At 36.9% G+C, this 144,179-nt stretch overlaps 1 protein-coding gene and 2 long non-coding RNA genes across 5 annotated transcripts; 1 reads left to right on the plus strand and 2 right to left on the minus strand.

The window, feature by feature from the left end:
- Positions 1-3,069: 3,069 nt before the first annotated feature.
- LOC5579860 (homeobox protein Hox-A1) lies at positions 3,070-110,642 on the plus strand. Of its 2 annotated transcripts, none has more exons than XM_001664271.2 (5): positions 3,070-4,008; positions 61,644-62,132; positions 62,207-62,311; positions 78,744-78,847; positions 109,464-110,642. In XM_001664271.2, the coding sequence occupies exons 1-5, from the start codon at positions 3,396-3,398 to the stop codon at positions 110,097-110,099; spliced, it is 1,947 nt and encodes a 648-aa protein (XP_001664321.2). In that variant the 5' UTR covers positions 3,070-3,395; the 3' UTR covers positions 110,100-110,642. The 2 variants fall into 2 exon arrangements, with proteins under 2 accessions (XP_001664321.2, XP_021695567.1); XM_021839875.1 differs by lacking the exon at positions 3,070-4,008 and adding an exon at positions 45,371-45,596.
- Positions 22,959-26,069, minus strand: LOC110675319. Of its 2 annotated transcripts, XR_002499368.1 has the most exons (4): positions 23,908-26,069; positions 23,357-23,853; positions 23,126-23,296; positions 22,959-23,060 (listed from the first exon to the last, which is right to left on the minus strand). It is a non-coding gene; the product is annotated as an uncharacterized LOC110675319 (long non-coding RNA). The 2 variants fall into 2 exon arrangements; XR_002499367.1 differs by having other exon boundaries at positions 23,357-26,069.
- A 7,892-nt stretch (positions 110,643-118,534) lies between the features above and the next one.
- On the minus strand, positions 118,535-119,615 carry LOC5579859. The gene is made up of 2 exons (XR_002500314.1): positions 119,459-119,615; positions 118,535-119,370 (listed from the first exon to the last, which is right to left on the minus strand). It is a non-coding gene; the product is annotated as an uncharacterized LOC5579859 (long non-coding RNA).
- Between the last annotated feature and the right edge of the window lie 24,564 nt (positions 119,616-144,179).

Consider the following 144,179-nt stretch of genomic DNA (forward strand, 5'->3'; position numbering starts at 1 on the left):
TGGCTGTCATTTATAATTCTGATTTTGGTGCTGAAAAGTGGAAAGTTGAGTCATGAAATCATGAAGCAGGATCCATGAATCATGAACTTATTTCATGAAAACGGAACATTGTACGTCAATTTAGATCCCAGTTTATATTTGCTATTGGTAAACAAATGAAATGAAAATTAAAATCGTTGCGACTTTTGTGCCGATAGTTTCGTAATAAACCGCGAACACATTCCACAATTGTTTACCTAACGAGTGCCAAATCTTTAGCAGGAATGCGAATATTCAGTGGTTAGGTTTGTACGCTAAATATTGTTTCGAACATCGATTGATTTGACAAATGGTCCCTGGGCTCACAAAATGCTGGTGGACTGCATGAGTAATGAAACACTCCTTTACAACACTGTGGATGTGGAAAGTGAACTGGAACACCCGGCTGCCGAAGGCCTTTTGTGAGCTGCTCTGCTATACGACATAGGGAAGGCATCACATCCGAACAGTTAAAATCGCCGACGAGTTTTTGAAGCGACATTTTCGCTCAAAGTCAAACATTGCCCGCTTCTGCAAAATCAGGATGAAGGCTTGTATGTATATTTTGGAACATCTAACAGCTCCGGCAGATTGATTTTTTGTGACACAATGTGGGAACTTATGGAAATCTCGCTAAGAATGTCATTAATACGATGGCAAGGTTCCGAGGAGCAGTGTCTTCAATTTAAACTTTTTCAAAAACAAAACTTTTTTTTTTAATTTCACTAGAAAAAATCACCGATCGCCATGAGACGCGATGGCTAAGATGGAAAAAGTGACAGTTAGATTTGTATAACGCCCTGAGCACACAAATTCTTGCATAATAGTCACGGTTTCATGACTTTTAGTCATGATATCATGAAACATAACATTTTATGAATTCATGACTTTTTGTTCATGAATCCGGCAACCGATTTTTTTCCGAGTGGGGTTGTTTCTGATTCGATCCATGCAATATCGGAAAAAAGCTTCACTTATTTTTTGGTAGACAACACTATAGAACTATTTTCTCAAGCTTTAAAAGATATATGCAAAAATTCATTCCGCAGAACAAAACCATTATTTCGATTAGTTTCGAAAAAATCCGCGCATTTAAGGATTTCTAATCGATCTTTACGAAACGCTTTCACATCGGGTCAGTACTGTAATTCAAATATTTTCGAACAAAAGAATGCTGTTCGCATGTCCAACAAATGTATTATTAGGCAGAGAATGCAGAGCAATGGAAAAATGCATTTTGATCACATTGATGTTTACGTCGACCATGTGAACATAGGCAGTAGGGTTTTGCATTAAAACAACTCAGGTTTGAATAAATTAGAGTTTCCGATGGAGCACTTCCACCTCGAAGAGTAGTTTCGTGTTCACCTTAAAAGTTAATAAATATGAATTTGCGTCAGTGAAGAGATCCCGACTGACATGAGAGCATGCGAGCTACTAATTTTGGCGCTATAGAGTAAGATAATCACAACGACTGTTTCAAATTTTTCCCGACGTGTCGAATCTAAACTAAGTCCTCTTCAGGAGGGGTTTGGTTTGTGTTATGTTGCGGTGCGTGATAACCAGACATTCGTTCTCAATTGATTTCGATGCACGATCAAAGCAAGCTAAGAAAACATCACATCTGTATCGTTCCTTGAGCGGCAAGCTTGATTCGCAAGCTGTAACAAGCTTGATAAATAAAAGCCGCGAAGAATAGTCCCGGAGAGAGCCATTGGGGGTAGGTTCTTTACCTAACTGCCATGAAAAACAATCTCTCTGATAGCAATAGTGTCTCCCTGGTTTGAAGCTCGTTTGGATGGGGTTTAGCATGCACTGACATCCCCCAATATAATCAGAGCAGTACGAGTAGACAATAAACTCTCATGATGTGTTGCGGACCATGACTGATACAAAGAGCGATAAGTGAGAAATACTCTCAATTTTCTCAATCCCTTTTTTTTTAATTATACGACTGTAAAAAGTATGTATGAGCTAGTTTAGTTGAAAGACTAAGAAAGGAAGATTGCATCACATTGTTTAACATTTTATTTATGTTATTATAACTATGAGATGAGCAGTACATCTATTTTTCTCAAAGGCAACATATTTGTTTTGAAAAGATTAAAAGTCATTACTGAGATATTGTTATCAAAGTCCACCGCCTCTTTTCTTTCACATAAAATAGCTTCAAATTAACATAGCCAAGCCAATTGTAGTATTAAAAAAATGTTCAAATCTCCCTCTGAAATTTTCTGGGTTTAACATATGTCTCCAAATTTTACAAAGGATTTCTGGAAATTCTACTACAAGTTCCCCCCGGTTTTAAATTTCCATGTTTCGTTGAACGATATGATACAATGCGAAAATGCTAATCATTCGACTACAAAGCTCGGTACTATGGAAAAAAACCTTTTTTTCATGGATTTGCTTCATATTTTATTCAAGAATCCCGGTTGAACTTCTATTCATGAATTGCTGCAAAATTTAATAATATTGACACAATATTCCCTAACAAGATAACGAAGAAGGTATTAGCAAGTTTAAAAAGTAATAAGTCGTAACAGTTTATTACGAAATGTTCGAAATTTGTAATTTTCACCAACGCTGTAAGTTGCACTGAGAGGGAATAGTTGCCTAAGATGCTGTAAAATGTAACAACGTGCTTCATTGTGAGGCGTTGAATTTCTGACGAGTTTCAATTTAGATGCTCAAAGTCTCAAATCATAATTATCACCAATGTTGGCATCCTGGACGTTTCCAGTCTATTTTCGGCCAAGGATATGAATAAATCCCATTCTAGTTAGATCACCGTCATCACCTTCGGCACCGCTTACAATCATCGCACCGGAATCATCATCAAGCACAAAAGAGGGAGGGTTTGAGTAATCGCACCCCTTTGCACAAAACGGTTTCTACTTGGCCTCTCTCCGTCGCGCCGTCCGTCGTCGTCGTTATGTGCGTGCAATACCCTCTTCGGTGTGGAAATTGGGAAAAAGGGCACCACACCGTATGGTTTTTCGATGAAGCTGCTGCTGCTGCTCGACTTTCGACCCTTGCCAGTGGTAAGGATGCAACCAGTGCGAGATCAGCAATTCCCGGGACTAGAACAGAGAAGGTCGTCGTATCCTGGATATAGCCACTCGTTTGACTACAGTGCGCGCCATTCATTCGGTTGATAGTCGATGTCATTGTCGTAACGGTGGAAAGTGCGCTATATCAGCTTTGAATAACATTTAACGATAATCGTTTATTGAGTTTTCTTGATGAGTATCAACTAGCTGAGAAGTGGATTTGTTTGCTTTCGTTTGGATGACAGAAGCTGAAAAGTGTTTGTTAAAAGTGCGTGGCAGCAAAATGCTATTGATGTGAAGTGATAGAAATCCTCGAGTGTCATAATGTCAACCGCCTTCATGGTCGACAGCATATTAAAGGAGAAAGACCTGGAGCGGTGTCCGATTAGGCGTCACCACACGACGTCGAGTGGGATTAGTGCCGGCGGGGACTCTTCGGTGGCTTCCGTTTCCGGGTCCGATAGTGAGTTCGAAGAACATGCTTCAGATATGAAGGATTCCAACAGTCTGTGTGATTCTCCGAAGAGCTTCAACAGTTGTCACAATGTGAACAATTCGTCCTTCTCGGACGATGAGTTGGGTCCTGCGTCGGTCATTCGGTCCTACAACAATGGGGCAAACGATGAAAACAATGCAATACTGATGGATTATTGCTGTGGCAAATGTGGTCACTATCAGTCAGAGCCGAGTCCTTCTGATCGGCACAGGCTCAGGGTTGACAGAGGGGGACCAGGAGGGGATGGGGGCGATGTGGTGAACGAGCGGCACTTTTCCTCCGGTGAGGCTGGTGAATACGAGTTTCGATGTGAAAAGTGCGGTTTTAGTGAATTTATTGCTTCGAAACAGACGATACTGAAGGAGGTGGCTAAGCCTGTGCTGAAGTTCAGTGTGTCAGCGATACTGGGTGATAAGAAGGAGTGTGTGAAAGTGAGAAATGGTAAGTTGAGATATCGTGGGAAAATGAGTAGATACCTATGAGAATAAGAATTGTTAGAGTTAGATTGTCATTGATTGTTGTTCCCTCATAGTACTTATCCTTCGAAAGTCAGGTGTGAAGTTATGTGCGTATTTAAAACGACGATAACGTTGTGAAATACTCTTTAACATTAAAATGAAAAAAAAAATGTGCTGTGATGAACTTTCACTATCCAAATTTTTAAAAAGGTTCTCAGATTTCTAATTCCACATTTTTCCCAAGGGTAACTTAAGCAAAAATTCAAATCGTACGGCGAATTAAATATTTTTGTAACTCACTTAACGACTTGTTGTTCTGCTAAAGTTATCCTAAAAGAAGTCTCTGGCCCAAATTTTAGCCATTTCCATTAAATTGCTTGGATCAAACGAACAAATTAAAATGAAGTTTACGAAAAAGTTAATAGTCTTATCGATAAGAAAATTGCAAACACGATCAATTATGATTAGGACGGTAGAAAATAGAAAATCATGGTTTTATATGCCAGTTAGAAGTTTGCATAAAAAATATATCGATGAAAAAGAATGTTCTCTGTATTTTAATCTGATTTATGCTTGGGTGTATGGGGGGTGCCATCTGAAAAACGCAGAAAATGTTCAACATTTAATGTTGCAGAGTCCTTACCAATATTCCAATGCGGCAATTTTTGGAAATTCAAACGCTGCTACATCATATAGTTAAAACTCATATATGCGTTGAGTCATCAACTTCAAGAGTTTGGAATGAAAGATAAAATTTAAAACATAATAAATCCTGTGTAAAGTATTTAAAAATGTACTTCCATATCGGTTTCCTAAACAAAAAAAAAACTATGGAGGCTGGTAGTTGAATATGATTTTAAATAACACCCTAAGACATTTTCAAACTACAACCCCCTGCTCAAAAGCGACTGAAAAATACATTTTTATATTTAAAGAAATTGTGTCTTTTAGTTGTGCTAAGCATTTTATTGGTCTATATGGTTCTTAATCAAGCCAAATTGTGTGCAAGCTATGGCTCTCCAACAGTTCTTGTAATTTGAGCATATTTTCTATTTCCAAGTACAGGACATTCCTGGTCCTAGTGTCGTTCGGCAAGACCTTCGTTTTGAAAACTTCATGCGCTCAACAAGTGTTCTAGTTCATTGAAAAACTTCCTGGAATATATACCTTCAATCTACTGGTGTGATCAGCAACCTTTTGAGGTTTTTTTAAATGACACAGACCCTCAATCATTCGTATAAGTATACAGGGTGATTATTTAACGACTCCATGGAATAAAGCCTGAGGATCTACAAGCGTAAGCAGTTGTATTTTGGTAGATTTTAATAACGATGTAGACCAGTGATTCCCAATGTGAACGAAAGCCCATGGGGGTGAAAATTTGTAAAACTGAATTTGGGGGGCGAAAAAGCCAGAAAGCGGCGAAAGTGCTAGTTTAAGTGAAGCTTAGAATTGTGAATAAAGAAACGTCTTTAGGATATTCAAACATTTCAGCAATTTAAAAAAAAAGGTTATTTAAAATAGAACATTGACGAATCTATATAAGTTTATGAAAGCAGAAAGTGGACCAAAAATGTATCGATTGGACCCTGGCTCTAAGCCCTTTTGGAAATTATCTAAAATCTTGAAAAAACCTCAGAAGCCAATACCGGCATTGAAAGAGTAAAACAAATTATTACTAACTAATTGCGAAAAACCTCATAAACTTGCTATGCAGTTTGAAAGTGCGCACAATTTTAATTTAGGACTTACTAGTCCAATTGAAAATGAAGTTACTCAGGAGTTCGAAAATATTCTCAATCAAGAGAACGTTTTCGAAAATGCCTGGGAGACTGATTTGGAAGAAGTGAGAACTATTATTAAAAAATTCAAAAACATGAAAGCTCCTGGCGATGATGGAATTTTCTACATCCTCATCAAGAAACTTCCAGAAAGTAGCTTATCATTTTTAGTTGATATATTTAACATATGTTTTCAATTAGCATATTTTCCTGACAAATGGAAAAATGCTAAGGTTGTTCCAATTTTAAAACCAGACAAAAATCCTGCAGAAGCTTCTAGCTATCGTCCAATCAGTTTGCTTTCCTCCATCAGTAAACTTTTTGAAAAGGTTATTTTGAACAGAATGATGGCCCACATCAACGAAAATTCAATTTTTGCCAATGAACAGTTCGGATTCCGCCATGGACATTCGACCACTCATCAACTTTTACGTGTAACAAATTTGATCCGTTCCAACAAATCTGAAGGCTATTCTAATGGTCTTGCTCTTCTAGACATAGAAAAAGCATTCGACAGTGTTTGGCATGAAGGTTTGATTGTAAAATTAAAAAACTTTAATTTTCCAACATACATTGTTAGAATAATTCAAAGTTATCTGTCAAATCGTACACTTCAGGTTAATTATCAGAACTCCAGATCTGAAAGACTTCCTGTAAGAGCTGGTGTTCCCCAAGGCAGCATTTTGGGACCAATATTATACAATATTTTCGCATCTGACTTACCTGAGTTACCTCAGGGATGTCAAAAATCTTTGTTTGCGGGTGACACAGGCCTCTCCGCCAAAGGTCGAAGCCTGCGTGTCATCTGTAGTCGATTGCAAAAAAGTTTGGATATATTTTCTTCATACTTGCAAAAATGGAAGATTTCCCTGAATGCTTCCAAAACTCAACTAATAATATTCCCACATAAACCAAAAGCTCTTTATTTGAAACCTTCAAGTAGACATGTTGTCACGATGAGAGGGACTCCAATAAATTGGTCAGATGAAGTTAAGTATCTAGGGCTCATGCTTGATAAGAATTTAACTTTCAAAAATCACATTGAGAGCATTCAAGCCAAATGTAATAAATATGTAAAATGTCTTTATCCCCTTATTAATAGAAAATCAAAACTTTGTCTTAAGAACAAGCTTTTGATATTCAAACAAATTTTCAGGCCTGCCATGTTGTATGCTGTACCAATATGGACTAGCTGTTGTAATACCAGGAAGAAAGCTCTGCAGAGAATTCAAAATAAAATTTTGAAAATGATTCTGAGGCTTCCTCCCTGGTATAGTACCAATGAGTTACATCCTGAGCAGAAGAAAATAACTACTGAATACCAAATTGAGGTATTCCATACCCAATACTTACAACCTGAATGAGGTATGAATGAGCCCTGCATAAGAGGTAAAATACGTCAAATAATACCTTCTGCATGTTCTACAAATATCAAGCTGATAATTAGATGAGGTATTGTAATACCTAAATAATACTTGATGGATTTTCATATAAAAGTGAAATTTTTCAATAATAGTTCAATACCTCCAGCAGTCCTCAATAGCTAACGAATACCAAAATGAAGTATTTTTAACCTTTTTTCAAATACCATTATAATACTAAAATAAGGTATTAATAACTAAACAATACCTAATTGTGGTATGATACCAAAATATGGTATGCATAAGTTATTGTCGAGTTATTCTTTCCTCCTCGGGATAGAATATCCAATGTTGAAACATTGGAACAAATGTCAAATAAAATAATAAATAATTTCAGGCAAAAATCGTTACATTCTTCTATTGCCTCGATTAATGCGTTATATGTTTAGGTTAAGTTAGGTTAAGTATATTTAAAGCGTTTTTTTTCTCTTATAAGCAGGTGAAATCAACTCACCTGTAAAAAATCTGAACTGCTACGGCAAATGAAATGTTATATGTTGTTAACAAAATGTTATTTAAATCTCAAATTTGTTTTACCAAATTAGGATGAAAGTGTTGTCTAATAACACAGAACACCTAGATATAAGAAATGAATGTAATGTTTAGAATGATACTAATAAAAAATTAAAAACAAAAAAAAAGGATTTTTGTTATGTGAAAAATAATGTTCAATTTCAACGAACAGCTTTTCTTAATAGTTTTTCGGAAAACTATATGGTACTACAACCAAAAGTATTTCATGAGATCTTATATTTTCATAACATTGTAGAATAATAGGATGTACAGGATACCGATTACGATTTTATCAATACCGTCGATGGGGGTGACAATGGGTCTAGGGGGTGAGATTGGGTCAAAGCGGAAAATTATGATTTATGTAATATATCAGTTAATAACGCTGATATCGTTAGAAATAATTATTCATATGTTGGGGAACATATTATTACACATAATTCATCACAATATACATTTTAAGAACTAGTAATTTTTGTTTACTATATCAATAAACTTGTATGTTAAAACTAGATAAAATTTACAGCATTAAATTTCTCCTGTGCAAAGTATAACGCATGTACTTTAACCTCTATCGTTGTATTAGTAGAAGGTTGAAAGACTTTTCATTATACTTCACAAGTATTTTCCGGAATCTAATTGATTTTTCCACAAAAAATTTATTTTTTCGGTGCGGTGTCTAAAACATTGAAAATGGGGGTGAGATTGGGTCAAGCAAGAACGATAGTAAATTAAATTGCAAGACCACTTTTTTGACATTTTACGGTGCCGGGTGTTCTCATTCCTCATTAAGCTGTGTTTATTTTTTATAAATACAGCATCTCTGAAACATCAAACAAGTCTACTTGAGGATTCCGTGCATCGAATAACAATGCAACGAATTTTGACAACTTCTCAAACCAGCTACTGTGTTTCGTGTGCAGCAACATCGTAAAATTTTATCAATTGTTTTTTTTTAATAAATTCATATTACAGAAACATCTCACGAAAGTACGAATGAGTTGGATCGCTGAAATACCGGTACTATGAAAGCAAAATCTGCCTGAAATATATTGATCGAGGAATGTCGCACCGAAATTTAACTATTTGCGAGGGTTTAAAATAATCACTGTTTCAGTACACCTCTGGGAAAACCGAATAGGCTTTATGGCAATGGGGGTGAGACTTTGAGGATAATTTGAGGAAAACAAACAAGAAAATTTATGTAAACTTGACGTCTCATATATTTTCTCATAGCTCTTCAAATTTTTGGTATAATCGTTCTTTTAAGTGGGTTTATCATACTAGTGAAACATCTTAGATATCTTTTCGTCTTGTTTGCATCGTATTTCATCAATATTTTTCAGCTGTGCATGGTTTTGCAATCATAATCTCAAAAATAAGTTATTTCAATAATATTGACCCAATGTCACCCCCTCTATGGGGTGAGATTGGGTCATTTTTCATTCACTTGTAGTGCCGCTGTGAATAAATTATTTTCAATATTTTTTTGAATAGTTGTTAATGTACCATCAAAGTACATACACACCAAATTTGAAGTTTATTGGAGCTAAATTGCGATAGTTATTCAATAAACAAATCGTACATATGCCATTTTGACCTAACAGAGGTGCTACGCGTAGTTTTTCTGCTACATCACTTTGTGTCTTGGTGCATTTTTTATGTCAAAATTCAACCTTTCTGTAACTTTTGAATCAATAGTTTTTACACAACTTTTACAATAGCTTTCTAAAATTGAGAAAATTTGTGGTTCGTCATAGAAAAAAAATGAAAAGAATCGGTTGAGAAACGGTGAAGATATAGCTCTTTGAAGTTGACCTTTGAACCTTTGAACGGCTTTGGTGCATTTTATATGTCCGATACTGTATGTGGAGATATTTCTACGTATCACATTTATAATTCACCTTGGATCTTGAATGTGACGTCAATGTAAAAATTCCGTTATGATCCTTTGGAAGTGTCCACTAAGCATTTATCCAGGGATCTACATAGTATCTCAAGATCATGAAGCGGAACTTCTTTAAAAGATCTTGACAAAACCCAACAAAAATCATACAGGACAAGTGGAATAAACCACTTGGGCACCTTCATCATTAATTGTCACATAGGGTTTTCTCTATCCAATTGTCTGAAACTCAGCAGTATGAAGTTAATTGAGGATTTTATCAATGTACCAGGAATAATCTTCTTTGGATGCTGCTGTGAATATTTCAAGAGGCTTGCCAATGGGTTTCCCGCAGAGGAACAATAAATAGTTGTCAACTGATTGTGCGATATTTGCCAGAAAACCATTCGCCAGAAAACTATTCGCCAGAATGACATCTGCCAGAAAACCATTCGCCAGAATGTACCATTCGCCAGAAAGAACTATTCCCCAGAATTATTTTTCTTGTCGATTTTGATCAATTAATGCATGGTGAAATATCTCAGAATCCGAAGATGGCCGTCACACTATTCGACTTGTGTCACTTTTCACATCTTTGAGAGCATCAGATTGAACTAATAGCATTTTAACAATCTCGTTGTTTTAATTTTAGGCTTTCTGCTAGTGCACAGAGCAGAGACAATATAGCACTGTTATTCTACATATCTTGTGAGATTTTTGCCTATGAGGTTTCGATACAATATTCTAAGCTGTTTTACCTAGTTTGAGAAAATGGCATTTCCTTTCACCGCGATCTGTTCTTCATCAGAATATTGTATTGTACAGAATTTCTCGTACAACTACCAGATATTGTTTGCTTTTCCACTGGCAGTTTATTGGGGTTGTGCTACTTTCTACTAAATATTGATTCCCCGAATACCAGTTTCACAAATGCCAGTTCCCTGAATACCCCGTTTGCTCAAATGGCCTTTTTCCTCGAAAATGTTCTGGCACTCATAATTATCATTACTTATTGTATATTTCAGGGTGATAAATGGTTCATATGATATGCACCCTTCTATTTTGATCAGCGGTTCTTCAAAGCTTCTCCTAACTCAGCATTTTTTTTTTCTTGTTTTCTTTATCGTTCTTTATAGTTCACCATTCTGTCTCTGAAGATTGTTTCTTTATTTTGAACTGGATCTATTTTGGAGCCGTCTATAAACCACGTGGTCGTTCAAGGGGGGGTAGAAGGGGGGGTTCTATCTTAATACAGGTCGGACTCGATTATCCGGAGTATCGATTTTTTTACTCTGGATAATCGAATAATGAAGAAAAAAAATTGAAATCTTCGATAAAAGAACTTAAATATTATCTTTTTTCGTTGTTTTATTCATATTTATTTCTAGGAACAGTAGGGGTCTTTATAAAAAAACGGCCAGAATACACAAAAACACTGTTTCAAATCCCCTTTTCTTAAAAACGTTCAAAGCTGCAAAACCATTCAAATTGTATATTGCAATACTGAATTATCTCAGATTTATGCATAAAAATTGAAAAACAAGAACATCAAGAATCAAATTCCGGATTATCGAATCCCGGATAATCGAGTCACCGGATATTCGAGTCTCCGGATAATCGAGTCCGACCTGTACTATGAACCATACAAATTTCGGATTATTCGGGAGAACGGATTGCGGGGAAAAGTATCATTCGGGTAACTGACGTTCAGGGCAAAGATATTCGAGGGAACAACATTCGGGTAAAAATAGACCAAAAGGTTTTTAGTGATAATGGTCATTGCTTATCGCTACCTGATATGGTTTGGGGCAAATAAAAATTTTCCATTCTACATATAAAAGATGATCTTATTAAACTTAAAACTGTTTTCATTTGTCTGAAAGCTCCTGAAAGTTGTTATGGTAAATGTAGCTTTGGTTTGCGAGTAGTGGCATTAATTACTCCATCGAACAGACGGCACAAATAGTTTCAACGTATTTCAAAATTTTATAAATATCCAATGAACTAGCCCTTAAGAGGCAACAAAACTTTGAAGAACAGCTTATGATGAAAAGAAGGGAGAACTTCTTGTCAAATATTCCAAACAATAATTTCGTATAAAACTTAATAACATTAAAAAAACATTTATTTTAAATCTGAAAAGAAAGGCGAATATTAGACAGTTTCACAAAAATCAAAATTTCTGGGATTCAACCAGTCACCCCCAAGTCCTAGTTGCAATACTAAAACCAACTACCAGACAAATTTTCATCCAATTTGGAGAAGATTAGGAGGTGCCTCAAGTCGAATTTGTGTTTTTTGGCTATTTTTTACATTCAAAAAATACTAACAAGAATTTGGAAAAATGATAATCAGAATGAATACCACTACTTTACAACTTTTGAGAACACTGTATGCCGATTAGAGATGGTTTTGACCTCATAAAATTGATTTCTGTTCATTAAAGTACCTGTAAAATATACATTTCTCTACAGTTTTTGTTCTATGAGATTCTAAACCACATGCCTAATCATAAAAGTTTTATCGTAGTATCATTCCTTTGTCATTTCTGAACATTATTGTAGTACATCAGTTTTGTATCCAAATTACAGATAAATTGCAAAAAATCGTCGGAAATACGACATTCCTCATTCCCTGCATTTAGAGCTGCTGCCAAATGGCGCAATTGCTGACATGTTACAAAATTGAACATAGTAGCTTTGCTTTTTCAATGATGGATGATGATTGAAGAAAACATCTAGCAAATGTCATCAACGCAGTCGTGTTTCAAACAACATTCGCATTTGATGCGAAGCATTTACATATGTGATATAGCCCCGAGGTCAAGCTTCTCGACTACCGATCTTGAGGATCAGAGTTTGATTACGCGAGTTCATTAGAGTGTTCTTATTTTCCAATGGACCAAATGACTTGAGACCAACAAATTTCATCACGATTTTTTGTTCAAAAGTGTATCTTGTGGCTGAGTCTCTATCAATAGAACTCACAAAAATCTCCCACTCCTAAGTGAATGAAGAGAAATCCTCAAGTAGTGATTTGCGCCTTTAGTCCTTTTTCTATGCTGCATATAATAAACATTGGTTTCACTCGAAAAAAAAGAATCAAACTCTGATCCTCAAGATCGGTAGTCGAGAAGCTTGACTTCGGGGCTATATCACATATGAAATTGCTTGGCATCAAATGCGAATGTTGTTTGAAACACGACTGCGTTGATGACATTTGCTAGATGTTTTCTTCAATCATCATCCATCATTGAAAAAGCAAAGCTACTATGTTCAATTTTGTAACATGTCAGCAATTGCGCCATTTGGCAGCAGCTCTAAATGCAGGTGAATGAGGAATGTCGTATTTCCGACGATTTTTTACAATTTATCTGTAATTCGGAGACAAAAATGATGTACTACAATAATGTTCAGAAATGACAAAGGAATGATACTACGATTGAACTTTTATGATTAGGCATGTGGTTTAGAATCTCATAGAACAAAAACTGTAGAGAAATGTATGTTTTACAGGTACTTTAATGAACAGAAATCAATTTTATGAGGTCAAAACCATCTCTAATCGGCATACAGTGTTCTCAAAAGTTGTAAAGTAGTGGTATTCATTCTGATTATCATTTTTCCAAATTCTTGTTAGTATTTTTTGAATGTAAAAAATAGCCAAAAAACACAAATTCGACTTGAGGCACCTCCTAATCTTCTCCAAATTGGATGAAAATTTGTCTGGTAGTTGGTTTTAGTATTGCAACTAGGACTTGGGGGTGACTGGTTGAATCCCAGAAATTTTGATTTTTGTGAAACTGTCTAGCGAATATCTTGTGAAGTCTTTTAAACCATAATACAAATTTATAGGGACATATTTACTTACTTTATTATCCGTTATGCTGAATATAAAATCTTTACATCAGTAAGCATACATAGTGGAGCAGCTTTTAATGAATACAACTGTTGTTCCATAGTATGTTTTCTGCTTTCTAGTTCCACGGTCCAGCATGATTATGTGCAGTCTTTTCAATTCATGTTTATAAAGCTTCAAACGTTGATGTTGATCGTTGAATGCTGAATGATTTTTTTTTTTTTGAACCGTGAGGAAGTCATGGGTACTTGGTCCAACAATTAGAATACAAGAATCACAATCCCCAAAACTGATATTCGAAGCTGGCTCATTAAGTCAACTGGTGTCCAAGACATCCTGTACTTTTTTGAGTTTACTAACAAAAATAATCCCACAAAATGTTTTAACGCTCTGGCTCGATTATTTCTCCTACAATTGCAAACTTGATTCATCTGAAAAAAAAAAAAATCTAGAGGATGGTTCATTCTGGGGAATGATACATTCTGGCGAATGGTACTTTCTGGCAAATGGTTTTCTGGCATATGGTACTTTCTGGCGGATGTCATTCTGGCGAATAGTTTTCTGGCGAATGGTTTTCTGGCAAATATCGCACAATCTTGTCAACTAACTGGATACTGCCGAAAAAGGTCTCAAACTAATGCTTAATTAATTCTGTAGACGCTTCTTCATCATCCGTAAACCCATCGGAACTCTTGTTCTCTGATTATTTGCTTATTTGGAATAACCAAACTAGCTTTCTCTGCCTAATGTGAAAATCTAGTGTTTACTCCTTCACCATCTTTCCGTAGGTGTCTATGACACTATGACGCACATTGAAACGTGATCAACAAGCGTGATGCGGGATCTATGATATCACACCCAAACCTATCAAGATAACACCGTTAACTTCTTCAACGTATGACGTTGCCAAGCCGGTTGAAGGAAGATAGCGACTCCGTTCCCCACGAATGAAATATGACAAAGTACGTTAAGTGAAAGGATGGATCTATCACACGTGAGACGCTTTGCTGACGTATTTCTTGTTGAAAGTTTTCTCCTCAATTAAGATTAAACAATCCCAATTCTTGTTCAACCCGGATAATTTTGAGTGACGCACCTGGTATAAACCTTTCCCATTCATCGAAGGTGTTGATGCGAGCTAAATTATTTGAAAACTTCGCGGTGGCAAAATTATTTTATCCCAAAATAATACACTCCCCACAGTGCACTGAACTGCCAATTTATATCCCATGAAAGTCCGATGAAAAACGGGACAAAATCACTTGCCCACATTGCACCGATTACAGAGCTCCTTCTACTTTCCCTTCGAAACGCTTCAATTGATTATGTGCCTGTTCGGTTGGTCGATCGTCGGAGGGATAATTTATGCGACACTTAGCCCACTGGTAAATGGGATTATTAGAAGCTCGTAGAAAAATCATTTTCCCCCCCGGACGAACTTTTCTCTCCTCGTCGGCAAGTCAAATCGGAAGGAATCAATAATCCAGCCATGGAAGCCGGACGGAAGAAGGAAAAACTTGGTAATCGATCCGAACGGCAAAAAGTTTGTGCGACTATAAGAAAATGAAAATGCCTAAAATAAAATAAAAAAAAATACATAATCCAGTAGAACTTCAAATTTTGTAATGTAAAGTGGGAAATTGTACCGCTAATTAATTCTTAGGGGTATTCACTAACCGGCGTAACTCATCGTGTATATCGCGGTAAACTGATTATTTAAAATATTTCATAAAATTGCGTAAGCTTCGAAGGAAAGATTTCAAATTTTTGAGATATGACAGTCGACCAATCCAAGATCCCTTTGGTCGTTGTAGCAACTGTTATAAAAACATTATAAATAAACAAACTTCCATCTTTGAAAACGAAAACTTGTTAGAAACCTCATTACAAGAATTTCAAAGTTGTGATCTTATTAACAACCTAAAAGCGATCATGAAAGTAGGATTTTTCACAGATTCGAAAGTGCGTTGTGGAAAGCGGCATCAGAATGGTAACTTTTACAACATTATAGACAGTGGTAGTTCTTCAAGAACGAGAAGTGTGGAATCCTCATCCAGTTCATTTTCTTACAGACAAGATGTACTGTACATTCCGGATATTGATGGTCCTATTCAACTCACAGTGAGGAAAGAAAGAATCCATTTGATGACAGAATTATTCGTCTAAATATCTGTACATATGTGTGCAAATAAAGTGTACTTATCCATGATCAGATTAAATGCAATAAACTTCGAAACCGATTGAATGCTATCGATTTTGGTTTAGTCAGTCATTTGGCCATTTGAGTGTTCACGACCGCACATTTTCCATTCATATACTAAACGAGTAAAACACCTCAATCTGAAAATCTTTCGATCGCCGCCAACAAACAGGCCTCGCACAGACACTTCCAATTAACTCCAACATGCAGATTTAGCAGCTCTTTTAGCGTCAGAACAAAATTTCGACCCTTGGTTATGTAGTGAGGAAAATTCTGGGTACCGCAACAAAAATGCTATTGTCAACCGTTGTTATTGGGTAACTAGATTGTTGTTCTAAACAAGAATAGGAATATTTCATTTGAAACGTTTCATCAGTAATTACTTATTTTACGCAACTTTAAGTGAATACCCCTATTGAAATTGTTTATCGGCATATCGGTCTATTTACTCGAAGTAAGAGGGAGCATGGAGAAGAAAGCAATGAATACTAGATGGATAGGTACCGTAAGGGGGACGCACCTGGTGTAGTGGTTAGAACACACGCCTCTCACGCCGAGGACCTGGAATCGAATCCCATCCCCGAGATGGTCACTGACAAAAAAGTTATAGTGACGACTTCCTTCGGAAGGGAAGTAAAGCCGTTGGTCCCGAGATGAACTAGCCCAGGGCTAAAAATCTCGTTAATAAAGATAAAAAAAAAAAAAGGTACCGTAAGGGAACGGCGAGAGAAATTGGATGAGATGTTGAAGAGGGCATACCATATGAAACAGTATTACTTGAGACGTCCTTCCTTGTGACTAACGTCCCCTATGGGAATGGCTTGGTGTGTTTTTCGAATGACACTACCAAGACAGCCGCTGTCTTAGTGATTCGATTATCCGGAGGATTCGATTATCCGGAGTGAAAAAAAATCGATACTCCGGATAATCGAGGCTGACCTGTATATGAAATAGTGTTTCATAATATACGTTAATATTGAAGCTTAAACTATATTTTCTCATTCGATTTCTGCAATGGTTTTCAATTAATTTTTTCTCGTACGTTGTTACAATTTTACATTTAGAGTCATATATTTTGTTTTATTGGTACTGGAACATGTAAAATATTGTAAGGTTGAATAACTACTTTAATATGCAATATTTTTTTATTGGTGCTTCAGATATGCCACCGCACGAAAACTGATGCCAGCTTGCTTTCGAGCCCCAGAGAGCCGGGGAGAAATCCAATTTATATCGTTTTGATTTCTGTTTCCTACACCTCCCACCCCTCCACGTCAAATCCAGTGCAATTCTTAGAACGCCCAGATGGCGTTCCCGAAATGGGAAAAGATCGAATGTTGTACTAGCACAAAAAGAGATGACGATGACTATGACGACGTTATGGTTTTCCTTCATGGCGCGCCATTTTCGATTCCCAAACGAGGCACCAACTGTGGAGGAAAGTGAGCTCGTTTATGATTATGGTCGTCTGTCAAAGGCAACCCCATTTTGCACTTTGGCCGGAACATGTTTCAAAGCGTGGAGGTATTTACCGAAAACAAGATAGGTTTCATAAGTTTGTAAAAAAAAGGATGAGAACTATGTGCGATGTCGTATGTAAATCCTCTTGAAGAGTTGATTCGACAAAAATGTGTTACACTTGTGTACAAAATTCTAGTTAAAGGTGAAGAATTAAGCAAAGGGTGAAAGATCTCTTAGTTTGAGGGTGGGCGTAATCTGAAGTGGGAACTTATTTGGAGTTGAACCGAATGCATATAATTATTATTAGTGTTTGTAAAACATTATTCTATTTATAAGTGAAATAATATTCTCTAAGGTTTTAAGGCCGTCTTCAGAATCGTGTAATCGGCTCGAAGAAATCCATCATATTCACACATTTTATACTTAAACTAAGTATAAAGCCATAATTCCCTGCACTCTTTGGTGGTTTTCCAGTATAAGTATAAATTGTGTAAATGCGATGCATTTCTTTAAGTCGAATCTAGTACATGACACTGAAAACAGCCTTGCAGTTGAGGTCAAAGTTTTGCTAGACTATAAGATCACGTTTCCTTGAAGTCCTTCAATAATTCAACAATGACAATATTAATCCAGAACATGCAGCTTTTCAACCTTTTCACTAACAACGCCTTCCTAAGAAAAGCAAGGAGTTGCAGAGGAGATGTCAGTCTCTAGTAGCAATGGATGCCATACTAACATTCCTTCCCTTCCCGGATAATCATAACTAAAGTTTCCATTGCATCCAACTGCATGACCAATTTTCTTCCAAAGATACTTTCACATTCAAAACCATTCATTCTTCTGCACTAATTGCTCTGTTCGTCATTAAGATCGTTCTCCAGTGACAATGACTACCTCACAACGACATCACACTATTCCTCGTCGTATGTATAAGCCCACCGCCGACATCGTTGTTGTCATCATCAATGGCAGTGACAATCTTTGCGTCCCTCACCCTATGACCGGCAGACTCTTCCGATGCTCTAACATGTATATTTCCCTAACGACCCTCCGCCAACCAAAGTTTGACTTTTCTATCCTCATGAACCGTACAAGAAACTCACTGTATTTTTTGGCTATGTACCTCTTCAGCCAGCGTTGGGGACCCATTCCCCCCAAAAATTCTTCCCAGCCGTCGGATTTGGTCGAAATAGCGTGTTCAAGTCGTCTGGCTTCAGAGGGATGAGGAGATGGGAATGGATGATTCTCTAAGTGAGCTGCCAGCTGACGCAAATTATATTATTTCCAAACCAAACAACCGTCGTCGTCGTTTTCGTCGTTGGCTGATCCTGGCAAACGAAAGGTACGTACGGAATCGATTCCCTTTCTCCGCGCGCCGGGTGCTGGGATCGGCGTGATTGTGTGGTGTCGAAGTGAAAGGAAAAAACCGACTACGACAACGACGACGACGCACTATGGGACAGAAACCTTCTTTGGTTGGCCAAAAACACGCTTTGGGGATGCTTGCTTGGGATTTCATGTATTCGGTTAAAAAATTTGAATGAATCTGCACAGTTCGAACAAAACGTGAAAATTTCTGTAATATATAATGCACATAATTGGAGCGTGGCATATCATGGATAATTACATGATATGTCATTTAAACTTCAATTACATGTCATGTAATTCAGTATGATCCTGTGAGATTACGTGACATATAACACACTTTTACATTAGACGAACCTTCAACACAAGATACCATCGGAACGGCATCTTCCCCACTAGAACCAGAGCTTCCTTCAAAGTCACTAAACACTTAGACCAAATCACCGACTTCGGTAATCTCATTACCGAAATCTCAAAACCTGAACGATCGGTAATCGATTCGGTAAACGAATAGATTACTGACCTTTCAGTAATTTGCGTTCCGCACCTCAGCTGTCAAAACAACTGAGTTTTCGGTAAATGTTTACCGTAGATCTGTAAATATGGTGCATGGGTTTGTTCCTCCAGATAACCAAGTTGCTACCGTTTTGATTCATATTATGCACACAAGGCCTCAGTGAACTGTATGAATAACTCATCAAAAAGCATATAAAATAAATAATTCTGTATGATTCCTCCACGTTATCAAGTCTTCAAAACACTTAACTATCGAATGATGGGTTAATATTTTGATTCCATAACATGAATAATTATAAATAAATAAAAATGAGTGGACATTTTATGATTCTTATTCCGGACGCTTCCTCAATTTTGCCGCATATTCCGAATACTTTGATTCAAACTCCGGACAGCTCATGGAACTCATAAGAAAACTAAAATCATCAATTAAAGCATAGCACAGCATAGACTGACTGTACATGTCAATGGTTGCTACTCCGTGATTGATCGGAACTGGTAAGAATTGCACTACGATCCAAATGAATAAGGGATGGGAGTTTCCGCTTACTCTCGAAGTGAAGTGCATTTTTAGCAGATCTCACATTATTGATCAATAACGGCGCCGGCCAAGTCCTTACAGTCAGTTGGGATGGGGAAGGAATGTTAGGGTGTAATGATTGTTGCTTCTAGAGACCGAGAATACCTCTGCATCTCCACAATCACCACGGGAAGGGTGTTTATTAGGTCGGTGATGCGATCCATGGACAAGGGGGGAATATACGACTTATATTTTAAGCTTGTTTTGTATTTTTGTCTCGAGAAGTTTTTGGAAAAAATACATCAACATCTATAATGTCGAACAATTCAAAACACGTTTTTATTAATGACGAAAACTGAAAATTACATGTATATATTTTAAATTATATGAAACAGGAATAATGCCGACACTTGTAGTGACGAACCATACATAGTTTGTTTGAAAATTACATATGAGTATTACTGTGCATTTTGTCTCGATATGGTAGAAGTTTTAGAAAATACGTCAACATTCACAATGTCGAACAATTCAAAAGATAATTTTTAATAATGTCAAAAAGAGAAAAAAAAAGAGTAAAAGTAAAGCTTTCAAGAAAAAATGTGTTATCATAAACATGAAACGAACTCACCAGTTGGTAATCCATTCTCGACTGAACACAAAACTGACACTGACAGCAATATTTCTTGGCGTCCCGAAAACAAACCGTCTTTCTTGGGCCTTCCCAAATAACTACCCAGCAAGACGCCAAAACAGGGAAAAAAAATTCTCCGGCAACGAAAACACGTGCGAAATCGTCAGCAAAATCTATCGGACGCCGCAAAACCGAACTGTCCTGCTTGGGCTTCACGAAGCACCCCCCCATAGGAAAACTAAAATCATCAATTGAAATGGTCAAACCACTAAAGAGACGTCTAAGGCAGTTGGGCATGATAAACTTTCAAACATGTATACGTAAAATGCTTCCTAAAATATGCATCGAAAATTAGAACTTTTGAAGAGCAAAAATGGAAACATTTCGATTGAAATGTTTCCCATACAATGAAGAGTGTCCGGGATTTGAGGCTGTCTGTAATATGAATCAAAACCGTATTATTCACATTTTCACCTTTATTTAATCTTCTTATAACATAATCATGATCTAGCAGCATAAATCTATCCATGCAATAATTTTACGGGTCTCGTGCTGGGAGAATTGCGTCTGCTGTGGGAGAATTGCGGAGAAGCAGCGGTCGTTGCAATCCTGCCACAAAGAGTAGAGTTAATTCATATGAAAATCATTTCTAAGCCATCTTTTACTCACCTCTATGTGATCCTTCTTAGATCACATTTTTATATCGGTATAACATGGGCTTGCAACATTTTCACCATGACGACGAAAAAACATTAATAGTTTGACACTTTGTCAAATTACTGATTTCGGTGATCAATGGGTTAGTTTACCGAAACTTCAGTTAAACATTTTACAGTTTTCGGTAATACTGGTGATTCACAGACGGTTCAATGACTTTTTTGACAGCTTTTTTTTTTTGATTTTTTTATCTGTAAATTCTCTCATGACACACTGTCAAAAACTCATCGATTACCGAATCAATATTAATTGATTCGTTTGCAACATTTTTAGCGACGTTTCCATCGCCTACTGGGCTTACTGTAAGCATATCAGTCTTAGAAAATTCCACACTATCAGCTTGCATAGTACCACTTTGATCTACAACAAGATCCATCGTTAGAGTTTGAAATCGATCAAGTGACCCCCGCATAAATCCAAACCATACTGCAACAATATGAAAAATGGTTAACATTCAATTTTTCACCATACTAAAATTGGTTTAAGGAACCACAAGTGAACTGTATATAGTTTCAACCGCAATGGCTAAAGTTTTCAGTGATTCAACTGTACCAATAACAGGTTGTTAAGAATGTTTACCGTACCAAAACCTGCAGTTTCCCATACAAATTTTGCCTGATAACCACAACGTGAGTGTATCCTGTAAGGTTTACAACAGTGCTATTGGAAAATAGGTACCGTGATTCGGGGTGTAGTTGATCAGTGGGGGGAAGCTGATCATTCCCATACCCATTAGTATAATCTCTCAAGAGAGCTATAATTTGATTTCTAGTACAGGTCGGACTCGATTATCCGGAGTATCGATTTTTTTTTCACTCCGGATAATCGAATCCTCCGGATAATCGAATCACTAAGAAAAAATTGAAATCTTCGATAAAAAAAAAACATAAATATAATCTTTTTTTGTTGTTTTATTTATATGCTGCGGTGACGTAGCCAGATATTATCTCTAGGAACAGTAGGGGTCTTTACAAGAAAAAACATTTATTTTACCAGCATACACAAAAACCACTTTTTCAAACCCCCCTGTTCTTAAATACGTTCAAAACTGCAAAACCATTCATGTCGTATGTTGCAATACCAAATTATCTCAGATTTATGCATTAAAATTGAAAAATAAGAACATCAAAAATCAAATTCCGGATAATCGAGTCTAAAATTCCGGATAATCGAATCCCGGATAATCGAGTCCCCGGATAATCGAGTCTCCGGATAATCGAGTCCGACCTGTATCAAAATTTCTGTGAAGTCGCATTGTAGGATAGTTGTTCTTGATTTTCCAAGATATTGAATGATATTGAAAATAATTATACCATGAAAAAACAGGATTTTTTGAAAATGTTTGACGAACTGTTGAAGGGTTCTTTTCCAAACAATCGACTACAACCAAGGCCATATAAATATACCATTCAAATATACTATCTCATATAATTCAGATTTGTTTTCTGAACCCAGTTTAGAATTTGCATTGAGTATGAAAATTCATTTTCAACGGAAAAAATGTTCTTTTCGTGAATAGGTTGTCAATTCCAAAGAAAATTGCCTACATTTAGGCGTTTAATGTGGTTTGTTCTGTAATTTACAAACTCTTATTCCAAAATTTACTGATTTATCAACAAGTTGTAAGATTTTTGAGACTTGATTCGGGTTCAGTGACCCCATATTCAATGAATAGCATGTTTCTTTATTTTCAGAAAACTATGACATTTATTGATCAACTTCACCCCGGAATCAAAACCTTCACTTTTTGAATTTTAAAAACTATTTTTGTTAATATTATACCATTTTGTCAAAATTTCTATTGCATAATTCGATGAACATTCAACCAGTACTGGTTTAAAAAATATTTGGGATATGATCCTTGCATCCCACCAGATCTCATTGATCAGAACCTCTCAAAAGTGATCAACTTCACCCCATTTTACGGTACTAATGTCAAGGCACTGTAATACCTTATCGAACTATAATTGGCGGTATGGTTCACATAATAAATATTTGATTTTCTACTAAATTTTCGGACTTATTAAAAATAACCAATTCTTAATCATAATTCAATTTATTGAAACATCGTTGCAAACTGCACTAAAAAAGTAAGCATAATAAACCAAATATTTGATAGCTGGTACGGGTGACGTTCCTAGCCCGATGTCCAACTCTTCTGGGCTAGCTGCAATGGTGCAAAATCGATTATGAATCACCACATTCTATTACTGCAAGTTCATGCAGTCTTACCTTTGTTTAATTGTGGTTCCTGGGCTCATCTTTCTGCTCTGGCATCAGGACGACTGGCTTTGTATTTTTTCCAACCGATGTTCCGATCCAAGGAATGATTCGGATCATCAAACTGCCGCACATCATTGCCATGGAAAGCAACAGTAATCTCTAGCGTTTGCATATTCCGTACTGCAAAAACATCACGAGAATTATTGAACCATCTTCAAAATAAAGATGCAACTTACTTACGTGTGTTTTATCGAAATATAATGAAATCCCGCTTGAAATATTTTTTCACTCGTACGGCAATGACTGCCACGTAAATAGTGTGAATCAGTTTCAACGACAGAGACGGAAGTTGATCTGCTATGAGCCTAAGCTCAACGTGCTCTAACTGCTTCTGATAGACATTTTCCATTTGGACGCAAGTCATTGGAGACTTGGGGATTCGGATCGCAGGTTGAGTAGCATTGATTGGTAATTCACTGAAGTCGATCTCGTTAACGTTCCAAGGAGAAAAATACCGCAAATTTCAAAGGATTTCTTGAAACAATCCTTAGAATTCGTGAAGTTGTCGATAGTGGTTTTGATGAGTGTTGAGGCTAACAACGAGCCACCGGGGTGCATCATGCCGCACCACACCGGTGGACGAATCTGTCTCATGTTGAGGCCACAAACACTTCAAAACCGCAATTCTGGCAACACTTTATACTCACCTGTAACATACGCTCATTTAGTCATCATACCTAAAACATACAAATATTAGTATTGAAACGTTAAATTATTAATCAATCACTTACCGCTCGATCTTTCCAGATCGTAAACACATTGTTATTGTTTACCCTTTGCATTATATCTCTCTTTGACAGTTCCAGAAGACTCTGCAGTAGTCTTTATTGTATAACAATTAAGACCACAATACATTATTGTATGCAACAATAGGATACTATAATGTTCCATACAAGCTCTATAGGGAAGAACGGATTATTAATATGACACCATTACATACAATTTGAAGCTGTTCAAACGCTTTTATAACTAATTCTATTTAGCCTTTGTTTGAACAAAAGTTGTTCATAGCCTGAACACACTGTTGTTCAGCTGTCAAACATCTTATTGATTCTGACGATTTTATTCAGCCTTAAGCTTAATTGAAGCTTTATGGAAGGCTGAATAAAGGTCTATCATGCGCTTATTCAACCCCCTTTCAATAACGATAATTCTATTTTTAGCACAGATTGCGGCCTTCGAAAGCTTAACAATCGCTTATTCATCCATTATTTAACAGTAAACCAAAAAATGTTCAAATATTTAGAGGTTCATAGTTTTGGATTTTATTAATGCAACTTACAATTTCAAACACATGGGGGAGATGTGTGCTGGAATTTAAAGATGAAGATTAGTAAATATTAACAATTGAGAATTGAACTGGGATCCATTGATTTATAACCACTTACCTTGACATTTGCTCCACATGAGACTGTGTGAGCATTATCAAATGCGAGGCAATAACTTATTGATTTGTCTGCATAAGGGCTATATTAAAGGTTGCATTGAGGCTGGAGAATGAATATCAGTGCTTTGCAAAAACACTTAAGTTAGTGTTTTGTGTGTTGTGATTTTTGTTTTAAAATTGAATTCTCGATAATTTTCAATGAGGTACTGCTGTTTAATTGTTGTCAACGAAAGTTGATAATGATTACGATTCCGTACAATTAAATGAAAATGTGACGATGAAATCTTTTTGAGCGAGTGTATTGTTCTATATTGTTGTTACTCTGGTGTTTTTCTTTTTCGACAAACGCTAGGCCCGTGTGTGTTTAGGGCATGTCCGCTTCGGGATGTAAAAATTTGTTGCTCGGTGAGTTCGATGAAACAGTTTTTTAATAACTAATTTTGTGTTTTACCCAAACGTTGGTGTGTATATTTTTGTCAACCTACAGCTCGACAATTTTTCAACAATGGCTGTTGATTTGATAAAAGCTTTAAATAAGCTTTAATCAATATCATTCAGGATGGCTGAACAAAAGTTAAAATTGTAGATGGAAAATAGCTTGTTCAACTTGATATCCAGCTTTGATTATACTGCTGAATAAGAGTGTTTAATAAGCTTTTCTTCAAATTATTGTTCAGCTGTCACGGTTTTCAGCCTGGTACACCATTAATCAGTCACTGTTCAGCAAATACTCTTGTTGTTCAGCTTTCATTGTTACTTGGGTTGTACTAATCAGTATGAAATAAACCGTGAATTCGAACGCATCTCTCTCGTATTAATTCTCTACCGGATCGTATCCGCGGGAACAATGAGTTTCCCGAAATTCACTTTTGTGACCCTTGCGTTTCTGCCACTAAGAAGATGATTTCTGAGGACCTTGAACCAATTTTTTTTGGGTGGACCAAAACAAAGCCAGTCCAAGGGTTGCAAAATCCGTGTTGAATTCGGATACAAAGAGATGAAAATAATGCGATGCTTCACGCAAAGCTCTATGTTGACATGGTTCTTGTGGCAATTCACGAATACTATGACCGGGAATTCGATTCCTCTGTCAACCAGCCACTGATGAAATTTGCTGACATTATATTCATATAACGTTTTTGTAGTCTGCCATCCCTTGTCCGATATTCCAACCGACCATCCTTCTGGAATATTCTCAGCATTATCCTTGCTCACTCTTTTCCTAATAATAAAGTATCATTGGCGGAGTTAAGTCACTAGCTGCAGTGTTACCGGAAAGCACTGTAAACACAGTAAGCACAGTAAAGGATTCTTTATCCGAATTGTTAATTATGGAATACGCATTATTAGCATTTTGCCCGCAAAGTGCTTTATAATCGCTCAGGACTAATTGAAAGCCGGATTCATCGAGATTGAGGATTCCCTGGGGTTCGTTGAAAATAAATACCGTTTTGATTCATATTACGGACAGCTTCAAATTCCGGACACTCTACTTTGTATGGGAAACATTTCACGTGAAATGTTTCAATTTTTGCTGTTCAAAAGTTCTCACTTTCAATGCTCGTTTTAGTAAACTTTTTCCATAAATATCTTTGAAAATTTATAATGCCCAACTACCTTAGATGTCTCTTTGGTGGTTTAACCATTTCGATTGATGATTTTACTGTTCCATCAATGATTATCATAAGCTGTCCGGAATTCGATTCAAAGTGTCCGGAATATGAGGCAAAAGTGATGAAGCGTCCGGAATAAGAATCATGAAAAGGCCACACATTTTGATTTATTTAAAATTATTGAAGTTGCGGAACCATATTCTTCACCCACCGTTCGAAAGTAAAGGGCTTCCGACGCTCGATAGCGTTAAGGAATCATACAGAATGATTTATTTTGTATGCTCTATGCTAGGTTATATTTCCCTGAGTCCTTAAGTGTCCGTAATATGAATCAAAACGGTAGGTCGATGTTCTCTTCCACTATCGTTGCTTCAACTTCAGAGAACCAATTTCGAAGCTGATGTTTCGTTACCTTGCCGCCAGCTCTCTAACATATTCTGACTGTATGTTCTTATGCCTGTCGAAGAATCGTTGGCACCACTTCATACCTGTAGAGAAAAATTCAGAAAAAAATAAGGTAATGCATTAAGTAAAGACACCTGCCTTATTACTTGGGAATGACTGTGGAATTGAACGAGTTTTTCTGAGTTTTTGGCGAAGTCATCAACCGTGTTCGTCAAAACTGTTGCATTAACGGGATAGCCGGCTTTAGGCATGTAAAGTATCCAGTTAGCGATACGTTCCTCTTCCTCTGGCTTTAGGACAGTCTTCGGCCCTGTTCTTTTTACATATTTATGTATGATCCGGCACAGTAGAGTTGAATTTAGCACATTGAAAGTTTTAGCTGCACTCCGCACATTTTTATCTTGGTTGCCAAAACAACAGCACGCTTTAAAGCTTCCGGATCGTATTAGAATATTAGAAACATGTGTTTTTTAGCTAAACTTAAGCGTTTGGAACTCAAATTGGGACAGGGCTTTAGGACCCTATTCGCCTATGTTAGCCGAAATGCCCTATGCTAGCCAATGGTCTTATAAGGCCTTAAAGGTAGCGGGCTATTTATTACTTGGGATCCTTTGACACACTCAAAATTCATAAGTCTACTAAAACTCTAGCCAAGAATCTACCAATCATTTGTACAAGAGTCAAATACAGTTCAGGTAGATGTAGAGATTTCAGCAATATGTTGACGATATTGCCTGAAATTTGTGAAAGATTTTCTTAAGAAACATACCATAATTTTTCAAATATTGGATAGGTATTTTGAGAAATTTTGCTCCTTCAAAGCCATTCAATAGACATTGCAAGATCGATTGAGCCTCAAATAAATGAATTGAAAAAAAGACATTGCAAGAAATTGTCAAGAAGGGAACTATTGAAAACTTTTTCAGTCAATCAACCTTGCACAAATCTTCCCCGTTTTACCATTACAAAATTGAATACCAAACAAAAATCTCAAAAATTTTGGTGACAGATTTGAGATAATTACGCAAATGGTTTGAGTAAAATAGGAAAATACCGAACTTCTTCGATCCCAAATCTTTGAAACTTTTCAGGAATCTTGCCAGAGAGTTGACAAAAGGATTAGGCTGAAAACTTGCCAAGAGTTTTCTATGAATATCTTCTATTACATTTACTGGGGTTTTCAAGTTCAATTCGAGCAAAGCTCGTTTAGTTAATTTAGCTTTCAATCTCTCATTGACGTTTGTCATTGAAAGTATTTCTTTTTGTAGTAAAAAAAAAACAAATAACATATGGATAATATTTGAAAGTTAAAATCTCTTTGATGATGCTTTCTTACTGAACAAGCAAAGTGAAAGATTTCTCACAGTAATTCATACTTCTTGAAAACGACTCCTAATAAAAATAGCTTTGCGAACCCCCTGAAAAGTCGTCACGGCACCCTGGCAGTTTTAGAGCATAGGTGTCTTCGGTTCATGTTGTTGTGTATAATTCTCAAAGTTCTATGAAAAGTAATCCTGAACCGCATACAGGTAAAGATTGACGTGACACTCCGGCGACAGGAGTTCTACGTTCATTATTATGGAACACCTAAATGACTTCAAATTGGCTGATGATGTAATAGAGCTAAACGTCACTCTAACATGCATAGTATGTTAGATGCGCTCAAAGTTGAGTCTAGTATTTACTCTAGTATTTACTAGAGATGGTCGGTTTCACATTTTTCAAACCCGAACCCGACCCGTACCCGACTTATTTTATTTCTTCAAACCCGGACCCGACCCGAACCCGAGACAATAGTTGAAAAGCAAACCCGAACTCGACCCGAACCCTAAAACATTTCGTAGATTAAACCCAAACTCGAAAAAGGTAAAAAAAAACCCTAACCAACCCGAACCCGAAAAATTTAAAATTTTCAAACCCGAACCCAACCCGAACCCGTCGAGTTCGGGTCGGGTTTTGGGTTTGAAAACCCGAGACCCGACCATCTCCAGTATTTACACGACCCTGAAGACGGCCTTACAGTTGAGGTGGAAATTCGCGTATCTTTCAAAAGATACAATCCCTGGTGGAGTTAAATGGTAAAGTACTGAATTCGGGTATTATTTACTTCTTAAATGATTTGAAAATGGAGCTCTATCAGAGGAAACAGGTGATCTAGTTATTTTGTATGTTATCTAGATCAAATTTAATATCCTCAAAATAAAGCTCTAGTTCACCGGAGATATTTGACCGAAAAAAACCAAACCGCCTTCTTTAGCCGAATGGTTAGAGTCCGCGGCTATAAAGCAAAGCCATGCTGACGGTGTCTGGGTTCGTTTCCTGGTCGGTCCAGGATCTTTTCGTAATGGAAATTCCTGCCACCCGATACACGAATGAGAAAATGACAACTTTGACAAAAAAAAGCTCACGGTTAATAAATGCGGAAGTGTTCATTAGGCTAAGAAGCAGATACTGTCCCAGTGAGGACGTGATGTCATGAAGAAGAAAGAAGGATGAAACCACTAGTAAGCACCCCCAAAGCGTTTTAGATTTTGACCATCCAAGGTAGGATTCTGCCCTATAGTGCGACGACGATGACGGTGGTGTATGTTTTCTCACTATTCTGTTAGGCGTCAGCAGAGCCTCTCCTCGCGCCTACCAACGAACGTCTGGATAATGGTTTTCGGAGAAAAGCTGGTAAATGATTCTTCCATTCCTGGCTCGTGTTGCCCAAAAGACGACGACGACGACATGCACACGTCTGAGTGTCATGCAGTTTTCGGTGGTCCAAAGAGGAGCCTGCTGTCGGGCCATCTCCGGGGAAATTTTGGCATCGACGACGACGACGACAGAGAAGCATCAGTAGCGAACAGAGGCCCCGAAATCTGGTACAGTTTACGTGCTAAGTGTTTTTCCTCATTTAACTCAATTTAGGTGGGTCGCTGTTTTCGAGGAAACATGGTGGCTTAAATGGGTCTGATTGGATGCTAGGGGGAGGAGTTGGATAAAGGAAGGCGGGCGGAATGAAGTGGAGAAACAGATTGAGATGGTTTTATGTGTTGGAAAAGTCTGCGTGAATGGAGCAAGATTTTTCGAGTGGGATGGGTGAGGATATGCGGATTATGAAGGGGACGATCAGAAGCTTGGAAATCGATATTGATGACGATTTTATGTCGCCAGGACCGTGGTAAATTGCTAAAGTTTTGACTTTAGGCTATGTGAGAACGATGTCAGATAATGTTTCGCATATCATAAACAACTTTAAATAAGCTCGTTTTTTTTGGATATCATTGGAATATGTTTTCAACAGGAATATTTTTCAATTAAAAAATATGTAATATTCAATATTTTTTGGCAATACATTTTTTGGGATTTCCTCTAAAGAGCTATTCACACTACTAATAATCAGTAAATTCTTATATATTTTCAAAATTTTCAAAAGCACAAACGTACGAATATTTTACTTTACTCATAAAAATATATTGAGCAAAATTACGAGAGTTATTATCCAGTCATAAACTTGGATTCTCACATGAACCCAACGTTAGCATTTATGTATTTTTAACTGAATATGAATATTATTTCACGGAAAGGTTGCACAATACTCGTAAGTTAGACCTACAATGGATTTCTGGTTTATTCATCATTTTTATAACACCATTTTACAGGCAAAAATTTGTGGTAATCGTAATGTGGAAGCAACATTGCAAAAGCTGTTCTTTGGAGATGAAAATCAACAATATTGATGAGAGCAACAACGAATGGTGTACGAAACAATGTGAAGATTTCACACAGACAAAGTACAATGTCAAACTGTATAACGATCGCTTCGATAGACGGGCATACCTTAAAAAGGATGTATAAATTCGTATATTGGATCTTCTTCTTCTTGACATTTCGTCCTTACTGGGGCAAACCCTGCTTCTCAGCTTAGTGTTCAATGAGTATTTCCACAGTAATTAACTTAAAGCTTTCTTTGCCAAAGTTGCCATTTTCGCATTCGTATATCGTGTGGCAGGTACGATAATACTTTATGCCTGGGAAAATCAAAGAAATTTCCATCACGACTGACCGGGAATCAAACTCAGACACCTTCAGCATGGCTTTGCTTTGCAGCCGCGGACTCTAACCGCTCGGCTAAGCAAGGCCCTTATGATCTTGGATCCTCTCCTACGATTGATCCCAACGCCAGTCCTGGTAGTTTGACCCACGAGGTACAAGTTTTAGAAACATTGGTAAAAATTTCCGAACATTTTAAGTTAACAAATCAAAGGCTGGTTTACTGTTGAATAGAAAAGTAATCGTCTATCTCAATATATGAGAAATTACTTGCAAGCAGTTTATAAACGACTTTTAGAAGTTACTTATACGCAAATTTGCATGTAAAGGTTGTTGATATTTCTTTTATTTTAACAGCTTATAAAGAATTTCTAATAAAAGTGCACTGTTTTTCAATGTGTTTTATTAATTTATTTTATTTCGGTTATCATTTATTTGATGAAACTAACTGCATCTTCTAAATGTTAATAAAAGACAGAGACACGTTAATGCTTCCAGTGGACGATTAGGTGCTTTTAAGGAAGAACCACACTAGACAACGGACTAGCATGCATAGCCCAGTGGCACTGTTGAAATACGTGACGAAAATTTTTCGGAACTTACACCCCCTGACTCGATTCGGCTAAGTGCTTGGTAACACTAACCGCACGGCCACGAAGCCCACGAAATATATGGTTTTATGCACGGCATAAAAAATAACAAGGCATGCTCTTTACTAATGTAAACATCAAGTTTGATTGTAAACATGTGACGTCACTCCTATCATCATCCGGACCACTAGATCATTTTTTTATAAAATTTGTTCGAGGTGGATAAGGATGACGTCGTCAAGTAGCTGTCAGTTTTCGAAATATATCACCTTCTTAACCCCTCTACCGGCAGCTTCATTTTTTACCGCAAAATAAATATTCAAATCGTTAAAACTTTTTTGTTTTTCAATATTTTTGCACCATTTTTTCACAAGTTCTCAAACAACTCTTCTAGTTTAGGAGTCCGTGTCGATATTAATTATTGGTGATCTGGTTTTAAAGATGTTTCGATGTTCCTTGGGGGACCGACGTTTTCCATATAATATGTCTTTGGCGCAGGGATTGAATCCTGAGAAAATTGAGAGAATCTCTCACGTATCGCTCTCTGTAACTATCATAACATGCTGCACATTATGAGAGACTGTTTATCGTATACTGCTACAAGTTTGATCAGATTGGGGGGATAGTAGTGCATGATAAAACCCCTCTAAACATGCTCCAAGCCTGGGGGATACTGTTGTTATTGGAAGTTCGTGGATTGTTTATCGAGCCAGTAAAGAAAAACACCTATCCCCAACGGTAAACAAGCGAGAAAAATGGATTTTATCATCGCTCTCTCGTTGGGGCTCTCGCTCGCTGCTTCCATTTATTAGACTTGTTACACCTTGCGATACAATGACGATCGTGGACCGCAACAGATGGGATGCTTTTCTTTGCTTGCTTTGATCGTGCTTCATTCTCAAATGAGAGCGAATTCTGCAACGCCTGCTTTGGCGGCCATTTTGTTTTTGATCAATTTATCAAAAAAATAAAATATGGGCTATATAACGCCAGGTAATAAGAAGCTACTCTGAAAAAATCATACAAAACGGTTCAGTATTCTTTGAGATATCTGAAAATTACGATATGATGTTTTTTGAAGTTTTTAAGATATTAATTTGGTCAGCGTGGTTCCAGAAACCTAAATGCTCATCACTTAAAGACGGCTGCACCAAATTGCTTCATTTTTTCACAACATACTCTCATGAATGAATTGTTCTGAGGAGTGAATATCGGAATGCGATTAAAATTCTATAGCCTGAGAAATTAACTGGGGGTTCTAGTTACGGGTCGGTCCCCCAAGGAATTTTGGAATATCTTAAACACCAGATGACCAATGATCAATATCGACACAGATCCTAAAACTAGAAGTTTTTTGAAAACTTTTGAAAAAATGGTGCAAAAATAATGAAAAACAAAAAAGTCATAACGATATGAATTTGAATTTTGCGGTAAAAAATGAAGCTACCGGTAGAGTGGTTAATATAGTACAACGTGGTTTTATGTTTACCTCAATCAGAGATTCATAATCGAAGCAAACATGCTTTCGAAAGAATTTGACGTTTGAGCGGTGCCGAATTCACTCGTTGCCATGGTCACGTAAATAACACGGCACCGCTCAAACGTCAGATAGTGAACTCGTGCATCGGTCCCTAGCTTCCATGCGAAAACCGGATAGCAAGTTCATTCACTCACTAAATAACGCGTTTTTTAAACGCCAAATTGGTTCACAGCTTCTTTGATGAGATATTTGAATTGAAAACGCTGGAGCCATAAAACAATTGAATTATTGGTGAAGTTGCTTGACTTTGAATGACCTGCAATATAACTGTACTGAAAATATATTTTGGGGCCTTCGTTAGCTGAGTGGTTAGAGTCCGCGGCAACAAAGCAAATCCATGATGAAGGTGTCTGGGTTCGATTCCCTAACTAAATACTTTTGTAGAAGACATTGTTCGTCCAAAGTTTTTTTTTTTTTTTAAAGGCTGATTTGCGTTGAGCTGAAAAGTAATTGCCTATTGCCAGAAACGCCCAAGAAAATCTGTTTTCTTTGATCGCAGCACGCAGTTGAAAAGAAATGTCATTTCAAATGGAGCTTTCTGTAGAAAATTTCTTCATTCATTCGAACAAGAATTGTTTTTACTTTTCTCGAGCGAAACAGCATACTAAGCTTAACGCAAGGTTTCTCTCAAGGGAAGTAAATAATTTCCTTGAATGGACGGGTCCAGAAATTTCCATTTCCGAAGTTATGCATTTGTGCAGCAGATGATTTTTGTTTCAATCGAGAGACTTGACACTGACGGTAAATTATATGCGGAATATCATTAAAGTGTTATTGTTGATGGGCACCTGAATGTTTTTGTTTAGTTTTAGTTTAGGGCCCCCTCCAGAATCATCCAACCCCCCCGCCCCTAGAATTGTTGATGTTAATAAAATTTAAAAAAATATACAACCAAAAGAAAAATAAAAAAAAAACAAAAAACATTTTCTAAATCAACGGACATTATTAAGGATAAATTAAATTAATATTTTCCAACAGATTTGTAGCAAAATTTTTCAATAAACTTTTCGGTATTCTTTATAGAATTTTAGTACAATCAAATTCCTCAAGGAGTATTGAGAGGTGGCTTCAGAACTGTTCCAAATCTCTGTCTTGGAAATTACTCAAATAATATTGAGGAACTTGTTCATAATTTCAAGGCGAATTCCTCTTGGTGGAAATCTATTCCTTCTTCGTCTACTTTTTATGAGCAATTTGCGGAAAGCAATTTATCTAAAATATGTTACTTAATCTTTCAAAAGTTCATTTTTCCCTGCGATTCCTCTAAACAATCATTCGGTCAAATCTAATATAGAGATATTTCTCAAAAAGTTCTATTAGAAATTTTTCTGTGAACTTCTTTATGAAGTTTTTTTTAAAAAAAAAGGATAACAAATTCTTTCGCAATGTTCATTCCAGAATACTGCACAAATTGCGTCAAAAAAAGTTGATAGCCAAACCTTCTACCGAACGGACGCGTTTCTTTTGCTTTGCTCGTTTCTCGCATAACAATAGTGGCAATGAATCCGGATCGACCGAACACAATTGTTGTGGATTTCAGTGTGCTTCCAATCCGACCTGAAGCCGCAAAGGTGCATAAGTTTATTATGGAAGAACTGAAATTGCAGTTATCGGAGGTGAAGCAAATTCAGTTCCATCACATCCGAAAATGCGCTTTCATCGAGTTGACCAGTATTGAAGCTGCTTGTCGGTATGAAACCGAACATAATTTAACGCACTTTTTTTGGTGCGGTGACAAGAAATTTGCGATCCACGTCTATGTTGATAGTGGAATAACGGTAGTCCGAGTGCAAGATCTCCCTCCTTCTGTGGACAACGCCACCGTGCATAATTACATGCAACAATTTGGTACGGTAACTTCCATCACAAAGGAACGCTGGAAGCACTACTTCCCCGGAGTGCTCAATGGTGTGCGAGTTCTGCACATCAGGCTGCGACAACCAATACCTTCGTACATCACAATAAACGGATTTCAAACCTCTTGTGTGTACAATGGCCAAAAACCAACGTGCCGGCTGTGTGGCAAAGCCGCCCATCCTAAGCAGAAATGCTTGGAAACGGTTGCCGCACCAAGCGCAAAAACAACACTACCTACACCAGCACCACTATCGACTGAATCAACACTTCGTCCCTCCGACTTTCCACCGCTTACCGACGATCAAGCGCCATCATCCCCCGATACGTTCGGGAAAATAATAGCTCGAGCTAGACGATCTCTTGCTGAAGAAGAAGGCACCAAACTTATGGACAACACGCACTACGACTCTACCGACAATTCATCATCATCCAGCGCCGGCACAATTGACGATTGTATAGGATCGGCAAAGCGACGGCTGTCAGCTCGAAAAGCGAATGAGAAGAAAAAAGTTTGTTCGGACCAGTGTTCTTCCAACGCAGATCCTTTGGTGTAATTTGATTACCTGATTATTAATAAAAACGGGAAGGGATTTTTATTGTGGGAATTCTTTATAAAAAGCAGTTCGGCTCCGTAAAGCTAAAAATGGCGGTTGAGCCTTTCAAATAAACGAAATAAAAAAAAAAAAAAATTGCGTCAATAATTCTTCCATGTTTTTTTTTCGAGAAAAAAAAAGAAAGACAATTTTGAAATGCTTCTTGCCTTCGAATCTTCAGAAGAAATTTGTTATAACCCCCCCAGGAGAATTTTTGCTTCCGAAATTAGCGTAGCGTTGAAGGAATCTGTAGAAAAACATGTAACAAAATAACTGGGACGAGGGAAAAGATTTGTTAAGATATTTCTTAAGAAGTATGTATTGGTCTTCCTTAAAAAACTTCTTCACAAATAATTGTACCAATTATTGATAGAATCCAAATTCTTGATTCGAATTTTTGTGCAATACGAGGGCAAATTTCTCAAGGCTTTCTGGTAGAATTCTAAAGAAACAGAAGTCAAGGGAAGATAGATTTCAAGGATAATTTCAATGGTTATTTTTGAGAAATTTGTTTTATTTTTAAATTCATTAAAGAGGTTTTAACTATCCTGTAATTTGTCTCTGGAGAAAATATTATAAATTATCTTTCGTTGTACCATTGCTCATCTATTGTTCTACCTGCTTTAACATTTTGTTTTTCTCCTTCCCTCGCATGACGCTTGAAGTTTTGAAACATTGTAGAATTTTTCAACGTCTGGTCCTTGATAATTCATCAGGAATTCCTCAACAAACTTTCAAAGTAATGGAAATGTTTCCTTTAAGATTTAAATTCATTAAAATCTTACATTGCGAATTTTACAACAATACATCTTCGGTAATGTTTTTTTTATTACTAAAAAGAACAAGAATTTTTGAAGTAATTCTTACAAGGACTACTTAAACTTTTCTGTGAGGTACATTATCAACAAGTGTCAGAAATTCTACGATTTGATTCTTTAATATTACGACAGGAATTTAGTAGATTTTTCTCGAATTATATTTAAGGGGACACGGGAGACCGTGTTATTTTCCCTATCTTTCGTCTCACTCTAACAATAATCATCAAAACTTTGTGGAAGCAAATCTCGAGTTTTAGTGATCCGATGAAGCTGAAAATTTATCGGGTTGTGCACTACATATATAGAATCATAGTGATACATTTTCGCATCGATATATGGAGTGGTTCTTGGGATTTGCTTCTTGAAATGGATAGGGTGATTATGATGACGTCCCGTGCGGCCTTAAGCTGCAATTATTCAAATAATTACCAACAAAGTTATTTTGTATTGTGCTATTTCCCGAGCAGAAGAAAATAACTATTGAATACCAGACTAAGGTAGGTATTTGGAGAGAAGGACCTGGTATAGAGGTAAGAACACACACCTCTCACGCCGAGGACCTGGGATTGAATCCCATCCCAGAGATAGTCACTTATGACGTGAGAGTTATAGTGACGACTTCCGTTAAGCCGTTGGTCCCGAGTTGAACTAATAAATATAGAAAAAAAACTAAAATATTCCATACCAGATAATTTCCAATACTTACAACCTCAATTAGGTATGGAAAGCAGGGTATGAAAATAAAGTATTTTTAACTATTTGAAACATGTTTTTTCCAATACCATTATAATACCAAAATGAGGTTTTGACTACTGAAAAAAATATGGTGTGCATAAATTATTGCGAGTTATTTGTTCCTCCTCGGGTACTGGAGTAGTTTTTGAACCATAAAATGGAGAGTGGATAAAATTTTAAATGTTTTTTTTTTTTTTTTTGAAGAGTCCTAAGATTACCATTCCCAAAAAACATGGAGTTATTCCTAGGACCTAAGAGAATACTTGATAGAACTTCTAGAGAAATTTTTTGACAAATCCAGGAATAAATATCAAAAATTATAGTAAATCTGATGAACTATTTCTTCATAAATTTCCAAAAAGAAGATGCGGTTTCAAGAAAAAAGAATGTCTGGATCTTAGGAAGGCAATAATATAATTCTCTAAGAAATCCCTGAACAAATTGATAGGAAAATCTTTGAGTACCTATTTTCGTGGAAGAGTTTTTGAAAGAACATTGAATGTATTCCGCTAGAAACTTTATAGGAATGTTAAAATAATATAAATATTTCTTAGTTAGGCATTTTTGAAAAAAATATAAACAAAAATTTTCGAGAGAGTTTTTAAGGAAACAAGATGTTGCTCCTTGATTTAAGTGAAATCTAAAAAATAATACTCTGTGAAAAAAATACATATAGACATGCGGAGAACTTTTCTGAGAAATCATGAAAAACTTTTTTTTTAATTCCTCATGTAAATCTTGTGAAATATTACGACGAATCCTTATAGTAACACCAGCACGAGTCAATCATTTTTTTGCAGGAAGCCTGGATAGTTTTGGCTGTAATTCCCTGTAAAGAAACTTTAGAAAGAACTTCAAAAGTAAAGTTGGAAAAACTGTTGGCGAACTCTTTTATGAGTTTGTGGAATGATTCCTTGCTTGGTGATCTTGAACACATTTCTGACGAGACTCCTAGAATTTTTTGTACATTTTTTTGGAGAAATCCTCAGTAATCCCAATAAATTATTAATGAGCACAGGAGGATACTTTATACTTACAATAGCAATTTATATGATATAAGTACGGACCTAAGATAAGATAAGTAGCTTCCGGGAGAAATTATTAAAAGAATTCCTAATGCATTCTCAGGCGGAATTCTTCAAGAGATTTTTCAAGTAATTCGATAGAAATTCTTCGAGAAATTTTGTGTTGAGATCAGAAAGTCCGGGAATGATTTTCTGTGGGAATCACAGGACGAACTCAGTGAAAACTGGTGGAGAAGTTTTTGGAGGAAGCACTGAAACGTACGAAAGTAATTCATGAAGCGATTCCCGTAGGAAATCTCAGAGGAATTTCTTCAAAGCTACCTGAACAGTTTGTGGATGATCCACAAAAAAAACCATACCTTGTGAGATTTTTGACTGGATTACAAAAAACAAAAAAAGATAGTTACTATTCACTCTTGCGAGAGTGCTCTTATTTGGAGCTGCACCAATCAGAAGTTGGACAGCTCTGCTTTCCTACTGGAGCTCTGGGTTAGAGCTCCAATATATGTTATGAAGTTAAATCGAGATCTACGAGTTTGTATGACGGATTTCACGCCAACTCGACAAAGGGATTGGCAGCACCCCTTCAGAATTCAATGAAACTTTCTGGGTGTGAAGACTATGTGAAACTAAGATACTTTGCATACTTTGTTTTTTCAAAATCGATCTAGACTAACATTTGGAAAGGGTCAAAGTTTTTTTTTTACTTTTTTTATAAACCCGTATAACTCGAAAACGTTAAGACCTACAAAAAAGTGTTGTATTAGGGACTGTCGTGAAATTTCCGGACGATTTAGTAAAAAATATTTGAAAAATAAAAAACACATTTTCTACACTGAAAAAAAAAAATATTCAAAACTTCAAAGTCGATTTAAAAAAAAACGGCCACTTCAGATTTTGATCATCCTTAATCAAAAAGTTTCGTAATTAAATTTACTAAAAATCGTCCATACATTGCAAATTGGACATATTTTAGAGAAAAAAGTTTTTCTAACATCGAAATTTTCAAGTCCCAAAGATTTTTTTTACTTTTTTTCATAAATCCGTATAACTCGAAAACGGCAAGACCTACAAAAAAGTGTTGTATGGGGGACTGTCGTGAAATTTCCTGACGTTTTAGAAAAAAAATTTAAAAAAATAAAAACACATTATCTACACTGATAAAAAAATAAAATATTCAAACTGAAATGGCCGTTTTTTTTAATCGACTTTAAAGATTAAAAAAAACGGCCATTTCAGACTTTGATCATCCTTAAGCAAAAAGTTACGAAATTAAATTTACTAAAAGTCGTCCATACATTGCAAATTGGGCATATTTTAGGGAAAAAAGTTTTTCTAACATCGAATTTTTTAAGTCTCAAAGTTTTTTTTTTACTTTTTTTTATAAACCCGTATAACTCAAAAGCGGTTAGACCTACAAAAAAGTGTTGTATGGGGGCCTGTCGTGAAATTTCCTGAAGTTTTAGAAAAAAATATTGAAAAAATAAAAACACATTTTCTACACTGAAAAAAAAAAATATTCAAAACTTTAAAGTCGATTAAAAAAAAACGGCCACTTCTGATTGTGACCATCCTTAAGCAAAAAGTTTCGTAATTAAATTTACTAAAAGTCGTCCATACATTGCAAATTGGGCATATTTTAGAGAAAAAAGTTTTTCTAACATCGAATTTTTTAAGTCCAAAATGAACTCTTTATTTAATTTTTATTTCGCTTCAAATCGTCTAGTATGATCATATTTTCAAGTGATAAATGAGTTTTAATCACAAAATGGATTATATTTGTTTTATTGGGAGTAGTTAAAAGAAATAAAACGGAATTATACAGTTTTTTTTATATTAAATTCAATTTATCTCGCACCATACTGCTTATGAGAAAATCAACTCCTTCTAACAATCCGATGGGTTTTTTTTTATGGTAAGAAAGATATCACAATAATATTTAATTTCTTATTTGGTCAAAGCCAATCTTAACAGGTGTCTGGAAAGGGTCAATATTATGCTTATGAAAAAAGTCGTGGTTTGTTTTTATTTTTATTATTGCTATATATCCTAAAACGTAGTATCTGCACATGAATATTTACATTATTTTTGGGCTTTACTGAATAAATTGAATATTTTTGGTTCATCCTCTGAATTGGTATACCGTTTGGCTGCAATTTGTGTATCACAAGTAGGCATAAAACAATGATATTTTTGGGTACCAGGGACAGTTTTAACCTTATCAAACAATTCCACCAATTCCTCTGACATTTTAACATATTGTTCATTAGATATATAACAGAAATTTAATTTGGTGATACATGTATCAGTTTGTTTCACTGCCCAGTCGAATAGTTCTCGCGGAGTTGCGATTGTGTTTCCATAGTATTTTGCAAGACTTGCTCTTTTTGCCATTCGCTTGAGAGTGCCACCAATAGCGTCACAGGGGCCTTTGCCGTGCGATGTGGCAAAAAAGTGCCACTCTGCTTCCAATCCATGTATTTTCTTGAAATTACATAAGCTGGCAATTTTTTTTTTTCTATTTTTATAATGAGCTGCAGCTCCATCTGACTTAAAAATAACTTTTGATTTGTTTAACAAAATTTATCAATTTTGAAATAAATAGCTGAACTGCTACTGTGTCATGGGTCTGAAATTATAATAAAACTAACATTTTCCAATTTATTATCTTTTTTATGATAAATTTAGAATTGGGAATTATTCCAGTGATATCCTTAAGCAGCGTTATAATTTTCAGAAAAGTCACTAATTACCAGTATTTAACCTTGTTTTAAGGAGTCTTTTTTGTTTCGTGAAAAAGAAGACTGTTATTTGCAAATAAAATCATGAGTTATGAGCTTATCAACTTTTTTTAGGTAGATAACAATACATACAAACATATTCATTATTTCTTATTCATCTGGCGTTTAACGCAGGTACGTTTAGTAAGTTATTTTTCACAAAACTTTTTCTTGAAGTGAATTTAATGGGATATGGATAAGGTTGTAACTTTTCAATGTTTGCAATACTGTTGTGATACCTTTAGAACTATAGAAATCCGTCGGATTGTTAGACGGAGTTGATTTCCTCATAGGCAGAGGCGAAGTCCATTGATTGCCTTCATTTAAAAAACATAATCACTGTATAATTCCGTTTTTTAACTATTCTCAATAAAAAATACAATCTATTTTCTGATTCAAACTCATTTATCACTTGAAAACACGATCATATTTGACGGTTTGGAACAAAATCTTTGATAAAAAAAAATCAGTTTTGGACTTAAAAATTCGAAGTAAGAAAAACTTTTTTCCCTAAAATTTGCCCAATTTGCAATGTATGGACGACTTTTAGTAAATTTATTTACGAAACTTTTTGCTTAAGGATAATCAAAATCTGAAATAGCAGTTTTTTTTTAAATCGACTTTAAAGTTTTGAATATTTTTTTTTAGTGTAGAAAATGTGTTTTTATTTTTTCAATATTTTTTTCTCAAACTTCAGGAAATTTCACGACAGTCCCCCATACAACACTTTTTTGTAGGTCTTTCCATTTTCGAGTTATACGAGTTTATAAAAAAAGTAAAAAAAAAACTTTGGGACTTAAAAAAATCGATGTTAGAAAAACTTTTTTCTCTAAAATATGCCCAATTTGTGATGTATGGGCGACTTTTAGTAAATTTAATTACGAAACTTTTTGCTTAAGGATGATCAAAATCTGAAGTGGCCGTTTTTTTTTAAATCGACTTTAAAGTTTTGAATAATTTTTTTTTTCAGTGTAGAAAATGTGTTTTTATTATTTTAATATTTTTCTCTAAAAACTCAAGAAGTTTCACGACAGTCCCCCATACAACACTTTTTTGTAGGTCTTACCGTTTTTGAGTTATACGGGTTTATAAAAAAAAGTAAAAAAAAACTTTGACCCTTTCCAAATGTTAGTCTAGATCGATTTTGAAAAACCAAAGTATGCAAAGTATCTTAGTTTCACATACTTTTGACATCCAGAAAGTTTCATAGAATTCTGAAGGGGTGCTGCCAATCACGTGTCGAGTTGGCGTGAAATCCGTCTATTAAAATGTTACATACTTATAAACATAATCTGAGATTATCACTTTTAAATGCGTTGTGCCACATTTTTGCAGGAAAATCCAATAATGGTATATATTGATTTGTTACTTTGTTTATGGAATTTTTGAACAACTCTGTGTTGTGATAATATTCTCTTTCGAATTGGTGAAAATAAGTCAAAATTGTCAAAAGTTTAACATGACTAATTGTGCATAGAGCGGCATGGTATCAGGTATCAGAACTTCGGCTCGGGTGGCACGTTCCCCTCGAAAGTGGGAGATTTGTGCCTCGTCATATCAATTAGCCTTTTTCATCATTTACCCGTTGAGAAAGGAAAAGGGAAGGATTGAAAGGAAGGGAAAGGGGGTGGATGAATGAAACAGGTTACGAAATACTATCCAAAGTAACTATGTCAGTCATTATAATTATCTAAAATCCAATTTGATAACAGAGTTTTCGTCAATACACATTACAACCGTACGCATTCCATTTTCCGGAGGCAACAATTTCGAAATTTTCCAAAATTTTGTGTCAAAATTTACGTTTAGACGAGTTATCATGCTTATAATTCTTTCGTTTCCACTTTTATCCAGTCTAGGAAAATGTGGAATCGAAAAAATTATGCGCCGTAACTGCGGGATAGGGGCATATGGCTTGACAACGAAGTCTTTTATAGTACCATTAGTTTTGATATCATCCAAGGTAGTTTTCAACCATGATAAACTACTGGAATCGCATGCACAGAACCAGCCGATACCGTGCGTATGAACCGAGTTGTAAAATGTTGGAAGAAATTCTCCAGTCAAACGTTCAAAGATCTTGCCACAGAGGTTATGGAAGTAAATCTCATCTATATCTCATCTATTCCGAAGCGATACTAGTTGGCGTTTATCATCACCATTGGTGGGGGAATTAGCTGGCCGCTTGTTTCCTCCAACTCTCAGAGCCAAGCCGGCGACATTTATCACGGCTTGTTGAACAATAGAGTCATCCTCAGGTGATGCGAGCAACGTGTGTTCGAGGATCATTTCGTCGTTCTATTGTAGAAATCCAAATAATTGGTATTAAGTTTTTGAGTTTAATTATTGTGTTTTATCACTTACCATATTATTCGATATATTTTTATTTTCCATTTGGTTCATTTAAAAACTGCACAAATGCACTACTAACCGGCTTTTTATAGAATAAAATAATGAAGGAAAGGATACCAATCTGAACGACGACTGAAATTATACAAAACGACCGAATGGCAAAAAGTATTGGCAACTTGTGTAACAATATCGATTGTTACACACTAGTGTATGTCTGTGTTAATAAAGATACAAAAGTAATAAAAAAATGCACATGTATTGAAGCTAATCGCCAGCCAAGAGATGGTATTCATATTGATTCCACATAGGAGTGATCATTGGGTGCATATACGTTTGTATGATATGAATTAACATAGCAAAAATAAAATAAAATAAAACAAATAAATAGTTATATCACGTCGTTCCCGATCCACATCACTCATGTTATTCACTTCGCGAGTGATGTACATCTAAAACAACGTGATATTAAAATTTATCTATTTTATTTTATTTTATTTTTTTTTGCTGTGTAGGTATCTAATGAACGGTTTTGCGGCCGACCAACCGTGTGAGTCATAAAGGATTGATATCTAGGCCCTACTGTCAAACTTGGGTACCTTTTGTACTACCGAGCAGTGCTGGGAATGGTAATAGTAGTAGGCTTGAGTTTTTGCGAAAATCACGTGGCTCTCCTAATACAGTAGTTCAAAATTGTGAATCTCATCAAGTAGCCTATGTTGGGTACATGAATTATCTAAATGAGGAGTGTCATTGAAGGCTGCAAATGCGGGAAATGCAACGGAAAATAGAACCTTTTTCTACAGTAGTTTTGGTTGCCCTTAGCAACGGGTGTTTTTCTATTTTCAAGGCATTTTGGCTACAGCAGCGATACGCGTGAGTTTCACTGGCTCCGGTGACTGTGATTCGCTACGCTGGCTTACTGTAGTGTGAATCTCAGAACTTTTCCCAACTCTGATCTAGGGAAATGACTATAGATAATCATAAAGATCGGCCATAAACTGCCTAAAATGAGTTGGAGAAGTCGAATTCACACTATGTGCTCTGAAGAGTTCAATTCCAATGAAATTGCATTACGTGTCTAAAGTGGTATTCAATGTATACACATCACTTCAACTCTGACCCAGTATGTGGTTTTCTCAGTGTTGATTTTTGTTTGGATTGAATAGCTATTTCGTATGTATTCAAATACTTTGATTTGCAGATGCAACTGTATTAAACAAATAAAACCCTAATACGGTTTTCTCACACTGTTATGTATATATGTATTACAAACAAATATAATGACGATATTTATCTGTACAAAGCTGTTTCTGGAAAGCAGCCATCACAACTCGGGAGATTCACATTACGTACGGAAATTAAATTGCAACAATTTCACTACATATCGAATACTTGTATAATAATTATAGGCCATAACTTTTAAGGTACCATAAGGAAGACAGTTATGATAATATTCTCTTTCGAATTGGTGATAATAAGTCAAAATTGTCAAAAGTTTAACATGAGTAATTGTGCATAGAGCGGCATGGCACACACGAGTTGTTGAAGAACAGTTTCTTGCTTTAGAATTAAGTGAATGATGGTTGATGGTTCTTCTAAAATGCCCTTAATGACAAGAAAAACGAAACCTTACCTGTTGAGCTTGCCAGATGATATACTATGCAGTTGCATTTAATTATCCCATCCACAATGCACTCTCTTGCTCATTTATCGAACACGATGCTCATTTGTTTCCATTAAATGAGGTGTTAATTGTTTGTATTTGTACACCACACAGCAAGGTTCCAATAACGACCACCGCCTCCACCAGCTTGGTTCATCCTACATTATAATTGCGAACGATGCCTTGGTGCATTCAATTGTCGACGGTGGCAGTAGTGGCAACGATGATATCGAATGCACCCAGCGCAGTTGTCAATGATCAGGAGGAAACAGATTACTTCACCACCCACGACACCCTTTGGGCACCACCGTGTCGTCGCTACCTACAGTATTGAACAATATTTCTGCAGCTTTTTGGGTTTCCATATATGATGGTCAGCTCTAGTAGGTTACACTTCAGATATATATGGACCGATTTGAATGAATTTAATAAAGTTCCTCAAACATTACTAAAATTTTTGACGTACTGTGGCAATTTTATTCAAATCGACCATAAACAACTGAGATCAAGCCTACAATAGCTGACCATTTTGTATGGAAAAACGAAAAAGTTTCAAATGTATAATCAAACACTGTATGGTCGAAGGGTTGCATTGATGAAGTCGAGTGCATTTATCGGTGGGTTAAATCGGATCACAATAATAATAATTCAACATGGTACAACAATTGACCGGGTTGGACATCATCGCTGCCACCATCGCAACGTCGTAATCGTCGGCGGCAAGAAGCGAGAATCCGAACAGTGATACGATTATCTCGATAACTCGGTGCGAGTAGCCAGTATCTAGTGAGTAGTGCTGCTTCTGACAACGACGATGAAGAACGGCGAATACAGTTTCCGCTTGTATCTATACGGGGCTAAACAGGCGCCAGTGGCTAAGCGATGAAGACCGCATATTATAATTGCAAGTCACGGATGGATGTGATGTGCTTTCACGCTGGCCTAGTGCGGATGATGTGGATGCTTGTATACGGAATAGGCTTTCAATTCAGTAGCAAGCTGGATGTAGCGGAACTAGTGATTAGTATGTAGGACAGTGCACAGGTGGGGTCCGGGGTATGTACGAAAACACGAGGATGATGTGTGTTTCAGTGTCGGTTACCACAAAAGCATATCCGGTGACTAGATGGTGGCTTGTACGGAGCCTGTCCGGAAGCTTAGTCGATTATTCGGAAGCTGTTCTGCCTGCGGATGTTCTTGTTTTAAAGTTGAACCTGTTGTGGTTAGTTTTAATAGGGCATCTCCATTACCAAAGCACTTTTAAATTTTGACATAGGACATGATAGTAGATGGAGTACCGTATACCTTTTAATTCCGCTCCTAAATGCTTATCTTTGACAGATACGCGTATTTCGACTACCACTTGAGTGGATACGAGTAACTGACACTGAAGAAGACTGCAAGTGGTAGTCGAAATACGCGTATCTGTCAAAGATAAGCATTTAGGAGCGGAATTAAAAGGTATTCGGTACTCCATCTACTTTTAAGTTTCTCTATCGAGATTCTGCTCAGAGGATTCGAACATTAATTAAAGAGATAGGACATGATATTTTTGTTTATTCAAAAGAAGTTATTTGGTGCAGAAAAACACCCAAAATTTGAAGATTTGAATAATTCTTTCATTACAGTTTTCACCCGGAACTCTGACGTGTTCATCATAGGAAAAAATGCAGGAAAGTCTCCGTAATAGTTGAAAAATGAGAGCAAACTAATCTACCGTTCTGTGTGGGAGATTTCATGGCGTTTTTAAACGGCCTCTCTAGATGGAAAGACGAAGTTTGCCGGGATCACTGAAAGAATTTTGTTGAAGAATGTTACCTCAAAAAATAGTTTGATTCCTAATCTATTCCAAAATAAGTACGCCTATCCTTTTTTTCTAGAATGATGCTTAACTCAATGACAAGCAACTTGTCCAAAAATATCATGCGTCTTAAAATCAACGAGAACTGAGAAAATTCTATTTTCCCGCTAATTGTTCAATGAGAAAATGAGAAAGATTTGTCTATCCATAAAGCATTATGCGATTCCTGAAACTGTTTGACATACCTTTTTGCAATTCCGTTGTAAATCAATCAACTTTTCATTGAGAAGTTGATCAACATAACGGCCTACTTTTCCTACCGAAAGAAACAGTGCTGAAAAGTGCTACTTTTCAGCACTCTTTTCGGTGCTGAAAAGTAGCACTTTTCAGTACTGTTTTAGTAAGCGTCAACCTAATGACCCAGTCTCTTCATGCCATGCTTATTCTGCGCTGCGTGTGAGTCGAGATGAGTCGTTCTCATCTCGGGTGATGTTAATCAAATTGAAGCGAGTCGACAGCTCACCGACTCGTCTCGCCATGCCGCACAGAATAAACACAATTGTATCTGATTCTTGGGGTCACCGGTCGTAAAATCGACGTGAGGTAAGAATAGTCGGTATCGTATAGCCAGGTGAAAATTCTCGATTCGAGTGAAGTGACTGTCCATTTGGTTTACACGGCGAGTCACTTCACTAGAGTCTAAGCCCGTTGTGCGATCTGGTTCCGACATAGGTTGGCGATTTTGATGTGGAATCGGATCGTCCTGCTTTTGTAGTCAGCTACTGTCCTCGATGTCTTACCTGTGCATTCATTCAATGGGAAATATAGCTCTGCATGATACCGATGGGAGTGAGAAAATTTGTGACATTCATGGGTACTACTGTATCACAGCCTACGTGATTGAAAAATACTGAATTGAAACTACGCATGGCTGTATGCCCATGTGGGTTCTCTTGAAATGTTTGTTTTTGCTTAGAGTTCATCCAGTTCAATAGCATTTTTCAAAATAGCAAAAAATGTTGTATGCAACTCGTTGCAAAACTCGATTTTTTCAGCACTCGTTGTATTTATCCAACTCGGCGAGCCTCGTTGGATAAACGTACAACTCGTGCTGAAAAAATCATCATTTTGCAACTTGTTGCATAAATAACTATTACGATGCTCATCAGGCATCACCATAATATATGTGAATTAATGAATAATGTAGAACAGCTTTCACGCACTGGTCAACCGTAATTGCCATTGGTAAAAGCACTCACACACAGATTTTGCATCTCGGAAAACCCCACTCTGCTGCAGAGCAGATGCGAAAAATATTCTCCAATGAATATTTATAACCACCTCTCAACCGGGGCTTCGTTCGGAAAACATAAACTCAACCAAATCCTACGTGTAACAACCCGCTTGAAGCCAAAACAACAAAATTGCATATTTAACAGTGCCAACCGCGCACATTCACAAACACATTTCGTGGCTTCCCAAACCTCACAAGCTTCCTGTTGATGGAGAACTGCCCTCCAAAAATTGAAATTATTCCGCGGTTCGATGGGTTTTGCTCTGAGTGCGAGGCGGAAAATATATTACATCCCGAAAAAAAGGAAGCAAAACTAAGAGGAAACCTATTTTCCATGTAACAATGCATCAAAAACTCTCGACCGAAACAATTTTCTATAAACAAAAACATGCAAATTGTGTCATTTTTGTCCTCATAAACCGGAGACAAAACATAGTGGAATGGAGAGGAGCAGTAGTTTTTAGGCGGCGTTATCACATAAATTGGTTCGAACTTTTTTGGCGGGTGATGGGTGTAGTTGCAATATTTTCCACCATTAGAAAGGACATGTTTTTGCTGCTGCGTCAGAAAGGGAACGTGGGTGAAATTATTTCGAGTTTTTCGCGTCAAAAGTGCGGTTGTAACATGGGAACAAGGGCTTTTAATACACATTTTTGTATGTATCGTTTGTAGGCGGTGGGAGGAGTATGGTCAAAATTTAATGGATGCTCGCGAAACTGTTTGTGATGTGAATAATAAATTTTGGGAGAAACTTTCCCAGGGCGCCGCACTTGCATGGCAGGCAAAAAAACATGGTTGCAAAAGTGTTGCAGACAAGAGAGGAAATCATGAGCGCTTACGAACGGGAGTGGGTATAATTATGAGTCCATAATGCGCTTTTGTGCAGACATTATTTAACAGGCGTAGTATCGTGTTCATTGAATTAATTGATTATTAATTGTGTTGTGAAGCGTGTTGAAAATTTGGTACATGTACCGTCGTTGAGGGTGAGAATGGGTCAAAAATGGGTATGTACGATTTATTTATTGAATAACTTTCGCAAGTTAACTCCAATAAACTTCAAATTTGGTGTGTATTTACTTTGATGGTACATTAACAACTGTTAAAAAAAAAAAAGAAAAATATTCATTTACTGTGGTGCTACAAGTGAATGAAAAATGACTCAATCTCATCCCATAGAGGGGGTTACATTGGGTAACTATAATTAAAATAACTTGTTTTTGAGAAGATGATTGCAAAACCGTTCACAGCTGAAAAATATTTATGAAATGCGATGCAAACAAGATGAAAAGACATCTTAAATGTTTCACAAGTATGATAAACTCACTTAAAAACGATAATCACAAAAAAAATAATAGCTATGAGAAAAAAATATGTAAACCCAGCACGATTAAAGTCAAGTTTATTCAAATTTTCTTGTTTTTTTTTCCTTCAAATTGTCTTCAAAGTCTCATCCCCATTGTCATAAAGCCTATTCGGTTTCCCCAAAGGTTTACAGAAACAGTGATTATTTTAACCCAGTGCTTCCCAAACTTTTTCAACTTTCGCCCCTTTGAGACCAATAGTTATCTGAAATCGCCCCCCTGATATGTGAATTCAATATTCAATTTTAAAATATTTTCTTCTTCTAAGATACATGTTTCGTACATCTAAAACTTGCTGTGTTTTAAATGTTATCTGTGATGATAAGTCATCCGACCTTGTGAAAATCTCAAATACCGACCATTCTGAAAATTCACATGATACTAAAAACATGGATGCATGATACAAATATTTTGTGTTTGACAATTATTAAGTGTCATAATTTTAAAATTATCATTATTAGAGATATATCGATCTGAGGCAAAATATTCCTGGAATTAATTATGTTTGGAATTGATTAACCTTTAGATGTGTGTCTTCCAAAGGTTATGCGTAATTATTTCCACATTATCCAGTGTTAGCCTCTTCGCCCCCTTTCTGAATTTTTCGCCCCCTTGAGCTGGAAAATTCGCCCACTTTGGGAATCACTGTTTTAAACCTTCGCAATTAGTTGAATTTCGGTGCGACATTCCACGATCAATAGATTTTAGGCAGATGTTGACGTCATAATCCCGGTATTTCAGCGTTCCAACTCATTTGTATTTCAGTAAGATGTTTATATAATATTAAAACACTAATATATAATTGAATTTAAAAAATAGTACCGTCGTTGGGGGTGACAATGGGTCAAAAAGGGACGTGTACGAGTTATTTATTGAATAACTATTGCAATTTAACTCCAATAAACTTCAAATTTGGTGTGTATGTACTTTGATGGTACTTTAACAACTGTTCAAAACATTAAAGAAAAATATTTATTCACAGCGGCACCACAAGTGAATAAAAAATGACCCAATCTCACCCCATAGAGGGGGTGACATTGGATCACTGTAATTGAAATAACTTGTTTTTGATAATATGGTTGCAAAACCATTCATAGCTGAAGGATATTGATGAAATACGATGCAAACAAGATAAAAAGATATCTAAGATGTTTCACAAGTATGATAAACCCACTTAAAAGAACGATTATACCAAAAAATTAAAGAGCTATGAGAAAAAATATGTAAACAAAACATTCATCGTCAAGTTTACATAAATTTTCTATTTTTTTCCCTCGAATTGTCTTCAAAGTCTCATCCCCATTGCCATGAAGCCTATTGAGTTTCCCCAAAGGTGTACTGAAACAGTGATTATTTTAATTCTTCGCAAATAGTTAAATTTCGGAGCGACATTCCACGATCAATACATTTCAGGCAGATGTTGATGTCATAATCACGATATTTTAGTGTTCCAACTCATTTGTACTTCCAGGAGATGTTTCTATAATATGAAAACACTGATAAATAATTAAATAAAAAAAAACAATCCATTTGATAAAATTTTACGATGTTGCTGCGCACGAAACACAGTTGCTGGATTGAGAAATTGTCAAAATGCGTTGCATTGTTATTCAATGTACGGAATCCTCAAGCAGACTAGTTTGATGTTTCAGAGATGCTGTATTTAGAAAGAATAAACACATCCTTATGAAAAAGAGAACTACCGGCACCGTAAAATGTCATAAAAGTGGACTTGCAATTTCATTTACAGTCGTTCTTGTTTGACCCAATTTTGATGTTTTAGACACCGTACCGAAAAAAATGAAATTTTTGTTGAAAAATCAAATACATTCCGGAAAATACGTGTGAAGTGTAATGAAAAGACTTTAAACCTTCTACTAATATAACGGTAGAGGTTAAAGTACATGCGTGATACTTTGCATAGAAGAAATTTAATGTTGTAAATTTTATCTAATTTCAACATACAAGTGTATTGATATAGTAAACAAAAACTACTATTTCTAAAAATGTATATTGTGATGAATTATGTGTAATAATATGTTCCCTAACATATGAATTATTAATTTTGGTAATATCACCGTTATTAGCTGAAATATTTCATAAATCATATTTTTCCGTTTTGACCCAATCTCACCCCCCAGACCCATTGTCACCCCCATCGACGGTAATTTGATAAAATAGAATAGTACGATGTTGTTTCGCACGAAAAACCGTTGCTGGTTTGAGAAGTTGTCAAAATGCGTTGCACGGAATCCTCAACTAGATTTGTTTGATGTTTCAGCGATGCTGTATTTAGAAAGAATAAACACATCTTACTGAGGAAAGAATACACATGGCACCGTAAAACGACAAAAAAGTAAACTTGTGATTTCATTCATCATCGTTCTTCCTTGACCCAATCTCAATCCCATTTTTAATATTTTAGACACCGTACCGAGAAGAATGAAAGTTTTGTGTAAAAGTCAAATAGATTCCGAAAAATATGCATGAAGTGTATTGAAAAGACTATTAACCTTCTACTAATATAACAATACAGATTAAAGTGCATGCGTTATACTTTGCACAGGAGAGTTGTAAATTTAGTCTTGTTTCAACACACAAGTTTACAAAAAATACAAAAATACAAAAAAATCTGTCTCTTAAAATGCATATTGTGATCAATTGTGTGTAATAATATGTTCCCAAACATATGAATTATAAATTTTAGTAATATCAGCGTAATGAGCTGAAATATTTCATATATCATATTTTTTCGTTTTGACCCATTGTAACCCCCATCGACGGTACTTTAAGGTGAAACAACTGTCGAATACAGCTCCATGGTCACAAATCTTATGATTGAACCTGCTAACAACAATACAATTTGTTGAGCTATGTGAAGTATCAGAAGGTTTAAAATAGAAGAGCAGTATTGGGTAGTTAGCTGGAAGCTCTCATCTGCACAGGGGTTGTAAATGGAAAGGAATCTTTCCTGATTGTATAAATCACTTGAACTCGCGACATTGGCTAATTTACGAGCAAGAACAAATTTGTAGTAGGATATTTATAGTACATATCGAATGATAAACAGAGGTAACTCATGACAAGCGATAGAATGCAGCCATCTGGTGAGTCCGTTCCTAACGTACTGAATCTGTTTTAGTGGTGTGTAGTGTTACGTCGTTGTGATCAGGTTTGCGCTTATCGGATGTTTTCGTGTAGGCTTGCATGGCCGGCAAATTTTACGGAGCTAACGGTGCTTTAGGTTCTTTTTGTCGTCTATTCGAAGTGCGGTATATGCATTTGTTCGATTTATTCGTGCCAACCGGTTGTTTTCCGTGAAATTGTTTTTCTTTTATTGCGTCTCTTTTTTAGTTTGCGCATTTTGGTCGATTGGTTGGATCGCAAATGACAGTTCGTTGTAATTTAACTATTATGTTTTTGTTTATTTTAGTTAACCTTTTCTAGCTCTTCTTTTATCCTTTTTTGCTTTGTTTGTTTTTTGTTCTTGTTAGTAAAAATCTGCCTTTGATTAACGAATCAAGCAGAGCAGAGAATCACTACCGTTGAACATGAAATCGACTAGTTTTTCGCGAAATAATGTTCATCTTGCTGAAAATAAATCATTGTTTTTCTTTTGAATATCGGTGTATGAAAAAGAAATCATAAACAATTAAACAACAAATGATCTGAGTCCATCGCTAGCTATTCAAGTGAATTCTGACCTACTACCCCTCCCAATATCCAACTTCGTAGCAATTATGAGGGTGTCGCTAAGTCGGTGACCTCATTAAGTAAGTGCTACATCAACATTTCCTCTCCCTTTCCCAAGTAACGGTAGAGATGGAATTGGCCCGGAACAGCGGTATTCATGATTTTGTTATTTTTTTAAGAATTGGATCAAGGTTCACTTCATAACCTTGCTCCTGAAGGCAAACTAGATGTGATTTCAATTAAAAAAAAAAACATTTGTATCTGTAATGTTTACGCTAAACTGAATAGAAGAAATTTTGAATAATATATTTAGATATAAACCCATAAAATGCGTTGACGACCTTTTTGCACTCTTCTGCTCATATCTTTTGACTCAATTGATCAATTCTCAAAACTTTAATAGTATTGTGTAGGGGATTAGTTGCACCTTCAAATGGCCAAACCAGATACACGGCCGGCAATGTAGTGTACCTATTCCACCAGCGATTCTTGATAAAATTTCAATATATTTCGAATGTATTAATGTGAAAGTATATGAATATAGTATGTATCAAGTCTTGTGAGCTCATGTGGAACATTTTTGAATCCCAGTAATTACTTGGCCACTCGACATATTTAGAAAGCGTTGGATTATTCTAACAATACATGTTATTTTTTATTTTGCCAATCAAGCCTTCATGCCAAACACGGTTGAATGCTTTTTGTATGTGTTTTTAAAGCATCTTCTTTTTCTTCTTGGCATTGCGTCCTCACTGGGACAGAGCCTGTTTCTCAGCTTAGTGTTCAATGAACATTCCTCAGTTTTTAACTGAGAGCATTCTTTGCCAAAGTTGCCATTTTCGCATTCGTGTATCGTGTGGCAAGAACGACGACACTCTATGCCCAGGGAAGTCAAGAAAATTTCCATAACAAAAAGATCCTGGACCGACGGGAATCAAACCCAGACACCTTCAGCATGGCTTTGCTTTGTAGCCGCGGACTGTAACCATTCGGCTAAGGAAGGCCCCTATAGCATGGTTCTCTTCAAAATGAAATAGGCGCGTAAAAAATCTAGCTATTTTGTAAGGAAATAGTGATTGATTAATCTTATTTGTTTATTATCGACACACCAGTGTGTCCGATTTAATTGAGGCTAACAATACAATCCATTTCGATTGATAGCTTATTCTACCGACAAATTCTATTATTATTTATCCAACCTAATTTTACTAAGAATTCAATTCAATTTAACTTCTTACATTTTCTTGATCGGGGCATCCAACCCGAATCAGGGGATTCACATGACTCTTTCTCTGTTTTGCACTGAGGAAAGCGGGCGTAAGCTTGTCATAAGATTTGCTTGATTTGATTACGACACAAGATAAATATTTGAAATCCATAAGACCATAGTATGGCAGATGTTGTTTCCATAATACTCCTCGACGGAATTTCGTGAGAAAATCTTATGAACCAACATTAACACGATAAGAAATCTATAGATAGTCTCATGAATTACGTTCTAATCCTTTCTTGGTTCCATAAGACTGTCTTGTGTAACTTGAGCTTTCGATTATAAATTTCAATAAAAAGAGTGGTATAAATCCGCGTTGAAAATTAGGTTAACCAACTTGTGAAAATCAAATTGTCCTCCATTTTGTCACACTGCAATTAGATTTAAGCTCTTTACTGTAAGCATAAGCATCGAGGTGCGATACGACAAAGTGGATGGAAATTCGATTTTCTTGAGTTGGCTAACCTATTTTAATGCGAAGCAGTATTTATATCATAGTCAGGGATGGGAAATGTACTGTATTAAACATTTACCACCTCGACATTCACATTTTTCTACACGAACATCAAAATCCAAAGCAATCCATGACCGTTCAAAACAAAAAAATGTCACGGCTCCTGAAAACTGTAATCTTCTTCTTCCCAACGTTTTTTCAAACCCGAATGCGAAATGACTCGAGCACAGTGGTAACACGATTTTTCCGGTTTTCAGGGTTTTGCATTTTTGCTCGATAAAGGCAGCATGAAATTGAACTTGTTTATATGTATCGTAACGAAATGATTGTGCTCTTGCTATTAGCGCTAATAGATTGCAATTAGTTGAAAACACAAGCGAAATATTAGCGATTGAATTATTTAACATTTTTTTCAATCATTCACCTCGAGATGGCTGCCCAAAAACGATCATAGTGGAGAGACAAAAACAGTCAAGCAGTGTGTGAACTGTTGGCAGCGCAACACCTGATGATATTGATGCTGCTGCTGCTTTGTGTTTTGGTTGACTGGCAGAATCGATGAACTGTGGTGAATAGTGGTCACAGTTCCCAAGCCTGATCATAGTAGCGCTTCAAATCGTGCAGGTTCACGTTAGGGGCAGTTCATGAATTACGAATCAATCAATGGGGGCTTATGATTTCTTAAGCGTCACATAAATTGTTTTCAATTTTCATACAAAAATCTTATTGTTCGGATCCAATTCCGCAATCTGATCGAAAAAAAAAGTGTTAGTTACAGCGGAAATGATGATAAATATGAAATATTTACCCTTTGATGCATTAGAAACGAAGTCAGCCAGCGAGATGTTAGCAAAAACGTCAATTTTGGAAAACATATTGAAGTTCTGATACTGAAATGCCTTTACCGAAAAAAATTGCTTCACGTCGTTTTTCACAATGAAGATCAACGGGGTTCATAAACGTTCTTATGACATTGACAATTGAAGTCATCAATCTTGTCGTATGAAATACACAAGTGTCTTATGAACCAACAAAAAATAATAAGAAATGCGTTCAGTAGTGTGATCTTATGAAAATCATGCGAGATTTTTACCTCAGTGTAGTTCCTTGACCCTTATTGTACGCTCGTTCTACATCGTTTTCATCGCTTGACGTTCTGGTTGACAGTCGCCGCTTTGTTGTGGTTTGCAAATTGTCATCCACCGCATTATCGTCGTCGTTGTTGTCGTCGCACGGTGTACATGCGTCCTCATCGTCATCTACATCACCATCGTCCATTTACCACTCGAAGAAATATACGACCCCCAAAAGTGACTTATATATGCACTTAAATTACTATAATTGCTTTCCCTCATATATCAGAGTCTTCGAGAAAATGATTCATTTTGACTGTTTACATAATTTTGTGGAACAATGTTGCTACCGAAAACCTCACATTTTCAAAATATTCCAGAAAAACCGTTTTTTTTTTGGGGGGATCGTTCATAAAACACCTCCATATTTTGGAAATATGACTAGATACAGATTAAATGTATTTGGCAAAGTTGTTTGTATTTAAATTATATACAATTTTGCCAATGACACCATATTTAAAGATCGTCATTCCAGAGAGCTTAAAGTTACGGCGCCGCCCTTATATGCGCTATATTTTAAGAAAATTTTCGTTCGAAGGCACATTGCCTGAAATATAACGTTAAAGAGAACTACTGAATTAAATTCACGATTTCGGCCTTTCGAAATAATGTGGGTTGGTTATCGATTGTGATGTAAGTCGGCACCGGCTTCTCCAGTCGCATACGCATCAATCTCACTCCGGCGTTCTTAAAAAATACTGTCGCAGATAGGGCGTCTGTCTCAGTGATAGAGGCAATAGTAACGAGATTCGTCCCGTAACGCGGGTAGATCACCTTTTCGAGGTGCGTTACGGGGTAAGATCTACCAAATTGTACTCTTGCTGTATCTGTTCTTGTGAATACTTATAAGTTACGGTCGGAAGAGTATAAGAGAGTAACAAGCCACTAAGACTCACCTATTTGTCCTAGATGATGAGGAGGTCGAAGTGGAAAAATGGCTCAATCAGCATCTGAGGTTGGTTCCAACGCATGAGACAATTTCTTTCCAAGTTCAAGAGTTTATCTTTCGATATCTAGGAGGGAACCGATTCCGAATCAGTGGAGTAGCAGACCTCTTTACTTCTAAAATAAGCTTTTTGTTTCAAGGAATCTAAATGTCTCATGCGATGAAACCTGTTCACAGTTCCAAAAAACGACTTTGAACCTTATAAGTAGAAGCAATAATTTGATATGCTAGAGTACCGATGCATGGTCAAAATCAGTATCATTCAACCAGCTTAGTGGCCGAAGCTGATTAAGGGGCGCGCTTTTGAGAGTTTAATGGTGACAAACTGTTTTCTCCGAAAGGTATGAATAGCGGTATCTTTTTCTAAAGAGGCTCTATGCAAAATGGTAAAGAATGATATTTGTATGAAAAACGACTACTTCATTATTTCTCAATAGTAATGGTGTAGAACGACATGCACTAAACAAAGGACACGGGTATACCACAAAAGATCAAAGAAAACTGGTCGCAGTGGTTCATCCCGAACAGAAACAGAAAACGGGTTGAGCAACAAAAAATCGCCAGAAAATAACGGAAGCTAGTTTTTCATTTCTGAATACGCCATTCAAAAGCTGTTCTATTCTATTTCACGTAAAAAATAATCTTAGAACGATAAAATCACTGAATAATTCAAAAAAGCATTTCCTCCATTAATGGAGCATGTTCTAGTAATAGTTGTATTTGCTAACTGTTGTTCCTATAATAGTGGTTTATATTGATTTTACATTGAAACTCACTATTATAGAAACGCCCCAAGGTGCAAAGGTGCAAAAAAGTTAAGGTTTTTAATTGTTTTCTACTATTTTCTTACTGATTTCCAAGATAATTTTATAGACATTCATATCATTCGATCAAGGGCCATGTTGGAAAAATACTCATAAAAATAAAAATTGCCTATGACACGCTTGAAACCGCACTACCACGATTATTGGTATACACACTACCACTGGACCAGCCACCCTAGTCAGATATCGTTGAGTTTGCCATCTGTTGTGATAGATCGTAGATCCTGATGGTGGTTGTTGGGCCATCCACGTATATTGGGATGAAGTACGAGAAAAATAAGACCAATCTAAGATTATTTTTTACGTAAAATTCAATATTCGAGTTTGTTAGGAATCCTTAGATTTCACTAAGATTAAGCTGAAAACTCAGGCTTAAGGCATTTAATCGATTCCATTCGAGTCAAAATGGTGGCATTTTGACCGTTTTCCATTTGGTGGGTGAATGCAGGGTAAACGAAACCTGTTTTATGTCAATAATTGAACAAAGGACATTCCTACCATTCTCTCGTCGTGTATATCAAAACCCAAATACAATTATGAGGATCCTACGACAGATTTCTGAGATAATCATGAAAATGTGTTATTTTTTACGGAAATGCAAAATGGGGTGTTAATGAATTTGAGTTCCATAAATAAAACCATGTTTTGCCAACAACAAAACATAATATTTTTGTCAATAACTTTGATGCTTTCATACAATTTCATAAGTTATGTTCAACCTTAGCCAGGCCTGTAAACGCAAACCGTTTTATTGTAACTGATAAATCTTTCATAGTTATTAATTTTATTCGGACACTTTCAATACATCTTAAAATTGTTTTGAAAAATCATTTCATACTTAAATGCAACAGGATCATAACCTATGTTTGCAGTTTACGAATCCTATGAGCTCTGCATTAACTTCATAAAAAATATATAAGCACAATTTCAACAAGCATTTAGTTTTAATAGGGCAAATGGTCAACTTGCCCTGTAAATAAAACACTACACTAAACAAAGTATTTGCATGCAAAACCCATTACAACCAATGCATACAGCGACCATGCCGAAAAAATACTGAAGAAGAAAAGTGTAACAGTATGAAGCGGAAATCTAACACTCATTCTATAACACAATTAATTTAGTGCCCGACGAGCCCGCGAAGTTTCGCAGAATGAAAATGAGTTCAGAAATGACAGAGTCTATATACAGAGAGTTGCGCGAAGAGGCTTCTTTGAATGATTGTTCTCCTTCGTCTTCGAAGTAGCCCCTATTTGCTGATCTGTTTGATAGGTAGACAGTTTGACAGTTCGATTGGTAGATTTGGTTCCACTTTTCGCGCAACTCATTATTTATGCACTCCGAGAAATGACAAAATATAATTATTGTTTACCATTTCATAGGATTACCACTAAAAGGATCAAGGGGTTCAAACCCATTACCAAATGAAAGAATTATTCAAACTTTCTAAACATTTTACGAGTGTGAGCGAACAAGTTTTGGAAATAGTATAGGGAAAAATCCCAAATTTACTTTAATGCGTTGTTATCAAATTTTTTCTGTCAATTTTACCGATTTTTGAGCTATGACACTTTGGTGATATTAAGTAACAAACAAAATAGACTCCTTAACTGTTACAATGTAGTTTTACATCACGGAACAAGCCAAAAGTATATATTACGGCATAAATCGAATAATTTAAGTAACTTGGATAAAGAAGAAAAGATAATCCCCTAACACCCCACTTATTTTCAAAAACAGACTTTTTCCATTAAAAATATTAAAAGTAAAAATCTAGATGAAAGTTTCACAAGATTTTGTCTGCGGTGTGATCTCGAATAAATATACTTATCTTCTAAGTAACTCACATATTTTTCTGAATATTGTTCCATAGTTTTGCAGTATAGCCTATAAAGTTCGAATAAAAATGTTTGGAATCGTTTTCAATATCTAGACTCCTTAATATTTTATTTTAATAGACATCCAACATCACATAATGTAGCTCACAATCCTCCGAACAAATCAAGCATTTCAGATGACTGATATATCGACTTTCAACGTTTTTGTTACTTGTCAAACATGATGGAGAAGTTCAATCCCTTAAAACCCCACGAGTCCTTAACACCCCATTTTACGGTACTTGGTCATTGTTGATTATATATTTTAACACTTCTTGCTTGTTCATAGCATACATTGTGGCGCCTAAGGTCAATCTTCTAATTTCTTTGCAAGTTATATTGTACTGTGATTTTACTGTTTAATAATAAAAACTAATCAAGAGAGCTGTGAAAATGAATTGCCCCCACAAAACCATCTTTGAAAATATTATCTCAGTTGCCCTGCCCAATCTGCTCCGGGCAACTCAAGTACAAGTACTAACTTCATCTGCGCAATTACCCCTCTCGCGGATTCCCGAGCCATTTTCCAACAGCCGGCACCGCTCAATAAAACAGTTTATTAAATCTCCTAATCCCAAACAAAAATAAAAGGCGTTCCTTACGGTTGTGGTTACCGGCTTTTTAAATGCAAACGCACACACAATCCATATACTCTACAACTTCGAAGCAGACTCTCAACTGCAAGCGAAGCAGTCGAAAATCGGGGTGTGCAGCGTTTTGATAAGTCGGTTCTTGAATTACAGCCGAATGTAACAACATGCACGCAACAACAAAAAAAATCAACGCTCACAGGTCTTAGTAGGAAAAGGAACCAACGAAAATCCCTTCGGGCTAGGCTGGATCTGCTGTTGATGGCAGGCTGTAAAAACATCAATTTATAATCATGTTTAAATTATTGTTGTCGGTGCGGAGAGAGGAAGGTTGCGGAAAATGCGCAACTGTTTGAATCCCTTTCGGGGATAGAATTGACTGTTACTGTACCACCGTCGCACAGTGGGCAAAAACGTGCTCAACACTATAACTTTGAGAAGTTGTTTCAAACGTTATCATATACCTATTTCCGTGTATAAAATCACGAGAAATCAATTGGTGACAGTTTCGTATTGTGCAGACTTTGGAAAATGTTTGATTTTGCCCCATTTTACTTTACTTTGTTACATTTCATGTATAATTCCTATCTTTTGACAAAGATAATATCCTATACTATGAAACAAAGATTTTGTTTTTTACTGTGATGGTTTATTGCTTCTGAGTTTTATCGGCTCTATCGGTATTTCAGCAGCTAAAACGACGTTTGCTTCAACTTTCCGAATTTCATTCCAATTGGCCCATAAATAACTCAGACCTAAGCTTCAAAAGTTTAACATTTTGTATAGACAATCTAAAAAGCTGCGAATGTACAACGTGATAACGTTTCATTCCGGCGGCTTCTATAAAAGTTTCTGTTTTTGGTCCATGCCCACTGTACGTCGCTTTGTTCGTTCTGATCGGTTAAGCTTTCCCCCCTTCCCCTAAAAAAATCGAGACTAAGCGATGGCCCTCAGACAAGGTCGTAACTGAACAACGATCATCATCGGTTGTTATTATTATTTTATTTTACGCTTTATTGAGAGTGATTAGGTCTATCCATTTTTTGCAGCCCTGACGAGCAGCATTCAATCACAAAATATGTGCAAGTTTTTTTTACGATCTTGGCTGGAGGTCCTATTTCAGAGCTATTGTTGTCCCCGTTCGGATTCAATCGGTGGGATTGTCTATGTGGCGTGTCGAGGTGATTATCGGCTCGGGTGAATCCCAGGCCTTTTTTATTGCCCATCCATTAAATGACAGGGACTCTATTGAAAAGCTATAAAAGAATGGAAGAAAAAAATCGGAAAAAGTGAAACTGAGGTGCATAAATTTTGTGACCCACTACACAGCAATCGATAAAAGGGCATTAAACACATCGTTCAATAACAGTTCTTTGTCGTTTTGATGGGAGTGACCGAACGCGACACTGGCAGAAGTGGGCCGAACTGGTCAAACAATTGAATTACGATTCCCTCTTTTTCGTCAGAAAATGGATTGCATATGTTTTATTGATTAGTGAAATCTGTGGGAAAGCAGAAAATTATTGTTAGTTACATCAGTGCTCATTGTTCTTGGTATGTACACAGAAATTTCCTGCTGAAGGAAGTTTTGATACTGCTTAAAGTGATACAACAGTACTTTGTATTGCTATTTTTTGTTCTGATTGATCCCTTTCCGATGCTTGTTCAACAAAATCTCAATAATACCTTATTCAGGTTTTACCAAATTAGGATAATAGTATTGACTATCACAGAAAATCAAGATACGAGAAATGAGTACATTGATTGAAATGTTATCGTTGGTTACACACTACTTCATTCTATATTTCTTCTGTTTGTCTTTCAGAGTTCATTCAACCTCAACATCTTTGGCCTTATATTCAACAAAATCTAATTCAACAAAATCACCTAGCGAATACAGCGTTTCTCGCAAATCACCATTCCCCTCATCATCATCACCATCACCAACAACACCCCCAGCAGCCGAATTCCCCCCACCAGCAGCAGACCCATCATCTAGTGCAAATTAATGGAACCTGCCAAACCACAGGAGCCAACAACAATAACAACAACAACGGCAACAGTAATGGTAGTAATTGCAACGGCAATAATAGCTGTAGTAACAACACAAGCGAAGCTGGCAGTTTGCCAAACAGTCCAGATCTGCAAGAAGAAGGCACTCGTCTTCAGCAACAACAACAACAGCAGCAGCCTCGAGATAATAAAATCATTGCAAAACCACTCCCAAGCCGGCCGATGCCTTTCCTGCAGCATGGACTGAATCATCCGCATCTGCACTCCCTACTGGCCCACTGTCGGAATCCCTATCTGCCGGGTAAGTTCTCACCCATATTAGCACTAAGGAGACGCTTTTGCTCATATGACGTTATGTGTTCCGTTGCACCGTAGGAGGTCCTCAAGTGTTTCCACTGCCGCCGGGACAAGGCTTTCCATGGGCGCACTCGACACGAGGGAAACCCCGACGGGGGATGATGCGGCGGGCCGTTTTCTCAGGTGAGTGCATGAGATTTATAAACTAAGGATTATATGATTGACTTGGTACTTACGATGTAAATGTTCAGTAGGTGGATGAACTGGACAGAACTTTCGTTTAAAGACGGTTCCAGAAAATTTTGAAGCATTTACATTTATTGAAATATCTTCTTTAAATGGAAACATTCTCAGAAGGTGGCCGAACAAGTACATGTGACTCCATAACTTTTCAAAGGATTACATCAATCTGATCATTCCAATGCTATGTGGATGAATAATTTCTTTAAAGTAAATATATTTTAGTATCACAGGAAGCAAAATTACAATTCTACAACTCTAAAATCTCGCTTCACAAAGTTCTTCTTTACATATATTTAATTTTCGCAATGTGTTTTGCAAAGTTCGTAGATTGAATAATGACGATTCAATGAGTTCGCGGCTACAAAGCAAAGCCATGCTAAAGGTGTCTGGGTTCGATTCCCGGTCGGTCCGGATCTTTTCGTAATGGAAATTTCTTTGACTTCCTTGGGCATAGAGTATAATCGTACCTGCCACACGCAATACGAATGCGAAAACTTTGGCGAAAAAGCTCTCAGTTAATAATTGTGGAAGTGCTCATAAGAACCCTAAGCTGAGAAGCAGGCTCTGTCCCAGTGAGGATGTAAATGCCAAGAAGAAGAAGAAGAAAAGGAGCACCAATATCGATGTTACTTGTAGTAAATGGACGTTACTTGTCTCAAATTTTTGTCAAATTATATGTTTGCATAAAATGGCATTATTTTTAAGAAAAAGTGAAGTTACAGAACCATGTTCGGTGTGGTATCAATAGACATCCATAAACTTCAAGTTCAAAATAAGTGTTTGAACATGGTGTGAGGAAGCTTCAGTAGGCTGGCCCCAGAGGCACGTATCCCACCAATTAAGATATTTGTGCCATCAAAGAAACTCAAATTAAATATGTAGAGCTGTTATTCAAACTAACAATGATCATCTTGACAAGTGTTAATTTCCCCAAAAAAGGGATCCTTAATTTTTTTTTAATTTAGATATTATGTTTTGCACCAAAATCAAATTTGTAAGAAAATTTCGACACATGACTCGATCATGTACTCGTACTTGTTTTGCTGCATTCAGCTATTTGGCATTGAAACTGTAAATAATGATCAATGTCACCCGAAATTTTGGTATTTAAACAATACACCGTGTCTGGTATATTCTTATACGAATTCGAGGTAACAGTATTTCGCGCTAGTCTAAATTACATGATTGGTGATTATATTGTTTGAAGGCGTTATAATACTACAAATTCAATTTGCTGGTATTGCACATATAATTTTATCAATTTTTGTATATTCAAAACGCAAAATGATTAAATAAAAGTTTCTATAATTTGTTTGTGAATGCTTTGATTTTAAATTCATAAACCAGACCAATATGATCAAAAATTCATTTCGTAATTATTGAATGAGTGGTCGAGTTAAAATTTCAACAATGTTTCACCAACCAGTGTCTTCAAAATTCAGCCGAATGATTCCCGATCAGTGCGAAAAAGACCAAAAACAAACTCCGGTAGCACGAAGCCAAACTATATGGGAGCGAATGCGATGAGAAAGAGAGTGGGTGCAACACAGGCACACATTTAGTGTAAGTATCATTTCAATATTCAATTTCACCTAGAGACACTGAATTAAGAATTGGATATAAAAAATACGAATAATTTTTATATTATTGGTGTAAGAAAACAACAATGTGATGCCTTCATTCGATGAATCATTATTGTCTTTTACGGAAAAAGTACAACTTTTGCAATTTGCGGATGATTTTATGGGGTATTTTTATGAAAAGGCTTTTATTTCACAGGCGAAATTGAATTAGCTGCAACTTAATGACATTAGATGGATGAGAATCAGTGTAGAAAGAGTAATTTAAATTGCATGTATTGTCAAAAAACATTTACACAAAGAGGATATCAACAATGACGGATACTACTGAGAGTTTGGCGTTGTTGACCACGGTGCTCCAATTACCGTTATTATCAAATAAAATATACCATTCAAACGGCAGTCAGCAGTTGATTCCTGACGTTGTTCTGCACCTCTGGGCCGATTTTGAAAAAAATCCTTAGTCAGAATTTTGAGTTATGCCCTTTTGAAGTTTATATGATAGAAATCACATAAAATATGCCATTTTTACTTGTTTAAACAAAGAGATTATAGAAAAAAATGAAGTTTTGATTTTTTATCTGGTTTTCGATATTGAAAAACACATTTTCCTAAAAAAAAATCTAGACCGACATTTAAAAAGGGCCAATGCTTTGTTTAGTTATTACTTATCAACACGATCAATTATATCTAACAATCTAACGCCCGATAGTGATTTTAATTCTTGGACAGAATATGCAGATACGCCCTTTTGAAGTGTATGAAAAGAATATTGCATGGTGAATTCCGTTTCATCTATAATCAACGTTTAGTTGCATACATAATCATTACACCTTTGCGGTTGTTCTTATTTAGTTAAATTTAGCAAGTTGCATAAAATTTACACGTACACATATTGCCTAGATTGACATTATATAAAGGCCAAAGTATAATTGAGATATATACACATCAATATAGCTGAACATCAAAGTTGATCGCAACATTCGAACATAACATATATGTATCTACATTATTCTATATTCTATTAAATTCTATATAATTTTTTTCTGTTCTAATCTGTTCTATTCTATTAAATTCTATATAATTTTTTTCTATTCTAATCTGTTCTATTCTATTAAATTCTATATAATTTTTTTCTATTCTAATCTGTTCTATTCTATTCAATTCTACTTAAATTTATTCTATTTTGATCCACCCTACTTGTTCTTATACATATTTTTACAAATACCAATGTTGTAATCAATGATGTTTGTTCGACTTTATAGCGCTGACAGGTCTGTGAAACATGGCTATGCACAGACTCCGACGCCAGCTCATTATGTCAGCCTAGTCCTCGACCAGTCGCATTGCAGAAGTCTTTTACATGAAACTTGGTGATATGATATTTCAAATTGTTCAAATTTGTTCAAATTACCTTTTAAACAAGGATCCAGCTCAAACAAAAAGCATTTAATACAAAATGCTTCAGTTCTTTAAAATACATAAAAACTATCATACATAAGTTGAAATCCTTATTTGGACTTACTGTGAAATAATAATTCAAATGTTCATGAGAAGCACGCATTAGGAGTCAGAATCTGTGCATAGCAATTTTTACAGAGCTGGGAGCGCTAAAAAGCCGTACAAATATCGAAAGTGTACCGTTCAAATCTTTTGCGCGCAGTTGATTAATACAGTGTCCATTTGTAAATATATGTATAAGAACAAGTAGGATGGATCAGAGTAGAATAAATTTAAGTAGAGTAAAATTGAATAGAATAGAACAGATTAGAATAGAAATGAATTAAATAAAATGGAATAGAATACAGATGTATAACATAGATACAGATAAGTGATGTTCGAGTGTTTCGGTCAACATTGATACAGTCATTGTTCAGCTATATTGAAATGTGTATATTTCAATTATACTTTGGTCTTTTTTCAATGTCAGTATAGACAAAATGTGTACGTGTAAATCGTTCAAATATTTCGTAACGAGGGGGTTCGGTATAACGGTTCATATATTTTCCATACAAAAGCTGTAACGTGGGGGAGGAAAGGGGATCTCAAATTGGAAAATTCTGCGTTACATTATGTTTGAATCATTCCTTCTATGCAATTTGCTAAATTGAATGAAATAAGGCTGATACCAAAATTAATTTTCTTCTATGTCACCCCCCCCCCTCAAAAATCCGAAAATTTTGAAGGAGAGAAAAAAAGATTCATCATTTTTTTGACATCAGTTAGGTTGTTTTTAATTTTTAGAGTAAAAACCAGGTAAAATAACACTGCGGAACACGGTTTTGTCTCAAGCACCAAAATACCGCTATTAACTTAATTAAGGATTGCTGAATTCATTGCTATTTTCAGAAATATCATAGCACGTCTAGTTATTGAGATATTGACTGTTGAAAATGCTAAATTTGACTATTTCAGCTAACTTGCATGCAAGTTGTCCAGCTTGTATGGCAATTTATTTGCCTAATTTGCATCAGAACTCAAACTTTATGTGTATAACAATACTTATAAACAAAGTTCATAATACTTCCGATGCTCAAACGTTATTTTTGTTGGTTTGGAAGAGTATTGTATTTTGCCATATAAGAGAAACAACGAATTTTGTATGGAGACTGCAAGTATGTTGAAAAAATCGATTGAATCTAAATTTAACCGTGTAATTTCAACCAAATTATATCTGAAATGTAACTTAGAGTTCTATTTTGCATGCTTGGTGGATTAGATCCCAAAAATAAATGATTAATCATTGTTTAATTTCTATGTAAACATCAATAAAAACAGTGTTTTATGCAACTTTGGCGACCTGTAGCTAAAAATTGTGACGTGCTGGAACATTTCTGAAAACGGCATCAGATTCAGCAGCCCCAAATTTACTAGAGACACATAATTTGATTCTTGAGACACGCAAAAATGTCATTTTTGTTACGCTGTGTAATGATCCAGATGACGATTGGAAAAAGTTTAACAACTATCGTTAAAAATAAAAATTCAAAAAATTATTTATTTTTTTTTTCATTTTTAATTTTTTGTTCCTTATTTATTTTTATCCCCCCCTCTTACCTTCCAAGTGGTCTCGGACATAAAAGAAAATTAGTATTAGTATCAGCCTAAGAATAACCGTATAAGTGTAATGATTATGTATGCACCTAGCTAACCGTTGATTATAGAAGGAGCAGAATCCACCATATTCCATAATCTTTCCATACATTTCAAAAGGGCGTATCTGCATATCCTGTCCAAGAATTTTTTATACAAATTTGAATGCTTTGGACAATTTCCTAAAATCACTACCAGGAGTTAATTTGGTATATATCATTTTTCGTGCATTGGCTTATTAGTAATAATTAAACATAGCATTGGCCCTTTTCAAATGTCAGTCGAGAAAGAAATCAGAAAAATGTATTTTTCAATACCTAAAACCATATAAAAAATAAAAACTACAAAATTGTATTAAAATCTCTTTGTTTAAACAAGTTAAAGTGGCATATTTCGTGTGATTTCTATCGGATAAACTTCAAAAGGGCGTAACTCAAAATTCTGACTAAGGATTTTTTTCAAAATCGGCCCAGAGGTGCAGAACAACGTCAGGAATCAACTGCTGCCTGCCGTTTGAATGGTATATTTTATTTGATAATAACGGTAATTGGAGCACCGTGTGACTGTATATTGAAATATGCAGACACTGTCTCCAACTAATTAAATTCATGACTTTTTATCTTCAGTTTCTCGAATCTCCCACGATTTCTAGCTCTTAGAGTAGTGTTTGGTCACTTGATTGTGTCGCTTACTCCTGGATCCTCGCTGGATCGAGCGGTAGGACCGGAATTACACTCTTTCGTCGTGCAATGCTATTTTTCAAGAAATTGTCACACTAATTCAGTTAGGAGTAATTTGTCATTAATCGGCGTCACCAATCAACGGTAATTCCTATATCATTAACATATTCCACTAACCAAATATTCATTCCACTACTGTGGAGAGGCAGAGGTATGACCGATGTAACAATGGTTGCCTTACTAACATTTCTTTCCATCCCAATGACACAGAGCTGGCACAGTTATTGACTTTTAAATTTGGAGCTCTCAATTTGTACCCATTAGCCCCCCTACTAGCAGCTACATTTTTTTGGTGCACAAAAAATATTAAAATCGTGATAACTGTTTTGTTTCTCGGTATTTTGCTCAATTTTTTCACAAGTCCTCGAAAAACTCTTCTTGTTTTAGAATCTTTGTCGATATTGATCATTAAATGTTGGGATCTGGAGATATTCCAAAATTCTTCAGGGTACCGACGTGTAGCCATAACCCACGTAAATTTCTCAGGCTACAGGATTTTCATCGCATTCGGATTTTTACTAAGGGTATGCGAAATACCGAATGATTCCGTCAAACACGCTTCGAAACGAAATTCCGCGAAATTCCACGGAACTCAAACATGCGGAATTTTCATTTTACGATTTCGTTTCGTTTCGTCAAATTGTTAAAAATATGTCCACGGAAAATTGAACACAAACGGTATAGAACGGAATTCCGCGAAATTTAGAGTTTTATTTCGAACGAAAACGGCATAACGCACGCCTCTATTCCTATGTTGTATATCGCCTATATCTTCAGTAAAAGCCTTTCTGCGATATTCTCACTTGATGGAAGTTCCCATCAACGCGATTTGTTTCAGCGACAGCGACGCCGTCGTTGTGTCGCTGCAAGCACTCTTATTGATAATTAGAAGTTCGGCAGTCAAAACTTCGGCGAAGCTCGGCGTCGGCATTCTAATTTAGTACTTCATCGACGCAAAAGGAATGCCTTTGTCGGCGTAGCACTTCGTTAGAATGCCGACGCCTAACTTTGGCGAACTTTTGTTGGTGATATTTCATTTCTTTTATGAATTTCGGTCTAAAGTTAATCTGAATGCACAATATATTATACGAAAATCGCAGCGAAAAATGGCTTTTAGGGCGAGATCATAAGTTATGCGGGAGTTTATTCAGCTGAAATGGAGCTATATAACCTGTTATTCAGCTATCAATGTTACCTGGGTAGTAGCACGCACTACTTTTTACGAAGTAAATTCGTACATTTTTGAATTATAAAATGAATTTTGAGCTATTCAAACTGTGCCTGACCACCTACTCCTCTGCATATCATCTAATTTAAAAAATGGCATTTTTTGGATAGTTTAGTATTGATTACTTAGGCTCAGTCCACAAATTACGTCACGCACTAGATAAAGAGGGGGTAGGTTCAAGAGCTACGGCCCATACAACAATTTGATTTTTTTTTTCATGCAAAAAGCATTACGGAGTGGAAGGGTGTTGATTGAAAATTATCAAGTTAAGCGTTACGTAATAAATGGACGCTGCCTTATTACCATAATTATCGGATGCCACACACCATAAGGCAATGGACGCATCGAAACGCTAATTCGATCAGATGTTGGTAGCTCACTCTTAGACTTCAATGACATTTTCTGGATGTATACCTTGACTAAATAAGCCACCTTGAATATCTACTTAATTTTTCAAAAATTTATCTGGACTATCATTTGGAAAGGGCCAAACTTTTTTTCTCGTTTTTTTTATGTAATCGAAAAACAATTCCTATAAAAATGTATGGATGACTTGTAGAAAATTGTCTAATTTAAAAAAAAAATACTGAAAATATCTAATTTGTAGCTTACACTGAAAAAAAAAATAGAATTTTGTCAAGATCTACAGAAAATATAATTGAAATGTGAGTGGGTGCAGCCATCCGGAAATATGGTTTGTCGCAAAATACGACCATGGTTTTAACCGACATCAAGTTTCAAAATTCTCTAGTTTCACCATCGATCAATCGAGTTTGATGATTTTTTTTTAGAAAAATTACGAATTGATTTTTATTTTTTTATTCAAGCATTGACAACTTTGCATCGAATTCAAAATGTTTCCGGATTTAGGTCCAAATTTGCTGGGATACCAAAGGTGTGTGTGTGTGTATACAATCCACCTCCCACTGACCGGCAGTGCTTTTATGGAAGAAAATTGTATGCATGTATTTATTGATACCCTTCGATATGCAGACAATTTTAGCCCGGGAGAAAATTTGCTGGGATACCAAAGGTATTTCAAAATGTAAAATATGAAAAAAGTGCATGAAACCACATCAAAAACATTCAAAAATCAATGGAACATTGATCTATTTCGTAGAAAATATCACTTGATTCATTTTGGAGACTTTTATGTCATTATGATCACCGGATATCGGTTCTTGTATGGACCCTAGAGGGACACTTCCAGAATTTCATCCACTGATACCATCAACGGTTCAAACTGATGTTTCACCCAGAAATTATTAATGACCATTTCCAGACACTCGGTAACAGACTAGAGGTAGAGCAGTTTGGCCAATTTCGGTACCTGAATTGCCCTGGTCGTAAGACAAATTAAATTTCATGATTTTTCAAACATGAGTGAATAACTATCATCTCATGTGTTTGCTCTTCTTTCTGGCGTTACGTCCCAACCAGATCAGAGCCTGTTTCTTAGCTTAGTATATAACAATTCTTTCACATAGTTGGCCTCAGAATATAATATGAAAATTTACCATTTTGCATACAAGCCTCCAAACTAAAACAGGTGATACATTCTGTCAAATAGATCAATTTTGGAATGGTTTTTGAAATTAGACCATAGGAGCGCAATGTCACCCATACCTTCTGAAGTTTAGCTGTAATATAATAAAAATATTCCAAGCCCGATGGGTCATACAAAGAACCCCCCCCCCCTCCTTCCTGATAAATTATATGAAGTTGTCAAAATATAAGAAGTCACCCTAAGTATATATATAACAAAATTATCACTATACTCAAAAAAATTCGCGGAATATTCAGAAAAATTTCGTATCGTTTTGTCACATTTCGTGAGGATTTGAATTTCGTATCGGTTTTAACGGAATATTTCAATTTTTCGTTTCGTCTCGCTACACTGAGAACAGCGTTGCGGTTGAAAATACTATATCAGAGGGTTAAATTAAATACACAACGCCACTTGATTTGTGCAGACTAAATTCGCATTTATTTAGATTATTTTGTGCATTCAATTTTACCATGGCACCATTTGTATAGTAAAAATTACTATATCATGGTTAAAAACTTGCAGCAGACCAGAATCGAACCGAGGATCTGGTGATTGCCAAGCGCGAACGCTAGCCGCTCGGCTATCGACGCGGTTGGATTGAGAGGGAACGAAACGCAAATAAAAAGCGTTCATGATAGCACAATCGTGGTTGGAATAGTAAATTTAAAAACACGTTCATGGTTCTCATTACTGCAACGCTTGTTTCAGTGTACAAACAGTTTTGTAAATTCCGCATAGGGGAAGGGGTGATAAAATGAACACCTTAAGGATATCATCTTGTTTCTAATAGAAAAACGAGGAATTTCTATGGTTCTATCGGAAACATCAAAATTAGGGATGTTATCTAAAGCAGCGACATGAATTTAGACAAAAATAGCGAAATATTCACTTATTTTATGCGCTAGCAAAACACCATGCAAATGTTCATTTTACCTGCACTATGTGGGTAAAATGAACAGCTGTTGGTGGTAAAATGAACATCATACGAAAAACGTGAGCAATACAAATATTTTTGAAAATTTTCATTGCATATCCGAAAATATATCCATTAAGGATTGTAACCCATTCAAAAATAAATTTAAAAATATCAGGATTGACATCATATCATAACGATATACACCTCACTGAAAAACCTCAAGACCTCCGAGCGAAAAGTTACGTCAGTTCTAATTTTCAAGCGTGATTTTCTAAATTCTTAGTTTTCGTTGATATTTTCACTTCAATTGACCCCGGTATCAACACAAACACACCGATTTATGCTCTAAATCGTCCGTGCATGATGAAAAATAATTGAAATTTGATTTTTCTCGGTAAAAGGCACGGTGTTCATTTTACCACCCCTGTTCATTTTACCACCACTTCCCCTACTGTTTCGTTTCGTATCGCCATGGAAAAATCTCATATCGCATACCCTTAATTTTTACTCTTCGGAACAACACATCAATGGGAAGTAGATGAAAAAACCGAATTTAGTACTATACCATTTAATTCCACTAGAGTTTGTATCCTTTGACAGATACGCGTATTTCGACCTCAACTGTAAGGCCGTCTTCAGTGTCGTGTACTAGACTCGACTTGAAGAAAACCATCGTGTGCATACGATGGTTTTCTTCAAGTCGAGTCTAGTACACGACACTGAAGACGGCCTTACAGTTGAGGTCGAAATACGCGTATCTGTCAAAGGATACAAACTCTAGTGGAATTAAATGGTATAGTACTAAATTCGGTTTTTTCATCTACTTATAGGTATTCTACTAAACAGCTCGAAGATTTATTATCACATCAATGGGATTTTGTTGTAAAAAATGAATCTATTTAGTGCAGCCGTCTTTGAGTAATAACATTTAGGTTTCTGGTACCAAGTTAGCCAAAAAATGATAATCTTCAAATATCTCGAAAAATAGTCTCTGATTTTTTCAGAGTAGCTCCTTATAAACATGCATTGTGTATTCCATATTTTATTTTTTGATAAATTGACCAAAAACAAAATGGCCGCCAAAGACATTTTATATGGAGAATGTCGGTACCATAATCCGGGGGCAGAGTTCGTGTTGTGGGCAAAAATGTTGACCATATTGTTAAAAAAAATAAACTGACCGTAGATGTATGCGTCTCTTATGGGAACCGGTGATAAGAAGTGCGTAAAATTCTTCGGATAAATGTTCATCATATATTTGCCCTATACATATATTTCTTTCATATTCCAGCTATTCTTTCAAAATACTTTGCTGGCAACTATCTTCTTCTATTTCTTTCTAGGACGTGCCTGTTTCTCAGCTCAGTGGGCACTTTCACAGTTCTAGTAAGTCCGTCCCATTTGGGCTCAGATTGGGTACCACTTGTAGTACTGCATTTGGTCCCTCGGTAGTGCAAAAGATACCCAAGTTTGACAGATCGCAGTTCACTTTTCACGGCTTTCTAGACTACGTTATGAGCCATAAAATTTTGGGCAACTGCAAGGGACATGGAGGTCTTTGGTTCCAGGGTTCATTTACAAATTTCATAACGACAAAAAATGCCATTTTTGATAACAATTTTTGTATGGAAATTCTACAAATTTTGTACGAGGTGTAACATTTCGAGGACCATCAAAAAAAATTGTGAAATTTGTTTGCCTTCTATAGCGTTATAAAATTTGTTAATAGGCTTTCAATAAAACAAGCCTTCTATTGACTGAGAGCTTCCGTAGTCAATATACCATTCTTAACATTTGTCTCTATGCCCAGAGATGTCGAGGAACATTTCAGTGCAATAAGATCCGCCACCAGAGGATTTCGAACCCATACCCTTAATGGTCTTGCTGAACAGCTGCGTGCTCACCGGTATTTGGACTTTTCGGTGGTGTTCATATTTCAATTTTGTTTTTAACAAAGATTGTCCTCTCTTATGAATATAGGTTGTCTGATAGCACCACATTGTTACAGTTATTATTCACATCATAGCTGTAAGAATTCCACCAGAAATTTTCCCTTATTTCTAAAATAGGCTTTTCTTCTAAGTTTTCGTTGAATGAGCTAGTCACTAATATTTTCATATTTTTTTAGAGCAGGGTATCCTTAGAGTATTTATTGAAGTTAATCCTGCTATAATTCAAATCCCTTCCTATATCTTCTTGCATTAAAACAGTCATCTTTTATTAATCTTATATAAATTCGGATGAATGATCCCACAAACCAACAAAAGTATTTACTGTAGCGATTGTCTATCAAGTTGCTCTGTAAGCGTTCAGAGAACATCACTTGCTGCGGCAATATTAGGGTGATCTTCTATTACAATCGTTAACGAAACAAAATCATTTAAAAGATCTTAATACTAGTAGATCGAGATTTATAACAAATTGAGTGAAAGAAAATGGTATCAGTGAGACTTTATTACTTCCTGATTTTGTGCATATCAAAGTTATCCTTTTCATAAAATTCACACTTCTTTTTGAAATAGGCTGTTCTTCAGAGCATTACGGTGTGGCTGTGTGAATCTCATTGACATTAGAGGACAAATCCAAACATATTTAAAAAAATATTTGTTGAAAATCGAGCTAATTTTTTAACTTATAATGTTTAAAAAATACATTGTTATGTCAAACTTGTGCAGTACTCATAAGAAATCGTATTATTTCCCCATCTTCTAATTAGAATTAGCCTTCAAATGTTATGCATTCGGGGTAATGGCGTTCCAGGTAGTGACCCATTTGGGGTAGTAGCGTTCGGGTTAGTGTCATAGAGTCGTTTAAAACTATAAGATGGACCCTGGCAGCACTGGCTGAGGGAAGGTTGTGTGTGTGTGTGTGTGTGATACAATCCACCTCCCACTGGCCGGCAGTGCTTTTATGGAAGAAAATTGTATGCATGTATTTAATGATACCCTTCGATATCTTTATATCTGCAGACAATTTTAGCCCAGGAGATGAAAGGTGATAGCTCTACTGAAATTCCAACGACCCATTTCAAGAATGGCAGTAAATACACACACATTCTGAGGTCATTTTTATTTACAGTAAGCCCCGCATAAAAACATCCAGATATCAAATGGATATATGCAATGTTTTTACACATCCCGAATCGAAAATTATATTTTCGACCCTGGCACGTATTTAGTTTGAATTGGTAATAAGTGAGTAAAGTAAACAATAATAAAGAACGATTTTACCAGGATGTGAAGCAGTTTTTCTCCGTCGCTGCACTGGGGTTTCCGTAAAACACTATACACATTTTCACTGCACTCCACGCGTAACACGTTCGATCCTGACCGCATCACCCGCCCCGCAGGAGCAAGCGTCGCAGTCAAAGGAACACACACTACTGCAAAACAGGGGAAAAAATTCTCCGGCAACGAAAATACGCGCGAATCCGTCAGAAAAATCAATCGGACGACGCAAAACCGAACTGTCCTGCTTGGGCTTCACGAAGCACTACCCAGCAAGGCGCTCCAAAACAGGGAAAAAAAAATCCAGCAACGAAAATACGCGCGAATCCGTCAGAAAAATCAATCGGACGACGCAAAACCGAACTGTCCTGCTTGGGCTTCACGAAGCACTACCCAGCAAGGCGCTCCAAAACAGGGGAAAAAATTCTCCGGCAACGAAAATACGCGCGAATCCGTCAGAAAAATCAATCGGACGACGCAAAACCGAACTGTCCTGCTTGGGCTTCACGAAGCACTACCCAGCAAGGCGCTCCAAAACAGGGGAAAAATTCTCCGGCAACGAAAATACGCGCGAATCCGTCAGAAAAATCAATCGGACGACGCAAAACCGAACTGTCCTGCTTGGGCTTCACGAAGCACTACCCAGCAAGACGCTCCAAAACAGGGGAAAAAAATTCTCCGGCAACGAAAATACGCGCGAATCCGTCAGAAAAATCAATCGGACGACGCAAAACCGAACTGTCCTGCTTGGGCTTCACGAAGCACTACCCAGCAAGACGCTCCAAAACAGGGGAAAAAAATTCTCCGGCAACGAAAATACGCGCGAATCCGTCAGAAAAATCAATCGGACGACGCAAAACCGAACTGTCCTGCTTGGGCTTCACGAAGCACTACCCAGCAAGGCGCTCCAAAACAGGGGAAAAAATTCTCCGGCAACGAAAATACGCGCGAATCCGTCAGCAAAATCAATCGGACGACGCAAAACCGAACTGTCCTGCTTGGGCTTCACGAAGCACTACCCAGCAAGACGCTCCAAAACAGGGGAAAAAAATTCTCCGGCAACGAAAATACGCGCGAATCCGTCAGAAAAATCAATCGGACGACGCAAAACCGAACTGTCCTGCTTGGGCTTCACGAAGCACTACCCAGCAAGACGCTCCAAAACAGGGGAAAAAAATTCTCCGGCAACGAAAATACGCGCGAATCCGTCAGAAAAATCAATCGGACGACGCAAAACCGAACTGTCCTGCTTGGGCTTCACGAAGCACTACCCAGCAAGACGCTCCAAAACAGGGGAAAAAAAATCTCCGGCAACGAAAATACGCGCGAATCCGTCAGAAAAATCAATCGGACGACGCAAAACCGAACTGTCCTGCTTGGGCTTCACGAAGCACTACCCAGCAAGACGCTCCAAAACAGGGGAAAAAAATTCTCCGGCAACGAAAATACGCGCGAATCCGTCAGAAAAATCAATCGGACGACGCAAAACCGAACTGTCCTGCTTGGGCTTCACGAAGCACTACCCAGCAAGACGCTCCAAAACAGGGGAAAAAAATTCTCCGGCAACGAAAATACGCGCGAATCCGTCAGAAAAATCAATCGGACGACGCAAAACCGAACTGTCCTGCTTGGGCTTCACGAAGCACTACCCAGCAAGACGCTCCAAAACAGGGGAAAAAAATTCTCCGGCAACGAAAATACGCGCGAATCCGTCAGCAAAATCAATCGGACGACGCAAAACCGAACTGTCCTGCTTGGGCTTCACGAAGCACTACCCAGCAAGACGCTCCAAAACAGGGCAGCACTGGCTGAGGGAAGGTTGTGCATTTTTAACGTGGTACTCAAATAGTGAAAAAATGTGGAAATATCAAAGTAAAATCGACGAAAAATACATATCCGAACGTAGAAAAGAGCAAAGTCGCGAGTGCAAGTTAAATTTCAGTTGGAAAATGGATTAAAAGTTAATAATTTAGAATTTAAAAAAGTGTAATTGATGTGAAAAAAAAATGATTGGCGACAGCATGCGCGGGAGAAGCGATTAGTGTATGAGTGAACGCGGTCTCAGTAGTAGTGGTAGGACGGGTGTATGTGGTGTGGTGAGAGAGGCGAACGTGTGGAGAATTTTTGCTTGCGAGTCTTACCCACACCAACTGATTAAAGTGATCTTTCGGAAGCGGGAAAAAGAAGCGGGTATGAGCAAGATGACGGTACGATTAGAAAACTGGGCATGTACAGTGGTGTTCAATTGGAGTGTTGCAAATTTAATACAGTGCCCGTTCGATTTTGGCAACTCTACCGTTCGATCTTCATTTGGAGAAGCCCAGCAAACGGGTACAGTTTTCGCATAGCAGAAGTGTTTTTTTTTTTTTTTGGCTTTCGGTTCGTCGGAATGGAAGTTTTTTTTTTCGGTTTTCGGGCAGTGCAGTTTGAGAAGCCCAACAAGTGGATTTGATTTTCGTATCGCTTCATCGGAGGAGTGGAAGTTTGTTTTTTTTTTTTCTCGGTTTTTGAACAGTTTCGCATAAATGATACTTTATAGCTAACGGTGAAATAGTTCGATGACATCGTTGCGACGACCAGCTTCAAAATACTACAAGGATAAAAAAAAACCGGTGAGATCTTTTCATGATGACTTGTGTTATTTGATTATATTTCCAATGTTATATGCATTTTGGGTTGGGTGGGACCATCAGGGCACCCGATTGAAGCGAGATGGATAGGAAGAGTGAAACTGTCAACTTCCTATCGCTAACATTTCGTGGAAAAAGGGCGGGCTCTTCTTCCCATCTATTGGGTCTTTCTGACAAGCAAGGGCTTGATTGTACGACTGTTCGTGTGAACTTACTTTTGGAAGGAGATTCTTTTTCCTTGCGGGTTTCGCGTAAGTGTCTCTGCTTACGGGTCCGCCATTCGTTTTTGGCCCTTCAGACAGGAGTATGATTGAATACGAATAGTCATACAATCTTGAACAAATTGTTTTGTTAGAATAGGCCATTGCTACCGGTGGATACCTTGCTACAATAGATGGCAGCCTATATCATCATCATCATCATAGAGTCGTTTAAAACTATAATTGCTAAGGCATAGTACCAGTGGATTGTTTAGCACCGACATTTCCAACTGTATTGCTTACACCTTCAAAAAGTGTGAATATTTCTATGCAAAACTGACCCTAATAAAAATAAAATACTTTAAAATCATCATCATTCAACACATCTATAAACTAATCATTCAAGACATCTATAAACGGTACCCCAAGCAACATCGGAATATCTTCAAAACCAGATCAATGTCGACACGTATTCCTAAACTGGAAGAGTTTTTTGAGAACTTGTGAAAACATGGCACAAAATACACCCGATTCTGTTTTTGCACGGATTTTTTTTACACGGCCGTGCAAAAAAAGTTTCCATACATTTTTTTCCGCCAAAACCTTATTTTTGCATGAAACGTCGAGAAATGGTGTTACTTTTTATGCACGGTTTGAATATTTTGCTTACTTACTTAATACTTATTTGGCTTTACATCAATTATCTTGACAAAGCCTCGCCAACAATATTTCGCCAAATTACTCCGTTCATGGCCGCTTCTCTCCATCCCCGACTGTGACCCACGCTCTCCTGGTCCTGGTGCACCTGGTCAATCCACCTAGCTCGCTGCGCCCCACGCCTTCTTGTTCCGACCGGATTCGTAGCGAACACCATCTTTACAGGGTTGTTGTCCGGCATTCTTGCAACATGCCCTGCCCAGCGTATTCTCTTTATCAAAAATCCCAGTAGCCATTTTCAAGGAAGTTGTTGGATGAACTTAACCACTTGTTGTACTCATAAAATTACATTGCATCTATGGTTCACTATGTGTTCCGCAAGAATCGTGTTGATCAATCGCGGCACATGTTGACCATGGCGTTTTCACTTCAAAAATAATTTTGGTTATAAACTAAACGTTAATTTGGCGATAAAACTACCAGTCTTTCCACCCTGAAGCAAAAAATTTCCCGTCGGCATCGCATCACTAACAACTTGCTTTTATTCCACAGATTCCCAACGGAAAGGTCTAGAAAAGCGGTTTCAGTTGCAGAAGTACATCAGCAAACCAGACCGGAAAAAGTTGGCGGAACGCCTCGGACTTAAGGATTCTCAGGTTTGTATAAACGATACAATTCAACTTCCACACCGGTCTACCAGACAAATTTTTCTAAAACTTTGTTCCCACCATTTTCCTGTTTCTCCACGAGATCGCCGAGCTATATTGCCTTCTGCTAATGATTTATTCATCTGTTTACACTGGTCCTGTTATGATTTCTTATTTTGTCATTTAATTGAATTTCCGCTTTGCCATCGTCGTTACATAAATATCCCAACATAAGCTCCATTCAGTGGAAAAGTGGAATTCCCGAACGAGGTAATCCGACACAAACACGAGAGGGAGGAAAGAGATGAATTTTATAGCTGCAGTTATCAGCATATTCTTCAAAGCCAACTAGGATGATGTATAATGTACGAACTTGTTTGAGGGGATAAAAACAAACACACGGCCACCTAAGATCGTCTCGATGGGTGGCTTTTATCGGATCGGTTTCACCCTTGTGGCTCTCATGGCTTTCGAGGAAGAAACAGAAGAGAAAAATGCTGCCACAGAAATATAAAAGAATTTCGCTCCGCCCTGCCGTGTTACATTCATAACCGGTACTATGTGCTGCCACTCCGATTCCGCTGATGATCATGATGATGATGATGATGTTGATGATCATCATCATAGTTGTACAGCTGGAAAGCTGTGGTCGAAAGAAAACGGTGAAAAAACGAGCTCATCTTGCTTCTCACACAGTTCATCTTCTCTCCGATTCAAATCGTTTGAATAAATTGCTCGCCATATGTCACTGAAGTCGGTGCAGTGGTTTTTCCTTCACTTGTGCTCGACCGTATTCGAGTAGTTTGGTACATAACCCGGTGGTATGCGAAACATTCCATCTTGGATCAGGAGAAGGTGGGGAAATGAGAAAAGCAGAGAGCGTTTGTGAGTATTTCCGGAGGACTTCCATAATGGAGCAGGGTAGTGTGTGCGCAGGCTCGGTTTTCACGGGTGAGTAAAATGTGTGATGATGGTTAGCATTCAGCAGTTGGACCCTTTCTACTTTGAGTTAGATTTACTGATGGTGATTTGTACTGGGACAGCGGTGTAGAACAAGAAAATAAATTCAGTTAGGTTGAAAGAGTTTCCGAATAAAAGATGAACAAATCACTCTTAATCCAACTTCATCATCTAGTTCTTTCTGGCGTTACGTCCCGACAGGGGTAGAGCCTGCTTCGTAGCTTAGTATTCTTTTGAACACTTCCACAGTTATTAACTGAGAGCTTTCTTTGCCAGTTGATCATTTTTGCATGTTTATATCGTGAGGCATGCACGAAGATACTTTGTGCCTTGGAGAGTCGAGTAAATTTCCCCATAAGACCTTCGACCTATGGGATTAGAACTCACGATCCTCAGGTTGGCCTTGCTGAATAGCTGCGTCTGAGCCCGTCCAATGATTTATGTTAATTGGATTTTAATTTCTAGACAAAACTTCTAAGAGTTTTTTCAAATGTTTCTTCAACTTACACCAAACGAAACTTTAATAAATTTAATAAAGCTGTTTTTGTTTCATACTCTAAGCATATTCTGACGTTTCAAGCAGCTAGAACTTTTCATCCGTAATTTTACCAGAACCTGAGAAGGTTTGTACATATTTTAGTATCACTCCTGATTCATCCACGAATCATTTTCAGCTCATTTTCTAAACATTGTTAAAGTGAAGATGAATCGAAGCTAAACCTCAAATGTTCAAGAGAACAAACTTCCATTCGAGCTTTAAACCTGATCGATTGGTGATCATCAGCGAGTGACTAATAGATAACATTTCCAGAGCACATGGAAGTTGGGTTCTCTAGATTTTTTGCTCTTTAAAATTTGAGGTTTGGCGGTACATTTTAACCTTAATTCATTCTCGAGTAAATCTCGGATCAATCATTATTTCATCTCGGTTTATTTTCAAATCATGCTAATTTCACATTCAACTCAACTTTTAATTTATATTCTTGGATATTTTGTTTTATTTCTTTTACATTTTTTTTTATTCTATTTCATTGAAAACTACTCTTGAAACCACCTTGAATGTTACTCAATCGACTGTTTCCACGAAATTATATCCGCTCAAATAGAAACCAATTCAATAAAACGGCGATTCTTTTCCGTCACTTCCTTCCTGACTTCCTTCCGAGTCAGAATAATGCGTAAATGAAACTTTTCTCACCATCCGAAATTTTTGATCTAAAACGGAAGCGAAAGATTACAACAAACATTTGGTATTTAATTTCCATCTCTTCCAATCTCGTTAGCGCAGAGTTATCCCCTCGTTGCTTTCACCGACCCGGAAGCCCCTAATTGAGATCTAATAATGGAAGCGTGACGTCCACCCACGAGTCGCTCTGGAGAACGAGCCCAATGTCCCACACAAATGAGATGATAAGTTAATTGAAGATTAATCGTTCCACACCGAAGGCAAATCCATAAATTTATTCTTTCCCCTCCTGATCGCTTTTGACCGTCACTCGAGTAGGGGTATGCGATTAACATTTTTTCCATGGTGGTACAAAACAAACCGATACATGAAATTCGTTGCATTCTTAATGACGAAACGAGACGAAAAATGAAATTGTTTCGTCAAACTCGATATGAAATACAAATATATAATATTAATATTAATATTTTTCATTAATATTCGTTTTTTTTTTGCGATAACTTTTATAACTAAAAATGGGTGAACATTTTGACACAAGGTCGAACTTTTGCCCCACCTTACTCTATATTTAGACATAAAATAAAATTAACAACTACCGAAAAGCTAAACATTACATATAATTTGCAATTGGATTAGATGGACAAATTGATGTGAAGATTTGCGAAAAAGTTACACGTCTTCTCAGTGAGAATCGAACTCACGACTCCCCGATCTCTAGTTGGGGCGCGTTAACCACTACGTCATGTAGTGTGCTATTCCTATACCTAAAAAACAATGCGTTGTGTTTGGATGGGCATCTAATTCTTCCGAAAGAGGTGCACTTTGCGAAAGAGGACCACGTGATTATTGAGCTTAAATCGAATTCAGGTTAACTTCTGCGTTCATGAGTCCTCTCATGGCGTAGTGGTTAACGCGCCCCAACTAGAGATCGGGGAGTCGTGAGTTCGATTCTCACTGAGAAGACGTGTAACTTTTTCGCAAATCTTCACATCAATTTGTCCATCTAATCCGATTGCAAATTATATGTAATGTTTAGCTTTTCGGTAGTTGTTAAATTTCCACTCGGCTGGTTAACCGTAAACCACGATTCATAATTAAAAACAAATATTGAGAAAACATATTTTTGTGAACTTCATTATAAGGCATGCGAAATCAAATAGTTTGATAAATTCCGTTTTATTTCGTATGTTACAGAAAAGTTCAGTGATACGAAATCAAACGAAATTTGAAAACAAAAAATTCGCCTCATTAGATTCTGTGGAATTCCGTGGTTAGAAATACCGCCTACCCTTACACGCGCGCGCCATGAAAGCAATGATCCTTTTCGAGTGCCTGGTGATTTCACGGCTCATGAGCATCTCAGTTCGTTTTGCCTGAAGGAAAATCCTTGCTTGGCTAAGGACCGAAATAATCGATTCCACCAGCAGCGAAACAGTCACCCACACAAAGAATTGGTGGAAAAGCGGGAAAAATATTCATTACGATCCCCGATAACATCAGATTAAATCAATTTCAGACTCTCGGTCATGGCCCCGGAGAAAACATCAAAGTCGGAAAAATGTCAACTGCAGACTTTCCGTTCGCTCGGAGCCATTCGTCGTCGTTGGAGGATTTTTTTTCTCCCTCGGCTCGGTGGGAGTTTTTTTTCTCATCTTGCCAGCCCTTTAGAGAAAAGTTCGGTCGATGGATGGATGGACGAATGGGTGGTTGGCAATCGTTTCTTTATTTGTCATGTTGTACAATCTTGATTGTTCCGTTGGTGCTTCTGCTGGTTGAAATTCGAACTTCATGAACTGGGATGATGGAAAACGAATCGAATGAGTGCTGCTGAGCTGAGCTTGGCCGGAAAACTCGGAGAGCACAAACGATGGACGTCAGAAGATCGTCGTCAATCAGTTCGCATTTTCCCGATTGTGGGAGTTTTTTTTTCGCTTTCGGTGGCATACCCGCACCCAGAGCCATTGTAGTCGAGATGGCTCGACTCGGACTTCGGTTGGCTTTGTGTGCACTTAATAGCTTTTTCGCTTTTCCTTCCACATGATTGCTAATTGATTATGCACTTATGTCTGGTGTTCTCGGATTCAGTAAATGGAAAAATGGTGATTGCTTTCGAGCTGTAATGATGATTGGATGTGATTCAATTTCGAAATCTGTTCGGCTAGAGATATTGTGGAGGTTAACTTACTAGAAAATTCATTGATTGTGTGTAGGAGTAGACAATTTAGATTTGCGATTATTTTTATTTTCCACCAAATGTTCAAATCAAGATCTTTTTTTAATAGTATCATTTCAAATATAACATTCATTTCTTATATCTAGGTGTTCTGTGTTAGACAACACTATCATCCTAATTTGGTGAAACAAATTTAAGATTTCAGTAACATTTTGTTAACAACATATTACATTTCATTTGCAGTAGCAGTTCAGATTTTTACAGGTGAGTTGATTACACCTGTTTATAAGAGAAAAATAAACACGCTTTACACTACACTTTACACGCTTTACACGATTTACTTAACTTAACTTAACCTAAATATATAACGCATTAATCGTGGCAATAGAAGATTGTAACGATTTTTGCCTGAAATTATTAATTACTTTATTTGAAATTCGTTCCAATGTTTCAACTTTGGATATTCTATGTAACTCATTGGTACTACGAAAGGGAAAAAGCTTCAGAATCGTTTTCAAAATTTTATTTTGAATTCTCTGCAGAGCTATCTTCCTGGTATAACAACAGCTAGTCCATATTGGTACAGCATACAACATGGCTGGCCTGAAAATTTGCTTGAACATCAAAAGCTTGGTCTTAAAACAATGTTTTGATTTTCTATTAATAATGGGATAGAGACATTTTACATATTTGTTACATTTGGCTGTAATGCCCTCAATGTGATTTTTGAAAGTTAAATTCTTATCTAGCATGAGCCATAGATAATTGACTTCATCTGACCAATTTATTGAAACCCCTTCCAGCGTAACAACATGTCTACTTGAAGGTTTCAAATAAAGAGCTTTTGGTTTATGTGGGAATATTATTAGTTGAATGTTGGAAGCATTAGGAGAAATCTTCCATTTCTCCAAGTATGATGAAAAAATGGCCAAACTCTTTTGCAATCGACTACAAATGACACGCAGGCTTCGTCCTTTGGCGGAGAGGTCTGTATCATCCGCAAACAAGGATTTTTGACATCTCTGAAGTAACTCAGGTAAGTCAGATGTAAAGATATTGCCTTGAGGAACACCAGCTCTTACAGGAAGTAATTAAGACCTGGAGTTCTGATAATTAACCTGAAGTGTGCGATTTGACAGATAACTTTGAATTATTCTAAGAATGTATGTTGGAAAATTAAAGTTTTTTTTAATTTTACGATCAAACCTTCATGCCAAACACTGTCGAATGCTTTTTCTATATCTAGAAGAGCAAGACCAGTAGAATAGCCTTCAGATTTGTTGGAACGGATCAAATTTGTTACACGTAAAAGTTGATGAGTGGTCGAATGTCCATGGCGGAATCCAAACTGTTCATTGGCAAAAATTGAATTTTCGTTGATGTAGACCACCATTCCACATTGGTCCCAAAGCCATATCTAGGAAGACAAAAATGATTGCGCCTAAACCGTTAATTTTAGATATTTGGTGTCTTCGGCAAAGTTTCTCCATATTCTTCAGACATTTTTTTCAGAGATGTGAAGTTAGGGTCACATAGTTTACGAGATCAGCACAAAAATTTTTTTGCTGACGCATTTAGGACTACACAATGTTCTACAATGTTTTAGAACAACCGATTTGGAGCAACTTTGCCGAAGAACCCAAATTTCTATCTCCTATGGTTCGCGAGTTATGATTTTTTTTAACAAAAAAGTTAGGGTGGTACTGAAAAATCGGTTTTTTCTTGATAACTTTTTATACGATAATTTGTCGCAAAAACTTTGTTCCGAGCACTTTTAGAACTTTTGATTTCGCAACTTTTTGCCGAAAAAACTTTTGTTCTATCTCTTATGGTTACAGAGTTATCAGAAATTTTCTTCGAAAAAAATGTTGTTTTCAAATGCCGATATCTCCGAAAGGCGCAAACGAATTTTCAATCTTTTGTCGGCATTAGAAAGATTATCTTTTTCTATGCTTATGGTGAAAAAACTGTGAGGACGTTTTTGTTTGAAACGATTGACAAAATTTTGAAAATAATATGTTTTTTAACCGAAAATTGTCCATAACATGAAAAATATTCGAGATAGCTCTTTGGTGCCTTCAGCAAAAATGTGCAAAATTGAAAGTTCTGAAAGTGCTTCATACAAAATATTCATAAAAAATCAACGCTTTAAGATAAATTCACCATAAACCGAATTTTATATGATAAAGAAAGCGAAAAAAGAGATATTTGCTGGAACAACCGGAATAACTGTATGTAAAATCATTTAAAATTGAAAATATATGTAATGAAATAAGATCGATCACAGTAAGCGAAATCTTAGTAGTAAGGGAAAGTTAGTTGCTGAAGCAGTTTTAAGGGGGCAGGATCTGTCATTGATTTCAGAATTTTCAAAAGCAGTTTTTCGTTCAAAATCAAGAAATTTTTTTTAGGAAAATATGTTCACTGTGTTCTATTTTCCAATCGAAACACAGTGAACACATTTTTATCGAATATTTTTTGTTTTCGAACAGAAAAACTGCTTTTGAAGTTTCAATGATGACGATGATTACGATGACGGCGCATTGAACGTTAACAGTGATCCAAGGAACATTAATCCATAAACGAAGTCTTGTTATTTCTCGCGACATAATGTTTGTCCCGCATACGTATGCCGTGGTTGGTTATAAATTGCTATCGCTTCGGCTAACTTAGCAGAAGGTCATGCGTTCAATACCGGTCCCGTTTATTATATTATCAACCCCAAACGATAACAAAACGTATACTTTGAAGAATTCCTTCAAATTACCAAAACCTTACTTCCCGTGATATCCTCCCATTGAAATATAGAAGTATCTGCAATTGTTCTATCTCGGCATCCAACTTATCCCATGCAATTCAATCACATCCAATAAATCTGCCACAACGAATTACTCAGGGCAGCATTCGCCTGTTGAAGAATGTATGAATCTTGAATTTGAACCAGATATAAATCCCAAATACTTGTCTAAGGTAACGAACCAGAAGGACCCACCTTGATCACTCGAAAACTGCTTCAGCAAATAATTTTCCTCTTTTCAACTCCTCAGTATCCGCTTACTATGATCGATATCAATACATGATAATTCAATTTTAAATGACTTTACATACAGTTATTTCGATTGTTTTAGCAAATATCTCTGTTCGCTTTCTTCACCATATAAAATTCGGTTTATGGTGAATATATCTTAAAGCGTTGATTTTTTATGAATATTGTGTATGAAGCACTTTCAGAACTTTCAATTTTGCACATTTTTGCTGAAGGCACCAAAGAGCTATCTAGAATATTTTTCAAGTTATGGACAATTTTCGGTTAAAAAACATATTATTTTCAAAATTTTGTCAATCGTTTCAAACAAAAAACGTCCTCACAGTTTTTTCACCATAAGCAGAAAAAAAAGATAATCTTTCTAATACCGACAAAAGATTGAAAATTCGTTTGCGCCTTTCGGAGATATCGGCATTTGAAAACAACATTTTTTTCGAAGAAAATTTCTGATAACTCTGTAACCATAAGAGATAGAACAAAAGTTTTTTGGGCAAAAAGTTGCGCAATCAAAAGTTCTAAAAGTGCTCGGAACAAAGTTTTTGCGAGAAATTATCGTATAAAAAGTTATCAAGAAAAAACCGATTTTTCAGTACCACCCTAACTTTTTTGTTAAAAAAAATCATAACTCGTGAACCATAGGAGATAGAAATTTGGGTTCTTCGGCAAAGTTGCTCCAAATCGGTTGTTCTAAAACATTGTAGAACATTGTCTAGTCCTAAATGCGTCAGCAAAAAAGTTTATGTGCTGATCTTGTAAACCATGTGGGCCACCCTAATTTCACATCTCTGAAAAAAATGTCTGAAGAATATGGAGAAACTTTGTCGAAGACACCATATATCTAAAATTGACGGTTTGAGCACAATCATTTTTGTCTTCCTAGATATGGCTTTGGGATCAATGTGCATTCTGTTCAAAATGACCTTTTCAAAAAGTTTACTGATGGAGGAAAGCAAACTGATTATACGATAGCTAGAAGTTGCTGCAGGATTTTTGTCTGGTTTTAAAATTGGTGCAACATTAGCATTTTTCCATTTGTCAGGAAAATATTTCAACCGAAAACATTTGTTAAACATATCAACTAAGAATGATAAGCTACTTTCTGGATGTTTCTTGATGAGGATGTAGAAAATTCCATCATCGCCAGGGGCTTTCATATTTTTGAATTTTTTAATAATAGTTCTCACTTCTTTCAAATCAGTCTCACAGGAATTTTCGAAAACGTTCTCTTGATTGAGAATATTTTCGAAGCCCACAGTTGTGAAATTGTGTGCGCTTTCAAACTGCATAGCAAGTTTTTGAGCTTTTTCGCAATTGGTTAGTAATAATTTGTTTTCCTTTCTCAATGCCGGTATTAGCTCCTGAGGGTTTTTTTTTTTTCAAAATTTCAAATAATTTCCAAAAGGGCTAAGAGCCATCAGCCCGGGTCCAATTTAGAAATTTTATTTTCAAAATTTTCGTTTCTAAATCGTGAAAAACGTTTCTTGATTTCTTTCTGCAAATCATTCCATATAATTTTCATAGCAGGACCGCGAGTGCGTTGAAATTGCCTTCTCCTCACGTTTTTAAGACGGACCAAGAGTTTAAGATCATCGTCTATAATCACGGATTCAAATTTTATTTCACATTTTGGAATTGCAATGCTCCTGGCTTTGTTAAAGTTTCAAGGGCATTGTCAATATCAAGTTTTGTTTGTAAAGAAATGTTAACATCAAGATTAGAGTCAATATATGTTTCATATATATTCGAGTCGGCTCGAAAATAATTGAAAGTGGAGCTGATAGGATTGAGAATCGCTTCATAGAATATTTGAAATGTAACAGGGACATGAACAGAATCAAATCAAAATCAGAATGAGTAACTAATTGGCTACAAAGATGACTAGAGTCGGTTAAGACCAAGTCAATCGTAGAATGATTTCTAGACGAGAAAAAACATGTAGGGCTATCAGGGTATTGAATTGAGAAATATTCTGAGAAGCACTCATCAGATAAAATTCTGCCGTTAGAATTACTTTGCGAATTATTCCATGTGCGATGTTTGGCATTAAAGTCACCAATGACAAAAAAAATGATTTATTGCAAGCCAATGTTTGCAAGTTAGTTTGGAGCAAATAAACTTGCTGTCCAGAGCAATGAAAAGGCAAATAGGCAGCTATGAAAGTATATTTACCAAACTGTGTTTCAACAGAAACACCTAAAGTTTTTAAGATTTTGGTTTGAAATGACGAAAACAGTTGATGTTTTATACGCCTATGAATGATGATTGCAACTCCCCCACATGCCCCCGTCATAAATACGGACTCACTAAAATAAGTATTGCAACACTCAGCTGAATATTGAATCACCCTGAAAAGTTTAGCATCACCTCAAAACAGGTAATTTTACATTGCTATATCTCGAGATCCATACGACTTGCAAAGAAGCGATCTTCAGCAAAGTTGTTCAGGGGATCAAGGACATCCGGAAAGCGAACAGTTTAGTTCGCAATTATGCCGCTAGTGAGCATGCATTCAAAAGTGAAGTGTCACATGACATGAATCATTTGGATATAAAGCGAATCATATCTAAATAAATTGAACAAGAATGTAATCGGTCCTGAATTACTTGTGCATGAAGTGAATATTACCTTAAATACTTGACTATGAGGTGAATCAGACATGAATCACATGAAGTGATTCTCACCTGAAGTGAATTGGACATGAATCTCTTGGATATGGAGCTAGTCAAATCTGAAACACTTGAATATAAAGTGAATGAGACCTGAATGCCTTAAATTTGCTTCAAAAATCAAACATCAATCACTTGGATATTGAATTTATCAAATCTGAATAACGTACATAAAGTGATTCAAATTACTTCAACTTCCAAATGTCAAAGGATTTCCGAACAGCATTCTGGAAATTCTATCTTATCAAATTCATAATGTTTAGGTACAGTCATCCCTCCAGAGTAAACTGTTTCCTGGATGCCCTTGACTTTACGAACAACTTTGCCGAAGACTCAAACTTTCTATCTCATCTGGCTCGAAAGATATTATTTTTTTCATATATTTAATTAAATATGCGCACTAGTGTAACCTACTGGCAAAATTAGGAACCAAAAAATTTGATGTTTGGATGTACTTTATTTCTGTTCTTTACTTACTGAAGACTCGTACTTTCTATCTCTTGTGGATCGCAAGCTAGAACTAGTTCAAAATGCTCAGTTTTACATGCTCACTAGCGCCACCTAGCGGCAAAATCTCGAACCAAACTATCTGTCTTCCGGATGTCCTTGTCTTTCTGAACAACTTTGCCGAAGACTCGAACTTGCTACAGTGAAACCTCCATGAGTCGATATTGAAGGGACCATCGACTCATGGAAATTTCGAGAAATAGAATAGCAATCCTTTGGAAAGCTGCTTCTAGGGACCATCATAGTAACCATGAAAATTTGTTTGTAGTATGGTTCCATGAGTCGATATCGAGTCATGGAACATCGACTCATGGAGGTTTCACTGTATCTCATGTGGATCAAAAGTTAGAACTAGTTTGAAATGCTGAATTTTGCATGCTCACTAGCTCCACCTAGCGGCGAAATCTACAACCTAACTGTTTGTCTTCCGGATGTACTTGGCCTTCTTAACAACTTCGCCGAAGACCCGAACTTTCTATCTCTTACGGATCACAAGCTAGAACTAGTTCAAAATGGTCAATTTTGCATGCTCACTAGCGCCACCTAGCGGCAAAATCACGAACTAAACTGTTCGCTTTCCGGATGTCCTTGATCCCCTGAATAACTTTGCTGACGATCGCTTCTTTGCAAGTCGTAAAGATCTCGAGATATAGCAATGTGAATTAACCTGTTTTTAGGTGATGCTAAACTTTTTGGGGGTGATTCATTATTCAGCTGAGTGTTGCAATACTTATTTCAGTGAGTCCGTATTTATGACGGGTAGTGTAGTTTAGATCTCTTTTGAGTTTAGATCCAGGTTTCAAATAGGTTTCAGTAATAACTGCTATATGTACGTTATTATCTGTAAGAAAATTAAACAGCTCGTCCTCTTTACCATTTAGAGAACGAGCATTCTAATTTAAAATATTTAAATTATTATTTCTTGGATCCATTAGAAAATCGTTATCCAATAACAATTTGGTTAGTAAATTTTACATCGATTTGGACTGCTTCAGTCATAGTGGTGGCTTTGAACATTTCATTATTTTTTTTTATATCTTTATTAACGAGATTTTTAGCCCTGGGCTAGTTCATCTCGGGACCAACAGCTTTACTTCCCCTTCCGAAGGAAGTCGTCACTGAAATTTTTAGTGACTATCTCGGGGATGGGATTCGATCCCAGGTCCTCGGCGTGAGAGGCGTGTGTGAACTTATCGGTATCTTCCTTCACTGGACAGACACCCTTAGCGTGAGAAAAACCTCCGAGAATCATGCATTTAGCATCCATGCGACAATTTTTTTTGTACCATGACCCCACTTTTGGCACCGACGGCACTGAGTGGGGTTCTGGAAATTTCTGGAATTGTTCCAATGTCACACGGACATCAAACGTAAGTCTTGCTTTTTCTAGAGCTTCAATATTATTTAGATCACTTTTGTTAAAGTGAACTAAGTGATATTCTTGAAAAAGTCCTTTCCGAAGAATGCCAGATTGGGTTCTCTTTTTCATAATGATTACTTGGACAGGGGAAAACCCGAGTAAATCATTTACTCTATTTATGATCTCTTCAGGTGACTTATAGTCACTTGAGAGACCTTTCAAGACGACTTTGAACAAACGTTCAGTTTTGTCGTCATAAGTAAAAAGTGGCCTCTTCCCTTCAAGATGTCTGTAAAGAAGTTCGCGATTTTCAAAAGTTTCCGGCAAAACGATTTGGAAGGAGACATTGATTCCACTAATGGAGTTCAAGATCTACTGCCTAAATCCCCCAAATTCGGAGCAACTCACCCGATAGGCAGTACTCTTTGTTTCCTCACTTGTCTAAAGCATTAAGCTGATTGCTAATTTCGATGCAATTACCAACGTTAACAATTTCACCATTGGAAGAATCGACCACCATTCTAAATGCGGTCTACAAAGTCCTATCCCACATCATCTTCCGTCGTCTGTCACCTGTAGTAGTAAACGAGTTCGTGGGAAGTAATCAAGCTGACTTCGTTGACGGCCGATCGACAACGGACCAGATCTTTACTGTACGGCAAATCCTCCAAAAATGTCGTGAATACCAGGTTCCAACGCATCACCTTTTCATTGATTTCAAGGCGGCATACGACAGTATCGACCGCGTAGAGCTATGGAAAATCATGGACGAGAACAGCTTTCCCGGGAAGCTCACGAGCCTGATAAGAGTGACAATGGAAGGTGTGCTAAGTTGTGTAAAGGTTTCAGGCGAACATTAACAGCCGGGGTACGATTTTTACGAGATCTAGTCAGTTTGTTTGCTTCGCGGATGATAAGGACATCGTCGGCCGAACATTTGAAAAGGTTGCAGACCTGTACACCCGCCTGAAACGCGAGGCAGCAAAAGTTGGACTGGTAGTGAATGCGTCCAAGACAAGGCACATGCTAGCTGGTGGGGCCGAGTGCGACAATGCCCACCTAGGTAGCAGTGTTACGATAGAAGGGGATACGTTCGAGGTGGTCGACGAGTTCGTCTACCTTGGATCCCTGCTGACGGCTGACAATAACGTTAGCCATGAAATACAGAGGCGCATCATCAGTGGCCTTCACAAGAAACTTCGGTCAAAAAGATTCACATCTGCACCAAATGTACCATGTACAAAACGCTCATAAGGCCGGTAGTCCTCTACGGGCATGAAACGTGAACGATGCTCGAGGAGGACTTGCAGCAGTCTTCAAACGTCAGGTGCTTAGGACGATCTTTGGCGGTGCAGGAAAACGGTATGCGGCGGCGTAGGATGAACCGCGAGCTCACCCAACGTGAATTTAAAGATTCACCCTTCCTTTTGTTCGTGGCTGCAGTGGTTGTTTAGTGAATAAACGAAAGAAGTTGTGATCTTCTAAGGGTTATTTTTCCAAGACTGTGTCCAAGAAGGATAACCACCGCAAGCTTTCGTTAACGGGTCCAACGAAAAATCGAAAGCATGAGTCCTAACAAGGATCGTAAAGAGATCAATAGTAGAAAACTAGTACTGAAAAGTACTGTTTTAGTAGTACTGAGAAGCAATGTGTTATTTCTTTAGGTAATTTAAAAAAATACTTCCAAGTGCAAGGTACGATGCGCACTGCTCATCAAATTATTTAGTCAGTATTGATCTTACGGTTTCCACTTTACTTCCACGAGCCCTAAGCATTTTTGATGAAATTCACTGAAAAAAACTAACATTGGATGAGGAAATATGCACTAAGTATTAAGGTGAAGATAAATCGAAGCCAAACCTCAAATTTTCAAGCGCAAAATTTGAGGTTTGGCTTCGATTCATCTTCACCTTAAATAAGTTCAATGTATTGCCAGCCAATTAATATTTTTTAATACTTAAAAAAAAGGTTTATACCAAAAATCCTCGATAACCCTTCAATTTCGTTCACGCTCAACGCCATCGCACAAATCTCCGACATCCGTCGCTGAGCCTAATGCACTGCACGCGACCACTCATTATCATCCTCTCTTCGGGATTGCAGCTCAATCCACTTTCAAAGCGAAAAATCCACACCCTGTGGCGTGTTTCAATTGCACTGCGCTCAATTGAATCTTGCCGCATAACAGGCAACATATTTATGCTGCCACCCTCCCTCCCTTATAGCGTACACAATAAGCCATGCATTTTGGAAGAAAATCTCAAATATTTACTCGTCGGCGCCGTCGGGCGTTTATTCTTATGGGAGATGCGGTTTAACGCTGCTGCCGTGATTCGACTTTAGAACAATCTGAACCACCCTCGTCTTCTTCCTTGGTTCTATGTGGATGTTGTGAAAGAGGGTGGATGGATTGACAACATCCCAGTCATCCAAAGGGTGTTTATTTATTTGTTTGCAAATGTAAATTAATGATCGTTGAGGGATTTCCGGCTTTGTTCGGCGGGGAGCAACAGAAGACTAAGATGTTTTCCCTTGTATGATTGGATTAGGTGGGATTACGCCCAAGTGGCATTAGTTCGAGTGTAACCAATGGCAGTTGGAAATCTTTGTGGGAAAATCTCTGACCTTGTTCGGTAGACTGCCGTTAGAAATACTTTGATTGATTTCTCATTCCATGCAGTTGTCAAAGCACCATTTTTCAATCTTGTTTTTCGCAATGGAACGTCTCTAGCAACGAGCAAGGATCATTAACACCGATGTCGACAGAATCGGCTTTGAGACTGGAACTAATTGCAACGTGTTGTAAAATTTCCATGACAAATTGGTCGCAAATCGATTGAAAGTGATTGTTATTTGACCGTAAAAATGGCTCTAAATCGAGAAGAAAAAAGATCAATTGCAGTCAGGGTTGTTAATTAATCAATCACAGCTGCACCCAACAATAATAACTATCATGTTAAAGAAAGCTTCCGAAAAAGATGAAATTTTCGATCCTATGACAGCGACGGCGTCAACTGCAAGGGGACCATTTCCCACATATCCCGAGCAGAAGAAAATAACTACTGAATACCAAATTGAGGTATTCCATACCAGATAATTTCCAATACTTACAACCTGAATGAGGTATGAATGAGCCCTGCATAAGAGGTAAAATACCTCAAATAATACCTTCTGCATATTCTACAAATACCAAGCTGATACTTAGATCAGGTATTGTAATACCTAAATAATACTTGATGGATTTTCATATAAAAGTGAAATTTTTCAATACTAGTTCAATACCTCCAGCAGTCCTCAATAGCTGTCGAATACCAAAATGAAGTATTTTTAATCGTTTAAAACATTTTTTTCAAATACCATTATAATACCAAAATGAGGTATTGATAACTGAACAATACCTAATTCTGGTATGATACCAAAATATGATATGCATAAGTTATTGGCGAGTTATTCTTTCCTCCTCGGGATATGTCACACGCGTGCGGAGTCCGAGTCTGGCGCTGACAGGATCTCATTCGCTCGGAATGTATAATCACCAAATACACACTTTGCTTTAAATTATAGTTAAACGTCGGCACACTCGTGTGCTTCTCGCTTTCACAACCCACGTCCGGCGTAGATTTTATGGGATGCTGCTGAGTTGGTGTGTCTCAAGCAGTTACCCAGTCGCCTTCAGCATCATGACCCGAAATTGGCCGACGGCAGAAAGCAGTACCTAATGTATTGTATACAGACGACACACTCTGCCCACAGTGCAGGTTTAGAAGCACTTTCGTTTTCTCTCGATTCATATAGCTTTATCTCATGCTTGTTTAGAGATTGTTTTGATACCACTGCTGATGGTAGATTGGCCGTTGTTGAATGTGACAATGATGGTGAAGGTGACAATGAGACTGCAAATTTATATTTGCTGTTTCAAGATATGTTGTCACATGCTGACTATTTTTGGGTTTGTGTCATCTCCTTATCTCTTTTACTATAACTGAATAAAAAGACTACTTGTAACTAACGTGTTCTATGTATTTTATTATGATTAGAGGAATTAGGAGAATAATGAACACAAAGTTTAACATATTGTATACAATCTGTAATTGTTTGACAGTAAAAAAGTTTATTTTTTGCTTTAATTGTTCATTGTAAAAATTGGATTTCTTAGTTTTAAATTAAGGTATAAGCTGTCGCACCTACATATCCAATCGCCGTTGTCCAGACTTCTGTTGAAGTGAATCGTCTTTATAGCAAAGCGGCGCTGCGCGTCAACCTTAAAGTCAGAATGACAGTAGTTAAGGAAGACGTCAGAAAGAAAGAAGCGTAAAAAAGGCAGATTTGGAAGTCAGACAGAAAACAATCAGGCAAAGTGTGGTCTAGTAAGTGTCGGAAATTTAATACGTTCTAAATTTGATATTCTACTCAAAACTAAAACTAATGAGTAGTGAATTAGTAAAAATTAGTTTGTTTAATATGCAGAATATAGTGCTTAAATTACAAAATTAGTACGGATGTACTAATTCATGGTTAGTTCATGCAAATACAGTAATTAGTGCGTGCTCTTAAAACTAATAGAATCATAATTAAAACTACATCTCTACAGCTACTATTATAAACGCGTCGGAAACCTATTGAAACAAAAATAACTCACAGATAAAATATAAAAATAGGTAATAGATTGTAATATTGTGAAATTCACTTAAACTTACCTAAAATTACACCTCATAGCATTCCCATCACCGATCTAAGAACTAATCGTTGGAACACGTAGAAACGGCCTAGGCAACCAGAATGTACATATATTGAAATCCCCTTTTGCGTTATGCGATGCTTATATGTGCAAAGATTCCGTATAAGATGTCGTCAAAAGGCCTTAGGCGTACAAAAGTGGAGGCGATATATGTGCATAATTTACATGATGAAAATTGACATGCGATGCGAGTGGACATATTTTATTACAAACTAGTGGTCCCGGCAAACTTCGTATTGCCATCAAGTAGGCTGTTGGAAAACGTCGAAAAATCCCCCATACAAAATGACACCTTAGTCCTCTCCCGTTTTCCCGATTATTCCGGAGGCTTTCCCGAACTTATTCCTCGTACGAACACGTCGCATCCTTTGTGGAGGGCAGCAGTGAAAAACTTGCGTCAATCCGTTGACCCGTGCTCAAGCCATTTCGTGACATACGAACACTATTCAATTTTTATTTATATAGACTAGTGGTCCCGGCTAACTTCGTCTATCCATCAAGTAGGCTATTGAAAAATGCTTCTGATCGTCCCATAAAAATTGACAGTCCCGTGCACGCTCGTATTTTCAACTTTCTCGGTGACTATCCTGGGATTTTTATACATACAAACACGTCGGAACCCTTGACGAACAAAATGAAGAAAGAATCATTCAAATCCGTTGACCCGTTCGTAAGTCATTTCGTGACATACAAACACCATTCCATTTTTATTTTTATAGATAGATAGATAGATTAATTTGTACCATTACACGACTTAGTTTATGATAAGTTGATTTGACAGCTGTTACGGATTGATTCGACTTCCTTCGTATGTTTATACGGAACGAAAAAAAATGCACTGACGAAATCAGAAAATAGCGTTTTATGCGAGGAAATTCATCAATCAAACGATTTCATTAACAATTTTGTGCGGATGTCATGTAATTTGCACAAGTAAACGACTTTTTACGTAAATTGTTATGCGACTTCTGGTTGTCTGGGGAGGACACTAAACGTAAGTCAATAACCCTTTTCAAAAATGCCCCAGATTATACCTAAAAATACAATTGACAAGACTATTGATAAATTACAAGAATCACATGAAATCAAGAGAAACAATATGTACAAAAATCAAAAAAGGTAAGTAGGCCTTGACCGGCTTGGATGGTCTTTTTTCTGCTTGTCATTTTTTTTCAATTTTCAGATACGAGTTTTCAAGATTTTTCAATTATTGTGACCTGGTGAATCTGTTTATCTGTGGAATTGTATCAGGAGTTGCTGATTGGCGTGCTTTTGAAGTGATATTCGGTGGATACTGAAGTAGCTGAAACGATTGAAAATTCCGGTGTTTCTTGGATTCAGTTTGTCGTCCGTTAAGTATTTTTATTTCTATTTTTTGTTAGCTTAGATTTTTTTTTTTAGTTATTTATTCAGTCCCCACGTTCAATTTCCATCATGGAAATTGACGGGGGTGTGCAAAACTCAGGTACTAATAATGATTTAGTACCTTCAACTTCAAAACCTTTTCGTGTAAAAGTTTATCCCTCAACATTTGCTGGTCCATTTCCTGTATATTTCCGAAAGAAAGAACGACCTATAAATGTTCTTTTAATTTCATCGGAAGTTTACAAGAAGTACAAATCAGTTAAGGAAATTAAAAAAATTTCCTTAGATAAACTTCGGGTAGTTTTTGGTAATAGAGAAGATGCCAATTCCCTTTTGGAGTCTAAATTATTTAATGAATTTTATCGTGTTTATGCTCCGTGTGATTCTTGCGAAATCAGCGGAGTCATTTATGATGAATCATTAAATTGTGATGATATTCGATCACATGGTTCTGGTATTTTCAGAAATCAATCGATTTCGCCAGTTAAAATTTTAGATTGTGAACGATTATCAAAATTATTCTTTGATGACAAAGGAATTTCTAAATATATTCATTCCAATTGCATCAAAATTACTTTTTCTGGGTCAGTTTTACCAGATTTTGTTAACATAGATAATGTTTTGTTTCGTGTAAGGCTTTACTTTCCGAAACTTATGCACTGTAATCGGTGTTTATTGTTTGGGCATACATCAAATTTTTGTTCGAACAAACAAAAATGCTCAAAATGTGGAGATTTTCATTCTGCAGATGATTGTAAATTAATTTCTGATAATTGTGTTTATTGTAAACAAAAACATATTTCGATTAAAAATTGTTCAGTATACATGACAAATCAAAAAAAACTCAATGAAAAAATTAAAAATCAAAATAAATTTTCTTATTCGGAAATTTTAAAAACTTCTGAAGACTTTAGTTCACCTAATGTATATGAAACATTATCAGATATTAAAAATGATACTTCATTAGATAATCATAATAAATATATTTACAAACCTCCAAGTAAAAGAAAAAGGCTTAATATTTCATCAATTCATGATGATGATATGTCTTATACTTATTCTTCGAACCAGTTTGAAAAAAATTTCCCTCCCTTAAATATTGCATCAACTTCTAAAAACATTCCTGGTTTTCAGAAAATAAATACACCTTCTAGGTCACCGAATGATTGTAGTAATGACGTAACTAAAAATAATAACAATAGCAATAATAATAATAACAAAAATGACACCTAAATTCCTAACAATACTACAGTCAAACCTCCATGAGTCGATGTTCCATTACTCGTTATCTACTCATGGAACCAAACAGCATTCGAAAAAATCTGTTCCATAACTCGATATTTCCTTGAGTCGATGGTCCCTGTAGTATCGACTCATGGAGGTTTGACTACAATGTACAACACAAATAACATGAAAACTATGATTGTCCTTCGTTAAAAGGGAGGAGGTAACCTGTCTGTGTTTCGTTGCAAATTGCAACATAAGCAAACCGGTGGAAGAATCGAATTTTTGAGCAAAGTAACTAACCTAGAGATGTTTTTTTTCATGCTAGTGTGATTGAGGGAGAGCCTTTCCGCGTATCTGAACGATTGACACTCATTTATAATATTGTTTTCACTAAATTTTACGAAAGTGTTCATTTTGCCCCGATATCATTTTTCCAGCCTTGTTTTCGACGCCTTTTTCAATCTCGTTTTTCTGACAATTGATATGCTTTTTGCTATCATGAATGACTGCAGCACGTCATACTTATATCAAACATGAAAACTAGCCGATGGTAACTGAATAGCATTGCCGTTTTATGATCTTAAAATGAGTATTTGCTTAGTGTGCCTATTATGCACTTAGAAGTTTCTGTGTCATTATAACTTATTTTCACTACTAGTATGCACAATGTCACAGAATTGCGACAACAGGCTTTTAAGATATTTTTTTTCAGTTCACCATGGCAAGATATATCCAAATAACATAAATGTATTGGAAGCATCAGTTTTATTTTCATTAATAGAAGGGTAATTTACAGTCTCGGCACCGTTCGACAATTATCGGCAACCACATTTCAAACGCCAAAACAGTATTTTTCTATCAAAACATACCGCTGAAAACGGTTTATGGACAAAAGGTCGAAAGCACAAAAAGTCGAAAGACAAAAGGTCGAAAGGACGAAAGGTCGAAAACGATTTGCATGGTGATAAATTTTTCCTTCTTTGAAAAAATATTTTGGACCTTTTTTATTCCTTTTTTTTTGTTCTTCGACCTTTTGTCCTTTCGACCTTTTGTCATAGATTCGTTGAAAACATTCAGATGATACTTTGTTCTGTCAGAGGTCCGCTAACAAGATTTCTGAGACTGTTTATTCTGTATTTCGCCTGAGATGTCATCAATTCAAATGAATACGCCTCAAAATGCGGCTGGTTTAGAGCTGCCGAAAGCATTAACCAGCAGTTTTTATGCAAAAGCTGTCGAAGAGAATGGGGCTGCAGATAATAGTCACACTATAGATATATTCGAAGCGTTGTAAAAACGTTTTCAAAAAGGCTTATAACAAGTCTGTCGGTGTGAATTAAACAGACAAACACGTTATTTGGTCTGTTGATGTCTGACAAAATTACAAAAGAAGCACGGCATCGGCTTAAACTTCCGAGAATACGTAAATTCCCCTGCTCCTGTGGAGTAAATTACGAAATTAAAATAGTTCGATTCGTGTTGTGCGAGGGCGCAGAAGAATAGCGTCAGCAGTGTGTGGTTTACGATTCCGTTGTGTCCGGTTCGCATTCTGCAAGTGTTAAAATATATTCGTGTTCTGCCGAGTGTGGATTGCCAACTGGTGAGCTCGTTTCTTGCTTATGATAACACATTTTTATCATGACAACGTTCCGTTCGTGTAATTCTCAAATTTTCGATGCTTAGTCACTACAAGTGTCGACATTAATCCTTATTCTTGTTTTATACAACTTTAATATGCACATACCTCTCTTTTTTCGATATTACTTTTTGAATAATTTTGCATATGGTACAATTGTGAGTCGACAATCAGGAAGGAGCGACCAACACAGCTCTGGTCCTCACAAGTTCCTACATCGCGCTTCCACGGATCAAATGGTGAAAAAGACCGCCAGCTAAGGGTTGTGTACTTAACTTGGTAGAGTAGCCTGTGTACTGTTGTCCTTCTGACATCAGCTAGAGTGGGGAGGTACGTTCTGATCGTCTGTACACCAGGAGGTGCGGCTCAAACAGCGTCTGTTGTTGCATCCAGCGATTGAAGATGAAATGCTGTATCATGTCAGCTACATTTATGATGGCAGCCCTATCAACGTGTTGTAGGTAGCGCGACCCCGGTAAGGTAGCATTCCAAATTAATTATCCACCACGAAAAATGGAGCAACCGATCAGCCCAGACAACCAAAATGTACGTATAACGAAATCACCTGGAGGCTTTGTATGTGCAAAATTTCACTTATAAGATGTCGCGAAAAGGCCTTCTACGTACAAAAGTGGAGGCGATATGCGTGCATAAATTATGTGATGAATAATAACATGCAATGCGAGTATAGAAATATTCTACCGAACAAACCTGTGATCTTATGCGACTTAACTTATGATAACAAATGATGATTTGACAGCTGCTACGGATTGATTCGACTTACTTTGTACGAGTGTACGGGACGAAACAAAATGTACAAATGAACTCAGAAAAGAAGTGTTTTATGCGAGGAAACTCAACAATCTGGCGAGTTTATCCATGGTGTTTTGCGGGTTTGATGTAATTAGTATGAATAAACGAGTTGTAACGTGAACTTTCATGCGATTCCAGGTTGTCTGGGAGGCAACGCAATAAGGACAATGATTGGAAACTTGGTACCTGGAATGTCAGGACCTTAAATGAACCTGGAAGAGTGAGCCTTTTGGCACGTGAATTGTGAAAAGTTGGCGAATGTGTGGCTGCTATGCAGGAAGTGCGTTGGCTAAGATCTGGAGAACGTGAATTCGGAGCGGTAGATTCCGTCGCTAACACCGCATTCAAATACAATATCTACCACAGCGCTGGCGATGAAGCTGAACACGGAGTCGGCTTCATAGTGATCGGAAAGCAGATGAAGCGCGTTATTAGGTGGAAGCCGATCAACGAGTGGATCTGAGTATTAAGGATTCGGGGCAAGTTCTTCAACTACAGCTTGATCAACGTCTAAGTACCGATTAACGACAAACCCGATGATGTGAAGGACGCGTTTTACGAATGTCCCGAAAAAACCTGTGGATAATAATACCTGGCAACTTCCAAATGGCGAATTTGCAATCAAATCGACCATGTTCTGGTAGACGGCCGACATTTTTCCGATGTCATCGATGTTAGAACTTTCAGGGGTCCTAATATCGACTCAGACCACTATCTCATTGTAAACAAAATTCGAGCGCGATTATCAACTGTTTCGAGTTCTAGAGATCGACAATCGTTGCGTTTCAATATCCAACGCCTGTCAGCAGATGGTGTAGCAGCGGACAACCATCAAAAGCTTGACGATCGGATTAGCGAAAACAACGAAAGCATCAACCTCAGCGATCTGTGGGAGTCAGTTTACGGAGCGGTGAGCACAGTAGCGCGAGAAGTGGTAGGTACTGCTCAACGAAGACCAAGAAACGGTTGGTTCGACGAGGAGTGCCAGAGAATGACGAACGAGAAGAACTTGGCTAGAAGCCGGATGCTGGTGTCTGGTACCCGTAGGAGCATAGAGCGGTACAAGAAAGCAAGGGCAGCCGAAAAACGGATATATCGCAGAAAGAGAAAAAAGCATGAAGAGGCAGTACCTAATTGCTCAGGCGCAAGAAGCTATGGAACAGAACAACATGCGACGGTTCGACGAATCCGTCAGTGTTGTGCGGAGAACAACTGCACCGTCTCCCGCCATGTGCAACGACCACGAAGGAAACTTGCTGACGGATAAAACAATGGTGGCTGCCAGATGGAAAGTGTTCTTCGAGTCATTGTTAAATGGAGACTACGGAAGTGGATCTGGTAGCAGAATCCAAATCGATGACGATGGACAGGCTGTGGAACCTCCAACGCTAGATGAGGTAAAGAAAGCAATCAATGGACTGAAGAACAACAAGGCTGCTGGGAAGGATGAGCTCCCGGCCGAACTTCTCAAGCACGGAAGTGAACAGCTGCACGAACTCCTTCACCGTATCATTTCGATGATATGGGAGGAAAAACAAATGCGTACTAGTTGGTTGGATGGTCTCATTTGCCCTTTCAAATTCTGCTCTGGAATTCTGTTCAAAAGATTGAGACCGTAAGAGAAGTCCTTTGTTGGCGAATACAAAACTGGTTTTCAAGAGGGCCGATCATCGACGGATCAAATGTTTACCCTGCGTCAAATCCTAGAAAAATTCCGGGAGTACAACTTGCAGACTCATCATCAGTTTGTAGATTTCATAGCAACGTACGATTCAGTGAAGAAAAACGGGTTGTGGCAAATTATGTCCGAGCATGGCTTTCCGGCGAAGCTGATTAGACTGATTCGTGCAATGCTTGATGGATTGAAATCAAGTGTGCGAGTGGTGGACGAGATTTCGTCATCGTTCGTAACCTTAGATAGATTGAAACAGGGTGACGCTCTTTCTAACTTGCTGTTCAACATAGCGCTCGAAGGTGCTATCAGGAGAGCCGATGTGCAGAGAAGCGGTACTATTATCACACGTTCTCATATGCTTCTTCGCTTTGCGAATATTGCCCTACGAATTTCGAACTCCTCAAAAACGTTGAACCTTTGTTGATTTCTTTCATTCTTCATAGTGGCTTCCAAGGATCCTTGGGAATCGACTTCTCATTTTTGAAGTTTGGTCAACAGCTGTGTAATTAAGTTAACAAGCAAGTTTTTTCCATAGTGGGTCTAAATCAGAAAATAGATAGCATAAAACATTGCCTTTTTAAATTGTCAATAACAATATGAGCAGTGTTTATAGAAAACCTATTTCTCATACAAGTTAAATCAATTTCCCCCACATTCTGACACAATGTGTTAGAGATGCGTATAAATGTCTCCAAAGTCGTCGTTGTCGCCATCGTTCCAGAAACCGACGACGTCTGTTCATGAGTAATTGCATTCAGAAGGTGACAGTTGCAGACCCATGGCCAAAGTGCGTGTGCTAAATAGAACATTGCTGCGATGCGATTACGGCTTCATATCGTCGTCCGTTTTCCCTCTCAAAGCCATAAATGACAACACGTATATCTATCTTCACGCGCCGTAGGGGAAGTGTTGGTTAAATGAACGCCTTAAGGATTTTATCTCTTGAAATGCAAGTTACCCAGGATTTCGAAAGCATTCTCAATCAAGAGAATGTTTTCTAAAATTCCTGGTAGGCTGATTTGGAAGAAAAGAAAACTATTAAAACACACAAAACTATGAAATACCCTTGCGATGATGGAATATCTTACATTCTCATCAAGAAACTTCCAGAGAGTAGCTTATCATTCTTAGTTGATCTATATAACAAATATTTTCATTTGGCCAAGGTTGTAGCAATTTGAAAACCGGACAAAAATTAATTCATGTAGAATGACGTATACTGCCGCGAATCGCAAGTCAGTCCCATCTGTAAAAAGTAGGCATTGAGAAAATGGGGTTTGAAGTTTCCAAAATCGTTTCCACACGAATATTTGAAAAATTCCAGAAAATTTAAACATATTCAAATCTTTATGAAACTGTCACAATTTGCTTTTCACTATGGTATCTTTCTGAGAAAAACATAAGGATGATCAAAACACGGTTCATTTTTGTGTTACACGGTGCGGAAATCTGTAGTGGGACTGATAAGCGGTTACTTTTCAGTATGGGACAATTTGACTTGCTGTTTTTTCCTACTTTTTTCCGAACAAATATCATTATCTCATTATAGCAGCTGAAAGACCATTGGAATATATGTTGAAATCTGAACTCTACTTAATTTTGACGAAAATGCAGATGGGACTGACTTCCGCTTCACGGCAATATAGAAACCGTGTTTTTGACGTGTTTTTCCTCTGTAATCGGCAAGATGTTCATTTAACCTTCACTTCCCCTACCTAAACAACCCTATTCGATTCCGCTGGGTGCAAGCAGAGGAGAATATTGCGAAGCGTTCGTTCATTTGCAAGAAATGTGTTGCAGGTCAACACTTTATTTCGAGCCAAAAGAGTTGCTATTTTGTGTCACATTTAAATCACCATACAGAATACGTCTCATTTCGGGAGTGTGAAATCCGGAGTGGGGGGATTTGTCAGTACAAGAATACCAGAGAGAAAGATATCATTGGAATATTTGAACGTCGAACCCCCGTTGCAGTAGATGGGTGGATTCCTTCGAAAAGGATAATGAATTAAATATCGCAAAGAGCTGGCACTGATGTTGCTTTATGTGTTCCATCTCCAAGCTGGATTTGTACGAATCATCCTTCTGGGAGGTATTTGAGAGTGGGCGTCTGGCAATGAGGTTGAAAATTTCATAAAACGGGATTAAGTTGTTATCTCACAGACAGATATCCGAAACAGATTTTCCGGGTCCGTGTCCGGGCAGGCAATCAGAGAGCAGCAGTAGTTTCCAAAACCGGCAAGCGAAAGAACGGAACCAGCAATCATGACTTTCAGTCGGAGAATACATGTGTTCACTGCACGTATCATTTCAATCATTCGTACAACATTTGCCTGGGGCTTAATAGCTTTGTGCTGCGATGATGTTGGTTGTTATTGTGAGTTATAGTTGTTGAGAAATGAGAAACATATAAATAGTCCTACGTGGTAATAGATTTTACACTTTGATTTTTTTCGGTTGTTTAAGTAAAATGGTCTTATTTCTATCTCACAACGGTAAAACTGGGCCTTCCTTAGCCGAGTGGTTAGAGTCCGCGACTACAAAGCAAAGCCATGCTAAAGGTGTCTGGCTTCGATTCTTGGTCGGTCCAGGATCTTTTAGTAATGAAAATTTCTTTGATTTCCCTCGGCATAAGGTATCATCGTACCTGCCACACGATAATGCGAATGCGAAAATGGAAACTTTGACAAAGAAAGCTCTCAGTCAATATCTGTGGAAGTGCTCATTGAACACTGAGCTGATAAGTAGGCTTTGCCTCAGTGAGGACGTAATGCCAAGAAGAAGAAGAACGGTAAACAAATATTATATTTTAATCATTAATAGAGAATTTTCAGAGAAATTCCTGGAGAAAATATCTACAGTGATTTAAGATGGAATTTCTAGACAACTCTCAGAATTTTTCTGCAAGGCTTTCCAAATATTTGTAAGGAATTCATTCAAAAACTTCAATGGTTTTCTCCATGACTTTTGAAGGGCTATGGTAAGTAATTCTATTCAGAGTTTTCTAAATATTCCACAAACAGTTATACAAATGCATAAACTTCTTCAGATTTTTCTGATGTTTTTTTTCAGGAATTTGTCAAGAGCCCCTTTTGGGGACATTTTCGTTTTATGTCCAAAACATACCGTGCGACGCACAGTGCGTTGAACATATGGAGATGCGGGACAAAAATCAAAACTGGATTATCAATCCAATTGAGCACCTTGCTATGGAAGGGAAAGTTGTTTCTGGTCAAAAGAGCTACAATTTGCATAAATGACATATACTATACGCATAATCGCAAAACTGTCCCAAGCGCCAATTCCATGATTTGCCAAGACAAGTATTGCAATTTGTACTTGTATTGCTTATAATGATGTAAGAAGTTATTTGCAAATATGTCTCTTCTCACTCTCTTTATACAGCTTAATCGCATTTTTTTTTAATTTATCAGTTTTAAGTATAAAATTTGAATAAAATCGTGGAAACTACATTTAAAATATATAGTTTCAAGCAAAGGTGTAATGTCTGGTTGAGTCAAGGCCACAGAGCGTTGCATGATTTTCGGATTTCTTATCACCAACAACTCAATTTCATACTTGTGCTAGTCAAGTAGTATACCTAAAAATAGTCAAAAATCTCGAAGAGATGCAGGGAGTTGCAGATGTATCTTTCAGACCTTTTAGAGTACACTCTAAAAACATGTGTGTGGGTGATTTAGGGTGGAACTCGGTGGAACTTTTTTTTGAATCGATAATCAAAGTTACATGTTAGTATTTCATAAGTTTGCTTTCATAGCCAACTCATCGTGCCGATTTCTGATATTCAAAGCTAAAATAGATGTGCTTATCCCATCACATATACTTTACCAACCTTCAGTCACGTTCTCTTTTAGATTTCAATTGAATACATTGGTTTCAACACTCTCCGTGCTAGTTGAAAGGAATGCTGAAAACATGCGACAAAACTGTCCAAAAACTGTCACTTTCAACGCTTGTTGTAGAAGATTTAGTGATTTGTATAGCTTATAAATACAGGTATGTTCCATTTTTATCACGCTCTGATTTTGTCACGCTCCGATTTCGTCCACAAATTATTCCGTTTTTATCAACCCAAAAATATGTATTTTTTATTTTATGATAAAATCGGAACATACCTGTACTTGTTTCAAGAACGGAGATATCTATGAACACTTGTGGATACTTATTATCGCCGGATAAAATAACTTGGAATTTTATTTTTGTCTATGGAGGAACGCACTGTGTGTCGCCGTAAAAAAATCGCGTTGATTTGGGGGAGCCTTAAATTGTCTAGTTCTAGACTATAGACCTTGGTGACATTTGATCACACAAACACTAGCATTCGCTCGTCATACACAGTTTGTTTTTGTTTTTCTCACGAAACTTGCACACACTTTCTAGACTCATCAAAATGCATATGGAAATATTACCCAATTTGAAAAATTTACACCCGGATTCTGGTGGTTTTTGAAGACAGAGTGCATACGGTTTTCCTCAAAGTTTCACAACCCCATCTACACTAGGGCACCCATACCAATGAGCGTGATAACCACTATTCCATCTTAAGCAATTATACTGTTGCAAGGTTTTTGGAAGTTTTCATGTCGCGTACATATCTCAAATGTACAAATTGAAATCGAAACTGCGAAAAGAACTAGACAATTCAAATTTAAATTTAATTTCACTCATCGAGCATGAAGTTGAATGTAGTCAAAAACCTCACAAAACTATCTGCACACGTAACCACCAAAACTACCAAAACACTTCTACAATCCGTAAAATATCCAGTCTCGACCAACATAATGCTATATACAGTATACCATGTACTACTGACATAGTCTACATAAGAATGACCACCAATCAATTCAAACACCAATCTTCAACTTAAGGTGCAAGAAAAAATGGCTCAAAAGTCAAAACTGAAAAAGCAGTTTTCTGCTTTTAAAACAATGGATTGATAAAAATAAGAACACACAGCCTTTTTATTTGGCAAATAAAAGAGCTGTGTGTTTTTAGTTTCTTCGATTTGTGTATTTAAAAAGAGAAAACTACACTTTTGCACCATTTTTACTTTGGCCTTAACCGATGCTGGAAATTTGTCATGTACACAACACATTAAACATGGATAATATTCGAACCGCTGTAGACGGGCTGCACACAACTTTATCTGGTATTCTGCATACGACCGTTATCGACTTTGCGCATACTGGGGCCGATCGAATGGTATCCCGAATGTTGCCCTTAAAGCGGCAGTCAATGCGGATCCGGACATTTTCAGAACCGCGATGCAAGACTGCATAAGTCAAGGAATCTTCCCGGATGAATAGAAGCGACAGAAATTGGTGCTACTACCAAAAGCTGGGAAACCACCAGGTGACCCGTCGGCGTGTAGACCTATCTGTTTGCTAGATACGACGGGCCCCTATTTGGCAGGGGCGGACGGCCTGTCCAACAACCAGTTTGGATTCAGGAAAGGTAAATCTACTCTGGGCGCATCCAGACGGTCGTTCAGACAGCTGAGTTGGCAATCGAGCATAAAAGGACCCGGCTTCCGTTACTGCGCAGTTGTCACTTTGGATGTGAAGAATGCTTTCAACAGCGCAATATATTATTGGGGATTATTTATTTCACTCAAAATAACATGGAAATCCATGTTTTCGTGATACTTACCTCATTAAACTATCACGGATAAATTTCCTTAAAAAGTCGTGTGAATAATTTGTATGTATGTTTGTTAAGATGCGTTTAAGTTTCCTTCAATTACCTTACATTTTTTTTCACTCATACAGATGTATTCTCACACATGCGGTACCGAATGACTGTAGTAAAATCAATAAATGCCAGACATTCTTCCCCTCATCTAACGCAGATAATGCAAGCAAACAAATCTGCTAAACTTACAGCAACTGCAAAAAAGGGAATCAAAAGACGCATTTCCAACAAGTCACACACATTTTAGTCATATTGTATCCATTCGGCTAAGTGAATGAAACTGAACCCAACTCAAACACTCTTCAATCGACAATCGATGACTTTGACGAGTCAGTCAAGATATGCTTAGCCAGAACAAAACAGTTACAAATCACAGCATGAAACATGACCCCATCGCGAAAATCATCAGCTGTGCTCAGACTGAACAAACAGCTATCGGACACGCATTATCGAAACATTTGAAAACCCCACGAATAACTTTTCGAGAGGTACGGTTTGACGACATCTGAGCGAAAGGCACGTTTACCTTACAAATTGACTGGGAGCAACGATCATCGTTTGATTGACCATATTTGCACACATTTGAAGAACCGAACATACCTGAATTGTGACTGTGGAAGCAAATGATCAATTATTTGTCGAAATTTGTCGACCTTCAGACAGTACCGGCAATGATGAGTTTTTTTTTTTGTTTCTTCTGTCGAAAACCGGGAATGGACCTCCCCTTCGACGAGATGCGATCGTTAATATCTTCGGCAAACATCAGATTATTTCCGTTTTCTGTTGCCTCGATCGACAGGTGTATGAGCAAAAGTACACAAAACCGAATCGAAATTTGTCGTCTTATGAGCGGTGAGACTAAGGTTGGACGACGGGTAACGCAGGTTCAAGATCAGGGAAAAAATGACGCAAGTTGGTTAATTCCAAAATGTGTACGTGCGAATATTTGATACCAAATGGGATGGCGAAATTGACCGGTACATATTCTTGGTTGTAATGAATGCATTAGTGGAACTGTACATTCAAATTTGGCGGCGGCACTTTTGATTGAAGATCAAATCAAATGGTCGTTGAATCTGTAAAAAACATGTCTTCGTTCTCTTGAATTCAAAATTTGAATAATAAACGATTGATGTTAATGATGAATACGGAAGTGATTTTAATTACGATTCTCAAAAGTGTTTGGAAGACGAATGTTTTTTATCTATTCCAATACATATCGTTTTACATTATGTATTCTGTTTATTGTAATCATGGGCGTAGGATTTCATAATTACGAGCGTCCTCAAAAGTTCGATCCGAAAAGTAATGCTTGGATCGAAGATAGAAGATAGAAGATAGAAGATAGAAGATAGAAGATAGAAGATAGAAGATAGAAGATAGAAGATAGAAGGTAGAAGATAGAAGATAGAAGATAGAAGATAGAAGTAAATTTTCACATCGGCCTCAAAGGGGGACCAACGACCCTTATCTGCATATACCACTTGATTACACCCTTGACTACCTCACAGCAGAATTCTAATTAAACTAACAAAGCATTCCTATATTTTTCTTCTTTCAGGTTAAAATATGGTTTCAAAATCGTCGCATGAAGTGGCGCAATTCGAAGGAACGGGAACTACTGGCCAGTGGTGGATCCCGCGATCAGACACTTCCCAACAAGAATAATCCAAACCCAGACCTGTCGGATGCCCGCACCGATCGACCGCAATCCCTTTCGCCACCCGCATCACCCCCACCAACCATATCAGATCAGCAACTTCAGCATCCTCAGCAATCACAATCTCCTCATCAGCAGAGCCCATCCCCGCAATCTTCCAAACCACCTCTTCTGGTAGGAACAGGAGTTCCCAAGTCATCCGCTTTGATCAACTTCAAACCAAACTTCGTACTTTCTAAACCCCCAATCGTAGGAGGCGTGGAGTTCAAATACGAGTTCGATGACATCAGCGGCAACGCCCATCAACAGCAACAGCAACAACAACAACAGCAAACACGGCCGTCTTTGATGAACAGCTTCTATGCTAATGCGGATCGTGATCGTGAGCTTCTGCTGGCCGCCGGAGCAACGGGAGGAGCAGTTTTCAACGCCCGTTCCAACAGCTGCTCATCATCCGACAATATGTCGTCCGGGATGTATTACGATGAGTACGAGTCCAACTCGGATGACTCGGACGAGGAGATCAATGTCACGTGACCTGACAGCGACTCGGAATAAAAAATCCCACTTTCAATCGATCATCTTTACCTGTTTAGCGAAAAGAAATTGAGTCGTTTCCAGTCACTCATTGATTTTAAGCAAGTATAAACACTTGTTAGATGTAAGGTGCACCCTTTTTAGGATGATAAGGCAAACGATGTAAATTTGTACAAGCATCTCGAAACGGTTTTAAAGCAACCCTAAAACATTAGCACATAGCCAGAGAAACGTGACGCAGTTCCGTAGGTATACCTGTAAATAGACGCCCGTAGCTACTCATTGAAGATTTTCGACACATTATCAAACCAGTTCTGATCGTCTGCATAAGCATATGGGAAGCCGAAAGTCGCTTCGCCGTTGACTATTTATTGTACATAGTTTTAAGAAAGAAGTAACTTCAGTGTAACTAAATCTCATAATTGAACAGCGCACCTAAAGGCATATTTAAAGGACCCGATCTAAGAGAAAGGATGGTAATCAAGTTTAGAACTTTATTCGATTGTAGGTATGAAAGCCAAATACATGTAATTCCAAAACGTGGTGAATGCTTTTCAATTTATGAGTGGAATCCCTTGAAATATCACTCGGTTGAAACGTCTTTTGGATCTTCTCCTGATTTAGTAAATGAAATTCTATAGTTAATAAAAAGAAACGACGAAGCTACAAATCGAATATTCATAAGCACAAATCTAATAAACACAATAAATGTTTTGCGTTGAAATTTTTATCGATTGGTCACCACCAGCAACTTGAGGAATGAGTTTTTACTTGAGGTGATAAGTTGTACTTGTCAGTTAGAATTTCAAACTTTTTTTTTTTGTGAATTGAATCGCCTTACTGCCACACGTTACACGAATGCTCTGTATCTTTGGGGAGGTACTACCTAGAAGTAAAGTGGATTATCTAATAACAAAAAGTCCTCACAAAATATCTATTTACTTATATAGTTGGTGTTACATCAATTAATTTGATAAAACCTCGTTAACGGTTTTACGCCAATTTACTCGGTCCATGGCTGTGTCTCTTCAACTTCGATTTTGGCCCACGTTCTTCAGATCTTGTTACACCTGATCAAGCCACTTCGCTCGCTGTGCTCCCCGCCTGCTTGTGTCAACCGGATTCGATGCGAACACCATCTTTGCAGGATTGTTGTCCGGTAGACTTGCAACATGCCCTGCCCTGCGCACCCTTCCGGCTTTCGCAACCTTCTGGATACTGGGTTCGCCGTAGAGCCTAGCGAGCTCGTGGTTCATTCTCCGCCGCCACACAACGTTCTCCTGCGCTCCGCCAAAGATCGTCCAAGTGCATGCAGGTCCTCTTCCGACATGGTCCATGCTTCTTGTCCATAGAGGACCACCGGCCTTATAAGCGTTTTGTACATGGTACATTTGGTGCGGGGGTGAATCTTTCTCGACCGCAGCTTCTTCTGGAGCCCATAGTAGGCGCGACTTCCACTGATGATGCGTCTCCGTATTTCACGACTAACGTTGTTATCAGCCGTTAACAAGGATCCGAGATAGACGAACTCATCAACCACCTCAAAAGAATCCCCGTCTAGCGTAACACAGGCGGGTTCTGTCGCGCTTGGTTCCGCCTATCCATGTACTTTGTTTTTGACGCATTCGCCTGAAATCTTCACGCTATTCTGCACACCGTCCATCGTTGCTTTTACTAGTCTTGTGAGATTCCCGGGAAAGCTGTACTCGTCCATGATTTTCCATAGCTCTTCGCGGTCGATGCTATCGTAAGCCGCTTTAAAATCGATGAACAGGTTGTGCGTTGGGACATGGTATTCACGGCATTTCTGGAGGATTTGAACGTACAGTGAAGATTTGGTCCATCGTCGAGCGGCCATTGATGAAACCAGCTTGATAACTTCCCACAAACTCATATTTTTCTTCTTCTTTTCTTCTTCTGTCGGGTGAGATCACTTCGTCCATTTTTTAGAACTATTGTGATACACCCTTCTGCTTGTACAAAAACCCTCAGTGGCGAGAACGCCACCGGAATACTTTGCACGGTGCCTTTTAGCCATCTGCCATTGATGGGCAGAAGTCCTAAGTTGCAGCATTGTGAATCCCCCAATCTGGTACGATCAGCCTGATAAAGCCGACCACTTCCCTGGGGAATGCGTTCCAAATATCGGCTGGCTCCAAAAAGTTCAGCCAAACATTTTGGACCTTCTTCGTTGTGCACTGCAGGAGCAGAGAAGGTGTTGAGAGGTTTCGCACGTTTCACAACAGAAACGGCAATTTGGGTTTTGGATGGCTCCGATCTTTCGTGAATGGTATCTGCTGGGGCAGTGTCCAGTTGATAGACCGGTGTAGGTGCTAAGGTCCCAGGCAACCACCAAGCATTTAAATAGGCTGTACAGCTGGCCGCTCTCAGCATTTGAACTGCTTGCTGCCCTAGTCAAGCAGTTTGATTGCATAGCTGCCTTTGATTAGGAAACGCAAATCTACTCAAGGACACTTGGTCAATTACAAGCATTTCAACTGCACGAGCTGTTTTCGGTACGGAACACTTGGAATGCTTTTTTGTTGCTGTGTTAATTCTTCGTAAGAGAAGTACAGATAATATGTTACTGATTTGATGGTATTTTTGTCCTTCTCATACCCATAGAATGGGGCTATTACCGGCTACGACGATGAAAGAGATATTGAATCGCACTCGCACCAATGAAAAATCACGCAAGGAACTGTCAACAAGTGTGTTCATTCTGTTTTTCTCGCATAAAACCCAAGACAACATCAGCAACTTCGAACTCCCGAATTGTTGCCATTGAGAATAATTTAATTGGAAAACTAGCCAGCACAAACCTTTCTATTTTGCTTTTCATACAAAGGAATGCGTTAGTTCTACAGGAACAAATTTGTTTTACCAGCTGATCTCAAACGATCCTCATTTTGTATTATTCTGCACCTAAATAATATGCTCGTATATGATTCGCTGTACCGGGAACCTAGGCGAACCGCACGCACCTTAAATAGGGTAAAAATCTTCACGCAGCATACAACGTCTCTAGCTTATCCTGTAGCGCGGAAAACCATCATCTACACGCTGTTATCAATCTTCCAGGTCATCAGTTCAAGTCCCAATACGGATGCCAAAAGCAAAAATATACTTCACCACAAAAAAAACATCTCAATCAAGCAGTGTCATGGGAGAGAAAAGGAGGGTAAACATATTTTTGTTTTGTCTTGCTCTTACCTTAGGCGTTACATTTTTTGACAGTCAAATGCAACGTTCCTGAAGGTCTAGCTATAAAGCAGCACGTTATTTCGCCAAAACCTGCTCTGAAGGAGCACTTAGCTGCCTTGAATGAGCATTAATTTCGTTGCCGTTCATACGCATATAATGCAGTATGAATGCTGGTCCAAGTGCTTAGTGGTTACTTGGGGTCCCTTTTGTTGAGACCAATAAGTTTTTGTGTTTGTTTCGAATTAATTGTGACGAATCTGTGGAAACTGTTTTCCAATTGGATATAATTTGACTGGACAACCAGCCAAAGAATGGTTCAGGATCAACGAATGTATTGGCCGATTCATTCCTGGCTAGCTCATCGGCAATTTCATTACCCTCTAGACCCGTATGCCCCGGGATCCAATATAGTTCAACTCGATTGCGGATGGCTAGGGTTTTTAGAGCAAGAACACATTCCCACACTAATTTTGAGTTAAAAGTGTAAGCTTCCAGAGCATGAAGAGCTGCTTGGCTGTCGGAGAAAATACAGATTGTGGCATTTCTGTAATTCCTCTTTATGCTGAGCTGCACACATTCAATGATAGCATACACTTCAGCCTGGAAAACTGTAGGCCACTGTCCGAGAGGAACAGAGATTTTAGTACTTGGTCCGTGCACTCCAGAACGATGTTTATTCTCGATCCATCAGTGTAGAATTTGATTGAGCCTGGAGGAATACTCGGTCCACCTTCTTGCCACTGCATTTTTCTGCAATAGGATAATGACTGTTTATTTTGTTCTCAAACGCTAACAGTTGGCGCCAGCGGTTAAAATTACAGACAACAATCTTTCGAACATTCAGTTTCTCTTACCGGCTGTCGAGCGACGACACTGATGTTTGTATTCCACCCACTGATCGCGCAACGGTGGATTCTCAATTTTTTTCAAACTTTAAACACAAGCGCATGGAAGAATGGTAGTAGAACTGTCAAAACGTATGGAAAATAATGAAAAACGTAAATTGCTTGCAATAAGGAAACTGGATCAAAACAGTAGTGATTAGAAATCAAGTGTAAAGTGAACACATAACTTTTTGTGTTTAGTTCATCTTCCGTGGTGTTTTCTTTGCTTCAGGATTTCGTTTTTACTATCACTGAAAAAGAGACATCTATTGCCTTTTGAGTTTCGAATATCGCCCTATCCAGCTTTTTACGCTAGCTTGCTATAAACTTTGATTCACCCCTTCCTGACATTGCTTGCTGACGTTTTAATTTTTATAGCTGGGTCGGAGTAAGCTTGCGTAAAGGCTTTTTTGGCAACCTTCAATGCGACTCTTATAGTACTTGAGTCTCATGACAGGAGTTCTTGTTAACCAGAGACGCCATGTATGTCGCCATTAGCGTTCACGCTCGCTTCAGGGATTGAATCAGGGAAGTGAGTCCTCAGCATTTCACTCAGTGTTTCTGTGGGATCTACAGTGAGCGAACCGTCAGTCTTTCGGAGAGTTCCCAAACCATTCCAATGGGTCTTTCGATAGAGTTTTATGAAGTCTGGCAGCTACGGGAGTCTTCAAACTCATTTGCTATTGGTGATAGACGACGGAAGATAATCTGGGATAGCACTTTGTAGGCGGCATTCAGGATAGTGATCGCACGATAGTTTTCACATTCCAGTTTGTCGATACCTATTTGCATTGGTCAAAAGATTTCAACTTCATCAACGGAAACCCACTACAAGGAAAACTTTTAAAAGAGTGATCAAAATATTGTTTTAACAAACCTGTTGTATATCAGCCTTCTTTCATAAAAGGAAAATTTAGAACTTAAGGCCTACTTTTGCTACCAAAAGAAACAGTAAGGAAAATTATTGTTTTCAGCACAAATAACAGTATCGAAAAGTGGCTCTGTTCAGTACTGCTTTTGGAGTTGTCAAAATATTATTTTATTGCCTAATGACGTACATTAAACGACTTATTCTGAATCTCTTAAATAGGTTCTGATTCTACATCCGTTTGAAGATTCGAATTAAGTCGGAATCAGATTATCCAACGAATATTGAGTCAGAAGCTAGTTAACTGTGAGGGAAACTGAGTCGGAATAGTTTGATCGTCTTGAGGAGACGTTGAGGAGACAGTAGAATCTATAAATTTGCTTTTAAAAAGCCGTTAGCTTTATGCGGCGATTCGTTCCGGAAATTCAACATAAAATTAAAAAAAAAATCCATACCGTGATGAATCAATACCCGGACGCTTAAGACTACACATATGTTCGAACTCTTAGATACGTATGTTTTATTAGAATATTCTTGAAAGTGTATTATTCAACACATTTTTACAAATCAAATTTTCATAAAAGTGATGTAATATCCTGTATTAACCATGATTTTTACAAGAAAAGTATTAAAGTATTAATGCTTACCTTGTCCTTAAATCCGGACACCGAATGTAAAAGATGTTTTTATATCCGGACACTGTTGGATCGAAATCCGGACATCTGTGTTAAAACTTGAAATATTGGAATACCGCTTGACAAAATGATGTCAAAATTAACACAATATCACTCTCCAACCGTATCGAAGCATGTATATTTTTTACAGTGTTACAAGTTATAGCACGTAAGTAATATTAATGTTTTGGTTACCCGAACTGGAGCGTGTGCAGCTGTAATTGGAGTTGATGCGGCTTGAGTGTCAATTACGAAAGATATATTAGATTTATATTGCATTATATGGTGTTCTGATAAACGACACACAGCCTTTAATGATTATTTTTTACAAGTCTTCCTTAACTTTTTCGTAAAACAGTCACTTTCACTAGTTAAATTTAGACTTTCCAAACGATGTCCGGATTTAGAACCACTGACACGTAATCCCGGACAGCCTCTTAACACAGTGAAAAATACATATTTCCATTATATTCTTCAATAATAACGTTACCGAACATTTACACAAGCTTTCTGTATCAATTATATTCAACACACTGCATGAAAAATATTTCACACACTTCTTCTTCAACAAAACGTTGTTTGTGTTTCGACTTGTGCGTCGATAGACTTTTAAACTTGAATTTTCACGGACCGAGACGAAATGACGTCCAACAAGAACTAATAATTTGTTATTATTTTTATCAATTATTTGGCAGTGGTAACTAGATTTAAAATGATAGTACAATGATCAACAGTGTTAAAAGTAAAGAATATGAATAAAATCCAAACATATTATGATTCAAATCTAGCTTTAATTTATGAATATTACCAGAGCGTCTGGATATTGGTACAGTCCGGATTTTGATTCATCACGGTATTGTAGGGACAGTAGGTCGTATGAATAAACTGAGCAAAAGCTTTTACTTTACTCAAATCCATCTGTCAAATCATTTTCTTGAGCATTGACTCAAGTTGGCATGATAAAATTGAGCATTTGAGCATTTACTTTTCGAACATCCAAATTCGTATGAATAAAGCGGTAAAACCTGAGTAAATGCTCAGAAAATCCTGAGTCACCTACTGACCATGCTCAGTTGGTAACAAACCATCGCGAAAGATACTTTTAAATTTGTAAATATGATAAAAATAGGAGAATGGATGGACGAATAGTTGTAATCTGAGTATTTTTTCAAACATCCTGGTGGAATATCAATAACAATTGGTCGGTGTTACGTCACACCAGAGCAAGTTTTATTGATTGAATTTGAGAAAACGTACATATCAAAATTCATAGAATTGGAATCTTTTTAAAGCCAAATTATCACATAGTCCGAGCTGATGCCGACCTATTTATAGAATAATCCCTAGGTAATTTTTTCATTTAATTATTGGAAGAATTCTTGACGTATTCAGTAGGGTGATCAAAATAATTTAAACAGACCGTTACACGTATACAATTTAGCCATTTACGGCAAAATCAAATGGAGGTGGCCAAATTATATACGGGTAACGCTCTGCCCAAAAAACATAAAACACCTTATACTTGTTTGAATTGAAGGAGAAAAAAACGTTAAAAAGGGCTTTCGAGAACTTCGTTAATAAACTTTTCTCATAAATTCCATTGAAATTTCATCAATCTTACTTTGTATATTAATACGAGTTCCAAAATTTACTTGAATACGAGTTCCAAAATTTATTTGATTTACTCGAGATTTAATTGTATGACTACAAAAAAAAAATCGAATAGCGATGAAGCTTTTGTTTTTGGTTTACATATTTTGTATCATTTTTCACAAGTTTTCGAAAACCCTTAAATTTCAAGACTCCGTGTCGATTTTGATAATTGTTATAAACGTTTAAACCACATTCCTTGGATTTCTACATTCAATGAATTTTCAGGATTACTTATGAAATTTTGTAGAATGTATTTCTAGAAAATATTTGGAAGATCTTGATGTGATTCCTAAATTATTTTCTTAAGTAAATCCTTAAAGAATTCCAGGATAGAAACCCAAAGATATATCTTGAAGAGTTCTCTAGAAGAATCTCCATAAATTAGTAAAATTAGTAAAATGGAGAAAAGATAGACTGGATAGAATCATTTAAAAGTTTATAGAAAAAATACATGATTAACGCTTGCAATAAACTCAATGAAATTATTATCAAATTCAAGTAGAAATTTGTGAAAAGATTTTAAAAGGAATTTATCACAGTATTCCTAAATTATTTCTAGAGAAATCACTACGAAAATTGTTATTGTCACTCAAGACATCATTAGAGGAATTTATTTTGAAGGCTCTCTAAAGAAATGATATTTTGAGAGGTATTTTATTTTCACTGAAAAATATCTAGATTGACCACTGCAAAAATTTCTTGAATAAATCCTGGAGATTTTCTTGGAATAATTCCTCATTCTTCCTCGAACAAACCTTTTAACATTTTCTGTAAAAAAAAAAATCTAAACATATGAAAAGTGAAATTTTTACATATTTGGAAGAAAATCATTGTACTTTTTGAGAAGTCCTTTAAGTAGTTTATGCAGGAAAAATTGAAATAACTGCTGTAACATTTGTTACAAAAAATGTTCTAGTGTAGCAGTTTTTTTGTGTTTTTCTAAAAATAAATTCAAGACCTACTTGTAAAATTTCCAAATAAATAGATGTGTCAACTGAGAATGTCAAATATTTGTAGTATCTTTTTGAAATCTCTAAGATAAGCATAAGAGTATAAATTTCCGTGAGAATCTGTGGAGAGTGTACTGAGAAAATCTTGAAAAAAATTAGGAAATCTCTAGAGTAATCCCTAATAAAATCATTTAAATAATTCTTCGGTAAATATATTTTTAATTATTCCTATAGAAATTATTATCATTTATATTCGAGTTAACAACAGTTTTGGAATTGCTGCCTTGAAAAAAAAATGGCCCACTACTTAAGATTGCTTTTGAAATTTGGCCTGCAGTTGGTGTAGGTTATTGAGAAAATTCTTGGAAAAATGTTGGGAATCTCTAGAGAAATGTTTCAATGGTTTCCGAACTAATTCGAAGAATCCTTTAATAAATTTAGTTTGAGGTACCTAATTAGTAGTATAATAGAGAGGTTCTTAATATATTCGGCAGTCAAGATTAAAGAAAATCCACTAGAAGTTGTCCTTGCCATCAACATGGCTGTTCGAGGATGTTGGAAGTATTTAAAAAAAAATAAGCGTCCGATTAAGTAGCATAGTTTATGTTTTTTTCAACGGACATAGAAGGGTGGAATGCGTGCCCTATTTGGCTTCGCCCATAATCCTGTGGATGTCGACGACATCTCTGTTTGAGCAACGCCAGTGCTTTGTCCTATGGCTTCTCTGGTAGTTGTCATTCCGGTCCTCTATGTTGTGTTGAACTCACTCATGATAGCCGAATTGTCCGCGAAACATTTTACCAGTTTGTTCTGTTCTTCCTATTGGTGGCTTGCCCTTGAATGAACAGTGGATCCATTTTGCCGAACGGAATCTAACTCCCTTGTATTGTTGATGCTAAAGTTGCTGCTGGTTTGGATTCTGATGCCGTTGCTGATCTACCCCCTTGGGACTCCGATTGCTGTTGTTTGGTGAACTCAGGTTTGTCCCTGTGCACCAATTCCACTGAAAGACACGGTCACCTGCTTTGTCGTAGCTGTCTATCCAACGATGAGGGATGAGAGACAAAAATAATAAAAATATTACCGTTGCAGACGGCACAGGATGATTTTGAATTTTTGCACTTACCGACGCATTTCCGGCAGAAGTTATGCTGAGTTTCACCGGGGAGTTTGGCCCCATCAGCAAGTGGCAGCGAACGAGAAAAAAAAAAACAGTTAACTCCCGGAAAGGCACTTCGGTGTGTACGATTTGCACCGCTGGACTACTTCTTGCACCCTGAAAATATTGGATAGTCAAAACAAAAACAAAATTTTGGCAGAGTAAAAGCTATGTTCGAATTTCGAACTTACTCTGAGTTAAGTATTGTTTTATTCATACGGTTTTAAGTAAATGCTCACAGACTTTACTTTGCTCAAGTCGAGTTGAGCATGAGCAAGTACTCGGTTTTATTCATACGACCTAGTGTATACAAGTACGATTCAAAAAATTGCTTTTGCTCCACATTTTTCCATTCTACACTGAAAATAATCCACACGTTCGATTTTGATTCTTTTCAACGTGGATCTGTAGTGTCGATTTGCATTTGGCAAGGTGAAATGGCGTGTGCAAGCTGGAATTCTGTCAAGGATTGGTTCGATAGCAAAATCGTTATCACATGACTTGAACGTTTGCCTCATGGCCTGGCTTGACCACCTCCTCCCCCTCCCCCCATGGAGCGTGACATTATTGGTGCATGATTTCTAACTAGTGTTGTACTACTTATACTTCTATTAAAATTTATCATCAAAGTTTACAATTTTTTTTTGTTTACTAACGCGACGTCCGATGGACGTTTTTTAGAATAAGTGAATCAAACTTGTAGATTTTTTTGGATGCAAACTAACACTGCACAAGCCGTTCAAAGTTTGTGTGGGAATTACTATGGGAAAAGCAAGCAATTCATTCAATCGGTCATAATTTTTGCCCATGTGCACTTGAGGGTTAATAATTAGTTATTAGTTGTTAATGACTCAATAATAGTGGCAGGGGCAAGTTATTTCTGTAATTATTATTATTTGCTTTATTGTAGTAAATATGTTGAATTGATTCAATAATTTCTTATATATTTAAAATGCGACGTTTAACGAACACTCTTCCAAGCTAAAATGTGAAGTTTTTGTTGATTAGAAATTTATAGGGGAACTGGGGGTAAGCAATTTTCATGTTTTCTTGCTTATGAGGCTGTCAGATTCATTTTCAATAGCTCAGAATTGAAGAAGGATGTTTATGCAATGTGACAAGTTGAAATATTGTGATGGAAATAGAATTTTATCAAAATGATTAAAATATTGAAAATTTCTTTCCACAGAGTCAATGTTTCAAACATGTGGGTAAAATGAACATGTAATGAGAGTAATATGAACATATACTTGGGGGTAAAATGAACATGCAGTGTGGGTTAAATGAACACCATTCAAATTAAACTGGTTGCGGCCTGTTTCTCGGCATCTGGTACATGATCAATGCATATCTCATTCCGGAATCGATGGAACGTTTAGCTGCGACAAATCCATGTGTGTCTTTGTATTTTCTCCGGAAATCTCTCGGCATCTGAAATAAAATCCGGTAGTATTCGTCCTGCCATGGTGTTCATATTACCCCCATCTCGAGTGGTTCATTTTACCCCCAAAAAATCAACATATTCAAATCATTTGTTCTAAGAATTTGTAAGATAAAAATACTTTAATTTTCCATCTACTTATCATAAATACAGTTAACTCTCCCTTACTCGATATTCCTTATCTCGATATCGAGTTAGAGAACCATAGTAAAAGTTGGTTTTCATGGCTAACTCGATGGTCCCTTAGATCGCAGTTGCACTGGTTTTGTGTTCTGTAACTCTATACCTTCCTAACTCGATGGTCCCTTCAATATCGAGTAAGGGAGGGATGACAGTACTTTAAAAATATGATTTGCAACGCAGTTCAATAGAATTTTGATGATTTTAGTCATAAAAACCTTAAATTCCACGAGTGAAAATTAACATCATATGAGAAAACGGAGAGGCGTACTTTGTTTTAGTTTATTTTTCCAGCTTTTGACAGTTCTAGATGGTGCTAGAGTTGTCGAAATAGTTTCTTAGTCTGATGATTAAGGATGGTGCTATGTTTTACATAGATTTATAGCATAATTACCGTAAAATAACAAACCTGTTCATTTTACCCACAGTTCCCCTAACGAAAATGTTCTGCCTTGGGTTATACCTATCCCATCCTTTTTGCATATGTTTTGTGCAAGAGCATCTAGTTGCGAAATACGTCCAAATGCAAAGTTGAATGTTTGAAGTACAGGTGTCGCCACGCAAGAATATCCAATACATGCACCAAAAGTAGCGCATAATATTGTAGACTAGAACCGTAGAGATAAACCAAATATCTACACTCTGAAACAATTTTACTTAATGTTCGAATTTTTACCACTTTGCATTTCTTTTCAGATCCTTCTTGAAGAGAAGCAACATTTATTTCTCTGTTGAAGAAAAATTCTAATGCAGAGGTGAAATTAGAAGGCAATACATTCAGAAAAAAAAACAGAAGTTATATCGAGTGGTAGCTCAGCCGTCGTTTCGAAGCTTAGAAAAAGAACTTTTGCTTTTCGTGAATTACAGAAATTACAGAAGAATATTCGATTGCTGAGTAAAATAACTATTTAAGTAGACTTTTTGATAAACCGACACAAACCATCTAACATTTTAATGAAATCAACGATCAAAATTATATTTGACCAAAAAATGTGATATGTTACGTTGATTTGTTGCATCATAGAGTGCATTGCACACAACTTATCCAGAAATACAAAATGTAATCGTCCATGATATTGCATGCAAGATCTTTGAACTTCACGCTGAGAAAATTCTAGTCAAACAGAGATCACTAAACCGCCATAAACGCATAATTGTCCCGTGGGTAAAAGATATCCAGCAAGCATGGGTTTGACAAACGATTACATTCACAAATTTCTTAACGCTAAAAGGGGTGGATGGGTGTCCGGAAAATGTTACAGGTCATACACAATTTGAAAAATGTTCATACAATAAGCGTTACGAGGGGGTGAGTGGGTGCCAAAAATGACCTTCATGAAATTTGTGAATAAACACACTAAGCTCTTACGGTGAATTTCACCGTAATCTCAGAGCTGAACAGTTCGGTGAAATAGCACACCGTAATTCCGTCGAAATTTTACGGATTCCGGTGATTTTTCACGGAATACTGTAAAAATTTACCGTACTCCGTTAATTTATTTCACCGAACTGTTCAGCTGTTGAGATTTTACAGGAATCCGTAAAATAATTTAAGTGTGAACCCTTACAGATTGTTTTGCAATATTAAACGATTATGTACATAACATGTATTTTTTCCTAAGCTAATAGGGATCATGTACAAACTATGTCATGCTCCAAGGGGAGGCAGGCGGTCAATACAAGCGTGTCAAGCCTAAGAAACTTTTCAGAGGTACCAAGCAAAATATGTGTCGAATGGAGAGGGGTTGGGATGAGGTTGGTTGAAAAAGTTGAAATTAAGTGTGACATAATTTGTGTTAGGGGAAGGTTACAGTGTGTGTCATATAGAAGTTCATATTATTGCATAAAAAAAAATTCTTTACCAATCTGTTGTTCCTCATAAGATTTGAAAATTCGTCCATACTATTCGTAATTTTTCTTTTGAAAAAATTAACCTTTCACAATAAGGCAGCGTCCATTTATTATGTAATGCAAAAATTGGAAATTTTCGATAACCTCCCCCCCCCCCCCTCCGTAACGCTTTTTGTATGAAAAATTTAAAAATTTTGTATGAGCCGTAACGTTTGAGCCTACTCCCCCCCCCCCTCCCCCTAGAGCGTTACGTAATTTGTGGATGCCGCCTAATACACTTGTTATTTTTTAAAGTGTCGATGGAACATAGCTTGTATGCACGCTTAAAATAAGCCACAAGCGATGGGGTATAAATCACTCTTACATCAAATTCGTGCGCGATTTACATTATCCACTCCTATATGTATCGAGCGCCCGCAATAGAAACACAGTTTGTGGAATAATTCGTTTTCGGGAAATTGATTAATTTTTATGTAGGTTTTGTGCAAAAGATGATTGTTTATTTATTACTTGACTTCAGTGGCGCGGGACATGTACTACGCACAAAAACACCTGGGTAGGACAGTCGAAGGATTGTCCTACCCACGATTCAACAAAAAAAAATTCTAGATCAGCACTGCCGTTATACGCATAATTGTCCCATGTTCCAAAATATGCAATCGAGAAAAACGCGTTTAAAGATTTTAACACATTTAGGCCTCGTATTGACCAGGAGTGTGGTAAATTATATCAAAATCTTTACAATAGTATAAAGAATAGCGTGTTCATTAGAGTCAAGAGTTTGTATTATGGAAATGAAGTAAATTTAGCTACAAAATTCATAGTGGGACTGTTATACCTAGAAATGCTGGGTTTTTGGTGAATTTCTACGCATAACAGTCCCACTGATAGTAGGGCATTTTTTTTTAATTATCGGACAGGTTTGGGCCGGAGGTTCTCCGATTTGCATGAAATTTTCACCAGAGGTAGAGCTCGTGGATATATGACCAAAAAGGAAATCCAAAAAAAAATATAGTGGCCTATTTTCCCGGAAAACTCTAGATGAATTTTCACGATTTTCCTATATACCTCAAACTGTAAAAATTCATATCTCCTGAACTATGCATCGTAGAACAAAAGTCTTTTCATGAAATCGAAGGGAAATTTCCTCAGCAATCTATTAAAAATATAAAAAGAAAAACATTTCTCAGAAAATTTTTCACCATGGAAAAAATTGTCGGAAAAATAGCGGAAAAACTATCGTCTGTATCATGAAAAAATTTCAAAAAAATATTTTTTGTTTCATCGTCCATAGACGCCAAAGTGGTATATTTTACCGTTTAGGCGACAGAACTGAAAAACCAATGAACACCCGCACACCAATGCACCCTTACTTCTCATAGGAAAATGTGTTCTATTGTGGAGCTCATAACCATGCGCTGACGGCGAACAGTAATTTACACGCATTGTAAGTGTAACGCAGTAAACCATCCTTTCTTTTTCCAGTTAGAAGAAGCTTTTCGTCAATCGGAGCACTCTCCATTGGTCTGTTGGGTGTTTTGTATGTCCTTTATTCGTCCCACAGTATCATATATTTGCCAAGAAAAAAAGATAATTTTGCAAACATAAAGTGCTATTTGTAAATTACTTGCTTCTTTCAATTTTGATCAATTTATTAAATGATTAGATAATGAACAGAACTGAAACAGAAATTTATTCGCGCGCTTCTAAATTGTCAGTTTTGTTTTCTATACAAAATTATATGTTTGATACCATGGCCCCACAATTATGGATCAAAACGTGTGGAGTTCAACCTATAAAATTCAATAAAACGACATGGAAAACGTAAAATTGTAATTTAAAAGCACGAATCGAATCGTTTCAAATTGGAATAAATAAAATTGGAATCCGGAATAACCCAGTATGTGGCCAGGTCATCCAAAACCTCTTAAACTATTCTTCTTTTGACTTCTTCTTGACTTTATCAAGAAGATAGGTCTCAGAACCGCCAATATAATGGTCACCTCCTCTGGAGAACAGGGGTTCCAAAACAACCTGCTATCCAAGAACCTTTGACTTACCCTTCTTTAGCCTGGATTTGGGAATTTATGTGGTTCGATGTTACCAGCTAGGTTTCAGAACCGTTTAGAAGCCATTTCCCCCAAGGAATCGGTATTCGGAACAACCCAGCATGTGGCCAAGTCATCCAAAAACGGTCGAACTATTTTTATTTAGACTTGGTTTGCTAAATCATGAAGCTAATTAATCGCAAGCCATGGACTCGAAATTAAAGTGGTTACATTTTCTTCAAGTGGGATTATTTCACTACTCCCCGTGATTAATCCAAAATTACGGTAAATTTTTAATCGATGACCGCGGTTCCAAACACTAGAAGAATTTTGTGATCGATCCTGAAAATTCATTTGAAATTCCTTGAAAAACGGATGGGAAATAAAATTTTGATATTGAAAATTTCAATCTAATCTGACGTCAGGCTCGCATGAATGATGAATGCATCCCGATTAGACTGGCCCAGCTCAGTATGGAAGAAAAATAAAGTTGTATAATTCCACGGGGCACCCCCCAGGATTATTCCTTAGGGTTAGAGGAAGACTTCCTGAAAATTTCAGCTCATTTGGTCGTTCCATGAGCTGGCGCAATTGAATTGAAGTTAATATGGGAATTTCAGCTCAAACATACGGGAAATAGAACATCATCTCCTGTTCGGGTCAGGAAAATTGTTGATCGCGTTAGATTGAACTCAGAATGTCAAAAACACTACTTGATACCATAGTGAACAATATTGTAGAAGGTTGTATGATGATTAAAATTGAGAAAGTTGGTGTTTTAGCTAACTGAAGTAGATTTGCAATACTGCTTAGTCTTTCTGCAACATTGCTGGGTGGTAGCCACTCAGCGAATCATAGCCACCTAAGACGTTGGGCGAGCTGCGGTACAAGGTGCATGCATATAAGTGATTGTACGGGAGTGCTGATCTTAGCCTCACTTTCAATAATTGAAACGTTAATGAAAATGAGCTTAAATCCAGATACAACCTTCTGCAACTATGTTCATTAGGGTTTCAACTAGTGAATTTGTCATTCTGGGCTCAATTGAACGCGAACAACTAGTATACGGAACGAAACAGTAACATGGTGTCAATTTTCAATATATTTGAAACGTATTTTCCATACAAACTTCGAATTGAATGCGCCAGCTGGGGGAACAACCAAATGAGTTGAAATTTTCAGAGAGCATTTTTCTTACCCTTAGGGATATATTTAGGGGGTGCCCCGTTGAGTTTTACAACTTTTTTGTTTAAGGGCCAGTCTAATCCCGATAATACAAACACATAAAACAGGTTGTGTTCCACATGGAATGTAAAGCCAACGTAAGAAGGTGTTCAAAACGATTTTCCCGAACACCAGCTAATTCAAAACTGCCTACTGACTATTTTGTTCTAGATCAGCGCAGCGAATTGTATAGTGTGACAGTTATGCGTAGAAATACAGTAGTGGGACAGTTATGCGTGGAAATTCAACAATGGGACAAAATGACTTGGCTTGCTTTTCATTGAGTTTCCGAACAAAGTTAATTTTCGGTGTGTTTTCTAAAACTATACGTAAAATTAAACTGTTTGATGACAAAAAGTCAAAATGCACAAAAAGTAACATGGGACAATTATGCGTATAACGGCAGTTTAGTGATAAAAAATTCACAGTTTTTCGTAGCTTGATCGAAAGAGCGCATTTTTCTAAATATAGCACGATTTTATAGCGCTTCAATATCTCAATTTTAATATTATAAATGATTAGACAAGGTTTCACTCCGTCTGCTCAATGACATTTCAATTTACATAATGACAGCTCGTCCCGAAATAAAATTTTCCGAGGGGTGATTCAAAAGTGATTTCAATGCCAATTTCAAATGTGTTTTAAAAATAGTTCCAGTTTACGAAAATTTGTTAAACTTTGGATTCTGGCTCATTTTTTAACGTAGCCAATTTCTACGCATAACAGTCCCACTGAGAGTAATGACCGACTATGTGCTAAGCATACTGCTGTAGATGACCGTCCTTACGTATAGATTGTACCGAATTTAGAAGTTGTATATCCTTAAGACTAAGTTGAGTCACTTAATGAAGGCTCAAGTGACATGTGCTAAACGGAGCCACATGTGTATAAGTGAAGAAATACGATTTTATAGTATATTTTTGTTCTCTGTATGTGTGATAATGAGAAAATATATAAGTTAGTGAAAGAAAGAGTGGATGGGTAAGCTAAAGAATTTTAAAGATCTAATAAATAGGAATTTATTCTCCCAGCTGCCCGGCAAATTCAAAGTTATTCTGCGAAGTAAATATTTAACTCAAAAATCACGACACAAATCTTAACGATTTGACATTTTTGGACTTGGTTTGCAAATAAATGATATTTGATAAATCGCAAAATAAGTTTTATATCCGCTACCATATTTGCCACTTGCAACCAGTTATCCGGAATGATTATATATGTGGCCAGGTTATCCAAAACCTCTTGAACTATTCTTCTTTTGACTTGATTTTCAAATTCATGAAGTTTGATGTGTCGCAAGTTAGGTTTCAGAACCGCCAATATAATGGCCACTTCTTCTGGGGAACAGGGTTTCCAAAACAACCTGGCATGTTATGAAGTCATCCAAATACGTTTGAATTTTCCTTCTTTAGCCTTTATTTGGGAACTTATAAGGTTTGATGTCGCCAGCTAGGTTTCATTGCCGCCAATTTAGTGGCCATTTCCCCCAAGGAACTTGGTATCTGGAACAATCCGACATGTGGTCAAGTCATTCAAATACATTTAAACCAGATTTGGACTTGATATCCTAATTCATGAAGATTGATATGTCAATAGCCAGGTTTTAGATTTGCCAATATAATAACCACTTTCACCATTGAACCGGTATTCGGAACAACCCAGCATGTGGCCATGCCATCCAAAAACGGTTGAACTATTTTTATCTAGACTTGGTTTGCTCAATCATGAAGTTGACTTGCCGTAAACCATGGACTCGGAATTGAAGTGGTCACTGATTCTTTAAGTGGGGTTACTTCCCGTGATAAATTACTGTAAATTTCGTATCGATGACCACAGTTCCAAAAACTAGAAGAATTTTGTCAGCGACCCTGAAAATTCAACTGAAATTCGTTGAAAAATGGATGAGAAATAATAGTTTGATAGTGAAAATTTCAATCAAATTTTACGTCAGGCAAGTATGAATGATGAATGCACACCGCTAATATAAATACATAAAACAAATTGTGTTCCACATGGGATGTAAAATCAACGTAATGAGATATTCAAAATGATTTTCCCAAACAACAGGCCAATTAAAAACTGCGTACTGAATATTTTGCTCGAGATCAGTGCTGCGAATTGTATAGTAAGATATTTATGCGTAGAAATACAGTGAGCATTCCATGAAGTAAATCTTGAAAACATTTCTGGAACATCCATTGAGTATAAACAGAAGATTACTCTTGATATAATCTATTAAAGCATTGCTGAATCCTTTGACGATTTTTAGAATAGAATTATAGAACTCCCACAGCTCAATCTCTAGAACTTCTTGACTTTAGAAATTTCTGTATGCTGTTCTTAGTAAATTCCTGAAAAATGATTTGATTATATTCCTACTGATATTTTGTGGCACTATTCATAAAACAAAGTAGAGCAGATTATGACGAATTTTTGAAAGATTTCTTTTAGAATTGTTGAAGAAATTTCAGCGAAATATTTGACGGAGATTCTTCTCGATGAAACATTTTTCAAAGGTTTTTAGTTTTCTCTGAAGATATTCCGATGTTCCTTGGGGGACCGACATTTTCCATATAAAATGTCTTTGGCGGCCATTTTGTTTTTGATCAATTTATCAAAAAAATAAAATGTGGGCTATATAATGCCAGGTAACAAAGAGCTTCTCTGAAAAAATCATACAAATCGGTTCAGTATTTTTGGAGATATTTGAAAATTACGATATGATGTTTTTTGAAGTTTTTAAGATCTTTATTTGGCCAGCGTGGTTCCAGAAACCTAAATGGTCATTACTTAAAGATAACTGCACCAAATTGCTTCATTTTTTCACAACATACTCTTATTAATGTATTGTTCCGAAGAGTGAATATCCGAATACGATTAAAATTCTGTAGCCAGAGAAATTAACGGGGGGTTCTAGTTACGAGCCGGTCCCCAAGAAATTTTGGAATATCTTCAAAACCAGATGACCAATGATCAATATCGACAGAAATCCTAAAACTAGAAAAGTTTTTTGAGAGCTTGTGAAAAAATGGTGCAAAAATATTGAAAAACAAAATAGTTATAACGATTTGAATTTGAATTTTGTGGTAAAAAATGAAGCTGCCGGTAGAAGGGTTAATGCAGGTCATTTAATGCTAGAAAGCCGTATATGCGCCATAAATGCTACAAAAATGCAGGTTTTGGCCCGATATACGGCTGCTTAAATTCTAGGCCTTCAGAAATTTCGTGTCATGCTGTCAAAAATGATAACGTCCAGGTCGTAACGTCTCACGTATAGCAAAACAAAAATATCTCTCTCTTCACGCCCTCCAGTTTTCGTACCTATCTATCTTCTTTTAATTCTATTTTTGTCTTCGTCTCACATCGTTGCTGTTTTCTGTTCTAACACGTTTCTTGTTGATACATGTTGATAATCTTTTTTTTGTCAATCCACTGCGATTCGAACCATCGGTCATACGAGAGTTAAGTACTGGTTGGATGCACATTCTTATACGATACGTGGTTCACTGGGTAGTAGAAAAAGAGAGAAGGAATGATGTTGGGTCGATCGATAGTGTTTGGCATGAACGTGACGCTAATGTAGCCCACCGGCATACCCCCTCCTGTCATTCTAGACGATCGTAAAAAATGGACGAGGAAAAAGTTACGTATTGTTTTCTTGTGTTTGTTTACAATTTTTATATGCTACAGAAATAAGAACACCAATGTATCAATGTAAAACAGCAATTTGAATATAACACTGAACCTCGCACTAGACCTCGCAAAAATCCATTGCATACCGGATGTTGCCCTTTTATCATTTCAAAGTAATTTAAAAAGTATTGACGATTCCCTCTATGTGATTTTAAGATAACGCAAACACATGAATCAGATAACAATGTGATTCATTGTTATAGTGTCCTCTCTTCTATTTTAATGTTGATTTATTATCTATAATAAAGTTATGTTCTCGTGAATTCTCTTAAAAGACATGAAAGGGTGTACTTTTGCCAGCGCGAATGATGGCAGCTTAGTGGCGTACGCCTCTTTTAGCAGTTTCGTGGCAGTATACAAGCAATTGAGATGCCCGGAAATCATAACATGTTGTGCATTCGAAATGCTGATTAACAGTTTTACAAACTTTTAAATGGCAGTGTATTTGCTATTTTAAGGCAGCTAAGCAATCAGTCTGCTATATTAGGACAGTGAGCATATAGAATGCAATTAGAAGATTGATTTACGTTTTATTCAAATATTTAATGGTTTCCTAGTCGCGTTATTTTGGCACAAAGAAACAATACTATACAAATTTACAGAATATTTACTGTTTTTCCATGTAAGAAATATATGAGAAAATTAGAAAAACCTCATCCGTTGTAAAACAAGAGCAGTTTGGTCTACTTCAAATACGTTTAATAAAATTGATTTCAAGATGATATAAATATTTTTTAATATAAATGATAACGAATGATCCTAAACACAGGACTGGTAGTAAGTTTCTTTAAAGATACTTGGTCTCTATTTTAATGCATGTCTCTATTCTTAATGGAATGTCTCTTAAGTCTTATTTTCTAATCATGCTTGCATTGAATCCTGATGCAACATTTTACAGGCTCCGAACAAACCATCAGAGACGGATTCAACAGCTTCGAAATATCATATATCATTATATCATTAAGAATACTTCCTGAGTCTCCTACAGGGAGAATCCTGTTGAAAAAATTATTCTAGAAATTTCTCTACCAATTCTGCCAGAAATTCTTCCAGCGATTTTTCAAAGGACGCTTAGAGTTTTTTTTCCAGAATATGCTCTAGGAAATCCTTGAATACTTCAAAGCTACTACCTCCAGTAATTTTTATTTATTTATTTATTTCATCAACCGACGTACACACTTAAACGGTTTCGCCGAGAACCCAACAGCTGATATCTCGGTAATAATTTGACGATTCTCGGTAACGTTCGCCGAGATATCGGCAAAAAATTCGGATTGCCGAAATCTCGGTAAAATAAGTACCGAGATTCGGTGTTAAAATTTACCGAACTCTCAGCTGTTGGGTTCTCGGTGAAAAATTTTACTGAGGTCGGTGAAATAATTTAAGTGTGTAGACTACATATGCATATTTTTGTTTTATTTCCTTATACTAAAATTATGAAATTTATAAAAAATATTGAAAAAGAAAGTGTAGTGCAAGTAATGTTAATTTCTTTTTGTTTTATTTTATGTGTTGCGATTTCTAATAGTAAGGTATATTTCTTTTCTAAAACTATCATAGAACTTCCTCCAGATATTTTTTTAGCTTATCCTACTACCGAATTCTCCAGTTGTTACTCTAGTAGATATTCCAAAGAGTTTTACAGACTTTTTTTTTACCCAAGGAAGAGGGTTGAGGGTATTTTTTTTTCAAGTAACCCTGCAAGAATTCCCCTATCTACTCATGTGGATTCCTTCAAAAATTCATCTACGCTTCCTCCTAGCAATCCATAATTTTTTGAGAGGTTCTTTGAACAGATCTAATTTTTTGTAGGAATTTCTATCATTTTATCCAAGTTTTATCAAACCTTTCCTTAAAAGATTCTCGAGAAATTCCCAAGCAATCTTCAAAAGTTTATTTAAGTTTTCACACTAGTTCATACTACAGCATTTTTTCCTATAGTTCCTTCGATCACAAACGTCTAAGTGTTTCTGTCCAATGCTTTTCGAGAATTTTTTTCAGGAAATCCTAAAGAATACTATCCCGAGATTCGATTGATTTTTGTTCGATTATTTTAGCAAACTTCTAGAACCTCCCAAAGAGTTCAAGAGTTATGTTCATTAAGTGTGAAACTACACTCAATATTTTAATACATCACGGTTTTATATTTCTGAAAAATGTCCTTGGCATTTTCCTGGATACATTCCTAGAGAATTCGTGACAAAAAACTTTCCAAACTTACTTGAAAAGAGTTACCGGTATAAACTTTGAAGGAATCTCTGGAGCAATTGCTGAAGGAATCTTTTTATAAATCCCTACTTGCAATCTTATATAAATCCTAAAAAACAACTTTAAATAAAATTCATAGAAATTTTTGGAGGAGTTATTGATTGAAGTTTTGAAGACGTTTTGTCTAGAAACCTTGGAGGATGTCCCAGATAAATCGATGAATGAATCACTAGATAAAATTTTGGAGGAGTTGGGACTTTCTTGAAAAGTTTCTCAAGTAATTTTTAGAGGAATGATTTCTGAAGCCTATAAGCTGCACTATTCAGATGTTTTCTGAAATAATCATTGAAGAAATTCCATTTCTGTGATTCTCCTTGGAAAAATCCAGATTCAATTTTTGAAGTATCCTAAACAAGAATAATTTTTTGTTTAAAAAGTTTCCAGTGGACGATTTGCCCTTTGAAGGAAGCACTACACTAGACAACGGACTAGCATGCAACGCCCAGTGGCACAGTCGAAAAACTTTCCTGACGAAAAATTTTCCGGACAGAAGCGGGAATCGAACCCACACCCCTTGACGCGATGCTGCTAAATGCTTGGTAACACTAACCGCACTGCCACGAAGCCCACGCACAAATTTCATACGAAAATTCGTGAAGAACTTCCTTGGGAAATAATCACTAAATGAACTCCTTTGGAAATTTCCGGAGTAATATCTGAATATTTGGGCAAACACATGAATAAATTTCTGATGAAATTTCTAAAGAAAATAATGAAAAAACTAATACAGTAATACTTGTCGTAATGCCACGTTTTTCTAGCGGAAAAAATCACCTGAAAATATCTTTAGTGCGCTTGTTAACAGTAGGGGATTTTTTTTTATTATCGTACAAATTGGGCCGAAGGGTCTCAGATTTTCATGAAACTTTTTCCACAGGCAGGGCTCATGGATATATGAATAAAAAAAATTGAGAAAAATTCAGGGTCGCCTATTTTTCCGGAAAACTCAGGTGGAATTTTTTTGTTTTCCCTTGACACTACCTACTTTGAAAAATCATAACGAAGCATCGTAGAAACAAAGTTTTTATATGAAAATTTAAGCAAATTTTCTCAAAAATCCAAAAAAAATATGAACTGGAAAAAGTTTTCCACAAAATTTTCCACCGTTGGGAAAATTCGTAAAGAAAAGCCGGAAAAACTATGCCCGAACTCGTGGAAAATTTTCAAAAAAATATTTTCGTGAAGGTAATTTTATAAGCTTTAATCACTGAAATTTTAGGAATGCACTTTTTTTCGTTTTTGAGTAATGGCCAATTTTGTGAAAAATGTCCAGATGTGCCATATAAGACTTTTCTTTGAAAAATCATAACTCAAGAACGAAACATTGTAGAAACAAAGTTTTTATATGAAAATTTAAGCAAATTTTCTCAGAAATCCAAAAAAAAATATGAACTGGAAAAAGTTTTCCACAAAATTTTCCACCGTTGAAAAATCTATGCCCGAACTTGCGGAAATTTTTTAATAAAATATTTTTAAGAAAGAAACTTTATAAACTTCAATTCTGGTAACTTTGAGGACTTTTTTTTTGTTCCTGATCTATGGTCAATTTTGTAAAAAATGCAAATATTTGCCATACATGCCTTTTCGTTTGAAAATCATGACTCAAGACTCATCATGACTTGTCGAACCGGATTCAAATTATCTCAAAAATATGAAATTTTTGAAATGGAATCAGTTTCCCAGGACATTTTTCATTGTTTATGAAAACAAATAATGAAAATCCGATTAGCTATTCCAGCTTTCAGACAAAGTATATTTGAAAAGAGCGATCAATAAGATCCAATCCTACAATATTTTTCAATACGATCATTTTTCGTTCCTAAAACATGATCAAATATTGCTAGGATGAGCTGTTTGAACCATATATTTACAAATTTATAAGTTCATAAACAAAATTTCTTAAGAACGAAACTACATAGAAACAAAGTTTTCTTCAATCAGAATGTAGGCAATTTTTTCCTGTTAGGTAACTACAAAATTGACAGTTAAATAAATGGGTAGACAATATGATAAATAGGTATTTACCAATTCAAGTTTGAAGCGTTGAAATGGCTTGAGAATCATAAGTTTACCAAAAACTAACAAAGAGAAGTGAGAAAGTGCAAGTGTTGTCTATCAGCTGTATATTCTTCGTTATTAATTTTTGGAAAGTGAAAAATATTTTCCCGAAGCTGTTGAAATGGACAAAGTTCAATATTGCGAATACAATTCTTTATGCTGTAACCCCTTCGGACTGGACGGCCACAAATCAGTAAGGACAAATCTATGATCGATCAGCAGAGGCCTCATCAGTAAGCTTCATTCGAATGGAGTTCGGTGGATTACGGAAAAGATGGGTTAATATGGGTTTTCAAAGTAAAGGCTAATATGGTCATTTTTCACAAAATTGACCATAACTCAGGAACAAAAAAAAAGTACATCCTAAAAGTTACTAGAATTGAAGTTTATAAAAATTCCTTCTCAAAAATATTTTAATAAAAATTTTCCACGAGTTCGGGCATAGATTTTCCAGCTTTTCTTTATAAATTTCCCTAACGGTGGAAAATTTTGTGGAAAACTTTTTCCAGTTCATATTTTTTTTTTGATTTCTGAGAAAATTTGCTTAAATTTTCATATAAAAACTTTGTTTCTACAATGTTTTGTTCTTGAGTTATGATTTTTCAAAGAAAAGTCTTATATGGCACATCTGGACATTTTTCACAAAATTGGCCATAACTCAAAAACGAAAAAAAAGTGCATTCCAAAAATTTCAGTGATTAAAGCTTATAAAATTAACTTCTCGAAAATATTTTTTTGAAAATTTTCCACGAGTTCGGGCATAGTTTTTCCGGCTTTTCTTTACGAATTTTCCCAACGGTTAAAAATTTTGTGGAAAATTTTTTCCAGTTCATATTTTTTTTTGGATTTTTGAGAAAATTTGCTTAAATTTTCATATAAAAACTTTGTTTCTACGATGCTTCGTTCTTGAGTTATGATTTTTTAAAGTAAGTAGTGTCAAGGGAAAACAAAAAATTTCCACCTGAGTTTTCCGGAAAAATAGGCGACCCTGAATTTTTCTCTTTTTTTTTAATTCATATATCCATGAACCCTGCCTGTGGAAAAAGTTTCATGAAAATCTGAGACCCTTCGGCCCAAACCCGTACGGTAATAAAAAAAAATCCCCAGTAGAATTACCAACTCAACATAAACCGACCAAAATGTCACTTACACCCTTTTGCGTTTGAGCTCCTCAAATATAGAAACTTTGAATTTACAGTTTTTTCTTAGCTTAACTGTGCACAAAATGCACAAAATATTTACCAACGTTTGTCCTATCCATGGATTCGAACGTGGACTTGACTTTATTAAGACTGAAAGAGTAATATACTGAAATACTAAAAAATTGAGAGGCTGATAGACCTTTTTTTGTTTTTTTTTTTTTTTAACTTCTTTATTAGTATCATTTTTTTTATGGGGCTCAGATAGCCGTAGCGGTAAACGCACAGCTATTCAGCATGACCATGCTGAGGGTCGTGGGTTCGAACCCCGCTGGTCGAGAATCTTTTCGTAAAGGAAATTTTCTCGATTCCCAGGGCATAGAGTATCTTCGTACCTGCCACACGATATACACATGCAAAAATGGTCAATCGGCAAAGAATGCTCTCAGTTAATAACTGTGGAAGTGCTCATAAGAACACTTATCTGAGAAGCAGGCTTTGTCCCAGTTGGGACGTAATGCCAGGAAGAAGAATTAGTATCATTTCAAACATTACATTCATTTCTTATATCTAGGTGTTCTGTGTTATTAGACAACACTATCATCCAAATTTGGTAATACAAATTTAAGATATTATTAAGATTTTGTTAACAACATATTACATTTCAATTGCCGTAGCAGTTCAGATTTTTTACAGGTGAGTTGATTTCACCTGCTTATAAGAGAAAAAAAAAACGCTTTCAATATACTTAACCTAAACATGTAACGCATTAATCGTGGCAATAGAAGATTGAAATTATTAATTATTTTATTTGACATTTATTCCAATGTTTCAACATTCGATATTCTATGTAACTCATTGGTACTATACCAAGGAGGAAGCTTCAGAATCATTTTCAAAAATTTTATTTTGAATTCTCTGCAGAGCTTTCTTCCTGGTATTACAACAACTAGTCCATATTGGTACAGCAGTGATAGACCTTTCCTTTGGCCCAATGAATGGTATTAGGTATATCAAAGGGTGATAATTACTTTGTGCTCTGAAGTCTGCTTCTTGAACCACGTGCAGTAGGTTAAATATAACCTTTCATGATGCAGGCGATGTAATTTATCACTCCATTAAAATGAATAATGAGCATAATTGTGTACTGCAAGTCACGTGTGGAAAAATCCGCAAGCTCAAGGAAATACCATTTATCATTTCCCATCCCATAAAAGACATTTTCCAAAAAATTCAAAAAATACCAGCAAAGCGGCTCTGCTCTCACAACACAGTCTCTTCCGTAACTCGAACGAATGACAAACGATGTTTTGGTTGGACCAACCAAGATCAATTCCCGAAATCTCTGTACAGCTACTGATTCCCTATAACAATCGCTTCGACGTTCTCCTGACGATTTCCTCCGCACCCAGCTGAATCGCACCAGACAGACTAGAGATATCTCAGTGGCATTCAAGCCGTTGTCGCTGTTACTGTGGTTGTTGATACCGGGGAGGGTGGTTGGTTTATCGGTGGGACCCATAATTCGTTTTCCTTTTCCGTTAGGAGACCATCTTTCCGGCTTTCAGTGATGTTGCTTCAGCACACTCTCAACCATCTCTCTCTTCGTACACCACATCCTCACACAACACAACTGATCCTCGAGTGTATTTCAACTTTTCCAAATCTAGATTTATTACATTTCCAGGAGTGACGTGTGACTTCATTCCTTTGTCTTGTGCCAGCCTCTCTCTTCCTGGCGTTGCGCCAATCTTATCTCCGCAAAATGTATACAAACTAGAGCACGTTTTGTACACCGACTGGATGGTGTTTTTTTTTCTTGAATTGATTTTTTTGCAACACCGTTAAGCTTTTCTCGTCCCACTCACGAGCACGAATGTTGTCTAGACAGGAACACCATCATGCTGAATTTGAAAACGATCTGCAACTGTGGCTGAGACAGGTTGGAAGACAATACCTGGCATCACTGTACCCTTCGCGTTCTTTGCAGAGCTGAACCATAGATAATCAGACGTAACATTGGTGCATTCCTCATCGCACACATTTTACCCAATGATTTCTAATTTCGTATGTTACGTAATTCACATCGAAAGGCACGATTTATTTGGGTTCCAGCTTATTGCAATAATTATGGTAATGAACAATCTGTCCTATTGGCAAATTTGGATGTTTTACGTGGAATATTTTATTGTGGTATTTTTTACTAATTTGAAAAAAAATATTCGAAGAATGATTGGCAAATTTCTTAGAATACAAGTGATCAAGGACGATATTGGTATTCCATATGTTTGAAGATAAAATAATAATAATAATAAATAATGTGTTCTAAGTGTTGCGTCTGTTTCTCTGTAACTAAACCAACCGAAAGTAGATTTGTATTATCCCAGAGATCCGGCGTGAAATGTGACAGTCCTAATGCGACGTGATGGAGCTGGCAGCATTTAATGAAAATTCTCCAAAACATTTTATCATAATTCTTTTTCATGAGATTACCTTTAGATATTCGTCCTTAACTGGAACCAATCTGCCAGCAAACAGCGATGGCAATTTGCTGCACATAAATATTAGCATAGTTTTCATCACACCGATGAACTCACACACTCATCGCCGATGATGAGAAGCAAACAAAGCGTTCTAGCGTCGACATTCTTCTCAGGTCCCAGCTCAACATCAGAGTGGCCACACCGCAATATAAACCGGTCGTCGGTCTTTTCATTTCGGAAACATTTCGCACATTGCCACACTCTATATAAATAACACCGTCGTCGTGGTCGTCGTCGCCTTCGTGGTCTACGTTGATGATTGGCAAACTTCTTGAGTTGACCCTTAATTAAATGGAATTTCCTTCATAAATATTCTTCTCGTCCTCTGATGAGTTCCACACGCATCATGCATTCCGTCGGAGGCGTCGTCTAGCTACAAGTTTCTTCAAAGCAGCTTTGCCATTATTTCTCTGCTCGAGAAGTGCAAGTCCCGAATCGGACGATGCTGCGGTCAGAAGAGCCTAGAATCACACCCAAAGAGCCTGATGAGAACGATGGCGACACTATAGTGAGTGTTCATCAAGCATAATGAAGTGTGGCGGTCATCTTGCCCCAGCTTTGGTCAGTGGCGTAGATTACGCATTCGAATGACGCCCGCCTCTCGTCTCCGTCCACGATCGGATTATGACGGCTGGTTGTCGAGAAAGCACTTTCTCGGCGAGAAATCCTTGCTATCCCTGCTCGCAGAATGTGGAGGAAAGTGGAGTTGAACGTCACATTAAGCTTTTACAAATGCTCCGGGGAACGAACATAGTACATATCAAGCAAAAAGTTCGATTCGTACTTCTATGTTTAGTGTTCTACAAGCACTAGAAAGATGGAAAGATTGAGCTACTTTTCTCCGTTTCCCCGAAAGTTCCTCGAATGTTCCTTTTCTCCGAAGAATCATTTCCCCAAATGTCTAGTTTCCCTGAAAACTGATATAGTTAAGAAAGTAAAAGCCTTAAAGTGTTTACCTTGATACCCAAGCAGCATAGTTTGTTTTAACTCAAGAATAAAATTATCTCTTGAAACTAATCCCAGTTAGCAATGGTTGAAAATATGACTTACAATTGCACTGAATAGCAACGCAAAAAGCGCAAGAGGCGGAGTCTGTTTGCAACATATTTAAATTATATCGAAATTGCTTATTTGTTGCGAAATACTTGAGAGAAAAAAAATGAAAACAAAAATATGAACGAGAGTCAAACTTTCGACCTCAAGATCACCAATCTTCACCTCTACTCACTACTCCACCAGCTCTTCGAACAATTGCTTCGCCAATGCACTATAAAAGCGATCACATGGCCCATTAATCAAAGCTTGTAAGCTAAATAACTTCACGATAATCTTCGCGGTGATGATGTTCTATTAGTTGTCGCTCAAAAATTCTAATAGAATCACCCTCTCGTTGTCTGTTATTGATGATTTAACGAACGCATCATTCAAACCAGAATGGTATGAACTCTTTTCTAAGCGGTGCCATTCCATCTGAAACCGCTTAAAGATCTCAACATTTGGAGATTGTGCTGTTTCAAATTCCAGTACCTTGAATGCCTTGCCAACTAACAGCTCGTGTATGTGATGTCTACAGGGTAGTCCAATAAGCTGTCTTTTAAACATATTGTTTAGATGTTGACACGCTCCTTTCTTTCGACTAGTGTTTGATGCAGTGTTATCAAATGATGTAAACATAACCCTAAAAAACGAACGTTATATTTGAGAAATTATCAATAATAAAATTGAAGCTAAAAAAAACTTTCCTGTCTTCAAGACCCCAATCGACAACTGCATTATAAACTGCTACTGCTTGTTCTTCTTCTTCTTTCTGGCATTACGTCCCCACTGGGACAGAGCCTGCTTCTCAGCTTAGTGTTCTTATGAGCACTTCCACAGTTCTTAACTGAGAGCTTACTGTGCCAATGACCATTATTGCATGCGTATATCGTGTGGCAGGTACGATGATACTCTATGCCCTGGGAAGTCGAGAAAATTTCCAACCCGAACAGATCTTCGACCGGGATTCGAACCCACGACCCTCAGCTTGGTCTTGCTGAATAGCTGCGCGTTTACCGCTACGGCTATCTGGGCCCCTAACTGCTTGTTCTATTCCTGTTGAATTTTGGATGGGGGGAACAGCTAACAACTTACGGATGCCATCACCAGATACAACTTTAGCCAATCGTTCAGTTTTGGGGATGGCTTTAGACGACAATATACTAGGAAGCAGCTTTGAATCCCAGTGAACTGTTAAGTTAACCTGTGGCTTAAATGTTATTTTCAGCTCATGGTGCTTTCACCCACGATTTTTTTTTCTTGAATATCTAATGGACTCCTTGTTCAACAATAATGTTCAAACGTCGTGCCCCAAAGATTTCGCTATAGATGAAATTAGAAATACCGCATTTCGATCACTCACTTTGCAGCGGTCCAAAGCAGCAGGCACATCGACAGTAATAACATTTTTTAATTGTGGTTTAGGAGTTGAAGATGATTTTGAAGGACCTAGAAGAAAATATAAAAATCAAAAATATTAAAATCCATGAAAAACATTTTAAAACATGTTTGCAATGTATTCAATTCACACTTACCTGGTATCTGTAAATCTTCGCCGATAGTACCGATCGAAGTAAAGGACTCACTCTGGGTTTGAGATGAGGACTCAAAATCACTACCAGTCAATGTTTTCTTTTGTTGTAGACTTGCTTTTTTCTGCTCACTAGTTGGCAGATTAGTCTCTTCTGTTGCCTGTAGATTAGCTTCCTCCTCAAAATCACTACATGAGATAGTTTCCGTTGGACCAGTCTCAGTTGTTGTTGAAAGAGTGGATTGTTCTCGTTGTTCTTGCAAATACTGAGATGCTTTTTTCTCCTCTTTAGTTTTTGGTTTATACTTCTTCGCGATGTCGAAAAGGTTCCGCAATGAATGAGAGAATAATTCTCTTTTCAGTTTCTTTCGCCGACATCCTTAGTTTGTGCTTCTGCAAGCTTTTCCAAGTTTCATAGTATCGCAAGATTTTTTGTTCCACTGTCACGTCGTCGATCAAATGGTTCAAATGCTTTTTGTTCCATGATGTCTTCAAAGCTTGTGTTGTTAACTGGGCGCTAGCTCTAGGCTTTTGCTTCTCTGCTCGCAAATGAAACATGAAATTCCGGAATACTTCACTGTATGTCGGCAAATTTGCAGATTCAGGGAACAAAGGTAGATATTTTCCAACTAGCCGAATATCCTCCATTTTTAACAAAAAACGCTTGCACACGCCTTGATAATTTTTTTTGACACACGAATTGCTTTTCTTATTCACCACTGAAATATAATTTATTTGGAGCTTCTATTTTGAACACGCTTAGGTATAGACAAAAATCTACCGATTTGATTTTCTTCACTTTAGGTATAGTTATATTCTATGTAGGTAGAAAAAGCAGGAGCTTTTAGCTACATCTTTGAAGAATAAACGAGAACTGATTGTTAAAACTGGAATTGCTTTGTCACAACCGAATCGCATGTACTATAGCAAGCAGAAGACAACGTACTTTTGTTTCGGGAATGAAGGAGCCCAAGGCTGAGAATCTCTTTTGAAATTATATACTAAACACTTTTGTTGCCCTTCATCGTCGCCCATCAAGCTATTGTCATAATTTGAATACGTCAAAAATTATTTCATTCCTTTCTTATCTATATTTTGATTATGGCAGTTAGAGTTGTGCTTCACTGAATTCACTGATTATTGTTATTGGAACGTTTTATTTAAACTATTCAAAAGAAAACCTTAATGAAAATATCTTAACGAAGAGTTGCATGCCAATAAAGAATCATGATTCAAAACTATACAAACAAAGTTGATTTGTTAGATCTGTTGAGAATATATTTTTTTTAATTTACAAATTAAATGATCACCCTTATGCAAAACTGAGGACAATAGCCCTAATGAAATATCACATATTATATGTTAACAGTGGCCTACGATGACATAGGAAATTTTTTATTACTCTTGTATTTACTATTCCATTCAAATTCTCAATTTTTTTAAAGGACCACCGTAATGGAATATAAGTGAGCCTTCCCAATGAAATATCACGAATCTAATGAAGGAAATGGCCTACGATGATGAAAGAGGTGATAAAATACTATTGTGTTTAATATCCCATTCAAATTATGATTTTTCGACAGAAAGGCCCACCCTTATGGAAAATAAGTGAACTACCCTAATAAAATACCACATATTAAATGTAGAAAATGGCTATCCATACTGAGGAACGGAGGACCAATCTGGTCAAAAGCGCTTAGAACGGGCAGAAACCTAAAGCGGATGGAAAACACGTATAGGATCGTGTGCTTAAGAGTAGCAAGCGCATATTGTACGGTTTCTCATCGGGCTCATCGTCAAAGAAGATGTTCAATGCGTCAACCAAAGGGGTACCAGAGGAGTCCGCGACACGTCCCACACTGGGGCAGAATTGAAAAAAAAAAAAAACGCGGAAACAACCTGTAGTTCTTCGGAATGAAGAGATAGACGTTTGGTGTCTTTAGCGAAAATGATCCTTTCAATGAGGCCGATGTGTTGAGATAAAGTCATATTATTTAGTGTTATTCGCATAAATGACTGAAATACCATTTCGTTCAAATGGTAGTTTAGGTGTATAGTTTCTTCGGCAAAGTTGACCATTATTTTATGCTGAAATAAATTGCTGAAGACGTAAAATTTCCAAGGCCTACTATTTTTGAAATATAGACATTTATTTAAAGAAAATGTGCTAAAAACCGAAATATTTGGGTTTTGCTTGCAATTTTCCAATTGAAATGCCATACATTGCCTATGACTTTGTCATTAATTAATATAAAGCAGGTCTGGTGAAAATTTGATGGTAAAAATAAAATTTTGTCGGATTGTTTAAGTAAAATTTTCAAAAAACATGGATATTGCGTATACGCCATTGTTGCGATCGGGCAAGTTCGGGCAGGTGTTTTCGTCGCCATCCACTTACGAAAAGTCAGGGCATTCATGTTTAATTTTTCCAAGGATATGATATTTAATATATTTTTTCTGAGTGATTTGAAAGTATGCCAAGCTTATAAAAAGGTTCAAAATTATTTTACATGACAGTGTAATAGTTAAACAATGTAAACAAACGTTCAATATAATCATAAACATTCTTGCGGTTTACTGATACCCAAATGCACTTAACTATTTGCTTTTTACATTGCTTGTAAATTTGCTATTTGCAAAAACGCCCTAAGCGCCAGACTCATAATGTCAAACAATTTTGGTCGAATGGAAATGTAGGTATATGATTACTTCGGCAAAGTCGATCGTTATTTTAAGCTGTAAACAATTGCTGAAGATGTCAAATTTACAAAGCTTACTATTTTGAAAAACTGACAAAAATTGGATAAGGTCAGGTAAGTGGATGGCGACGAAAACACCTGCCCGAACTTGCCCGATCGCAAGAATGGCCTATACGCAATATCCCTGTTTTTTTGAAAATTTTACTTAAAAAATCCAACAAAATTTTATTTTTATCATCAAATTTTCACCAGACCTGTTTTATGTTAATTAATGACATAGTCATAGGCGATGTATGGTATTTTAATTGAAAAATTGCAAGCAAAAGTCAAATATTTCAGTTTTTAGCATATATTTTTTTAAATGAATGTCTATATTTCAAAAATAGTAGGCCTTGGAAATTTGACGTCTTCAGCAATTATTTTCAGTATAAAATAACGATCAACTTTGCCGAAGAAACCATACACCTAAACTGCCATTTGACCGAAATGGCATTTCAGTCATTTATGCGATCACACTAAAAAATATGACTTTATCTCAACACATCGACCTCATTGAAAGGATCATTTTCGCTGAAGACACCAAACGTCTATCTCTTCATACCGAAGAACTACAGGTTGTTTCCACGTTTTTTCAATTCTGCCCCAGTGTGCGTCCCGAGCAGAAGAAAATAACTACTGAATTCCAAATTGAGGTATTCCATACCAGATAATTTCCAATACTTACAACCAGAATGAGCCCTGCATAAGAGGTAACATACCTCAAATAATACCTTCTGCATATTCTACAAATACCAAGCTGATAATTAGATCAGGTATTGTAATACCTCAATAATACTTGATGGATTTTCATATAAAAGTGAATTTTTTCAATAGTAGTTCAATACCTCCAGCAGACCTCAATAGCTGTTCAATACGTCAATGGAGTATTTTTAATTACTCTAAAGATTTTTTTCAATACCATTATAATACCAAATTGAG

Source organism: Aedes aegypti, chromosome 2 (assembly GCF_002204515.2).
Source record: "Aedes aegypti strain LVP_AGWG chromosome 2, AaegL5.0 Primary Assembly, whole genome shotgun sequence".
Taxonomy (NCBI): Eukaryota; Metazoa; Arthropoda; class Insecta; order Diptera; family Culicidae; genus Aedes; species Aedes aegypti.

Bases quoted from the DNA above. Each gene is read 5' to 3' on its own strand.
- LOC5579860 (XM_001664271.2), top strand. From the start codon at position 3,396: ATGTCAACCGCCTTCATGGTCGACAGCATATTAAAGGAGAAAGACCTG. The intron at 62,133-62,206 runs GTAAGTTCTCAC...GTTGCACCGTAG, and splicing joins TCGGAATCCCTATCTGCCGG to GAGGTCCTCAAGTGTTTCCA. The intron at 62,312-78,743 runs GTGAGTGCATGA...TTTATTCCACAG, and splicing joins GCGGCGGGCCGTTTTCTCAG to ATTCCCAACGGAAAGGTCTA.